This window comes from Diceros bicornis, unplaced genomic scaffold (assembly GCF_020826845.1).
Source record: "Diceros bicornis minor isolate mBicDic1 unplaced genomic scaffold, mDicBic1.mat.cur scaffold_322_ctg1, whole genome shotgun sequence".
NCBI lineage: Eukaryota > Metazoa > Chordata > Mammalia > Perissodactyla > Rhinocerotidae > Diceros > Diceros bicornis.
In genome coordinates, this window is record NW_026691193.1 from 145,424 (window position 1) to 289,602 (window position 144,179).

The following is a 144,179-nucleotide window of genomic DNA, read 5'->3' on the forward strand; positions in this document are numbered from 1 at the left end:
TAAATTTATTGAGGCTTGCTTTGTTTCCCAACATATGGTCTATCCTAGAGAATGTTCCATGCGCGCTTGAGAAGAATGTGTAGTCAGCTGTTTTTGGGTGGAGTGCTCTGTATATGTCTACTAGGTCCATCTCGTCCAGTTTTTCATTTAAGTCTAATATTTCTTTATTAACTTTTTGTCTGGATGATCTATCCATTGCTGTAAGTGGGGTGTTAAGATCCCCTACTATTATTGTGTTGTTGTTGAGGTCTCCTTTTAGGTTTGTTAATAGTTGTTTTATGTACATTGGTGCTCCTATGTTGGGTGCATATATATTTATAAGTGATATGTCTTCTTGATGGAGTGTCCCTTTTATCATTATGTATTTCCCTTCTTTGTCTTTCTTAACCTGTTTTATCTTGAAGTCTACTTTGTCTGATATGAGTATGGCAACACCTGCTTTCTTTTGTTTGCCATTAGCTTGGAGTATTGTCTTCCATCCTTTCACTCTGAGCCTGTGCTAGTCTTTAGTGCTAAGATGTGTTTCCTGAAGGCAGCATATTGTTGGGTCTTGCTTTTTAATCCATCCTGCCACTCTGTATCTTTTGATTGGAGAGTTCAATCCATTTACATTTAGGGTAATTATTGAAATATGAGGGCTGAATGTTGCTGTTTTGTCACTTATTTTCTGGTTCTTTTGCATTTCCTTTGTTTCTTGTCCCATTTGTTTTGGACTGCCAATTCAGTTTGGTTGTTCTGTCTTATGATTCTTCTAGTTTTCTCTTTGTTTATCATATGTGGTTTTGCTTTGATTATTTGTTTAGTGGTTACCTTGAGGTTTGGGCAAAAAATCTTGTGTATGAGATAGTCCATTATCTGATAGCCTCCTATTTCCTTATACTAAGTCAATTCAGTCACTTTCCTCTTCCCCTTCTAAGTTGCTCTTGTTATACCTTATTCTATCTTGTGTTGTGGCTGTGTGTTTACAGTGATGAGGTTAAATTTATTTTTGGTGAATTTCTTCCTTAGATCTTTGAGTTTAGTATTTAAGTGGTTGCTAACCTATTCCGGTAAAGATCTACTCTTTCTCTGATTTTGTCTACCTACTTTTCTCCTTCCTCCAAGCTTTGTGTTCCCTTTCTCTTCTTGTTTTCAGGCCTGAGGGCCTTCTTGAGTATTTCTTGTAGTGGGGGTCTCGTGGCCATGAACTCCCTTAGCTTTTGTTTATCTGGGAGAGTTACTATTTCTCCATCATATTTGAAGGATATTTTTGCTGGATAGAGTATTCTTGGCTGAAAGTTTTTGTCTTTTAGTATTTTGAATATATCATTCCAGTCTCTTCTAGTCTGAAAAGTTTCTGTTGAGAAATCCGCTGAGAGCCTGATGGGAGTTCCTTTGTACGTTATTTTTTGTTTTTGTCTAGCTGCCCTTAATATTGTTTCTTTGTCATTGACCCTGGCTAGCCTTACCACTAGGTGTCGTGGTGAAGGCCTTTGTCTGTTAATATATATAGGCGTCCTGTTGGCTTCGCTTACTGGCATTTCCTGCTCCTTCCCCAGATTTGGGAAATTTTCAGCTATTATTTCCTTGAATAGGCTCTCTGTTCCTCTTTCCCTCTCCTCTCCCTCAGGAATACCTATAATTCTTATGTTACATTTTCTAATAGAGTCAGATATTTCTCAGAGTCTTTCTTCATTTCTTTTTAGTCTTAGTTCTCTCTCTTCTTCCATCTGGAGTATATCTGTATTCCTATCCTCTAAAGTACTAATTCTTTCCTCCATATTGTCAGCTTTGTTCTTTAAAGATTCCAGATTCTCCTTTATCTCCTCCATTGTGTTCTTCATCTCCATCAGCACTGATTGGTTTTTCTTTATGATTTCAATCTCTTTTGTGAAGAAACTCCTAATCTCATTGAATTGTTTGTCTGTGTTGTCTCGTATTTCGTTGAGTGTTTTTATGATAGCTATTTTGAAATCTCTGTCATTTAGTTTATGGATTTCTGTGTCTTCGGGGTTGATTTCTGGGTTTTTGTCATTTTGTTTCTGGTCTGGTGATTTAATATATTTTTGCATTGTGGTTCCTGTGTTAGTTTTGATTTTCCTCATCATGGAAGTCTCTGGTTGCAATTTCCAACTGCCGCCACTGTCTATGGTAAAGGGCTGTGTAGTCTAAGCCCCCTGCGCTCTGCCCTAGTTTTTCTGCTGCTATCCGCAGTTTTTTCTTTTTTTTTTCCCGCTGCGATCCACTGGTCCAGTCCAGTTTGTTCAGGTCTGCCTCGGATCGCTAGGTCTGGTCGAGCTGCAGACTCCGCGTTGCAGGGAGGGGGGAGCGCTCTCTTTTGCCCTCTGGGTCCCTGACGCGGGAAGCTTCTCATTTGCCCCTCTTTATCTGCTCTCTGGGGTGCTCAGATGTTGATGGTAGCCCTGTGGCTCCTCTGAGTCCTCTGTGCGGGAGTTTCCCACTGGCTGAGAGAACCCGAAAAGCTACAGTTTTCCTGCCGAGGGCCGCCCCTCCCCCCTCTCTGGGAGCCGTGCGGACCAGGATCGCTGATCTGATGGGGAGGGAGCGGAGTTCTCCTTACCTCTCCCCACTTCCTCCGGGGGCCCAGCACGTTCTGCTCTCAGATGTGCGGCATTGTGGATCCCTCCATTCTAGGTTTTCACTGTCTGGGATTCCGTTGTTGGTCTGCGGCTGTTGCTTTTGTTGTATCTTGTGGGGGAAGAATTCACGGGAAAGCTCACTCCGCCATGATGCTGACGTCACTCCTAAGGAAAGAATTTTTATTAAAAGAAAGAAATGCAAAGAAGTATCCAAAAGAATGAAATACTAGGAGTATGAAGGACTAGATACCTCAAAGGGGTTTCCCTCCACATAACACTATCTTCCATAAAATATAATGTTATTGCATTCTTGAGTTCACATGATGTAAGCCAAGTCTCAAAGGACAGAAGAAGGAAATTGTAAGCACTAGACAAATTTGGATTCACCCAGTGGTCAAAGGCCAGTATGATCCTCTAATGAAAGGATTTGTCTTTGAGTCACCAGTGACTTGAGGGAATGAATCTTGGAGTCACAGATTAGTTGTGAGTCACACAAAAAAGACACTTAGCTTGGTGTCATCTCACATGACTGTGAGCTGAAACCAGTGACATTCTTCTCAGGAGGAAAGAATCTAAACTAAAGCCTTACATACTGTACACATTAAAATCAGACAAATATGAGCTCATAATCAAAGTTCTCCAAACAAATAAGGAATACATGCCATTGTCGATAAGAGTCATAAGAAAATTAAAAATTAAACAATAGATTTAAACACTAAAACCTTCACTATTAGACTTACCAACTTCAAGATATAAAATAACTGTGTATAAAAAAATGGAACAACAAAAAATGGAATAACAAAATCAAACAGGAGACTCTAGAAATGATCTGACATATTTGGCAAAGGGCCTTATAGAACTTTAAGAGATGAAAAATACATAACTCTTGAGTTTTAAAACTTCATAGATGGGTTCTACAACAGAAGAGAGAATAGAAAACCAAATTTGAATTCTGAAGGAAATAGAATGCAGCATAGAAAGACAAGGAACTAAAAAACATGAAAGATAATTTAGATATGGAGATGATGAGAGAGAGTAAAGATAAAGGAGAAATAAAGTACTGTACAACAAATACAAGTGAGTCATGAGGGTAAAACTGAAAGTTAAAGGGTCTATAAATTTCTCAGGAGATGAGAAACTATATCCACTTCAGGCAATGTGGGCTGGTGGTAAAATAGAAGTAGAGACTATAACTCTCACTCAAATAAAGGAGACACAATAGAATATGGAAAACAAGTATAAATCAATAAATTTTAAAGGGAAATAACATAATAAAACTTGTGGAAAAAATAGAAGGAAAACATATAGATAGTGGGAGCAAAAGAATTATATAAATAATCACAACAAATGTAAATGGAATAAATTCTCCAGTTAAATACAGATTGTTAAATTTGATGCGACAATGATAAATTTAGCTGTATCCTGTTTACAAGACTTGTGAAAACTAAAAAACATGAAAAACTAGAAATTCAAAACAGAATAGAAGATATAAAGATATGCTAGGAAAATGTCAATCAAAAATCAACCCAGGGTAGCTATAATAATATGAGATAAAACAGATGAGGAAAAAAGCATCATTAGGAATTCAGTGGTTAATCCCCAATGGTATATAAGTTCAACTTATCATGAAGATATAGTCGTTATACTACACATGATTTCATGTGAAGATAATATAGCCTCAACTAGGAAAGGAAGGAGGAGAAGGAAGAGAAGGAGAAGGAGAAGAAGGAGAAGACAAGAAGAAAAACTCGGAGGAGGAGGAGGAGAAAGTACAGGAGAAGGAGGCAGAGGAAGAGGAGAGGTAGACATAATATATCATCATAGTGAAGAATTTCAACTTTCCTCTGAGACAAAGAATAACATATATCTAATACTAGAGTATTTGAAAAGCAAATTAGCAAAAATTGATTTAAACAATAATTGATTTAATGGATACACATCGAACCCTATACCCAACAAGTGAAGAACACCTATTCTTCACAGGAACACGGGGAGCATTAACAAGCAGTGAGCATGAACTAGGGTACTAATCAATCCTCAAATAATAGAACACTTGAAATAAGTACAAATGACTGCTCTATTTTATTCTTGATGCTACTACAAATCCCAGGCAATAGAAATGCAGAGAATTTTCTTTGGCTTGGGTGTTATTTGTGTTTAGAAATTCTGTTGAAATGATGAAGACAATATGGGCTATCAGGAATAGGTATCGTTAAAGATGTTAATGATTAATTTTAATTTTATATTTTTAAAATAAGAAATGGATGAGAACCTTTTTAAACTTTACAATGCTCTCTCTCTTAGATTCCTAAGTGTTTCTAGTCCCTTCAGTCCCTCTTGATTCTTTCAATTGTTCATGCCTGTTGATGATACCTCCTTCATTGGAACTCTGAAGTTCACCTTAGTTTCCTGGTTTTGATGGTGGCAGATGCACATGTTTGAGGGGACAGAGGTTTAGGCAATTTGATTGACAACCTTCTGTTGCACCATTCTCAATGTGCACATGTCATGCGTCTATGCTTGTCACGTATCTTCCAGTTGCAATTATTCTTCCTCCCCAGGGCTTTCTCCAATCTCATGCTAATATTGTTGCTCTTCTAGGAAGGATTTAATGGTGTGCTCATATAAACAAGCATTTTGGCTCCTGAACCAAAGAGCCATTTACAAGTCTACTCTGAATGTGATCTGTTTTTCCATTCATTGTACTTTCTTCTGTGTATTTAACCAGTTTCTTTCATGAGTGTGGAATTCAGTAAGGACGTTCCACAGCTGGAGTCATGTTATTTTCTTTAGTTATAAATTCCAAGGCTTCAAGAGTGCCATCTGTTGCCACAGACATTCGAGTCAATAGCAAATTCATTTTAATAAAGTCATTGTATTGCATTTGAAGGAAATCATTTTGAGTATTTTCCCTAAGGATCCTTATCCCTCTATGCAGGTTTCAGTACAAGAACTACCAGTATGTTCTGTCCTTGGTTTTTGCCATTGAGGAAATCAACAGGGACCCTCATATCTTGCCCAACATGTCTCTGGGATTTGATCTATATAATGCCCTGCCCAGTGAAAGGAGGACATTGGAGAGTTCCCTGATTTGGCTCTCAGGGTTGGGCAAGGACATCCCTAATTACGACTGCAGGAGAGAGAGTAAGTCTCTAGAGGTCCTTACAGGAACCACCTGGGCAATTTCTGCCCAGATTGGAACACTGCTGGAACTGTACAAATTTCCACAAGTAAGACTGGGTGGGATGGGGAGAGATGAAACCACATCTCCTTTGGTGCCATTCTCAGGGACCTAAAAAGGAAGAGAGGAGGAGACTGGGTTTGTGCATCTCTCAAAAGATATGATCTCAAAGGGTCCGTGTACAGGACCTCGATGGAGTATGACATTTCCTTTATTTGGAGTAGAGAGAAGTTTGAGGGGGAAGGAGACAAAGCAGTTTCCTGGAACTCTGACTGATCTTATTTTCTAGAAAGCTTTCAGGGAGTGGAAAATGATTAGAAAATGAAATGAGCAATTGTCCCCTTCTACCACTCCAGGTGTTGCTGAACAGCCTTCAGGACTGAGAGTGTGATTTTTGCCAATCCCCTTCCTCATATTGCTTCCAATTGTCTTTTCGTTTTAGCTTGCCTATGGTCCTTTTGAGCTTACCCTGAATGATGATGAGCAGTTTCCATCTCTCTATTAGATGGCCCCCAGGGTCACGTCTCTGGCCATTGGCATGGACTCTTTGCTGTTTCATTTCAGTTGGAGCTAGGTGGGGCTTGTCATCTCGGAAGACAAGAAAGTTGTTGTGTTTCTCTCACACTTGAGAGGAGAGATGGACAGGAATGGAATCTGTGCAACCTTTGTGGAAAAGATTCCTGTGACTGAAAGGTCATATTACTCAAGGACATGGCCATATGATTTGCAAGTACAGGAAACAGAAGTGAATGTGGTTATCATTTATGGTGATGCCAACTCTCTCATAAGCTTGAGCTTTTCTACTTGGGAGTATTTAGTGATATGGAAAATCTGGGTCATGACATCAGAGTGGCATTTTATCCACAGTGTGAGAGATTTCATGCTTGACTCACTCCATGGGACTCTCATTTTTTCACATCACCGTAGTGAGGTCCCTGGCTTTGAAAATTTTATCCAGATAGTTAACCCTTCCAAATATCCAGAAGACATTTACCTCACTATGTTGTGGTTTCCCTTTATTCCTTGCACGATTTCTGAGTCTTACTGTAAAATACTGGAGAATTGTCCACCTAATGCCTCCTTAGGATGGCTGCCTTGGCAGATTTTTGACACAAGCATGACTGAATGGAGTTACATTATGTAAAATGCTGTGTATGCTGTGGCCTGGAACCTTCACAAGATGCTTCTTCAACATGCAGAAATGCAGCCAATGCGAAGTGGGGAAGGTCTGGTGTTTTGTCTCTGGCAGGTAAAGTCTCTTCGACTTAACAGAATGTACGCTCGCAAAAGTGACTTTCTTATGGTTCCACAGGTGCTCAAACCAAGCAGTTAGGATTCATTCTCCAAGAAAAGCACAAGAGTTTCTGTACTTGTTTCACTCTCTAGGAGGTATATCTAGTCCTGCGTAGTAAGTCATCTACAAGAAGGTTCTAGTGGCAACGAGGAAGTGAGTTATGAGTCAATATCAATGCTTTGTGTTACAAAGGATCCCAACATCCTGCCTGCCTAACGTTTCAATAGGGAATATCCTGTCTTCTCCCATGAAGCTCCTCAATGACAAGAAGAGAACTTGCCCTTTATGTGCCTATCTTGTGCTGAACATCATAGTGAATACTTTACATAAATGATCTCATTTAATTCTGCAAAAACTTTATGTATTGCTAACATCATTTTGCAGATTGATGGTCTGGGAAAATTCAGAGAGTGCATGAGCGTCGCTAGATTGGACTTTGTACTCGAGATTGGTCTGAATCCTATCACCACTGATCATCTTGATATTCTTGTCTTTAGGCATTTTGACTTGAAACTAACTGATATTTTAGAAACATTATGATATTTTAGTTCTCCATATGATATCATTTGCTTTACTTCATTGGATACTTGTAATAAAGGTACAATATGAAGCAAGGATTACAGACAATGAAAGGCTGTCCCCAATTCAGGGTTTTTCTCTTTAACACCCGGGCCCACTTCACCACAGGATGATGTGTCTCTTTTAGCTGCACCCCTTTCTGAGGAAAATAGAATTTAACAATCCTGCTGGTGACTCAGTGAATTTGGCTGATGAAGGAAAATCAGATTCAGCGTAAAACATTCTCAACTTTTGGAACTTTCCCGAAGGTCTTGGACTTAAGGTGAAAGTAGGAGAATATACCCAACATGCTCCACGTGGTCAAGAATTGTCTTTATCTGAGGAGGTGATTGAGTGGGACACGGGAATTACTGAGGTGGGTTGAACCCAATCACAATTACTTACACCACACATGAATAACAAAAATCTTGTTGGGGTTTTGTTTCCCCTCAGAGCTTCATAAAGGGCCACATATGGGAATTTAACAATTCACTTCCAACTGAAATAATTTTTTCATTTACCAGCAATCCAAGTTGGAAACAAGACCTTCATAAGCAAAAGATTGCAAGTTGCTGAAGGTTCAGAAGGTGGTTAGTAATTTTCAGGAATAATTTTTTTAATTAAGTTATGTACATGTTTTCTAGAGATAATGTTATTGCACACTTAGTACATTACAGTATAGTGTAGACATAAATTCTTTATGCACTAGGAAATCAAAAAATTAGTGTGACTCACTTTATTGCAATATTTGATTTATTGCGGTGCTCTGGAAACAAACCCACAGTATTTCTGAGGTGTACCAGTGTTTTATATCATACAATAAGCATGGCGTCCAACCAATGAATTGGATTTAGATATTTCAAGATAAAGTTTGTTAAGGCCCAATACTCTAAAACACTCTAGTTACTTGAAAATTAGGTAAAAGTCACAGCTGTTACCAAGTGTTATTTGATTTCCTCCTTACTTCACACTCTGTATGCAGTGAGAGTTGCAGTCCGGGATTCAGGTAGAGCCCTCAGGAGAGCAAGGCTGCCTGTTGTTTTGCTTGCATTCCCAGCCTAGAGAATGTGATTTCCAATGAGATGGGTAAATATATGCCTTGCAGCGACATTCTCCACTTCTATTTTTTTTTGAAGGGAAACATTTGTCCTCAGCTATCTAACATCTGTTGCCAATCTTGCTCTTTTATTATTGCCCCCAAAACTGTAGTACATAGTTTTATATCCTAGTTGTAAATCATTCCAGTTCTTCTATGTGAGCAACCACACAGCATGGCAATTCACAGAGAGATGGTGTGGTTCCATGACCAGGAAAACAACATGGGCCACTGAAGTGGTGAGCACTGAACTTTCACCACTAGGCTATCAGGGCTGGCTCTCCACCTCTCTTTTGTATGCACCGTTCTCCCAAAGAAATGGAAAAACTCTGATGAGGACTGCAGGGTCAAAATGTTGCCTTCCTCCATTTAGTAATTTAACTTTTATAGCCAATAATATTTCCTCCCAAAATGATACCCTCTCTCTCTACCTTGAACTAGCTTCCTTGTCTCATTTTAGCATCATTGGAGGCATTATGATCTCGAGGAAACCCTTTATGACCACTCCACAGTAACTAACTTAAATCTCTCTCATGGAATCTAACACATGGTGTTGTAATTCCTTACTTTTCATCCTCTTTAAAGCTACATTTAGATCACATTGAACAAATCCTTATTTTTCCAGTGTCTGGTGCTGTTCTTGGCACAGAGCAGGAGCTCAGAAAGGTTGTGTTTGATTTAATAAGTAAGTATTTCCATGGTGTACAATAAGCTTATGGTACAGCTTGGTTTCTGATCTCCTCAAGTTCACAGGTGAGTAGGGGAGACAACATGCAGTGATGCGAATTCAAGGTGGTGACATAGGGCTGCAATATAGGTACGCAGAGACCCATGGGATGAAATAAATGATAGTATATATGTTTGTGGGGAGGGAAGTGTCATGGACTTCTTCATAGAGGCAGTAGCATTAGTATTATATCAGACTAATGAAAGCGGATTAAATTCTTGGTGGAATTCTTAGAAATGACAGAAACTGGCAAATTAGCCCTGCATTTAATATTCTAGGGAGCTGAGAAAAGGTTCAACATGACTAGAACACAGACAATGTGAGTTTGGCAGCTGGGTCATGAAGTAGAAGAGGGACAGAAAACCAACACTGAAGATTTTTCATACAATAATTAATATCTTGGAATTACTCAGATTTATGATATTAAACGGTGCAATGCTGGAATCCCCTCAATTGTGGCATTATCTAATTTTATTTTTGTGATTGATATGAAGCTTAATTTCACAAGATCTTTTGTATAATTTCATTTTTTTTGAAATGTACTGAGATTGATGACATAGTCTGGTATATCGTCAATTTGGATAAAGTTTCCACGTGCACATTTGGCATGTGGTAAGTTTGGGTATATGTTCCATATGCACATCTAAAGAACACTACGTCCACTAACTTCAATTCCTACATGCTTGGAGATTAATAAATACACTTGTAAACAACTGACGATTAATGAGTAAACTATGATGGAAATTAGAATGTATTTCCAATTTAAAAATACTATTCATCAAATCTTATGGGGTGGAGTTAAATCTATCCTTAAAGAAAAATGTATAATCCCAGATTATATATATTTATATATTATTGTGTATATTTAAAGAAAGGTTGAATTTCTAAGTTCTAAGGATTCATCACAAACTATAAAAAGAGCAGAAAAGTAAACACAAGGAAAAGAGAAAACACAAAATGATAAATATTAGAGGAAATGTTAACAAAATAAAAGAGAAACATCAAAAGGATAAATAAAACTAAATTATATTCTGATAAATGACAAATATGCTCAATAAAATCCTAGTACTAGTGTTCAATAAAAGAGAAAAATTGCAACAAAATAATACCAAGGTTGAAAAGGGTATGATCTGTGCAGATCATATGGAAAATTTTTAACATGAAGAAAACATAAATAACATCATGTTGATACAATGAAAATTTAGAGGAAATTCACAAATTTCTAGACAAATAAAAGTTACCAAACTGCCTCAAGAAAAAATGAAAAATCTGAATATTGCCACACCTATTACAGAAATTGAAACCATCCTTTAAAACATTCCTACAAAATTTTATTGTAAGCTATTTATTTGGTACAAAGCTGATGAATCTGACCAAATATTCAAGAAAAAAAAAATATACATCTACTCAAACTCTTCCAAAGAATAGGAAAAACTGAAAATTTTTTGACTCACTTTGAGAGACTAGATTAACATTGGTACCAAAATCTAACAAAATCATTGCAGGAAAGCACATTACAGGCCACTCTCTTTCTTGGATTAAATTCATTTATCCTAAAAAAAGAAAATCAAATCAAATCAAGGTTCCCAATCTAGCTATATTTTATAAGAAGGACATATCATGACCAAATTAGGTTCATGCAATGTAATTCAGTACACTAATCTCTGAAAAAAGAGAAATAATAATCTCAATAACTGTAAGAAAAACTAGTAAAATTAAACACCTATTCATATTTTAAAACAAACAACAACAGAAACGACACTTACCAAATCAGGAACAGAAGGAATCTCTCTTACTCCCATACACAGTATTCACAGAATGGAACTTCATTGTGCACTGTTGAAAGCAAGGATAAGAGAAGAATGTTCAACATCACTGCCTCTATAAGCCGTTATGCTGGAGGTCTTGCCTGATACAATATTGGCAGGAAAAGAAATAAAAGGAATAATTTACTTCAAAGGAAGAAGTAAAATTGATGTTATCTTCAGATGATATTATGGTATAAGTGTAAAAACCATATAAATTAAGGTATTGACTGAGTTTATTGGTGGCTGAATACAAGGTTAATATAGAAAGTTTTGCTTCCATCTACCCGTCATAAGCATTCAAAGTTTAAATTTTAAAAAATGACATTTACAACATCTTAAAGTATGAAGTACCTAGAAATAACTTTAATGAGACTTTCAAAAGATTTCTGTCCATAAATTTATAGAACAGCATTTAGAAAAATGGAGGAAGACTGAAAGAAGTGGAGGGATAAATCAAATTCGTGACTGAACAGACTTAAAATTCTACAGATATCAAAACTGTCCAAACTAATCTACAGCTTCCACAAAATTGCAGCTAAAATGCTGACCCGTTCTGTGGAAATTACAATTGATACAATTCTTATGGAAATGATAAAGGAAAAATTTAGCTAAGAAAATCTTGAAAACAATGGATAGAGTGGGAGGACTTACTCTACCTGACATCAAGTATTATAGCATCACAATAGAGGAGGTTCATCAAGAGGATAAACAAGAAAATCAACGGAACCAAATGGTAAGTTCAGATACAAGCTGCTCATATAGGGACTCATGTATAGACGTCTGATTTACAAGGAAACACTGAGGAGGAGTGGGAAAATTAAAGCCTTTTCAATAAACCATGTTGGGTAAATTGGTTGTCTTCATGGAGAAGACAATGACTCGCCAACCCTAACTCACACCATCCACAGAAAACGTTATCAGACAGATTGTAGTTCTAAACGTGAAAAGTGAGAGAATTTAAAGGGACGTAAAGAGGAAGGAGCAATGCCCTTGTAGAAGGAAAAAGCATGTATCGATACCTGCAGGGATGGGTGGGCACGGAACAGTTTCAGAACCACATGAAGATTTGGGAATCTTAAAAATCAGAGCAGAAGTAGTAGAGGTAGGCAAGACCAAGGTTATACAGTCTTTTTGGTCTTCCTAAGAGTTTGTCGGATTTTTTAATGGATGATAAACATGATCCCACATGTAGAAGTATCACTTGTGATGCAGTACAAGAGCAGGGAACCAGAGTAAAAAGATCTTATGATAACATTGGAGAGAAGTGACTAAAATCTTAACAGAAGTGGTGGAAGTGAAATCAAGATGAAATGTTTTGGAGATCATTTTAGATGGTAGAAATGGTCTTATTTTGAAACTCCCGAGGAGTGAGGTCTATGACTTGGTCATCTCTGTTTCCCTAGAATGTAGCATATTATCTGGCTCATGGAGGTTTTCCAATAACTGCTTGCTCATTGAATGAGTAAATCTAGGCCATAGCTTACAGGGGTATAGCTCAGAGAGACAGGGAGGACACTAGGTTTTCTGCTGAGAAAAAAGTGCTTTCATGAATATGCAAGATAAATACTGAGAAGGATAATAGCTTTGTTTACTTAACCATAAATAAGATGGGCAGTATTAACTGGGAATGGTTCTCTGCAGAGCATTCTGTTATTTTGTACCTGGAGCAACAAAGGAAGACAATTGACTAAACCTACCCAATGACTTCTTTGAGGGCATGCGAATGAGAGAGATGGGCTCTCTGGGCTGAGGACACTTTGCATCTCTCCCCAGACATGGATCAGTGCGTGAAGTGTCCAGATCATCAGTATGCCAACAGAGGGTGAGATTGCTGCCTCGAAAAAACTGTGACCTTTCTGGCTTATGAGGACCCCTTGGGGATGGCCCTGGTCTGCACAGCTCTGTGCTTTACTGTCCTCACAGCTGTGGTCCTGGGGGTCTTTGTGAAGCACCAAGACACTCCCATAGTCAAGGACAATACTCGGACTCTCAGCTACATCCTGCTCATCTCCCTCACCCTCTGCTTCCTCTGCTCCTTACTCTTCATTGGTCGTCCCAAGACAGCCACCTGCATTCTTCAACAAATCACATTTGGAGTTGTATTTACTGTGGCTGTTTCCAGTGTCTTGGCCAAAACTATGACTGTGGCTGTGGCCTTCAAGGTCACTGCACAAGGGAGAAGGATGAGGCAGTGGTTGGTGTCAGAGGAACCTAACTTCATCATTCCCATCTGCTCCTTTATCCAGCTGAATCTCTGTGGAATCTGGCTGGGAACCTCTCCTCCCTTCATTGACACAGATGCACACTCTGAACACGGCCACATCCTCATCGTGTGCAACAAGGGCTCGGTCACTGCTTTCTACTGTGTCCTGGGATACCTGGGCTCCTTGGCCCTGGGCAGCTTCACTGTGGCTTTCCTGGCCCGGAACCTGCCTGACACCTTAATGAAGCCAAGTTCCTGACGTTCAGCATGCTGGTGTTCTGCAGTGTCTGGGTCACCTTCCTCCCCATCTACCACAGCACCAAGGGCAAGGTCCTGGTGGCCGTGGATGTCTGCTCCATCTTGGCCTCCAGTGTGGGGCTATTAGGCTGCATCTTTGCTCCCAAATGCTACGTTATTTCCCTAAGGCCAGAGAGAAACACATCAAATGTGTTAACGAATAAAACACATTCAGCGAGAAAATAATCAAAATGTAAGTTATTTTCATAGGTCACAAGAACTTGCCTACACTTGAAAAATAAACTACCACATTTGTGCAGACCCACTTTAAGTACCAATTACACTTACCTTACATCTCCACTTAATTTTTTGCTTTACGTTTCTTTTGGCTTTGTACAATTTTCCTCGGGCATTCAAATGAACAAATACAAAAACATTCATACTAATTCTCCTCTAAAATTATGTGTGAAAGATTGCGAAAATGGTCACACATTCGTCCTCCCCCACTGTCTCTTTGGTCGTAGCATCCCACGTTGACTCTGGGTCGACTTGGCCTAGTAACTCGCTTTGGCCAATGGGACATTAGCAAATGACATAAGCAAAGGCTTGAAAAACACTTGTTCATTGTTGGTACTTGTCCTTCTCTGGCTGCCCTTGGGAAGCCTGAGGCCATCAATATGTGAATGAGTCTAGACAGACTGCACATCTCCATTACTCCAGGTGACTTCAAGTCAACAATCAGATATGTGAGTAAGGCCGTTCTAGACCAGCCTATCCTAGCTGAGCAACCAATAGATCCAGATCAAAATAACTGCCTAGTTAACCCACAGAATCTTGAGAAAAAATAAACTATTCTTATTTGACGCCACCAAATTTTAGGATGGTTTGTTATACAGCAGAAGCTAACTGATACATTATGCTACCATTTATATATGTCATCTCAGTATTTGTGTAATTATCACAGATTTCTATTTCTTTATCCAATATCATAGACTGGAATATTCTTCTCTAGATTTAGTCTCTGAAAGAAAATCAGAGACCATATCACGTTCCATTTTACTTTTTCTCCTTCCTCTTTTCAACTAGACATCTTTAAGCATATATATTAAGAATATCTTCCCTAATTTTAAGATTATGGATATTCCTCTATATTGTCATCCACTACTGTTATAAGCGGGGGATTTTTTACTTTTAATTTTAGCCCTTACAATCCATTTGGAATGATTTACTTGTGAATAATGTTAGTTGATGGTCCAGTGTTTTATTTTGCAAATGGATATCTTTTAGTCTATAAAACAAACACTACATCATTTTAAAAGTTGATTTAAAGCCTATGGAATCTGAATAATGTTTGGAAAACTTATATTTTTGAGACACTGTTTTCAATCACAAGTATAGTATATGTCTCCATTAAATCAGAGCTTTTACACGCTTTCTATCTCTTTATAATCTTCTTCATATAAGTAATGTGTAGTTCCAATTATTTTAACTACTCATCTTAAATAATTCATTGCTCTTATGAATGGAATAATTATTTACATGTTTAAACTAATTCTTGCTCATGTAACAGTATTTTTGATGTTTCATATAGGAATCTAGCTTTCTTATACATTACTGCACTTATTTATCATTTCTAAACTTTATAAGTTATGTCCCACTAAAATAATAGATTTTCTCTTCTTCTCTAATATTATTTACCTCTTATTGTTTTGATTCTCACTTTTTCATGACTGTGCTTGCCAGCGCCACACTGAATCACAAGTGTTTGCCAGGAGCATTTTCCTCTTCTTAAGTTTAGCGTAAACATCAGATAAATTCCTTGTCAGGGCAGAGCAAGCATCTAAGGGAGAAAAAGTAAAAACGTGAAGGGGAATCATTTCTGTCTGGAAATCAACAGACTTGCTTCTCTTGGCTGTTTGGAGCTGGAGATCTTATGACAATGTGGCCAGCTGAGAATCAGAGGATCTTTCTCTAGTCCCAGGAAGTAGTCTGGGTCAAATCTCTCAAGCTCTTTAGACCTCAGTTTCTTCACGTGTAACATGAAGAGTTGGACGAGACTTTTTGAGTTCTGAAATCCAGTGACAACAAGATACCCTTCACCCAGATGCACTTGACAAAGACCAGAGAGAATTTTCACTTGTCTTCTTCTGCATCAACATTATCATCCATATCACCCCTTAAAGACATATCAAATGTCTACTTTCGCATGACACTGATAAAACAGGTTCCATACCAAATTGTTGTTCATTGGGATAACAAATCTATAGTTAATTGTTTAGAGGTAAGTATACAGATGGGCCCTGCTGCAAACAGCAATCAATGGACCAAAAAGTCTTGCTTTATTTTACAGCAAGTCTGTGGAAACACTCCCTAATATAACAGAATGCTTAAGTACTTAGAAAGTATGAACTAAATGGGAGCCTTTTATCCATGGTTACGAGCTAATAAGGATATGATTTGTAAAATTTTGTTAATGATGCCATTTGCCTGCTATGGGGTTGTTCTCTGGTGAGTAAAGAGCAGATGTATTCAAGGCCACTTTCATTCCTTTAATAAATATTTACTCAGCGCCTACCACTTGCTGCATGATAGCAGTGATCTAGCCTAAGAGCATTTATATTCTAGTAGGGTGACACAGACCATAAACAAAAAGTGAATCTTGAGGTAATAAATAAAGTTACATATAAGTCAAACTTTTTTCATTCTGGACTATTTTTCACCCTTTCCCTTCTTTGACTATTTACCAGAAGTCTAATCATGGACTTGAAAACCCAGAAAGCATTGGTCCCAAGTTTCTTCTCGCAACATCCCTGTTTCAAAGACATAGAGTTTATCATCTGAGAGTATGTCTCTTTAAGACTAAGTCCCTTGAGTCAGCATTATTTCATCACTTTCTTGAGAGGACCGATGATATTATGAAGGGGAAACAAAATATCATATGTGATTTATACTTGAAATGATGTTTCCACTCTAATTGTGTTATTTAATGTGGTGTGATTTGGGGAAAGTCTGTTACTCCTTCAGAGACAGTGGTAATAATACCCTGAAAAGCATTCTATAGAGATTAAATGAAACAAAGTATGAGAAACTGCTTTGTAAATTGCAAAGAAATCTATTTCAGCTTATTTTTTTCTAATAATATTTTCATTTATCCAATCCTTTTTGACTCTACACAACCTGCCTTCACTGAGTTTTATCATTTATTCAACAATAATAATGGGTAAAATGGTTGAATATTAGAAATTTCGTATGGTTCAACTTAATAGGCCATCACAATATTTAATTTGGTTATAATTACAGTTAAATTTTTCATGATGCCTTATCATATGCCAGGCACATTCTAGGCATCTGACATGTATTCACACATTTAATCCTCACAACAATGCCATGGAGACAATACTATTAACCTCTATTGTATGGATGAGGAATATTAGAGGTTATATAATTGACCAAGGTCACACAGTTGGTACCCAGGCAGTCCACCTCCAAAATCTCTTTTAGGGATCCATTAGAGGTCGTGGAGCTTACATTGTAAAAGGATCACCCTGGTTCCTGGTTGGCGAATGGATCAGAGGGTACTAAGGAAGAAAGCACATGGCTACTGAAAAGATCCAGGCAAGCAATTCTGAATACAGGATTTCCTTCCTTTTCAAGGCTGAATAATATTCCATTGTATAGATGCCCCAGATTTTCTTCATCCTTTCACCCACGGATGCACAATTAGGTAGTTTCCATCTCTTGGCTATTGTGAATAATATTGCAGTGCATTTTGTCAAAGATTTCCTGGCACTTAGTGAGTTTGAAAAAATTCTTCTTATACACATTAGTTACTGTAATGAACTACATTTCTAAATGTCTAAAGTTTAAATATTTGTCACTCTACAGAAATACCTTGCTTAATCATGATTTGTGTTGTTATCAGTTCATGAATTATCTAAGATTTTCGTGCAAAAATTTGTTATAATGGCTTTTTTTGCATGTATTCAGGAACCTTGTATAATATGGGTATTCTCTGATTCTTGATTTTAGTAGAGTTTTCTAGTAAGACTTTAGGATAGGAAGTATCTTCGTAGATGTGAGGCAGAGAGCAGAAAAATAATAAAGTGATTGCTATATTTAATTATATCAAAAGAAAACTGTAGTTTTGCTAAATTGTTTTTACACAGCCTTTGCTTATTTGTAAGAGTGACACATATCATTTTATTAATGAAAAGAAAATTCAATAAACAATTTTAACATAAAACAATATCTATTGAGAACTTATATGAAAATTTTAGCAATGTGTTGTCACCGGTTTCCTCATTTGCAAAATAGAGATAAATAATACTACCTTCCTTATGTGTTGCTGTGAGAAAACTCAAGAGTAATGTATGTAAAATGCTTATCACCATGTGGGTTGGAAAGTGATGTCCCTTTCATTTTTCCACCGGGATGATGACAGCTTTTTTAATGCTTGAAGTCTGTAGTTTTCAAAATACGTTTTACTGTTGTAAAGTGAATCCTTTTTACAAATTCTTTGTAGAGTTAGATGATCCCTTTGGCATACAAATTCTGGCTCCCGTGTGTGTGCGTGTGTGTGTATGTATACGCACATCTCTCAAATAATACTCCAAGCCTTATAATGAAAAGCTACCTTCCCCACTCTTGACTCTGGTTCCAAAAACAGCTTCTTTAATTTTCTGGTTGAAAATCTATATTTCTAAATTAGCTACTCATACAGCTTTTTCATTTTCAGCTTTTGACTATTTATAGTTTCTTTCTTCTATGAAAAAATCAGCATGAAGAGTTCTTACATATGTTAAAAACATAATTCCCCTTGCCCAATATAACTATTTAATGAATTAGGATAAATCAAAATTCAATGTCTACTGTTTTATGACATAAGTGTTTACCATTTTATAGCAGATGAATCTTATCCAGAGACGTGCTACGTCAGATAGTATGAATACATTTTCTTTCTCACTTTTTCCTTTGACCTTTTAAATGGTAAAATACTCTTGTTTCTTTGTTGTCTTCCTATGAATTCATCACTGGTTCATCTCCTTCCACCAGAAAATTAAATCTCTTCTCATTAACTTCTGATGCATGAGACAATTCATGGGCTTCAGGTTTTGCTTGGGGACATCCCTCTTGGGCTTGAACATATACACCGTCCCACATATACGCAGTATGTCTGGAAGGATAGAGGAGGAAAGGATGTTTATCTCTGTGCAAAAGTACCGGGAGACAGCGGTACAGTGAGAATATTTTATTGACTTTGCACCACTCTTTGAAGTTTTCGTATACGTACACCTACGACGTAGGCCTCCCTCCCCCCAGATTTTTAAAATTAAAATAGCGTTATATCCTTATCTACTGGGTTGGGACAGCAAGTTGTAGAGAAATGTGAATATATGATCCAATTTTTTAACGAAATTAAGAACAGCAAACGCACAAAATATTTAGAATTATAAATATGGGCACATCATTCTATGAGGCTGTGTAAAGGTGGGGAAAGGAGTGAAGAACAGCTGTTCAACATCCAACTACCTGTACAGTCTAGGGGTCCACGGAAAGCCTCGCCTCCAGCCCCGCCCCTGGAGCTGATTTCCTCCCCCTGTGAAGTCAGCCTGACTTATTCCAGCCACACCCCCGCCTCTTCCCGCCCCTGGAACTGTTCTCCGCCCACAACTTTCGGGCCTGGTTCCGCCCACAACCTCGTCCCCGCCCACAGCCTGGTCCGGGCTCATTGCCCCTCCGGGAGCCTTGTTCCCGCCCACAGAACCGCCTCCACGGCCTGCTGTCACTCACAGCCTTGTCCCCGCCCACAGCCCGCCCCTAGAACTGGTTCCCGCACACAGCTCCGCCCCTAGATTTTGTCCCTGTTCCTGGTGCTGACCCAACCCGCTTTCCAGCTTCTCACTCACTCTAGAAACTAGACACCTCCCCCGGGGCTGGGGTGCATGGCCTTGCCCCGCCCGCCGCCTCAATCCGCAGCCCCCAAACGTTTGTCCTCCCTGAACGCTGGCACGAGACCGGAACTGGAAGCGCAGGCAGCGCCGTGGATGGAGCGGGCGTTCTGTGCGGTCTGTTCCGTCTTCTCGGCGCCGACGGCATTCCCGTGGACGTTCGCCTGAAGGGGCGGGGCTAGGTGAGCGGCGGGCGGTCCTGGCTCCAGTCGCGGTCCAGGGAGGGGCCAAGGCCACGGGCAGCCCCGTCAGGGCCCGGCGTCCCTCCGTCCTCCCAGAGCCCCGTTTCCCCCGGGCTGTTCGCTCAGGGCGCCCTAGGCTGCTGTTCCTCCTGGCTCCGGGCGCCGCCGTCCCCTCCTCAGAGTCCCCGTCATGGTCCTCCATGTGATTTTTGTCCCCAGGGGGCCTATCCGCGTCTGCAGACGGTGTTTGTGTTGTTACAAATAGGGCGCTCCTGGCATCTAGAGGGGGAGGCAGGGATGCTGCTCAGCATCCTCCAGGGCCCAGGATGGCCCCACAGAGAATTATCCGCCCCCAAATGTCAGTGGTGTCGAGGTTGGGAAACCTGCTTCAGGGCCTGAAAATCTCCCGAGCCCTGAATGAAATGTGGAAATTGTTGACAAATCAGCGAGTCACTTACAGGGTCCCTAAATGACAAGCTTGTTTAAAGGGTCCAGAGTCACCAAAAAGTCTCTGTCCAGCCAAGTGAGTTGAGCGACTTAAGTGCACACAGCACAAAGCTGCTTTCTCCCATCTTGGGGAGCAGCAGGTGGCTGGATAGGAATCGGGAAAATCCAGTCACAGCCAACAGTTACAGTTAAATCAGTAAATACAAAAAAGAAAAGTGAATGGGGTGAACTTTCCATCCAACACCCTATAAAAGGCCTCAAAATCTTGTTTGCACTTTTTTTCCCCCCTCAGACACGAGAAACATCCGTGGAGATCAAGTTTGAGGTGAAACCAGGCTCAGGGTCCACCTGTCCTCGCTGATCCATGGATTTCTGTGTGACCAGGTGAGTACCCTGTGGATCTGGTACCAACAGGTTCCAGCAGCCTCCGCTGTGCAGAAGAACTGCCAGTGGGCTTTCCTGGGCTCAGGTTGTCACCACATGGAGTCATTGAGAGTGAGGGTATCTTGAGAAATATTATTGATGTTTGATGGATGGAAAGATGGTAAGCTGTGTGTGGTTCTGTGTGGTAAATAGTTCAGTAAGTACAGTTTTATGCAAATAAAAACACATGAAACAAATATAAATAACTGCAAATGTGTATTATAGTAGAAAATATAGATTTACTTGCATTGTATAATACTCAAAAGTCAGGATTTATATATAGTATAATAACAGAAATGTTTTGCGTGTGTATGTAGTATTAGAAGACATCCCATGAAATATTAGCAGGGATACTCAGCAACATTCCTTAGACCCATTCAATTTGATTTCTAAAGTCCTATAAATCCTCCACAAAAATTTCAAATAATGGAGCATTCAGGGAAAAAGATGATTGGAACTTCTTTGTATTAATAACAAATTTAAAATTGAATTTGCCAGTAGCCAGATTTATTTTGAGCATTTTTTTCTTTATGACATTTCAAATCATTTGGAGGAGTATTAAGCAACACTGTAGATTGAAGGGAAGGGCGCTAGTCTCCAACAAGACTGTCCTCTCCACCTTGCCTTCTAAAGGCAATTAACTTTGTTTCTGAAACTTTTCTGAAATAACGGTCTGGTGATTCACGTTGCAGAGAATCTTGTTAAGTAATTTTGTATTTAGTTGTTGGCCCCTACTAATTGTGTGTGTATGTGTGTGTGCCTTTTTCATTCTAGCTTTCCTGTGATGTACTTGAGGGGAATGTGTGCTTGTCATGCAATAGATAGTTTTTGAGTGTATAATTTATAGTGACCAACCAACCTCGTTTATTCAGGACAGAGGGGTTTTCCAGGACACAGGACGTTTAGTGTTCAAACCAGGGCAGTCCTAGACAAACCGGGATGATTCCTCATCTCATGAGTCAGGCCCTGGGACACATGCACGGGGACCTGGAGAACCAGAGAGACCTTGTCCCACCTCCATGGAATTTATATTGTATTTGGGAATTTGGATTTTGAAAAGTTAATGATGAGAGTGATGTGGGAGTTTGGCACAAGGGGAATCAACCTGAGGGGGCAGAGAAACCCTCTTGAGAAGGACTGATATTTAGCTTGAGAGCTGGAGTTGGGACTGGAATTAGGTGGTCGGAGGGTTAGACGGGAGTGAGGGTGTGGTAGTGTGTTCAAGAGAGCATTTCAGGCAGAGTGACCCGCATGAGGACACCCCTGAAGCAGAGAACCTGGTGTGTTCATGAACTGAGAACAGGGAGGGCTGAGCCGAGTCAACACAGGGGCAGGGGTGTGAGCCACACCGGCGAGGGGGGGGACAGGCAGGACCAGATCTGAGGTGAATTGGGACTCTGTTATAAGACCAGTGGGGAGACTCTGGAGAGATGCGAGCAGAAGGATGATGTGATTAGCGTTTGGTCTAAGAATGTGGGTTAAAATGGACTTCATGGTTAAGAATGAAGACTTAAGAGGCAAGATGGGAGGTGCTGGGAATAAGATTAGGAATAAGATGATTGTTCTCTAGGCCTGGGTGATGGCTGTGGAGTAGGAAAGAAGTAGAAAGAAAAGAGCTTGGAGTGTAGAACCGAGAGAACATAACGATACTTTCTTGCCTGCATGTCTCAGATGGCACAGGGCACTGACTGTTCTCGCTGCTGTCCGTGCAGACCTGCAGGCGTCCCCTCACCCAGGTCTGTGTGTTCACACCACTTTGCCACTCACAGGCCCCCCTCCACATCCTAAAAGAAGTCAGGCTTTACTTGTGCGGGGGTTGTCTGACACGGGAGACACCTAGGAGAGTCCCTGCAGGCATCAGAGCAGCCCCTTCAGCATCTCCATCAGCCTCCTCCCTTCCCCTCTCTCGCTATCCACACCCAGAACGACCCTGCTCAGTATTCCACATCCCCATGATCTTCCTCCCCCAGGCTTGAGAAGGGTGGGGCAACCACTGTGGTGGACATCATCTGCACCTTCCACTCTGACCTCCGCAGGTCTCAGGCTGGACAGAGAGTGACTCTACTGGGAGCTGAGCCATTAGACCCACCGCGTCACTCACCTGGGCTCCTTCACCCTGGACGGGGACAGCCTCTACGTCAGTGGTGAGGGGCTGTGCTACAGCCACACTCTCTCTCCCAGTCGGAGTTCTGTGTTCCCTCCGTTGCTCTAAAGTGTGCTATGATCCATCTCTCTATCTTCCTGGTCTGAGTTCAGTCTTCTCATCACTGTGTGACTGCTGGGTCCAGCCACCTTCCATCTCATTGCCTTCCCCCTGAACACCCCTCCACTCCTCCCCTCTGCTTTTCCCACAAAGGTCCCTACATCCTTCCTCTCCCTTAATTCTTTATGTTCACCCCAACTCTTGCTCAGCTCCTCTCGCCTTCTCTCCACAGGTTACACCTATGGAGCCATGGCCCCGACTACCAACAGTGAGTATTCCTGGCCCTGATCTCTTGTGTCCCGTCTGCATTTGGGGTTGGGGAGCACTTGTTCTCCTTCACCTGCTGTCCTTGGTGACGGAAGCAACTGGAAGGATCCTAACTCATCCATTATCTCCCTCCCAGGTTCTGGTGGAGAGTCCTAGCCCAGTGTGAGAAAGCCTTAGACACAGACATGTTCTCCACCACATTCTGACCCCACGTGGTTTTCACTTTAATTCTCCTAAAGCCCCGCCCTTAGTCCTCCTTTTCCAGGTATCCCATCCATCTGCCCATATTTCCGCCTGTCTATCTGTCTCTCCTCCAAGTTCAGTCTCTCTTGTTCACCTATCTCTCTCTCTTGGGCTCCTCTCATCCACAGGCTTGCTCATCCCTCTGCTCACACAGTCACCCGTCCCCTCACACTCATTTGTGCTTCACCTGTGAATGGTGGTCCTGAGACAGCCAGTGCTGGAGCCCCTGTGACCCTGGGGGCTCCTCCCACTCTGTCACTCCCTGATGACAGCCCTCTCCACAGCTTCCAAGCGGGCCACCACGTCCCTGCATACATGATGATCACCTGTGCCACCAGAAGCCACCACAGGTATCTGGGGGCCCCTTTTCTTTCCCAAGAGAAGCTCTCTGGCCCCACTTCCCCACGAGCCAGTTGTGATCCAAGAGCTGGGAAGCGAGGGTGTGAAATTCTGGTTTTAGGGCAATCATGCTGATCACAATGATTATACCAATGATTCAGTCTAAGGCCAGCCCACAGAGAGCCCCTAGTCTTGTGAAATTAACACACCATTATAATACAATGTGGGATATTTCGGGGAGAGGCACCTGTCATAATTTGGAGGGGAAGAGCTTGCTAGAGAAAGTTTCACCAGAATGAAGTCTTTAAGAATGAGTAGGAGGAACCCTGGCAAATAGAGGATGAAGGGTTTTCCTGGCAGAGAGGATTCCATGAGCAAAGGATCCAGCCAGAAACAACATGCCCTATGGGAAGAATTGAAACAAATTTGGGTTGCAAGAAGCATAATGTTTATCTCGCAGTAGACGGATAAAATGAGACTGAAAGGTCAGCAGGAGCCAGATTGAGTAGAGCCTTGAGTGCCAGGTCAAGAAGGTTGAACTAAACACTGAAGGCCATAGGGAGCCATGGGTGGTACTAGAGCAGTGGTGGCCCTAGTGAGGTATTCATTTCAGAAAGATCCTTCTAGTAGTCCATGTAGAACATCCTTTAGACAGAGCATGCAGTGAGCCTGCTGGGGTGTTGGTCCGGGTGAAGGAAATTAAGACCTGAGCTGGGACAGGGATGGAGTGTATGTGAGGACCAGTGTGAAACTGGAATTGATGTTACTGGGAGGGAGGAGGAGCTGAGCAGATATGCTGGTTCTGACTTGGGTGACCACACGGGTGGGTGGTGGTGCCACTGGGAGAGAAGACGACAGATGATAATGAGTGCAGGACTCTGGTGTGGTCTCAGGCCAGCTCTCAGTGATGGCCATCGCTCTCCCTCTCGTCTTGCAGCTTTGGGGCACAACCTGAATACCCTCACAGTCACCTTCCCCATCTCCACCCTCTGGTATTCATCAGACAGGAGCAACAGCTCAGCCACGTTCTACTCCACTGAGAGGGTCCTGCAGAGCCTGGTGAGACCCTGGTCCCAGCAGCTCCTGGTGGGTTAAATCCCACCCAGCCCCTCCCCCCAACCCCTGTCCTTCCACTCATCCTCCTCCTTCTTCCTCCCCAGCTGGATCTTTGTTCAAGAAGAGCAGCCTGGGCCTCTTCTCCTTGAGTTGTAGACTGGTCTCCCTGAGGTAAGACCCTCCCCTGAGCATTTGCCCCAAATGACCACTTTTGTGACCACCCCTCTCTCAGTCTCCCCACTGACCTCCCATTTCCTCCTTCCTGTTCTGGCCCCCACCCCAGAGGTTTCAGGACCTCTCTCTAGAGTCCCCACGTCCCTCTCTCCCCAGGCCTGAGAAGGATGAGGGAGCCACCGGTGTGGAAGCTGTCTGCACCTACCATCCTGACCCCGTGCGTTTCCATGCCTCTGTGCTGGGAGCTGAGAGTCTCCACCTCTCTGCTCTTCCTATGGGTGGCTCCAGACTCTGCACCCTGGAGTTTATGCATGCAGAGAGAGCACCAGCTGCATTTCCGCAGCATCAGCTTGAACCTCAGTAACCCGGAGCCCACATCCTCGGAGTACACCGCCCTGCAGAGAGACACCCAGGACCAGGTGGGGTCTTCCCTCCCCCGTCTCTCCTTGCCCTGAGGGCACCCTCATTCCTCCGCCTGACTTACATCTGTTACATTATTGTTTCAATCCTTCACTTTCCCTGCGTGTCTGGGTTCTCTCAGTGTCCAGAGGTGATGTCCTAGCTGCCTTCCCCATTTCTCACGTGGGTACACTGAAGCTCAGAAAGAGGAGTATTGTGCCTAAGGTCACACAATGAGTTAGTGGCAGAGCCAGGATTTGAAGTCAGATCTCCCTTGCCCCAAGGTCTGTGATCTTTCACTGGCTCCAGTGGCCCCCTACATCCCCAGGAGACCTTCATCTCACCCACTCTCCCTTGCATTTGTTCTAGGTCACCAAGCTCTACAGAGGCAGCCAGCTGTGAGACACATTCCACTCCTGCCTGGTCACCGACTTGATGTAGGTTGAGGAGATTGGAAGCATTGGCTGAGCTGGTGGCTGATGGCTTTGAGCTCCTGTGACACATCCTTGATCTGGAAGTCACTGACATGGTGCCCATTCTGCCCCACATCCCTGTCAGCTAATCCTACCATCTCCTTCCATAGGTTTTCGGGGGATGAGAAAAGCATTAACATTTGGTGCCACAAACCTCCAGCATCCTCCTCCTCCTCCTCTTCTGGAGACTTTCAACAAATATCAGCGGTCCAACTGTGTTCTCAAGTAGTGGAGCCACTAACCACATGGGGCAATTTAAATTTTTTATACACCTGTTGGGATACGATTCACATATTGTGTGTGTGGGGAGGGTGTATTTTTTAGGTTTTTCCATATACAATATCTTCTCCTCTGCAAAACAAATAGTTTTACCTCTTCCCTTCCAATCTGGGTTTCTTTTATTCCTTTTTCTTGCCTAATTGCCCTCATTAGAACCTCTAGTACCTGTGATTAACATATGAGATGAGGGAAAGACATCATTGTCTTGTCCTTGGTCTTAGGGGGAAATTTTCAGTCTTTCACCATTGAATATGGTGTTAGCGGTGGGTTTTTCATCGATGCTATTTATAGGTTGAGAAAGTTTTTTCTATTCCTAATTTGTTGAGTGTTTTTTTTTTTAGGCATGAAGGGCATTGTATTTTGTGAAATTCCTTTCTATATATATGGTCGAGATTACGTGGTATTGGCCCTTATTCTATTAATATGGTGTATTACATAATCAAGTTTTCAGATATTAAGCCAACCCTTCAACTAGAGGTGAGAGATTCAGACGTTCTAAAGTCTGTCCTGGGCATGCCACATCGCTGAGCCCTTGTGGCCTTCTAGATGCCCACAAATACACTGGAGCTTTTCAAAGCCCCCGTGGACATCTCATTCCCCTAATTTTTCTTCTAAGATTTTGGCTCACCTCTTGCCTGCCTCGGCTGGTATCACTCCCTCAGGCAACTACAATAGAAAACAATTAGCACTGATTGTTTTTAGCAAGTGCCTTGGGGACAGACTTTCCACCCTGGGCAAACTCTGAGTCAAGTAACGACAAGCCCTGAACATGGGGCTTTTTCGGGGAGCTGCCAGGCAGGTCAGCTAGTGAGAGTTCGGTGGGGATGGGTCTTTTCAGAGCTCCAAACCCGTTATGGCTGCTGGGCTGTTGGATGTCTCAGCCACCATGGTTCTGAGACTGATGGTTTTCAAAGTTGTAGAGGATATTGTGAGAGCAAGATGGGAATAGTGAAAGTTGTAGTGCCACAAAGTTGGTTCCCTTTATCAAGATTCCACCGTGTGTCTTCACTAAACCCTCCTCAGATTCTTACAAGCCTTTGATTAATTTCTAGACTTCTGAAAAGATGATTTCGACCATTTTTACCAGTGTTCTCATTGTTTTTATGCATTTGCAAAAGTCCTTACTCCAAAGTTTCAAAAATGTTCTCCCTGTAGTTATTTATTTATAAATTAATTACTTGAAATGGAATTACATGAGAAATTCAGTTCCTCACTCACACACACTAGCCACATTTTAAGTGCTTGATAACAACATGGGGCTAATAATGAGTGTATTCGCTAGTGCAGACAAATGTTTACATTATTGAAAAAGTTATCTTGGAGAGGAACCAGAAGCAGGGAATCTAGAATCAGGGTAGAATTCCAGACACCCTTGTTCATCCTTTGTGCCCTTCCAGGTCTGTCCCCCACAATAACCACACTGGAGTGGATTCCCTGTGTACCTTGCCGCCTTGGCACAGAGACTGGACAGAGTTGCCATCTATGAGGAATTCCTGCGGCTGACCCAGAATGGTACCCAGCTGCAGAACTTGACCCTGGACAGGAAGAGTGTTCTTGGGGATGGTAAGGCTGCCTGGTCATTGGGAAAGGAAGTGAGGCCTTTCTGGGGACTCTGGATGCCTGGGGCTGAGAGAGCATTGAACTTTCTCAGGCTGGCAGGAGGTGGCATAGTCCCCCAGTCTTTACCCACCATTGAGAGAGAGAAAAGGACACCAGTGTGATATAAGAGGCCGTCACCTTCTCCTAGACAGCTCTGTGACCTCAAACTAGTCACCTCCCCTCCCTGGACATTTGTTTCCTTATCTCTGCACTGAGAGCCACTGGGCCAGATGGTCAGTGAGGGCCTCCAGCTGTGTGTGAAGCAGACTTACAGGTTTGGGGGTGGATGTGGTTCCTGATCCACAGGCTATAGTTTGCCAAGTCCCACTCTAGATGAGCACCAATCTGCTAGAACTTTCTGCAGTGGTGGAATTTTCTATCTGTGCTGTCCAGTCACAGCTGCATGTGGCTGTTGAGTGCTCGAAGGATGGTATTTAGACTGGTCTTTATTGTTACTGATTTTTAATGTTACTGAGGTACTAGATTTTTTTATTTTATTTAACTAAAATTAATTTTAATTCAAAAAGAGACTTGTTGCTGCTCCATATCAGACAGCACACCTCTAAGAGTTTGTCTGGATAGAGGTACAAGTAGGGGGACCTGCACCCTTCCCCCCATGCCCACTGGGTGCTGTGTGTCCTCCCCTCCTGGAGTTTATGTTGTAGCTGGCAATAACAAGAATAGAGAATTGAAACTTATCAATTATTTGATGTGAACAAACTCATACTTGGAGGTGATAATCAGAGAAGACTTCCTACAGGATATTACATTGTAGGTTAATCCTAGAAAATGAATATTAAGCATATTGATAAAGGAGAAGGGGATGATGTGTTTCCAGGCATGGAAGAACAGATTTGAGTTGGATTTTACAAATTTAGAGAGATCCCATAGGCTTGCCAACTGTGATGACCCATTCTTCCTCTGACCGTCATAAGAAAGCCCAGCCCAAATTCAGTCCTCTGTGCCCAGAGGTATGAATTTGGTTTAATTTATTACACTTTTGTTCTGTGATAATGGTCTTGGATTTTGTAGCAAAGTGTGCTCACTTTTTAGAGATGGAAACTAAAATGGGGTGAAACATCATGATGTCTACTTGACTTTAATATTTCATTGAAAACATGGGATGAATCAAGGGTGGCAAGTGTTAATAATTTATACATTGATGAAATATTGTTTTAATTGGATGGAATATACATTGTTAAATCTAGATGATGGATGTTTATGAGACTGTTCCCTTTATTTTTCTGTGTCTAAAAAGTTTTATTAAAAAGAGTGAAACAGGGGCCGGCCGAGTGGCGCAAGCGGTTAAGTGCGCACGCTCCGCTGCGGCGGCCCGGGGTTCGCTGGTTCGGATCCCAGGCGCGCACCGACACACTGCTTGGCAAGCCATGCTGTGGCGGCGTCCCATATAAAGTGGAGGAAGATGGGCACAGATGTTAGCCCAGGACCATCTTTCTCAGCAAAAAAAGAGGAAGATTGGCGGATGTTAGCACAGGGCTGATCTCCTCACAAAAAAAAAAAAAAAAAAGAGTGAAACACACTCACATGCATTCTCCATTTCATTCACTTCCAGAATATTCTCCCAATAGAGATGACACCTTGACTGAGAAGCTTGATAAACCTGCAGGAAGCCCCAGCCCATGGTAGGGGACGAGTTTCTTGATGCTGTGTCTCATCGAAGAGACCATGCGCACAGTGACTTGGATGATGAAGAATGTTGGCCAACCCTTGTCAAGGAGGGTTGAGGCACACTGGGGTCACCAGGAGCCCTGGGGCGATGACAGGATGTGGCTTACCCCACCACATGTCTCCCCAGACCTCCCGTTCAGGGCCGTCATCCTCACCTGCTTGGCGGGACTCCTGGTGCTCATCACAGGCCTGATCTGCTGTCTCCTGGTAAGCCATGACGTGTTGCTTGTCTTCTTACTAATTGCATTGTAAGAGCTCTTTATATATTATAAATACACATCCTTTTCTAGGGATATGTTTTGCAGATGTTTTCTCCCAGTCTGTGTGTGGCTTGTCTTCTCCTTCACAACATGAGTAATTGGGGAAATGTAAGTGACAGTCATCATGAGATTCCACCACACTTGAGAATGGCTAAAATTAAAAAAACTGACTATAGCAAGTGTTGTTGAAGATGTCAAGTCACTGAAACTCTCATCAGTGCTGGTGAAAAATAGCTTGGATGAGTCTTTAATAATTACATATGCCTACCCAGCCATTCCTCTCCTAGGAATCCATCTAAGGGAAATAAACACATATGTCTATACACAGACTTGTACACACATCTTGATAACTACCTGTTTATAGTAGACAAAAACGGAAAACAACCCAAATGTCCATCTACTGGTGAACGGATACGCAAAGTTTGGTATATCCCCACAGTGGAATACTATTCAACCATAAAAAGAAATGAATTATTTTTTTTCTTTTTTAATTATTTTATTGAAATTATAAAGGGTTTTAACATTGTGTAATTTTGGGTGTTCATTATTATTTTTGAGTTTCTGTATAGACGGCGTCGTGCTTACCACCAGTAGTCTGACTTTTATCCATACCATGCACATGTGCCCCTTTAACTCTTTCACTCAACCCCCAGCCCCCTTCACCTCTGGTAAGCACTAGTCTGTTCTCTTTATCCCTGTGTATGTTTATCTTCTACATATGAATGAAATCATGCATATTTCTTTGTCTGGCTTATTTCATTTAACATCATACCCTCAAGGTCCATCCAGGTTGTTGCAAACAGGACGATCTTGTCTTTTTTTTTCTAGCTGAGTAGTATTCCATTGTATATAATACATACCACATCTTCTTTATCCATTCATCTGTAACATGGCACGTGGGGTGCTTCCATGTCTTGGCTATTGTGAATAATGTCGCAGTGAACACAGGGGTGCGTAAATCTCTTTGAATTGTTGATTTCAATTTCTTTGGATAAATACCCAGTAGCGGGATAGCTGGAAGGTATGATATTTCTATTTTTAATTTTTTGAGAAATCTCCATACTGTTTTCCCTGGTTGCTGCACCAGTTTGCATTCCCACCAGCAGTGTGTGAGGATGCTCTTTTCTCCTTATCCTCTCCAACATTTGTTATTTTTTGTCTTGGGAGTTATAGCCATTCTGACAGGTGTAAGGTGATCTCTCATTGTAGATTTGATTTGAATATCCCTAATAATTAGTGATGTTATACATCTTTTCATGTGCCTGTTGGACTTCTGTATATCTTCTTTGGAAAAATGTCTGTTCATATCCTTGCCCATTTTTAGATTGGATTAACATTTTTTGTTGTTGTTGAGTGTATGAGTTGTTTATATATTTTGGAGATTAACCCCTTGTCAAATATATGATTTGCAAATATTTTCTCCCAGTTCCTGGGTTGTCTTTTCATTTTTGTTTTTTTGAGGAAGATCAGCCGTGAGCTAACATCCGTGTTAATCCTCCTCTTTTTTTCTGAGGAAGACCGGATCTGTGCTAACATCTATTGTTAATCCTCCTCCTCCCCCCCCCAAATTCTCAGTTGATAGTTGTATGTCATAGTTGCACATCCTTCTAGTTGCTGTATGTGGGACGTGGCCTGAGCATGGCCGGACCAGCGGTGCATCTGTGTGCGTCTGGGATCCGAACCTGGGCCGCCAGTAGCGGAGCTTGCACACTTAACAACTAAGCCACGGGGCTGGCCCTGTCTTTTCATTTTGTTCATCGTTTCCTTTGCCTTGCAGAAGCCTTTTAGTCTCATGTAGTCCCATTTGTATATTTTTTCTTTTCTTTCCCTTGTCTGAGTAGACATGTTATTGGGAAGGGTGCAGCTAAGACCGATGTCAAAGACTGTACTGCGTATATATTCTTCTAGGAGTTTTATGATTTCAAGTGTTAGATTCAAGTCTTTTATCCATTGCGAGTTAATTTTTGTGTATGGTGGAAGATAATGATCTACTTTCATTCATTTGCATGTGGCTGTCCAGTTTTCCCAACAGCATTTATTTATTTATTTATTTATTTTTTAAAGAATTATTTCTTTTTTTTTTTAAATTTTATTTATTTATTTATTTTTTTCCCCCAAAGCCCCAGTAGAGAGTTGTATGTCATGGTTGCACATCCTCCTAGTTGCTGTATGTGGGACACGGCCTCAGCATGGCCGGAGAAGCGGTGCGTCAGTGCGTGCCTGGGATCCGAACCCGGGTCGCCAGCAGCAGAGTGCACGCACTTAACCGCTAAGCCACAGGGCCGGCCCCCCAACAGCATTTATTGAAGAGACTTTCCTTTCCCCATTGTATGATCTTGGCTCCTTTGTCAGAGATTAACTGACCACAGATGTGTGGTTTTTTTTCTGGGCTTTCAGTTCTGCTCCATTGATCTATGAGTCTGTTTTTGTGCCAGTACCATGCCATTTTTATTACTATAGCTATGTAATATGTTTTCAAGTTAGGATTGTGATGCCTCCAGCTTTGTTCTTTCTTCTCAGGATTTCTTTGGCTATTTGAGGTCTTTTGTTATTCCATATATATTTTAGGATTCTGTGTTCTATTTCTATGAAGAATGTCATTGGGATTCTGATTGGGATTGCTTTGAATCTGTAGATTACTTTAGGTAATATGGACATTTTAACTGTGTTTATTCTTCCAAGCCATGTGCATGGAATATCTTCCCATTACTTCAGGTCATCATTGATTTCTTTCAATAATGTCTTATACATTTCATTGTATAGGTCTTTAACCTCTTTGGTTAAATTTATCCCTAGACACTTTTGTGTTTTTGTTGCAATTGTAAATTGGATTGTAGTCTTGAGTTCTCTTTCTGTTAGTTCATTATTAGAGTATAAAAATGCAACTGCTTTTTGTAAGTTGATTTTGTATGCTGCAACTTTGTTGTAGTTGTTGATTATTTCTAATAGTTTTCTGATGGATTCTTTAGGGTTTTCTATATTTACAATCATCTCATCTGCAAACAGCAAGAGTTTCATTTCTTCCTTTCCAATTTGGATTCCTTTTATTTCTTTTTCCAGCCTAATTGCTCTGGCCCAAACCTCCAGTACTATGTTGAATGCGAGTGCCGAGAGTGGCCACGATTGTCTTCTTCCTGTTCTCAGAGGAATGGCTTTAAGTTTTTTCCCCGTAAGTATGATGTTGGCTGTGGGTTTGTGATATATGGCCTTTATTGTGTTGAGGTACGTTCCTTCTATACCCATTTTATTGAGAGTTTTTATCATAAATGGATGTTGTACCTTGTCAAATCCTTTCTCTGCATCTGTGGAGAGGATCATGTGATTTTTATTCCTCATTTTGTTAATGTGGTGTATCACATTCATTGATTTGCGGATGTTGAACCATCCCTGCATCCCTGGTATAAATTCCACTTGATCATGGTATATGATCCTTTTAATATATTGCTGTATTCGATTTGCTGATATTTAGTTGAGGATTTTTGCCGTCCCCTCTTCAGAGTCCCCGTCATCGTCCTCCGTGTGATTTTGTCCCCAGAGGGCTTATCCGCATCTGCAGACGGTGTTTGTGTTGTTACAAATGGGGCGCTCCTGGCATCTAGAGGGGGAGGCAGGGATGCTGCTCAGCGTCCTCCAGGGCCCAGGACAGCCTGACAGAGAATTATCCAGCCCCAAATGTCAGTTGTGCCGAGGTTGGGAAACCTGCTCCAGGGTCTGAAAATCTCCCGAGCCCTGAATGAAGTGTGGAAATTGTTGACAAGTCAGTGAGTCACTTACAGGGTCCCTAAATGACAAGCTTGCTTAAAGAGTCCAGAGTCACCAAAAAGTCTCTGTCCAGCCAAGTGAGTTGAGCGACTCAAGTGCACACAGCACGAAGCTGCTTTCTCCCCTCTCTGGGAGCAGCAGGTGGCTGGATAGGAATCGGGAAAATCCAGTCACAACCAACGGTTACAGTTAAATCAGTAAATATGAAAAAGAAAAGTGAATGGGGTGAACTTTCCATCCAACACCCTATAAAAGGCCTCAAAAGCTTGTTTGTGCTTTTTTTCCCCCCTCAGACACAAGAAGCATCCGTGGAGATCAAGTTTGAGGTGAAACCAGGCTCAGGGTCCACCTGTCCTCACTGATCCATGGATTTCTGTGTGACCAGGTGAGTACCCTGTGGAACTGGTACCAACAGGTTCCAGCAGCCTCTGCTGTGCAGAAGACCTGCCAGTGGGCTTTCCTGGGCTCAGGTTCTCACCACATGGAGTCATTGAGAGTGAGGGTATCTTGAGAAATATTATTGATGTTGGATGAATGGAAATATGGTAAGCTGTGTGTGGTTCTGTGTGGTAAATATTTCAGTAAGTACAGTTATATGCAAGTAAAAACACATGAAACAAACGTAAATAACTGCAAATGTGTATTATAGAAGAAAATATAGATTTACTTGCATTGCATAATACTCAAAAGTCAGGATTTATATATAATATAAATACAGAAATGTTTTGCGTGTGTATGTAGTATTAGAAGACATCCCATGAAATATTAGCAGGGATACTCAACAACATTCCTTAGACCCATTCAATTTGAGTTCTAAAGTCCTATAAATCCTCCACAAAAATTTGAAATAAAGGAGCATTCAGGGAAAAAGATGATTGGAACTTCTTTGTATTAATAACAAATTTAAAATTGAATTTGCCAGTAGCCAGATTTATTTTGAGCATTTTTTTTCTTTATGACATTTCAAATCATTTGGAGGAGTACTAAACAACACTGTAGATTGAAGGGAAGGGCGCTAGTCTCCAAAAAGACTGTCCTCACCACCTTGCCTTTTAAAGGGAATTAACTTTGTTTTTGAAACTTTTCTGAAATAACGGTCTGATGATTCACGTTGCAGAGAATCTTGTTAAGTAATTTTGTATTTAGTTGTTGGCCTCTACTAATTGTGTGTGTATGTGTGTGTGCCTTTTTCATTCTAGCTTTCCTGTGATGTTCTTGAGGGGAATGTGTGCTTGTCATGCAATAGTCTTTGAGTGTATAATTTATGGTGACCAACCATCCTCGTTTATTCAGGACAGTGGGGTTTTCCCGGACACAGGACGTTTAGTGTTCAAACCAGGGCAGTCCTAGACAAACCGGGATGGTTCCTCATCTCATGAGCCAGGCCCTGGGACACATGCATGGGGACCTGGAGAACCAGAGAGACCTTGTCCCAACTCCATGGAATTTATATTGTATTTGGGAATTTGGATTTTGAAAAGTTAATGATAAGAGTGATGTGGGAGTTTGGCACAAGGGGAATCAACCTGAGGGGGCAGAGAAGCCCTCTTGAGAAGGACTGATATTTAGCTTGAGAGCTGGAGTTGGGACTGGATTTAGCTGGTCGGAGGGTTAGACTGGAGTGAGGGTGTGGGAGTGTGTTCAAGAGAGCGTTTCAGGCAGAGGGACCCGCATGAGGACACCCCTGAAGCAGAGAGCCTGGTGTGTCCATGAACTGAGAACAGGGATGGGGGAGCAGAGTCAACTCAGGGGGAGCGGTGTGAGCCACACTTGCGAGGGGAGGGCAGGCAGGACCAGATCAGGGGTGACTTGGGACTCTGTTCTAAGACCAGTGGGAAGACTCTGGAGAGATGCGAGTAGAAGGATGATGTGATTAGCGTTTGGTCTAAGCACGTGGGTTAAAATGGACTTCATGGTTAAGAATGAAGACTTAAGAGGCAAGATGGGAGGTGCTGGGAATAAGATTAGGAATAAGATGATTGTTCCCTAGGCCTGGGTGATGGCTGTGGAGTAGGAAAGAAGTAGAAAGAAAAGACCTTGGAATGTAGAACCGAGAGAACATAACGGTACTTTCTTGCCTGCATGTGTCAGATGGCACAGGACACTGACTGTTCTCGCTGCTGTCCGTGCAGACCTGCAGGCACCCCCTCACACAGGTCTGTGTGTTCACCCCTCTTTGCCACTCACAGGCCCCCCTCCACATCCTAAAAGAAGCCAGGCTTTACTTGTGAGGGGGGTGTCTCACACGGGAGACACCTAGGAGAGACCCTGCAGGCATCAGAGCAGCCCCTTCAGCATCTCCATCAGCCTCCTCCCTTCCCCTCTCTCGCTATCCACACCCAGAACGACCCTGCTCAGTATTCCACATCCCCATGATCTTCCTCACCCAGGCTTGAGAAGGATGGGGCAGCCACTGGCGTGGACATCATCTGCACATTCCACTCTTACCTCCACAGGTCCCGGGCTGGACAGAGAGGGACTCTACTGGAAGCTGAGCCATGAGACCCAGTGTGTCACCCACCTGGGCGCCTTCACCCTGGACGGGGACAGCCTCTACGTCAGTGGTGAGGGGCTGTGCTACAGCCACACTGTCTCTCCCAGTCGGAGTTCTGTGTTCCCTCCGTTGCTCTAAAGTGAGCTATGATCCATCTCTCTATCCTCCTGGTCTGGGTTCAGTCTTCTCATCACTGTGTGACTGCTGGGTCCAGCCACCTTCCATCTCGTTGCCTTCCCCCTGAACACCCCTCCACTCGTCCCCACTGCTTTCCCCTCTGCTTTTCCCACAAAGGTCCCTACATCCTTCTTCTCCCTTAATTCTTTATGTTCACTCCAACTCTTGCTCAGCTCCTCTCGCCTTCTCTCCACAGGTTACACCTATGGAGCCGTGGCCCCAACTACCACCAATGAGTATTCCTGGCCCTGATCTCCTGTGTCCCGTCTGCATTTGGGGTTGGGGAGCACTTGTTCTCCTTCACCTGCTGTCCTTGGTGAGGGAAGCACCTGGAAGGGCCCTAAATCATCCCTTCTCTCCCGCCCAGGTTCTGGTGGAGAGTCCCAGCCCAGTGTGAGAAAGCCTTAGACACAAACATGTTCTCCACCACATTCTCACCCCACGTGGTTTTCACTTTAATTCTCCTAAAGCCCCGCCCTTGGTCCTCCTTTTCCAGGTATCCTATCCATCTGCCCGTTTTTCTGCCTGTCTATCTGTCTCTCCTCCAAGTTCAGTCTCTCTTGTTCACCTATCTCTCTCTCTTCGGCTCCTCTCATCCACAGGCTTGCTCATCCCTCTGCTCACACAGTCACCCGTCCCCTCACTCTCATTTATGCTTCACCTGTGAATGGTGGTCCTGAGAAAGCCAGTGCTGAAGCCCGTGTGAGCCTGGAGGCTCCTCCCACTCTGTCCCTCCCTGCTGACAGCCCTCTCCACAGCTCCCGAGCCGGCCACCACGTCACTGCATACTTGATCATCACCTGTGCCACCAGAAGCCACCACAGGTATCTGGGTGCCCCTTTTCCTTCCCAAGAGAAGCTCTCTGGCCCCACTCCCCCATGAGCCAGCTGTGATCCAGGAGCTGGGAAGCCAGGGTGTGAAATTCTGGTTTTAGAGCAATCATGCTGATCACAAAGATTATACCAACGATTCAGTCTGAGGCCAGCCCTCAGAGAGCCCCTAGTCTTGTGAAATTAACACACCATTATAATACAATGTGGGATATTTTGGGGAGAGGCACCTGGCATAATTTGGAGGGGAAGAGCTTGCTAGAGAAAGTTACACCGGAATGAAGTCTTTAAGAATGAGTAGGAGGGTACCTGGCAAATAGAGGATGAAGGGTTTTCCTGGCAGAGAGGATTCCATGAACAAAGGCTCCGGCCAGAAACAACATGCCGTATGGGGAGAATTGAAACGAATTTGGGTTGCAAGATGCATAATGTTTAACCTGCAGTAGATGGATAAAATGAGACTGAAAGGTCAGCAGGAGCCAGATTGAGTAGAGCCTTGAGTGCCAGGTCAAGAAGGTTGAACTAAACACTGAAGGCCATAGGGAGCCATGGGTGGTACTAGAGCAGTGGTGGCCCTAGTGAGGTATTCATTTCAGAAAGATTCTTCTAGTAGTCCACGTAGAACATCATTTAGACAGAGCATCATGTGAGTCTGCTGGGGTGTTGGTCCGGGTGAAGGAAGTTAAGACCTGAGCTAGGACAGGGATGGAGAGAGGGAGTGTATGTGAGGACCAGTGTGCAAGGTGAATGGGTGTTACTGGGAGGGAGGAGGAGCTGAGGAGATATGCTGGTTCTGACTTGGGTGACCCCACGGGTGGGTGGTGGTGCCACTGGGACAGAAGACGACATATTATAATGAGTGCAGGACTCTGGTGTGGTCTCAGGCCAGCTTTCAGAGATGGCCATCGCTCTCCCTCTCGTCTTGCAGCTTTGGGGCACAACCTGAAGACCCTCACAGTCAATGTCACCATCTCCACCCTTCGGCATTCATCACACATGAGCAACGGCTCAGCCACATTCAACTCCACTGAGAGGGTCCTGCAGATCCTGGTGAGACCCTGGTCCCAGCAGCTCCTGGTGGGTTAATTCCCACCCAGCCCCTCCCCCAACCCCTGTCCCTCCTGCTCCTCCTCCTCTTCCTTCCTCCCCAGCTGGATCCTTGTTCAAGAAGAGCAGCCTGTGTCCCTTCTTCTCGAGTTGCAGACTGGTCTCCCTCAGGTGAGACCCTCCCCTGAGCATTTGCCCCTAATGACCACTTTTGTGACCACCCCTCTCTGTCTCCCCACTGTCCTCCCATTTCTTCCTTCCTGTTCTGGCCCCCACCCCCAGAGCTTTCAGGACCTCTCTCTAGAGTCCCCACATCCCTCTCTCCCCAGGCCTGAGAAGGATGGGCCAGCCACCAGTGTGGACGCTGTCTGCACCCACCACCCTGACCCCGTGGGCCACCATGCCTCTGTGCAGGGAGCTGAGAATCTCCACCTGTCTGCTCTTCCTCTCGGTGGCTCCAGGCTCTGCAGCCTGGAGTTTATCCATCAAGAAAGAGCACCAGCTACATTTCTACATCATCAGCTGGAACCTCAACAACTCGGAGCCCACATCCTCTTAGTACACTGCCCTGCTGAGGGACACCCAGGACCAGGTGGGATCTCCCTCTCCCGTCTCTCCTTGCCCTGAGGGCACCGTCATTCCTCTGTCTGACTTACATCTATTGTGTGATTGTTTCAACCCTTCACTTTCCCTGCATTTCTGGGTTCTCTCAGTGTCCAGATGTGATGTGCTAGCTGCCTTCCCCATTTCTCGCATGGGTAAACTGAAGCTCAGAAAGGGGAGTATTGTGCCAAAGGTCACACAGTGAGTTAGGGGCAGAGCCAGGATTAGAAGTCAGGTCTCCCTTGCCCCAAGGTCTGTGATCTTTCACTGGCTCCAGTGGCCCCCTGCGTCCGCGGGAGACCTCCACCTCACCCACTCTCCCTCATGTTTGTTCTAGGTCACCAAGCTCTACAGAGGCAGCCAGCTTTGAGACATATTTCATTCCTGCCTGGTCACTGACTTGATGTAGGTTGAGGAGATTGGAAGCATTGGCTGAGCTGGTGGCTGATGACTCTGAGCTCCCGTGACACATCATTGATCTGGAAGTCACTTACATCGTGACCATTCTGCCCCACATCCCTGTCAGCTAATCCTAACATCTCCTTTCATAGGTTTTCGGGGGATGTGGAAAGCATTAACGTTTAGTGTCACCAACCTCCAGCATCCTCCTCTTCCTCCTCTTCTGGAGACTTTCAACAAATATCAGCAGTCTAACAGTGCTCTCCAATAGTGGAGCCACTAAACACATGGGGCAATTTAAATTTTTTATACACCTATTAGGATACTATTGACATATTATGTGTGGGGAGGAGTGTATTTTTTAGGTTTTTCTATATACAATATCTTCTCATCTGCAAAACAAATAGTTTTACCTCTTCCCTTCCAATCTGGGTTTCTTTATTCCTTTTTCTTGCCTAATTGCCCTCATTAGAACCTCTAGTACCTGTGATTAACATACGAGATATGGGAAGAATCATTGTCTTGTCCCTGGCCTTAGGGGGAAATTTTCAGTCTTTCACCATTGAATATGGTGTTAGCCGTGGGTTTTTCATCGATGCTGTTTATAGGTTGAGAAAGTTTTTTTCTATTCCTAATTTGTTGAGTGTTTTCTTTTTTAGACATGAAGGGCGTTGTATTTTGTGAAATTCTTTTCTGTATATGTGATGGAGATTGCGTGGTATTGGCCCGTATTCTATTAATATTGTGTAATACATAATCAAGTTTTCAGATATTAAGCTAACCCTTCAACTAGAGGTGAGAGATTAAGATGTTCTCAAGTCTTTCCTGGGCGTGCCACAGCCCTGAGCACTTGTGGCCTTCTAGATGCCCGCAAATACACTGGAGCTTTTCAAAGCCCCCTGTGGACATCTCATTCCCCCAATTTTTCTTCTAAGTTTTTGGCTCACCTCTTGCCTGTCTCAGCTGGTATCACTCCCTCAGGCAACTACAATAGAAAACAATTAGCCCTGAATATTTTTATCAAGTGTCCTGGGGACAGACTTTCCTCCCTGGGCAAGCTCTGAGTCAAGTAACGTCAAGCCCTGAACATGGGGCTTTTTCGGGAACCTGCCAGGCAGGTCAGCTAATGACAGTTCAATGGGTATGGGTCTTTTCAGAGCTCCAAACCCATTATGGCTGCGGGGCTGCTGGATGTCTCAGCTACCATGGTTCTGAGACTGATGGTTTTCAAAGTTATGGAGGATATTGTGAGAGCAGGATGGGATAGTGCAAGTTATAGTGCCACAAAGTTTGCTCCCGTTATCAAGATTCCACCATGTTTCTTCACTAAACCCTCCTCAGATTCTTACAAGCCGTTGATTAATTTCTAGACTTCTGAAAAGTTGATTTTGACCATTTTTACCAGTGTTCTCATTGTTTTTATGCATTTGCAGAAGTCCTTTCTCAAATGTTTCAAAAATGTTCTCCCTGTGGTTATTTATTTATAAATTAATTACTTAAAATTAAATTACATGAGAAATTCAGTTCCTCACTCACACACACTAGCCACATTTTAAGTGCTCGATAACAACATGGGGCTAATAATGAGTGTATTCGCTAGTGCAGACAAATGTTTACATTACTGTAGAAAGTTATCTCGGACAGGACCCAGAAGAAGGGAATCTAGAATCAGGGTAGAATTCTAGACACCCTTGTTCATCCCCTGTGGCCTTCCAGGTCTGTCCCCCACAGTAACCACACTGGAGTGGATTCCCTGTGTACCTTGCCGCCTTGGCACAGAGACTGGACAGAGTTGCCATCTATGAGGAATTCTTGCAGCTGACCAAGAATGGACCAAGCTGCAGAACTTGACTCTGGACAGGAAGAGTGTCCTTGGGGATGGTAAGGCTCCCTGGTCATTGTGAAAGGAAGTGAGGCCTTTCTGGGGACTCTGGATGCCTGGGGCTGAGAGAGCATTGACCTTTCTCAGGCTGGCAGGAGGTGGCATAGTCCCCCAGTCTTTACCCACCATTGAGAGAGAGAAAAGGACACCAGTGTGATATAAGAGGCCGTCACCTTCTCCTAGACAGCTCTGTGACCTCAAGCTAGTCACCTCCCCTCTCTGGACTTTTGTTTCCTTATCTCTGCACTGTAAGCCACTGGGCCAGATGGTCAGTGAGGGCCTCCAGCTGTGTGTGAAGCAGACTTACAGGTTTGGGGGTCATGTGGTTTCTGATCCACAGGCTATAGTTTGCCAGGTCCCGTGCTAGATGAGCACCAATGCGCTAGAACTTTCTGCAGTGGTGGAATGTTCTATATCTGTGCTCTCCAATGCATAGCCATATGTGGCTGTTGAGTACTCGAAGGATGATATTGTGACTGGTCTTTATTGTTACTGATTTTTAATGTTACTGAGGTACTAGATTTTTTTATTTTATTTAACTATAATTAATTTTAATTCAAAACGAGACTTGTTGCTTATCCATATCAGACAGCACACCTCTAAGAGTTTGTCTAGATAGAGGTACAAGTAGGGGGACCTGCACCCCTCCCCCCATGCCCACTGGGTGCTGTGTGTCCTCCCCTCCTGGAGTTTAGGTTGTATCTGGCAATAACATGAATAGAGAATTGAAACTTATCAATTATTTGATGTGAGCAAACTCATACTTGGAGGCGGTAATCAGAGAAGACTTCCTGCAGGATATTACATTGTAGGTTAGTCCTAGAAAATGAATATTAAGCAAATAGATAAAGGAGAAGGGGATGATATGTTTCTAGGCATGGAAGAACACTTTTGAGTGGGATTTTACAAATTTGGAGAGATCCCATAGGCTTGCCAACTGTGACGACCCATTCTCCCCCCGACCGTCATAAGAAAGTCCAGCCCAAATTCAGTCGTCTGTGCCCAGAGGTATGAATTTGGTTTAATTTATTACACTTTTGTTCTGTGATAATGATCTTGGATTTTGTAGCAAAGTGTGCTCACTTTTTAGAGATGGAAACTAAAATGGGGTGAAACATCATGATGTCTACTTGACTTTAATATTTCATTGAAAACATGGGATGAATCAAGGGTGGCAAGTGTTAATAGTTTATACATTGATGAAATATTGTTTTAATTGGATGGACTATACATTGTTAAATCTAGATGATGGATGTTTATGAGACTGTTGCCTTTATTTTTCTGTGTCTAAAAAGTTTTATTTAAAAGAGTGAAACACACTCACATGCATTCTCCATTTCATTCACTTCCAGAATATTCTCCCAATAGTGATGACACCTTGACTTAGAAGCCTGGTAAACCTGCAGGAAGCCCCAGCCCATGGTAGGGGACGAGTATCTTGATGCTGTGTCTCATCAAAGAGAACCATGCGCACAGTGTCTTGGATGATGAAGAATGTTGGCCAACCCTTGTCAAGGAGGGTTGAGGCACAGTGGGGTCACCAGGAGCCCTGGGGGGATGAAAAGACGTGGCTCACCCCACCACTTGTCTCCCCAGACCTCCCTTTCTGGGCCCTCATCCTCCTCTGCTTGGCAGGACTCCTGGTGCTCATCACAGGCCTGATCTGCTGTCTCCTGGTAAGCCATGACATGTTGCTTGTCTTCTTACTATTGCGTTGTAAGAGCTATTTATATATTATAAATACACATCCTTTTCTAGCGATATGTTTTGCAGATGTTTTCTCCCAGTCTGTGTGTGGCTTGCCTTCTCCTTCACAACATGAGTCATTGGGGAAATGTAAGTGACAGTCATCATGAGATTCCACCACACTTGAGAATGGCTAAAATTAAAAAAACTGACTATAGCAAATGTTGTTGAAGATGTCAAGTCACTGAAACTCTCAGTGCTGGTGAAAAATAGCTTGGATTCGTCTTTAATAATTACATACGTCTACCCAGCCATTCCTCTCCTAGGAATCCATCTAAGGGAAATAAACACATATGTCTATACACAGACTTGTACACACATGTTGATAACAACCTATTTATAGTAGACAAAAACGGAAAACAACCCAAATGTCCATCTACTAGTGAACGGATACACAAAGTGTGGTATATCCCCACAGTGGAGTACTATTCAACCATAAAAAGGAATGAAATATTTTTTTTCTTTTTTAATTATTTTATTGAAATTATAAAGGGTTTTAACATTGTGTAATTTTGGGTGTCCATTATTATTTGTGATTTTCTGTATAGACGGCATCGTGCTTACCACCAGTAGTCTGACTTTTATCCATACCATGCACATGTACCCCTTTAACTTTTTCACTCAACCCCCAGCCCCCTTCCCCTCTGGTAAGCACTAATCTGTTCTCTTTATCCCTGTGTATGTTTATCTTCTACATATGAGTGAAATTATGCATATTTCTTTGTCTGGCTTATTTCATTTAACATCACACCCTAAGGTCCATCCAGGTTTTGCAAACAGGATGATCTTGTCTTTTTTTTCTGGCTGAGTAGTATTCCATTGTATATAAGACATACCACATGTTCTTTATCCATTCATCTTTAGCAGGGCACTTGGGGTGCTTCCATGTCTTGGCTATTGTGAATAATGCCACAGTGAACACAGGGGTGCGTAAATCTCTTTGAATTGTTGATTTCAACTTCTTTGGATAAATACCCAGTAGTGGGATAGCGGGAAGGTATGGTATTTCTGTTTTTAATTTTTTGAGAAATCTCCATACTGTTTTCCCTGGTGTCTGCACCAGTTTGCATTCCCACCAGCAGTGTGTGAGGGTGCTCTTTTCTCCTTATCCTCTCCAACATTTGTTATTTTTTGTCTTGGGAGTTATAGCCATTCTGACAGGTGTAAGGTGATCTCTCATTGTAGTATTGATTTGAATATCCCTAATAATTAATGATGTTATACATCTTTTCATGTGCCTGTTGGGCTTCTGTATATATTCTTTGGAAAAATGTCTATTCATATCCTCTGCCCATTTTTAGATTGGATTATCTTTTTTGTTGTTGTTTGGTGTATGAGTTGTTTATATATTTTGGAGATTAACCCCTTCTCAGATAGATGATTTGCAAATATTTTCTCCCAGTTCGTGGGTTGTCTTTTCGTTTTTTTTTTTTTGAGGAAGATCAGCCCTGAGCTAACATCCGTGCTAATCCTCCTCTTTTTTCCTGAGGAAGACCAGCTCTGAGCTAACATCTATTGCTAATCCTCCTCCTTTATTTTTTCCCCAAAGTCCCAGTTGATAGTTGTATGTCATAGTTGCACATCCTTCTAGTTGCTGTATGTGGGATGTGGCCTCAGCATGGCCAGACAAGCGGTGTATCTGTGTGCGTCTGGGATCCGAACCTGGGCCGTCAGTAGCGGAGCTTGCACACTTAACCACTAAGCCACGGGGCTGGCCCTGTCTTTTCGTTTTGTTCATCATTTTCTTTGCCTTGCAGAAGCCTTTTAGTCTCATGTAGTCCCATTTGTATATTTTTTCTTTTCTTTCCCTTGCCTGAGTAGACATGGTATTGGGAAGGGTGCAGCTAAGACCATTGTCAAAGACTGTACTGTGTATGTTTTCTTCTAGGAGTTTTATGATATCAAGTGTTAGATTCAAGTCTTTTATCCATTTTGAGTTAATTTTTGTGTATGGTGGAAGATAATGATCTACTTTCATTCATTTGCATGTGGCTGTCCAGTTTTCCCAACAGCGTTTATTGAAGAGACTTTCCTTTCTCCATTGTATGATCTTGGCTCCTTTGTCAGAGATTAACTGACCACAGATGTGTGGTTTGTTTTCTGGGCTTTCAGTTCTGCTCCATTGATCTATGAGTCTGTTTTTGTGCCAGTACCATGCCATTCTGATTACTATAGCTATGTAATATATTTTCAAGTTAGGATTGTGATGCCTCCAGCTTTGTTCTTTCTTCTCATGATTTCTTTGGCTATTTGAGGTCTTTTGTTATTCCATATATATTTTAGGATTCTGTGTTCTGTTTCTATGAAGAATGTCATTGGGATTCTGATTGGGATTGCTTTGAATCTGTAGATTACTTTAGGTAATATGGGGCATTTTAACTGTGTTTATTCTTCCAATCCATGTGCATGGAATATCTTCCTATTACTTCAGGTCATCATTGATTTCTTTCAATAATGTCTTATAGTTTTCATTGTATAGGTCTTTAACCTCTTTGGTTAAATTTATCCCTAGACACTTTTTTCTTTTTGTTGCAATTGTAAATGGGATTGTATTCTTGAGTTCTCTTTCTGTTAGTCCATTATTATAAGAGTATAGAAATGCAACTGATTTTTGTAAGTTGATTTTGTACGCTGCAACTTTGCTGTAGTTGTTCATTATTTCTAATAGTTTTCTGATGGATTGTTTAGGGTTTTCTATATTTACAATCATCTCATCTGCAAACAGCAAGAGTTTCATTTCTTCCTTTCCAATTTGGATTCCTTTTATTTCTTTTTCCAGCCTAATTACTCTGGCCAAAACCTCCAGTACTATGTTGAATGCGAGTGGTGAGAGTGGGCACCTTTGTCTTCTTCCTGTTCTCAGAGGATTGGCTTTAAGTTTTTCACCATTAAGTATGATGTTGGCTGTGGGTTTGTGATATATGGCCTTTATTGTGTTGAGGTACTTTCCTTCTATACCCATTTTATTGAGAGTTTTTATCATAAATGGATGTTGGATCTTGTCAAATCTTTTCTCTGCATCTGTGGAGAGGATCATGTGATTTTTATTCCTCATTTTGTTAATGTGGTGTATCACATTGATTGATTTGCGGATGTTGAACCATCCCTGCATCCCTGGTATAAATTCCACTTGATTATGGTATATGATCCTTTTAATATATTGCTGTGTTCGATTTGCTGATATTTAGTTGAGGATTTTTGCATCTGTGTTCATCAGCGATATTGGCCTGTAATATTCCTTCTTTGTGCTGTCCTAGCCTGCTTCTGCTGTCAGGGTGATGTTGGCCTCATAGAATGAATTAGGAAGTGTTCCATCTTCTTCAACTCTTTGGAATAGTTTGAGAAGCATAGGTATTAAATGTTGTTTGAATATTTGGTAGAATTCTCCAGAGAAGACATCTGGTCTTGGATTTTTGTTTTTTGGGAGCTTTTTGATGACCATTTCGATCTCTTTACTTGTGATTTGTCTGTTCATTTTCTCTATTTCTTCTTGAATCAGTTTGGGAGGTTGTATGAATCTAATAATTTATCTATTTCTTTTAGGTTATCCAATTTGGTGGCATGTAAGTTGTTCAGTGTATTCTTTTATTGTCCTTTGGATTTCTGTGGTATCTGTTGTAATTTCTCCTCTTTCATTTCTAATTTTATGTCTTTGAGGCTTCTCTCTTTTTTTCTTAGTGAGTCTGGCTAAGGGTCTGTCAGTTTTGTTTCAATCTTCACAAAGAACCAGCTTTTTGTTTCATTGATCCTTTCTACTGTTTTTTTAGTCTCTATTTCATTTATTTCTGCTTTAATTTTTATTATTTCCCTCATTCTGCTGACTTTGGGCTTCATTTCTTCTTCATTTTGTGGTTCTATTAGGTGTAGTTTAAGGTTACTTATTTGGCATTTTTCTTGTTTGCTGAGGTGCGCTTGTATTGCTATGAATTTCCATCTTAGAATTGCTTTTGCTGCATCCCATAAGAATTGTTTTGTTGTCTTTTCATTTTCATTTGTCTTCAGGTATTTTTTGATTTCTCCTTTGGTTTGTTCATTGATCCAATTGTTCTTCAGTCGTGTGTTCTTTAGTCTCTACATATTTGTAATTTCCCCATCTTTGTCTTGTAGTTGATTTCTAGTGTCATAGCATTGTGCTCAGAAAAGAAGCTTGATATGATTTCAATCTTAAATTTATTCAGGCTTGCCTTGTTTCACAACAATGGTATATCTTTGAGAAGGTTCCATGTGCACTTAAGAAGAATGTGTGTTCCGCTTTTTTGGGAGGGTATGCTCTCTCTATATCGATTAAGTTCATCTGATCATATGTTTCATTTAATTCCACTATTTACGTGTTGCCTTTCTATACATGATCTATCCATGGATGTAAGTGGGGTGTTCAGGTCCCCTGCTATTATTGTGTTGCTGTTAATTTCTCCCTTTAGGTCTATTGATAGTTGCTTTATATTCTTTTGTGCTGCTGTGTTAGGTGCATATATCTTTATAAGTGTTATGTCCTCTTGGTGGAAAGTCCCCTTTATCATTATATACTGCCCCTCTTTGTCTCTCATAGTCTTTTTTATCTTGAAGTCTGCTTTGTCTGATATAAGTATGGCAACACCTACTTTCTTTTATTTGCCATTTGCTTGGAGTATTGTCTCCCATCCATTCATTCTGAGCCTGTTTGCTTTTAGTGCTGAGATGTGTTTCCTGGAGGCAGCGTATTGTTGGGTCTTGTTTTCTAATCCACCCCACCACTCTGTGTCTGTTGATTGGAGAATTCAATCGATTTACATTTAGAGTGATTATTGGTACATGAGGGCTTAATCCCACCTAATCTATATTTCCATTGTTTCTCTTCCTTTGTGTTTCTGACTACCATTTCATTTTGGGGGTTTTCTGTGGAGGTTTTCTCTTTTTTTATGATCTATGGCTCTGCTCTGATTTTTTGCTTGCTGGTTACTGTGAGGTTTGTATGAAGATCTCATAGATGACATAGTCCATCTTCTGAGAGCCTCTTATCTCCATTAGCCTAAGCAGGTTCCATCCCTTTCCTCTTCTCCTTCTGAGTTATTGTTGTCACAAGTTATTCATTTTTGTGTTGTGCATTTGTGACTAAGCTGAAGTGTTCATAGTTACATTTGATGCTTTCCTTCCCTTCTTCTTTTAAGTTATAATTAAGTATTTGCTACCCTGTTGTGAAGCAGAGCTGTAGCTTTCTGATTTTGTCTGTCTATTTATCTCTTTGCTCAAAGCTTTGTAGACATTTGCCTTCTTTTTGTTTCAGGTATGAGGACGTTCTTGATCATTGCTTGTATGGGAGATCTAGTGGCGATGAACTCCCTCAGCCTTTGTTTATCTGGGAAAACGTTTATTTCTCCATTGTATCATAAGGATCATTTCACGGTATAGAGTATCCTTGGCTGAAAGTTTTTGTCTTTCAGTATTTTTAATATATCATTCCATTCTTTCCTTGCCTGTAAAGTTTCTGCCAAGAAATATGCTGAAAGCCTGATAGGTGTTCCTTTGTAGGTTATTTTCTTCTGTCTTGCTTCCCATAATATTTTTTCTTTGTCATTGGCTTTTGCCAATTTTACTATTATATGCCTTGGAGAAGGTCTTTTAACATTGATGTAATTAGGCGTTCTGTTGGCTTCATGTATTTGTAAGTCTGGTTCTTCCCCAGGTTTAGGAAGTTCTCAGCTATTATTTCTTTGAACAAGCTCTCTGCTCCTTTCTCCCTCTTTTCTCCCTCTGGGATACGTATAATTCTTAGGTTGCTTTTATAATTGAGTCATATATTTCTCCAAGACTTCCTTCATATTTTAAAAATCTGAGTCCTCTCTCCTCATTCACTGGAAGCATTTTTATATTTCTATCCTCTAAATCACTAATTCTTTCATCCATAATATCAGCTCTGTTTTTTAAGGATTCTAGATTCTTTTTTATCTCATTAATTATGTTCTTCATATCCAGAATTTCTGCTTGTCTTTTTTTTAAATAGTTTCAGTCTCTTTGATGAAATATTCCTTTTCCTCATTAATTTTATTCCTGAGTTTATCGAACTGTCTTAACATTCTTATAACTTGGTGAGTTTCTTTAATGACAGTTATTTTGAATTCTCTGTCATTTAGATTGTAAATTTCTGTGACTTCAAGGTTCGTTTCTGGAGATTTGTCATTTCCTTCTGCTCTGAATTGTTAGTGTAGATTCTTATGGTGTTTGATGAACTAATCTTTTGCCTGTGTATTTGTGGTAGTATCAGGTCACAGATTCCACCTGCTACCGCTGTGGGGGAAGCATGAGCTGTGTCTCTGATTCCACTCCATATGCTGGAAGTTGTGTGGGTACAGTGGGTGTTCCCATCTGCTGGGAAAGCATTCACACTGGGCTCAGAGCTGCCGCCACATGGAGGCACCTACCCACTTGTGAGACCGTAACACTACTATGGGTATTTGTGCCATCTGGGAAAGCATTTGCATGTGCGCATATATCTGCTGCTGCCTTTTCTTATGCTCATGCCAGCCTCTGTGTTTGGTGGGTGGGACTTCTTCATGGGTTCTGAGCATTGGCCAATCATTGGGACTGCAGTGGCACGGTGGGCTTTCCAACCATCCAGGAAAGCATTCCTTTGCAGGTCCAGGGCTGCCGCCAACCCCTCCCAGAGTTGCACCAAGGCGTATTCCTATTTTTGGGGATGCAGCAGTACTATTGTCTCTCACTCCAACCCGGGAAGCACTCGGGTGTGTGCACAGTGTTGCCAGGGAAGGGCTGGGGATAGGAATGAATTCATAGTACATGCAATGACAAGCATAAATCTCAAAATAATTATGCTGAGTGAAAGAAGCCAGTAAAAAATGAGTACATAGTATATGATCCCATTTATAAAAAACCTTGGGAAATACAGGAAAATCTATAGGGACATATACCGGATCACTGGTTGCCTGGGAATGAGAATGTGTTTGCAAAAGGCAAGGAAGGAGGAATTAAAATGAGCATGAGGAAATTTGGGGAGGATGGGCATTCCTTTTCTTGATTGTGGTGTTGGTTGAATAAGTTATAATCAAAATGTATCAAATTGTTCACTTTAAATGTATGCAGTTTACTGTATATTGTTAATACCTCAATTAAGCTAGAACATGTAGGGGAAAGAGGGAGAGAGAGCCGAAAGAGGGAAAAGGAAAGGAAAAGAAGGACTGAGGGTGAAAATTAAGTGGACAAAAGGAAGAGGGAGACACAGGAGGCATCGGGTCTCTGTGGTTTTGGCATCTCCTTACCCTGGAGTCTCCCATACTGGGCAGCTGACTGGACCACTCTGATGCGCTCTCCTCACCTCACAAGTCACTGTCTGCCAGCAGAAGAAGGAGGGCGACTATGAGCTCCAGAGACGACGCCTGGGCTCTTACCTGCCTCATGGTGAACTACGGAAGCTGTGATGACTAGATCTGACTAGATCTGAGGTCCCCTTTTCCCAGCTGGGGTCCAGAGGAGCTTGGCTGGAACAGAACGAAACCACATTGGACGGACACAGGCTCCGAGCCTTTCTAGACTTGGCCGTTGACTGGCTCACAGGGGACTAAGCTGAAAGGTTTCACCTTCCTTAAGTCCTGAAAGTGACTGCAACTTCTGTTCTGTGTTGTCACACCAGTTCATCCCTCAGGGACACCAGAATTGGTGAAACCAGCACAGACATTGCCATCATGTAAAATCGTATCCCCACTTCAGTGCAAGGTTTCCCTTCTTAGGAAATTTTGGAACATCCCTCCCCTTGACTCTGTGCAGCCATCACACCTCTCTCAGTTCCTCCATATTCCTCCCCCACTGAAGCCCTGGCAGTCTCAGGTTCCCCTTTTCTGTTTCATTCTCTGAAGCTCAGATTCACCAGGACTTCCAGATCAATCTCTCTCAATGTCTCCTCTCCCCACTCATGGGTCCTCCATGACGGGAAACAGGCCAAGATGGGAAGAGTGGGTCAGACATGACACTGCAGTCACCTTGGGCCTTGGGAGCTGAAATGACTAGGTGTCTGGGAAGCCTGAATCCCAGAGTAACACCAAGGCTCTGAGAAGAGAGTATCTGCTCTGGATGTAAAAGTGAATAAAACTCTGGGGGAGAAATCTGAGGGAAAAGAAAGAGTCTTTTTTCATCTTTCTCTGTACAGACTCTAACTAGCCTCACAGCAGAGGCTCCCCAACAAGCAGCCCAGAGCATCCAAGGCATGAGGCAAGCTGCATTGTTCTGCAGTGTGGCTGTGGGTACAGATTATATTATCTGTACACACTGTGCAGACGACCACAGCTGAAGATACCCAAGGGCTGAGAATTAAAGTCACGGTCATGCCACTCTCTCAGACTTTTTGTGTGTGAGCTTCACATTCTCAATCTTAAGTAGTGATTTTCTGAGAATGCACACTCTGAGGATTATAATGATTAATAATATTAATATATTATTATACATTGCATATATTATACATTATACACTGAACATTATAATTATAAATTAATGTATAATTATTATACATTAATATATTATTATTATATATTACATTATTATGATATCATTATAATGGTTAATAATCGTTATCATTATTGACTATTTAATTTCTCCTAAGCAACATGACTGGCAAGCTCTGCGTGTATTATCCCAGTTACAGTCACAATATTTAGGGTTTTATTCCCATTTTAAGGTAAAGATGTGGAGGCTTAGAAATATTAAATAACTTGACAAAGAAGGAAAAAATTACTACAAAGCTAAATGAAACACCTATTCACACTATGTTTCAAAGAAAGAAAGACGTTATCTGACTTACAAACAGACTCAAAGTTGACCTCCCACAGGCCTGCAGTGAAAGAACCGGTAAAGAATGTACATCAGGAAGAAGAAATGTGAACCCAGGAAAACATAACAGGTGTCACATGGAAAGGAAAAAACCGTCTGTCTAATTTAGTATTAGTTTTAAAACAAGACATTAAAAACACATTCGAATGAAAATTCCAGATGATTACCACATGGAAGAATAGAGGAGAGAAGATTTAGCTAAAAGATAACTCATTTTTTAGGGAAGATATAAATACTAAGATACTCTATTATTATTTAACACATTGCTCTCAGAAACTGATAAATCTGTGGGACAAAAGTAAGTAATGATAAAGAGGATTTGAAGAGTGCAACATACTCGATCAGGCAAATAGACAAATCCCAACACAGTGGCTTATTGTGAGACTTGTGATGCTGAAAACAGTCGTTCTCCTGACAGCATGATACCGCAATGGCATATCAATTTTCATGAATCAAATTTCCAATGCATATAAATCTAAAAAAATGGAAAATCCAGTATTTCATTGTATGCAACTAGTGATTCAACATGCAACAAATACCAGAAAAATAGAGACCCAGAAGTAGGTGTCTTTTTTGAGAAGACAGATATAACAGCTCTTTAGTGAAATGTTATGTTGGAATCTATTGCAATATTACACAAAAAGGACAATCCATTTGGACTAGGTGTGTTTTCTCTGTGACTGTGAGGGCAAAACTCTAAATAATCCCCTGACTGTGATAACTCTCTGTTGATCTTAAAATACAAATACATAACACTCAGGAAAAGAAAGGAAGGAAAGATCTCCTTTCTCTCCTCACCTGAAACTCAATCTCCCACCTCAGAAGCATCACTGTCCGTATCTTCTCTGTCATGCAAAGGAATCAAAGAAAGGAAAGTATTGGTATATATTAAAGTATCAAGAGCTCAAAGCAAGAAAACCTAATGACCCCTGCAGGGGCATTGATGTAGTGTGAGCTCCATGTCATCTGCTCCGTCTTTTCTTTTATCACCGTGTTTGTCGGGACGTCTTTCTTGGCCCCTCACTCTCCCTGCCTCACTAGCCAGTCTGTCTGCATCAGTGCTACCGCCACTCTCTCTCTTGCCGTCTTCACTTTCTCTTCCTGTTTCCTGATATCCTCCTCAGTCACCAGAAGTTGTTTGCAAAGGAGCTGTGGGAGGTACAGACAAGCTCCTGGGATCGTCTCTGCTGAATCTGAAGACCAGGCAGGGGTGGGCGTGGTACTGGAGTTCAGACCACCTGTGAGCACACCTGACAAGGATGCACCTGTGCAACTAGGTGCAAGATTCAGCAGGGTTTTGGCAAGATCCAAAGGACTTAACGGTTCACCTGCACTCTGCATGCCTGGAGACCTTGCAGTCTCTTCTGCCAGTAGAGTTGTTGGGGTTGCTCCAACGTTTCTTCCCATTGATGGCATCTGACCTCATTGCCAAGATAGGATGTGATTCTAGTAACTGTCCTCTTGAATATGTAACTGGACATCCTCAAAGGGATGGAGATGCTCAAACCAGGCTTTGGGTTGGATTGGTTTCCACAATCATGTCGCTTCCTCTGTGATGATTTAACCATCATACTTCTTTTCCTCTTACCCTATAAAAATAAATTGTGAATGTGGATCAGAGTGATAAATGAGGCCTGCCTTCCCAGGACAATTATGCCAGATGCCTTGTACTTCTACCCTCCCTCTCTCCCTGTGGGGATTAATCTGACCTGTGTCCTGGGACATCATCAAAGAGATTTGGGTCAAGAACAGAAAGCTCGAGGTCAAAACTCAGGACTATGGCAGGTCATTTCTTCTCCCCCATGTTGTTAGACACTTATGAGTATGACTTTATTCTCTTTTTGTCCTTGTCACCCTCAACAACAAAATCCCTGGTGCTCCCTGTCAGGACGCACGTTCCCCAGTCTTTTTCTAAATCCTAAATCATAGTATTCTTCTGTACTATATGACTATTCATTTGATTAACCCATTGACCAGTTGGTGTTCATAGCTCCATTAGAGCTTAAATCAGTAGTGAAATTATCATCCACCCCACTCCTAGTGACTCTTATTTCACAACTGTGAACATTAAATCTCAGTACAGAGAATGTATGTCTGAAAAAACTCAACTTACAAATGGAGAATGTGCTGTAAATGGGAAGTACACACTGGATTTATGAAAGCCAGGAAAAAAATGTAAACTCTCTCATTATTAAGTTTTGTATAGACTGCACCCACATTGATGATATCTTGGTTATAGTGGGTTAAAATATACTATTAAAATTAGTTTCACCTGTTTGCTTTCATTTTTTAAAATGTGGCTACTAAGAAAAAAATTAAATTCTATAATATAGAGTGCTTAATGTTACTATTGGACAGTGCCGATGAAGCCATCAGTGAAAATAAATTCCAGAGAAAGTGGTTAGGGAAATTTTTTCCCTAGAAAAGGAGTCTACACTGGCCCACACTGCAAGATGCAGCAAAAACTGTCATACACACACACACACACACACACACACACACACACACACACTAACAGAATGAAACAAACCTCTTCCCAGAGTCACCACTTCTCACATGGTATGAGGTTACACTCCACTTAGTCCTAAGTGGACTAATCTCAAGAAAGAAGGCAGAAGTCAAGGTAATTTACCAGTTAGGAAGATCTAAAACCAGAGACTAAAGCTCAAGACATGCGGTGAATATCCTGTCGTGGCTTCTGTTATTAATTCAATAGATTAGGGAGACTTTTCCAAGGAGGGTTTTTTTAAAACTCACTTTTTCTTTACTATGCAAAAATAGACAGGCTATGTAAAGAATAATTACTCTAGCCAATCAATGAGAAGGAGATGATAGAACACGAATACCCTTATTATATGTCACTACTGGATTAGAGAGTCAGGGAACAGCTGACATTGGGTTAATTTGGCCTTAATTAGGCTGATTCTGATTTCCTGGCCGTCATATTGATTGTATTATGCTAGAACCTACGAAACTTCCCAGCCCCCCTACTATTTAACCACAAAGGCCCACCAACCAGACCAGTCCTTGCTGACACATCCCCTGCCTCCATCCCTTCTGACAACACCTGGAGGATTTTCCCCAAATCCCCCTCTGTCCTTGTGCTCTTCTACCTGCCCCAGGGCCAGGGAATCATTTTCTCCAAGGCTCAGGCTCTGCTTGTGCCCAGCTCTGGGGATGGCACTTCTCCCTCGAGTGAAGACAAGGATCAGAGCACAGACCCTGTGAGTTGCAGCAATTGGACAAAGACTGGGGTTTGCTGACAGAAAAGAACCTTTAGTGGGCACGGTTACCAGGGTCCAAGAAGCCCCAGTGATTCCTCCAGGGAATGTGATGCAGGACAGAGCAGGAATGTCTGCCTGTGGTTCGGCTTGGGAATGCCTGTAGGGTGACATAGGTGACATTGGTAATGCATTCGCCAAATGTTGTTCACTCATTTATTCATCGTATGTCATGGAGTGCATTCTACATACATCCAGGCAACAGTCTCACACTCTGGGGCTCACAGGCAGTGTCAGAAGAATTTCTAAATTTTATTTCTAATATATAGGTACAGCACTGGCAACACACTAGGTGTTCCAAGCATTTTTCAAACATTAACTCCTTTAATACTCTCCATAAACCTACAAAGTAGGTATGCTGATCATTATTGCCAACTGAGTGATGAAGAAACTGAGGCACCAATCAGGTAAATAACTCAGTCAATACAAATATCTAGTAAGGGATTGAGCTGGAATTTGGACATGAGGAGTTAGCTCCATACTCTGTGCTCTTAACCACGACATTTACTCTCTAAAGACTTCACATCATGAAAAAATTTGATAAGTTATTCATTTTCTTGGTACACTGAGTAGCCACACTATTTTATCTGTGTCTGAAAAATAGAATACGTGCGTAGAAACTACTGCACATACACACTCAAATTACATCTACCAATGTCCCCAGTCCCTGAAAATTAATACAGAGAACATTTCAGAATGTTTCTTGCCCAGGTTGGGAGGACTTTGAGGAAATCTCAGTGTTACTGTAAGAAGCTGAGGACAGGCTGGGACTGGATCTCAGGGGAAAGGTGTACTCAGGAGTCACCATGGAATAACAACATTGATGGGAGGATCTCAGCAGTGACTGAATTCAGGATCTGGTGGTGTTTTAACCTGGTGCTTATCTTCTGGCTGGGGGTTTATGGTGATGCAGCACAGGGAGAGGGGATGGTTCACTGTGTTCTTGGGGAAACTAGACCTGTGAAAGAGAGGGAATGACGGTTTCCTTAAACAATGGACTCGTGGTGGGAAAAATTTAGCCTGGAAGAGACAGTCGTGTTCCTGGTATAACCAGAAGCAGTTGCCTCTGCATCAGCCAAAGCAGACAGTCCTTCCCCGTGCACTCATTTTATCTCAATGGGAGGAAGGAGGAGTAAATCATGTAATGCTCTTCTGGATGTGAGATCTGCGATGGTAGCGACTGTGCTAGGAGGTTCTGAAAGGCCTCTCTGAGGCATTTCAGATCTTTGCTGTGACCAGAATGACAAGTGTAAGCACCCCTGCCTATGTCTGGGAACAGTTAGTGTGTCAAGGAGAAGGTTCCTTGGTGCAGAAACTCACATGAAGAAGCGAGTTTGACTAGGGAACGTCAGAAATGTGGCCAGTGTGTCTGGAGGGAGCATGAGAAGAGAGAGTGAGGGGAGAGAGGAGGGTGATCAGGCTGGATCCTGGGACATGGTAGACTGTTACTTTCTGTTCCTCTGTGACAACATTACTCCAAAACCTACCACCTATGCAGTACAAATATATAATATCAAATAATTTCTGTGAGCCAAGCATCTGGCATGGCTTAGCTGGGTGCCTCTGCCTCAAAGTCTCTGTGAAGAAGGGGCTGTGGTCTCAACAGGGCTCAAATGGGGGAGGATTCCCACCCAAGATCACTCACATGGGTTTTGTCAGGATCCATTTGGACTGAGAGTCTGAGCTCCTGTCTGTCTGTTGGCTGGACACTCCCTCAGTTCTCTCCTATGGAGCCTCTACATAGTGCAACTGAAAACATCAGCACTTGCTCTCCCAGTTCTGGTGATTTGATAGAGAGAGAGAGCGAGAGAGGAAGAGAGAGAGAGAGGTGGAAACACAAGGAGGGAGGTAAGTAGGGAACCCAAGTAAACCAGTAAGCAGGAAGTGACAGATGTTTTGTAATTAAAACTTGGAAGTGACATCTCATCACCTTGGCTGTGTTCTGTTGTTCAGAAGCCAGATACTGACCACTTAGTGATGACAAAAGGATGTGCAATTCAGGAGGCAGGGAGCATTGGGGCCATTGTGGAGGCTCCTACCACATAGGCCAACGTGAGGCACTTGGGACTGATTCTGAGTAAAACAGGGGACCGTGGAAGGGTTAATGCCAGTGGATCACAATGTCTGAATTTCCTCTAATTTCAACCCCTTCATGATGCAGACCCGAAAATGAGGCCCAGAGGGACAGTGACATTCCCAAGATCACATATCTGGAACCCAGAGAAGTTCTGACTGGTATTCTATGTGATGTCCTACTCCTTCTTGTACTTCCTCCATCTCTAAGTGTGTACATTAGAGACATGTGACACCAGCCCACAGGTCTTGTACGTATTATCACATGTACCCTGACAAGGTCCCTAGGAAGCTGTTTTTAGCCCAATCCCCATTGTGCAGCTTGGGAGACTGGGCAGATCTTGAGAGGCACAGCAGTTTTCCAGGACACAGAACTGGTAGGAAAAAAGAGGTCTGACTTCAGCTCTGTCTCCTCAAAGCTGGGACCCTGGATCCACTCCCAAGGAGCTGTGGGGAGGGTGGGGATGGGTATTTGTGTACAGTGATGGAGATGACAAGGGCAAGGAGGGAGAGCAGCCAACAGTCTAGGGGGGGTCTTTGAGTGGGTCTGATTGAAGGAAGGGGCCAAGTAATAGAACCTTGAAGAAGTGAACTCACTTCCTTGGTGACAGCCCCCAACAGAACTTAGAACTCTGGTTACCAGGCACCCACATTGTAATCACAGCCTCCTGTCCAGTTCATTTGAGTGGAGACACTCGACACAGCAGGATGTTCTCATGTTGTCCCGTGACTTTCCGAGGCTCTGGCACCCGGAAAGCCCAGAACGAGAGCATCTTAAGTCGCTTTAGACATTGGCTCAGCCCTCACCTCGAATGTCTGTGGCCTTTTGGCAGGAGGAACCATCAGGTTACAATGTGGGCCAGGGCAGACCACTCTAGGTCAGGCCAGAACTGTGACCCCAAAAGGACAGCCCCACACCCCTTGACACTCATTGTGTGTGTGTGTGTGGGGGGGGAGGTGGAGTTAGGGAAGCTGGGGATGAGGAGGACCCAGCCTGGGCAGGAGCAGGAAGCTAGTTGGTGGGAGTCGGGCAGTGTGTCATGTTCATACTCAGGATCTTGGCTGCAGGAGAGTCAGGTGAGTGCTGGGGACCAAGCTCCTCTATCTGCATGTGAATCCCGGGCCTTCAAGGTGTCCTCGCATTCCTTCCCTGGTGGAGTCTATGCAGATTCCCCTCTGTGCCTGATCTGTGGTGGGGTTTCCCACTGTGGCAAAGTCCAGGCAGGCCCCTGATCCCTCCTGGTCTGACTGCTGGGCACTGTCACTGCAGAGCTGCACCCAAGAGATGGTCGAGGAGCTGGTGGATGGTTTCCAGTTCACCCTCTCCCTGGAGAGAACACATTGCACCAGTCCATCAATGACCAGGGCTGCTCTGAGGTGAGTGTGGGTGCAGAGGGGTCTTCACACGCAGGACTCTGAGATGACCAAGGCAGTACTAGAATGCAGACTCAAATCTGAGAACCGCCTGGACTCCCCACCCCCAGAATTTTCTCACTAGAGTACCCCACAGTCCCACTCTCAAAGGAATCTGGACCTCCACTCCTCCCCACCAGCTACACAGGAGAGTAGAAAGTCACCTCAGTCCTCCTGGTGGTTCACTGTGATATCACTTACTGTATGTCCCTCCTCCTCTCCCCCAGTGTGAGGATGAGTTCACTGTGAATTTAAATGATGCCTGCAAGATGCGTGCCCTCCAGGCAGGCATGATGGAGAAGCTGACATGGTCCATGGCACCAGCTTTCCTGAGTTGGAACATGTCCAGCTTCACCACCTTCATGGTCAACTACTCGGCCTTAGACACATCCCACCGGGTCCTGGACCAGCTGTTTACTAGGTGAGTAGCCACTCCCTCCTCAGAACAGTGGTGACTCTGCCCACTGCCAGCTGTGTACCTTGGGCAAATCCCCACATCTCTCTGAGCCTCAGTTTGCTCTTCTGAAAAGTGGGGAGGGGGATAAATTTCATGGTGATCTTGTAGGGACTAATGGGATCAGCAATGGCAGGTGCTTACCTGGTGCTTGGATCTGCAGAGAGGGCTGTGGACATGCTGTGGTTGTCCATGGTGTTTATTTTTCTCTTCACCGTGAAAAGTAGTCTGCCTCACTAATCTCTAGGATGTGGCTTTTCTGAGTGTGGAAAAGCACATGGAAAGCACCCTGTCAAGGAGTTGAGATTCCATCCAGCTAGTCCTGATGCTTTTCCTTGGGGTAGCCAATTAAGGATCTCTGGGGCAGCAGAGAGGCCCTAGGCCCACTCAAGTGTCTGGGATGGTCTGGCTGGACTTCATTCATTCAAGTGTGTAGATTAAGCACCTACTACATGCAGGACATTTGGAGACACTTAGTAAAGTCAGTGAATGAAGGAGACACAATCGCTGTGCCTCAATTGTCATCTGAGAGTCAGACAGTGACATTAGACATCTTTCGCAGGTCCTGTCTTCCATGGTACATCCCAAGTGATGCCCTGATAGCCTCCTTTATAGCTGGAGACATCTTCCCTTATTCCAGCCAGGAAGGCAGAGCACAGGACCATCTAAAAAATGAGTGGTCTTTGGGTCCAGAAGAAGAGCTTCCTGTCTCTACAGAACAAGGTGTGGAGGGAGAGATGGGGGCTGTGGCTGGGGCGGGCCTGTCAGAACCTTGCATCTCACACATCTTTTGATTCCCAAGGGAAGGCTGAGGTCTGGTGGCTTCCACTCCAGGAGGACAGGAGTGAAAGAGCTATGGATGGGTGCCAGGACCCCTGGGAAGCAGAGGGGTGGCTAGGCTGAGTTGTCTCCAAGAGACCCATTCCCATCACAGACCCATCTTATTCTGTCTCTTCTTCTCCATATCCACCTCTTCTGACCACCACCTCGAGGCCCAGGACAGGAGGTCTGTGAGCAACTCACTCAAAAACCGGCCTCTGCTCAATCCTGTTACAGAAGTACATAGAGGGCTGGGCTGGGCTGTGTCCCGGCCCTTCAGGAGAAGAGTGTCAGCAGGAAGAGAGTCACGACAGGCTCTGTGTTCAACGTGCTGGATGAGCAGGGTCTCATCCCCAGGATGGGAAGGGGCCGGCATCGGTGCTTTGCATGAGAAGTGTCGAGGGAAAGGCCAGGCCTCTGACTCTGTTGCCAAATTGCCTCCCCCAGTGCCATCTCTTCTCTGGTGGGAACCTATCTGGACCCAGGGCAGGATTTCTGGGAACCCCTGTACTTTCCCTGCTTCAGGATGAAGCTGACCTCTCTGCATCTCAGCTTGCCTGGCTCGGAGCTGGAGGGCCATGCCTACTTTCTCCAGGTCCAGCTGGAGCATCCAAGGCCCGTTGAGGCAGATCTGGAAGGTGAGGAGACTGCAGTCTGGGAAGATGATTTGTAGGGTCTTCAAAGGCTAGGTTCCCTTAAAGGCAATGGGGTCTTTCCTGGCTTTGACAGGGACCAGGGAAGTCAGCTACTTGAGTGAAACTCTTTCTTTCTCCTGCTGCAGTACCATCTCCAGAGCTCCCTCCAGCTCCAGAGCCAGAGCAAGGGCCAGCTTCACGGCTAGATCCAGCTCCAGCTTTAGTTCCACCACCTGTGCTAGAGCTGGAGCCAGTGTCACCTCCATCGGTCCCTCCAGGGCCAGATCCACCACCAACATCAGCTCCAGCCCCAGTGCCAGCTCCTGAGCTGGAGCCAGCTGGACCATTGGCTCCAGGGAGAATCCTCCCTCCACCTGGAGAGATAACAGCAGAGCCAGATCCAGCCCCAGAGCCCGCCTGCCGCTGGGATGTGACCAGCAAGAACCTGTTGAGGGAGGAGAAGCCTGACTTCTTGGAGTTCCCTCCCCGGCTGGTGGCAGAGCAGTTGACACTGATGGATGTGGTGAGCAGCGGGGCTCTCAGGGCAGGTGGGGTCGGCCTTCCCTGTGCCATGAGCTGCCCCACACCTGACATTTCCTGATCCGGAATCCCATCATCTTGGTCCAGCTTCCCTGCTTACCCTCATGTGACCTGAGCAGACTTCTTAATTCCCAAGCCTTTGCTGTCCTCATGTGGACAGTAGAGCTGGACACTGAGAGCAGCTGCCATGCAGAGTGGCTGTGCAGATGGACGAGGTGGAGCAGAAAGGAAGTTGGGCAGAGTCTGCGCTTTGGTGGGGGAGGGGAGCACACTGAAGTGCTGTTTCGTCCTTGGGTAGTTCACTCATTTGCCTAGGAGGTCTCAACAGCCTCAGCACTAATTAGGCACCTCATGTGTACATGACTACAAGGCAGACAAACAAAGCCTGTGGTTGTTGCTGCCTTGGGGGAATGTGCATCTGAAAGAGGAGTCAGACCCCAGGATGGTCAGAATGGGTGGGAGATACCCCTAGAGACTGTCAGGCAGGAGCCGATTTCTGGTGCTTGGAGGAAGTGAGACTGGGCGGCGAGCGAATGCCACTTCCCTGCGCCACAGTATCGGGTCCTGGGTCATCCTGTGCTGGGTACCCTCAGGGGACACAGGCAACACCCAGGAACTCCCACAAGCCTCAGGCCGCATTCTCAGCTTCCTTAGCTCCAGCTCTCACCACTGACCTGGCCTGGGACTGTGGGGTGCGGACGCTGAGCTGGGTTGTGGCAGGGCTAGTTGACACTCCCTGTCCTCCCCAGGAGCTCTTCAAGAAAGTGATGCCCTATGACTTCCTGGACTCCATCTGGTCCCAGTGTGACAACAGGGGCAATGAGCACCTGGCACCCACCATCCATGCCACCACGACCGACTTTAACAGAGTGGTCGAATGTGTCGTCACCACCTGCATTGGGGATTCGAGCATGACGGCCCAGGACAGGGCCAGGGTGGTGGAGCTCTGGATCCAGGTGGCCAAGGTAAGATGTGGGAGGCCCTGAGAGCCCCTCTCTGGAGTCGGGGGACTGCCTCTTCTCCTTTCTCAGTTCTCATGTTTGAAGTCTGTGGTCTGAGCCTTTGCACAACTCTTAGGCCCCTCCTCCCAGTGCCTCGATGACCTGACTCCTGGTCCCAGTGGTGGGAAGCTCACCCCTTCCTGGGCTCCTTCCTTGGCTTGAGCTAAAATCCTCCTCCTGGAAGTATTCCTCATCAGGTTCCAGCTGTGCCTTTCCCAGGTTCCCTGAGCCGCTGTCTCATCCAGGACAGGAGACATCAATGAGGCGACAGAAGCCAGAGGAAGCAGTGCTCCAGCTCCCCCTCACAGCTCATTCTCTTCCCTTCCCCAGGAATGCCAAGGTCTGAGGAACCTTTCCTCACTCCATGCGATCCTCTGGGCTCTGCAGGGCCCCTCCATTCAGCGTTTAAAAGAGACATGGAGATGGGTGTCCAGGTGGGTAGGCCTCTCTCCATGCGAGCACCACCTGGGTGGACCAGACACCCCCCACAGGGCTGGCATTGCCCTTCAGTCAGTTGGGACCTCCTGGGAGACAGCAAACCCTGGTGATAGGGTCTGACCTGGTTGGCAGGCTTGGAATCTTTCTGAAAACTTAGGCCACTGGTTCTGCTTCAGGAATCAGTTTTCCTAAGTGACAGATCCTGGCTTGAGCCAAATTGAAGATTTTCAAGTGTTTTCAGCAACAGAACTCTCTGTCCACATGAAATTAAGACTGTTTAAAACACATCTGCTGAGAAGATAAGAGAATGGAGGCCCCAGGTGACAATAGGCGAGCCCCCTCCCCAGTCCCAGACACCTCAGGGCTCAGAGGACACAGTGAAAACGCTCATCCAGTCTGTCTGGATCTTCTGGGATTTCAAACAAAAGGGTTTTACCCTCAAACCACTCCACAGTGTTTCTTTCCTTTTTTCTCTCCTCAGGAAGAACTGTACAAAACTTAAAAAGTTGATGAAAACAAACCAGCGGGAGAGCAGGAAGCTGCTCAAGGAGGTGAGTGGAGGCTGGAGATCTGGAAGGAGGGGAGGTGAGGTGGGGAGGGACCAGGCAGGATGTGCTTTAGGAAGTTTTTCACTTAAAGTTCCCTGAGAAATAACGGTCTGCCTTGTCCAGCTTGACGGGAAGCGGGGGGTGTGAGCTGCAGGGGCTGGTGGGGGCTGTTTGGGGCAGGAGGCCTTGGTCACAGGGTACAGTGGTGTCGCCTGGACTGTTCCAGGAGGTGAGGAGCTGGCAGAATGAGCAGGTCTCTGGATTCCATGCGGACCCATCAGCTGGCCCTCTTCCTCCAGGCTGGCGGGTGGATGGAGTGGGTGGGGGTTCCTTTCTTCCTAAAGCAGCCCAGTCTGTCCTCAGGAAGCCAGGCCCCTGCTGCTCCTTCTGTCTTCACTGCACCTCGCAGGGGAGGGCACTCTGCCTGCGCCAGCAATGGGCTCTGTGAGGTCACACAGGCCATGTGGACACAGGGGCTGCCCAGCCTTGGGCCAAATGGTGGATCTGGGACACAACCGTGTGCTCTCTGGGACTGTGCCATCTAGCCAGATAATGGTCACTGCTGACAAACCAGTGAGTCTCGCCCGGTGCCTTGTTGACAAAGATACGCCCCAGATGGCAATAAGAATTATCGGGGAACCTACAGATTCTTAGTGGACCTTCCTGACAGGACATTAGAAGTTTCCAAGTAAAAAATGATGCAAATGTCACCATTACACAGCGCCGTGGTCACCCCCTACACTGTCACTCAGATATGGCACAAGGGGGGTCCCCTTCCTGAGTGAATAAAGGAGGAGTTCTGTGCAGGGTTCATCCTGAGGGGATGCTAGGAAGCTGAGGCCTTTGGCATTGCCTCGGGTCCAGCCTGGTGTCAGAGAATCCCAGGGGGCTGGAAAACACAGAATCCACTTGGATGTGACCCCGAGACACCTTGTGCCTCCCGATCCATGGCTCAGGCTGACTGAGGGCCTCAATACACCCCGAGATTCCAGAGGACAGGACCTTGGTCAGAGGTGTGTCTGGAGCAGGAGTGAAGGCCGGGGGCCAGACCCTTTGGCTGGGAGGGGGGGCAGTCTCCTCTGTGGGCCCCTGAGCAAGTCACTGCCCCTCTGTGGGCCTCGATCTCCTCATCTGGGAAATGGAGGGAGATGATCTGTGGTGCAGGCCTCACAGGGGTGATGAGGTACAAGGGGGAGAGGAATGTGCAGGAGCTTTGTCCTCCTCCTCCTCGACGGGGGAGGGGAGAGTACTGGTGACAGTCAGATGACACTGAGTCCTCAGGGTACCCTGGGAGGCATGGGAGTCCTCCTCACACTTTCCTGATGAGGAGAGAGGCTTAGGGGCCTGGGCAGGCCTGAGGGCACAGAGGAGGGAGTGTTGGAGCTGGGAGTGATCTAGAATCAGAGCACTCTGGAATGGGAGCAGCCATAGACACCAGAAGTCCAGGGTCCAGGATCAGGGGCCTGGGAGACACGGGGAAGGGAGCATGGCCTCCCTGAGCCTGTCCTTGAGCCTGCAGGAGGTGACCTCTGTGTGGGCCACCCTAGAGATTGGTCCCCAGGGAGCCCAGGAGAGGCAGCAGCAGCAGGTGAGGGGGCCTGAGGGGGAGGGTCCAGGTGTCAGAGGAGGGGGTGTCTCTCCTCACGGCTGGAGACCTCCCCAAGAGAGGGGTCCCTCCTCTTCCAGCCCAGCTCCTGGAGACCCAGAGCCTGCTATACCTGTCCTGGAAGTGACCAGGAGGAGGCCTGGAAGGGCTGGGCCCAGGATGGATTAGGGAGGGGAGGGCAGGGAGCACATACACTGGGATTTGCCAAAAGCTGCCCCTGGGAGGTGACTGGGGAAGTTGGGTGGTCCTGGAGGGGGCAACTGGGGGGAGGCCGCTGAGGGTCCTAGGCTGCTCTCTGTGGGAGTCTGTGGTGGGCAGGAGGCTGGGGTGAAGGGATTTGGGGGAGGGTCCATGGGGGCACCTGAGAGGTGGGACTCATCTCACCACTCTCACCCTGATTTCACAGGGTGTCGTCCCCTTCCTGGGCACGTTCCTCTATCACCTGAAGCTGCTGGACATTGGGATGGAGGATGATCTGGAAGTGAGTGAGCCTTGAGGTGGGGCCAGGAAGCAGGATCTTGAGGTTTGGGAGGCGAGAGCCCTGCACTGGGCCCTGAGCTCTCAATTCCTGGCAAACCTCCTCTCATGAGAGTCCCATGGCCACGCCTGGGAGCTGGGGAGTCAGGCCCATCTTAGCAATGCATGAATAGACGCTCCGCATAAGCCCCCCACCAGGCTCCCTGGGCTGGTGAAGCTCAGAGCTGCCTGCCTGCAGAGCTGCAGGAGGCTGTGTCTGAGCTGCACTCAGCCTCCCCCTCAGGCCTTGCCCCTGGGGGAGTGCCATCAGCCCCTGCAAGTGAGGAAGCACTTCTGTGGTCCAGCTGTCCCTTCCTCCCTGAGGCCTCAGTCTCCCCGTCTGTCATCAGAGAGGGTGTGCTACATAAGGTCTCTGGCCTCAGCTCCCCTGTCCCTCCTGCTCTGGAGCCCAGAGCCTGGCCCAGTGTCAAGTTCTCTTTGTGGAAGGTCTGCCCTCTGCTGGGCCCTGACGTTCCTGCAGCCTGAGAAGGGGTGGGATGGGGGTTGGTTATGGGCTTAGGGGACTGTTCCTGATGGACATTGGCTGTCTCCCTTCCAGGGAAATCGGGTCAACTTCCAGAAATGGTATGAGATGAGCAGCTGTGGGGATGGTGGGGAAGTGGAAATCACAGACCTCCCCTGGCAAGACTTTCTCTGGCCTCATCCCTTGGGTCAGATCCACAAAGCTGGGTATCACATCACGTTGGTGGGTGCGGGGGGGGGCTGGCATCAAGGACACCTTCCTGGATGAAGAACTAATTCCAGCCAACTGTGAGGACAGGCAAGTCCTGAATGGAGTGGGAAGGAAGGAGGCTTCCTGAGTGAGCACAGACCCCAGACCAGATCCTCAATCCACACAAATCCCTGGCAGGTTTCCCCACCCAAGCCCTGTCTGCATCCTGTCCTTCCTCCCAGAAATTCAAAGTCATCAGGAGGATCCAGCTGCTCCAGCAGGCTGCAAATGCGTATGACCTGGAGCCCGACGAGCGATTTGGTGCCTGGTTCCAGGCCATGGAGCCCATCAGTGTCCATGAGAGGTGAGGGGGACAGGAGTTGGGTGAGGGCAGGGCAGGCTCTCTCTGATGGCCATCTCCAGAGCCTGTGGCCTGGCTCACTAATCAGCCTCAGAACTCATAGCGTGGTGACCCATGGGGCACTGGGACTCAGCTGCTGGCAGGCTCTGGGAGGGGCACCTGAGGTGTGGCTCCTGGAAGCTCACAGGTCCACTCTGTTCTGTAGCTACTGGGTCTCCTGCCAGCTGGAGCCCGCACACCAGAAGGCGAGCAAAATGCGGCTCTTCAAGAGAAAGAGGAACCGGACATCCTCCAGTTTAGGGCCGAGTGAGTATTGGGACCAGCAGCGACTGAATCCAGGGGCTCAGTACAGCTTCGGGCTAAGCATGGGCCTGGATCCCAGCTCCACTTCTGGCCAGGCCTGGGGCGGGCCGCTCCCCTCTCCTCTCTGGGATTCAGTTGCCTCCTCTGAAATGGGTGATGCTATATGATGTCTCCTGCATCAGGGACAAACGGGGTGCTGTTGATGGACTGAGAACTCAGCACAGGGTTTGGATCAGAGTGCAGGGGGGCAGGGAGGTGTGCCATGAATCTCAGGGAGGGACCCCAAAATAGTCTGTTTCTTCTCTTCAGCCACCACGCCCTTGGCGATGAGCCCTCACACTCTGGAGACCACAAGTGCAGCTCCTCCTGACCAGCAGGGACACTGGCGCCCTCGGGGTGTACCGGGCCAGCTCTTCCCACCCTGAGTGAACAAGAACATCCTAAGACTTTCTCTGGTTTCCCCTAAAGCCCCAGAGGGAGGGCACCACCCCCTCCAACTCCCTGACATCTGCACCCCAGCGACTGTTAACCCATTGTGGAGGAGTGATATTATTTCTTTACTACAAAATGGTAGATTTGACTCTTACGTTATATCCTGTTTCTGTCACAGCCTGGGTGTTGTGGTGTGGTTCTTTCACTTCTTATGCTCATGTAAATGAGACACAGAATCTCACTTTCCTCCTTGAATTAAGAACTTGTGTATGGTCACAGCTTATTGTATGTGGGAGAAGGGAGGAGGGCCAGCCTCCTCCCTGGCTACTGAATGATACCCTCAAGTCCCCCTTCTCAGAGGACAGGTGCATTTCTGTGTGGCTCAACTGGGCCAGGAGCAGAGACAGCCCCTCAGATCTCCCTGAATGTAGAGGTTGGAGGGACTTTCCCAGGCAGAGCAATAACCACTGAAATGTGGGTGTCTTTCAAATAGCACCTACCAGGACCATGTCCTTCCCCAGGACAGTGGCTGTCTTTCTACAGCTTTCCAGAAAGAAAGAATGATTTTTGCTTCTCTTGTTGAGGTTTCTTTGATCAGATATTGGAACTTGCCATTTTCTAACCAGTCTCTGGATTTGCATCAACACTAAATGAGAAAAAAATGTAAAAAGATAAAAGTTTGCATGTGTAAAGGACAAGGACAGGGGAAGACCATGTGCAGATGGACTAAGGGCCCACAGGACAGCCCCATCAGGCCGCCTATAGGGCTCCCTATTCACCCTTCGCCTAGATTGGAATCCTCCTGGGATCCTGGCCCATGCCCTTGGAAGTCCTTTTCCCACTTGTTTCATATCCAGAGGGAAAGATTCATGATGCACCTTTTAAACCTACAACAGGACTTTGTTCCATAAACCTCACTGCTCCCAGTGAACTAGGATTTCCAACATCCCTGCACATCCTTGTATGATTCTTTATGGGCAGAAATTCCCTAGATGGCCCCTAGCCTCTCTGTAAGCTACGTCATGGCCATTCCTCCCTGGCTGGGCCTGATGGATCAGGGGTAAGCTCTGGTTTGCCAGGACAATAGACCTTAATCCTGTCCACTGAATGACCCACACCATCCCTTGCTGCCCTGGGTGACATCTGGGCACATGTGGTTCTGAGGTCCCTGGTCTCAGACAATCACTAGTTTACACACTCACTCGTGTTGTTACTGACTTGTCCCAAAGGGGCAGCTGGGCCTGAGGGCATAGAGCACTTAGCCCCTGGGACGGCTGTGTTCTTTTCCCCAGTCTGTGCTGTGATTATATGGATTTGTGTTACAGGGATGTGAAACTTTCCTGTTGGGAGTTTTGAAAGATGAGGTAGGAGAGGGGCAGGTATAGAAGTTGGTCCAGCAGGGGAATGCCACCAATCTTAGACACAACAGACACAACCTTACCAATTAAAATGCTGAAATGCTCCCCAGGTGGGTGGTTAACAGACATTGCTCAGAGCTCATGCCGAGAACCCACCCGACGACCTGGAGCTAAAGGGTTAGCACCTGGCACTTTGAACATCAGGCCCTGGAAACACCCTTTAAGACAAGGGCCATTGTCTTGAATTCCTTGGTACTTCTTCCCCCTCCTTTCTGAAGGCTGCAAGTGTCACCCAGGGAGGCCTTTTCAGTTCAGCCGGAAGCAAAGTAGAAATCCTGGTTCCCACAGCCCATGTCCTTCCTTTCAGGGCACTGCCATCCAGGAAAGAAGGAATTCACACATCGGTGTAGACAACACAAACACACACACTCATATCCCACCCAAATCCCAAGATGCATGAACTACTAAGAGATTAAAAGTGACTTCAGAAACAGATCAACCAATTGCAAAAGAAGGGTTTCATTAAGATCCTGACTCAAATAAAATGTAAAACCAGGAAATAACCTTGACAAAACTGGGAGACTTTGGATACTGACTAGATAGTTGATTATCTGAATGACATTTTTATTTTTGTGTGTGATAACGTTATTGTGTTTGTGTTCCAAAAATCCCTCATCTGTAAGAGAAACTGAAATATTTACAGCTGAAATGATGTGCTCTCAACCATCGCCTCTGGTTAATTCTTGGGGTCTTGGTGTGAGGATAATCAAAGCCAGATGGTATAGGAGTTGACAATCTTTGAAGCAAGTAACAGGTTCACAGAGATTGATTTTTCTGTACTCTGAGTTTTAGAGATTTTTGAAAACCTTCAGAACACAATTTTGATAAAAACAGTATATTTGGTGTTCACATTATAATGTTACAAATTAAAACATCACAAATATAAAGGAATGCTTCTCCTTCCTGACCTCAGGAAGCTTTCTCTCAGTCTGGCTTCTGTGAATGACCTGATGATGTCACCAATTATTCACTTATCACGTTTGTTGAGTAATTCCTATGTGCTCTGTGCTGTGTGCAAGGCGAACACATTTCCACGACTCTAGATCTAGTGTGGGAAGGAAGACAATGAGCCTGCTGCCAAGGTTCTGTAAGTGGAAAATAATGCCCCCAGGGGGTATGCTCATCCTGGAGATTCCAAAATCAAAGCTACACAAGTTTGCCAGGTAACAGATAAGAGATACTTAATTCATGCTATAGAAATCACATATGTCTGAATTACCATGTAACAATGAAGAGAAAGACTGATGGATTTTATGTTATAATTAATTAGATGCAAGATCATCGTGCTGGCCCCTGGCTGAGTGGTTAAGCTTGGCATGTTCTGCTTTGGTGGCCCAGGTTCAGTTACTAAGCATGGACCTACAATACTCATTAGCAGCCATGCCGTGATGGTGACCCACACAAAAAGTAGAGGCAGATTGGCAACAAATGTTAGCTCAGTGTGAATCTTTCTCAGCAAAAAAAAAAAAAAAAAAAAATTAGATGCAAAATCATAATAAAAATTTATGGAATCGGATTTAATATACATTCAAAGACAAATCTCATTCTAGTAGGTATCATCACTTCATTGAGTGTAAGTTCTAGAAAAAACAAATGTAAGTTCAAAACACTAACTCTTCAGCTTCAATTATCCTATCAATTTTAATATAAAAAGTAGAAAACTCATGGTAAATAAAAATTGAGGTTTACCATGAAAGGTAAAGAACATGATGGACGTTTCAAAGAGATTCTGTGAGAGTCAAGCCTGTCTCATGGGGAATTTCTCAATGGCACCACTCTCCTTTTCTTCAGCACTGCTGTTGCTTTCCTCACTGTGTTTTCAGGATGCCTTTCTTGGCTCCTTGCTCTCTCTGCCTCCCCGGCAATCTCGTCTGTCCTCAAGACCACAGTCAGTCTCTCCCATGCTTTTCTTCACTTTCTGTGTCTGTCTCCTGATATCTCTAGAAGATGCCCGTTGCCTGCAGAGGGGTTGTGAGCGACCCAGACCCATTCCTGGACTCATCTCTGCCCAATATTGACAGTGGCCTGGGTGGGCTCAGGGCTGGTGTGCAGATGCCTCAGCCCAGGCATGGTCCAGGGATTCACATGGACCAGCCTGTGTGACTGTTTCGAAGGTGTTTGTGACTCCAAAGAACTTAAGAGTTCTCCTTCACTGCTGCAGGCCTGGAGTCCCTGCAGTCTACTGTATCCACAGACTTGCTGCGGCTTCTCGAAGGTCTCCTCCCACTGACTGCACCTGACCTCATCGCCAGGATGGGAAGTTACTCCAGCAACTGGCCTCTGGAATATGCAGCTGCTTAGGCTTCAGGGTGCATAGATCTTCAGTTTTCTGAGTGGGTTTAGTTTCATGGTCTTACTGTTTCCACTATGAAGTCGGGGAATATTTTTGGAGCTTTCTCTTTCAAAACAAAATAAAATGTGAAATTTCAACAAAATAGAGGATGAAGACTACCATCCATGGAGAATCTTCTCAACTCACGTGGATATTCCACCCTCCTTCTCTCCCTGGAGACATGTGTCTCAAATCACACTGTGCATCACAATCATTAGAGAGTTTTTAAATCTCAGATTGCTGGATCTCAACCCAAGTAGGTCTGGGGAAGGAATGGAGAATTTTCATTTCTAAGAGGTGATGTTGAGCTGCAGGTACAGGGACCACATGTGGAGAACAGGATTCAGTGACATCATCAAGCTGATGTGAGACAAGGACAGAAAGCTCAAGGTCATTATCCAGAGTCATATGCAAACCAACTTCCCTCCGCCATCTTGCTTCAGGACGTTCCTCTCTTCCTCTCTCTGTCATGGTCAAATACACACATGCTGGTGCCCCACAGCCCACTGCTATTGGGACACAGAGTTCCAAAGACTCCAGAGCTCCTTTCAGGGCCTCACCTCTAATGAAATTATTTACTACTCCATCCTTAGTCATTCACTTCCACACCCCGATCCTATCTTCACCCAAAATTCTCCTGCTCACAAATCAGTAATTCACAAACACCATATTCCCAACACAAATTTCCACATTTCCAGTTTTTACACAAAGAAATCCACTCTAAATAACCATTCTTCAATAAACTAGATTACTCCAGTAGGAATATCTTCACAAGCCTCTCTTTCTTTTCTTCTCATAATCCTTTCTAGTAATCTCAGATTCACAGTCCATCATTTCAATCATCCACTGACTATACTCCCAGATTCTTTATTGCCATCATATCCACCCTGCACATTTCAGATGATTTCAAATACCTGCCATGCCATGTTGACACTTGCACTGAAGAGAGAATGCGCCAGGAGCCTGTGGATCCCAACAGAGAATCAACAGCAACCAATGGACCTATATGCATTCCTCTAATGCTTCCTGAATGCTCTGTTCATTTCTTTCCATTTCTTGAGTTCCATAACTCTCTATATTCCGACCTCCTCCATATTTCACAGATAAATTGTTAACCACCGGACAAGAACTATTTCACTCTCTAGTCATCAGATCTACAAATATTCCTCATAAGGAATTAATTTATCACACCTTTTCTGTTGTTATATCTAAAGAAATTGATTTTTTGGCTGAAACCACTATGATTTTTATCTTATCCTTCCATTTCAATGACATTATGCCCTCAATATTCGTTGTGCTTTCCATAACTTCCCTACTGGAATCATCCCTCAAGTTTCAAATATGCGCAAATCTCTACCATCTACAGAACAATCTCTCGGCCAGCATTCCTAATAGTCTTCAGCCTCCACGCCCCTCCTCTCCTCCTTCTGTCAGGGAACTATTTTGAAAAGGTCACATATATCCCAATGCCTCTGTTTCCACAGTGCCTACCCAATCCCATCCCCATTCTGTGGATGCTTCTCCTGCTAACCTCACAAGCCATGTCTCTTACTAATCCACTGGGGACTTTTCATGATTTTTCTGACATGCTCTGCAGTAGCACGTGACATTGCGGACTCCAATGTCCTTTTAAAAGCCGCTTTGTCCTTGGGATCCACCACCCTACACTGTCCTGCTCTTGCCTGTCTAAACTTCCCGAGCAACTTCCAGGCTTCTCTTTATGACCACTCCACAATGACTGATGCTTCAGAAGTCAGCCCTGCTCTGACACCTGTTCCCCATCTGCACCCTCCTTCTGGGGCAACCCCATACATTTCTCTGGCTTCAAATACCACTAATGAGCCAAACATGTCCAAAGAATCAGCAGAAACCAAACTCTGAACCCCAGACCCATTTATCTACCTGCCCATTCACCACATCAGTGATGACTCAACTCACAATGACCAGGTCCCAAGTTGAACAAGTCACTTACCCAAATAATTGGCTTCTCTCTCAGTGTCCCCAAACTCACTTATTTTTGGTAATAACCTGTCTACCCCTGGGTGTCACTCTGGACACCCTGCCACCCCACACTCACATATCAATGAACCATCCATCCACCCTTCTGAATCTACCTACAGGTTATCCACTTCTGATTTATTTCTACTCACCTTTCAGACCTCATACAAAATATCACTTCCAGACAGTGAACACTCCTGCTCCAGTAACCTAAATTACAAAACTCCATTTTTCCTCTTTGTTGATTTTTTTTCTATTTTAGTTATATGTGCATTATTATTTATTTATTTCAAGATTTAGTTCTTTCTCACTAAATTAGTTATTTCATGAAGACAAGACTAATGTGGATTTTCCAAATCTTCCCACAATATTGTTCACATATGGCTTTGCACACAAAAAAGGTTCACATATATTATGTGTACAATATATAAATTATATTCATATACATATAAAATTCAAACACTAAAACATTGCTTCATGAAATATTTTAAATCCATCCACTTAACTACTCTTTTTTTTTTCCCCGAGAAAGATCAGCCCTGAGCAAACATCCATGCTAATCCTCCTCTTTTTGCTGAGGAAGACCAGCTCTGAGCTAACATCTATACCCAGACCTCCTCCTTTTTTTCTCCAAAGCCCCAGCAGATAGTTGTATGTCATAGTTGCACATCCTTCTAGTTGCTGTATGTGGGACTCGGCCTCAGCATGGCTGGAGGAGCACACCTGGGGTTCTGAACCACAGTCGCCAGCAGCAGAGCACACACACTTAACCACTAAGCCACGGGACCGGCCACTCCACTTAACTACTCTTGTGCAAACATACCACCTTTAGGTGGTACACTGCAATAAATTAGCAGGAGTAGCTTAAGATTCCAAATCCTTTCTCCTCGTAATCCAATCATGAGATACTAGTCACAATGATCTGTTTAAAATGCGAAAGTGATCAATTCATCTTAACTTTTAAATCCTCCATTTCTGTCTTCAGCACATATTTCTCCTGTTGTCTTATCATAATTATTAATATTACCCTTTTCATTCCCTGATATGTTCCAGTTTGGAGGGAAAACTATTTGGTCATTCTATTTTTAGAGCACTTACTACATGCAAAGCTCTGGTGTAAAACTGTAAAACCTGTGATCTACAAAATAACTAAACAGACTCACTGCCCCTGTTTGATTTAGTCTTAGTGGGAGGAAAGAGATAATAAATGGCAAAGGACATATAACATGCCATGTAGAAATCACTGCTGTGATGAACAATAAGGCAGAGAGTGAGAGTTTGAGCTTGAGCACATTTTCAAATTTCTTGTGTGTGTGTGTGTGTGTGTGTGCACGTGCTCATGCCTGCTGCCTGGATGTGATGAGTTGCTTCCTCCTGGGGATTGGGGGAGCCTCCTATGACTTGGGAAATTTCCTCCATGTGCACTTAATATGCACTTTGTTATCCATGTGTATTAGTCAGGATTCTCTAGAGAAATAGAACCATAGAATATATATAAACATATAAAAGTGGATATTTATTGTAAGAATTGGCTCACAAGGTTATGGAGGTTGCTAAGTCCCACAATATGCCATCTGCAAGCTGTAGAACCAGAAAAACCAGTGATATAATTCAGTCAAATTCTGAAGGCCTGAGAACCAGGACCTCTGATGTCCAAGTCCAGGAAAAGATGGACATCCCAAGTCACGAAGAGACAATGGATTCAGCCATTCTTTGCTTTTTGTTCTGTTGAGCCCTCAACAGATTAGATGATGCCCACCGACAATAGTGAGGATGAGTTTGTTTATGTAGACCATGGAATCAAATGATAATGTCTTCCAGAAACATTCTCACAGACACACCCAGCAATAATGCTTCACAGTCTATCTGGGAACCCCTGAGTCTAGTCAAGTTGACAGCTAAAATTAACCATCACATCATAGCTCTATCCAAACAAGACCAACAGAGATATCACAACGTGACCTATGTTATTTAAATTTTCCAAAACACATGTTAAAGTAAGTAAATACAAACAGATGAAATCGGATTTTATAACATTTTTCTTTAACCCAAGAAATCTAAATATTATAATTTCAAAATGTAGTCCACATCAGTACAAAGAACAAGATACTCAGGTTTTCTGCCCCCTCTGTCTTGCTGGTCAATTTTAATGAATACTGGCTACTCATATATCTTAATATGATCCAATATATAATTTTCTCCCATCTATTTGAGCTTTATTGCATCAAAAGGAAATCATTTTCTCATTGTCAAACTGCTCTGCTATCTCTTTTTTTATAAAATAAAGCGATATATTGTGTTTATGTTAGAACTGAAATTAAGAATTTAAGTAATTAAGAAGGAATTGATTCCAGCAAAAGGCTGGTTTACTAAAATGGAAGACAGTTCAAGAGCAAATCTCCCAAGAAAACCATAGGGTAAATGACATTGGAAAATTCAGGGTAGAATTAGAAGACACATGGGGTGTGATTAAAATGAGAGTGGAGAGAATGTGGGGAGGAATTGATATCAGAAGTGAAAATACACAAGCATCTTCCAAGTTGATGAAAGACATTAATCCACAGATTCAATTAATTCAACATTCCCTAAACAGAGTGACTACACAGGAAATATTAATGAGCTAAACTATGGTCTAAAAACCAAAGTTAATGTAAAGTATTTTAGGGACGAGAGAGGCCAAATAAGCAAGAAAAAGGCCAATTGGTGATTCTAACTATGAAGAAAATAAGATAGACATCAACAGAGCAGCATTTTTAAAATGTTAAAAGATATCTCATGTCAAACCAGAATTCTACACCCAGCAGCAATAGTGCCCCAAATAAAGATGTCCTAGAAAAACTTAAAGTGAAACTTTTCACTGTTAGCAGCCTTGAACTAGACAAAATACTGCAGTGAGTTATCACATCCAAAGGAAAATTAACCCAGCTTGAAAACCAGGAATGCAGGAAGGACTGAAGAGGAAAGGAAAGGATAATATATAAATAAATATAAATGAATTTTATTTTGTGAAGTAATTCTAGAAATCTCTCATGGAGATTAAAATATACGTAGAATAAAATGTATGGAAACAGTAATACAAATGTCAGGAAAGTTAAAAATAGAATTGAAAGTGTTGAAGGTATTAGCATTTGGGGGAGATGGTAAAAGTAATTATTCATATTAGACTGTATTAAGGATTCAGGATTTAACCATTAGTGCAATTAAAGATTTCTATATGATTCCAAGTAATAAGTTTATAGAGGAAATAATGGAATAATAAGAGTTAAATCAACATCAGTGAAGTAAAGAGAGTAAAGGAACATTAATTATTCAGGTCAAAGGGAAGGGAAAGTGTAAGACGGTTGAAATAATTACAAGTTTGCTGGTACTTACACGAGATGTAAATGCACTAAATACTAATTTCTTGTTAATGGCTGTGTGATGTATTCTAGAGAATTGTTAATAAATATTTTGGACATTCTTTTATTGATAAACGTTTACACAGTCTCTCTTTTTTCATATTAAAACATAAGTGGTATGGACATTTTTGTACATATGAACTTCCATTCCCATTTTTACAAAGGTATCATTAGTGGAAGAAAAAGGAAACATTAAAATGTGGATAGAAACTGCAAATACCACCTCCCCACACAATTGTATTAAATGTTTTCATACCAACAGTAGCTGACAGTGTCAATAACCCAACATTTTTTTTTAGGTATAAAGCTTTAGGAATCTCTCAAATCCCATTGATAAGAGACAGGATGTCTCCCCTGGATTATCCACTGATTGGATTATCCACTCCCTTCCTCAATAAAAGGGGAATCAGAGGCAGAAGTCCTTGCAGTTTCCAGCATTCCACAGGCGTCTGCACATCAGGAGTGGTGTGAACAGGACAACTCTGAAGCCATGGAGGAACCTGCATCGGCCTATTTTCCAAGCCAGCCTATTCTGGTGAGTGTGGAATCCATATGGATGGCAAGAGTGTCCGTTTGTACACTTTGTCCTTCTGTGATACCTCTATAAGTGAGCAGGCAGTAGCTCTTAAAACAAGAAGATACCTTATTGAAAGTTGTTTCCTAGGTGTTAATGTTTGTTAAGTGATGTTCACGGTATTGTACTCTTCTGTATAGGGAGCTTTCTTGGGATAACAGGCAAAACATTTGTTTTGTGTTGTTTTTAACCAACAGCATCACTGGGAAGTGGACGTAGTATTCAGCCCTGCACTGTTTACGCTGTTCCCATCTCTGGAAAACATTTTACCCACAATGTGATTGGTCTTTTTAAAAAAATATTCAGTTCTGTGCTCAAATATCACCTCATCAGTTAGTCCTTCCCTAATCTCTGCATCATCTAATTGTAGGTGGGCCGGCCCCTGTGACGTAGCAGTAAAGTGCTCACGCTCTGCTCCTGGCGGCCGGGGTTCGGATCCCGGGCGTGCACCAAGGCACCACTTGTCAGGCCATGCTGGGACAGCGTCCCATATAAGGTTGAGGAAGATGGGCACAGATGATAGTACAGGGCCAGCCTTTCTCAGCAAAAAAAAAAAAGAGGAGGACTGGCATGGATATTAGCTCAGGGCTAATCTTCCTCACAAGGAAAATAAATAAATGAAATAATTGTAGGTAATTTCTTTCCCCTTTATCCCTCCTTACTCTTCTTCCTCCATCCCTCCCTCTGTCTCTCTATATCTGTGTAGCCCTTACTGTTTATTACAGGATCTAATTATACCTAACACTATATTAGACATTCATCCGTCTCTTTAACTCATTCCTCTCACCAAGATTAAAATAAACAGGGGAAGTGATTTTTTAAGTTAAATTCTGGATCATGGGTTTTAGTACATAACTTGGCATATAATGGGTGTTCTATAAATGGGACGCACAAATAGTTTTCCCTCCAAACTGGGACATGTTGGAGAACAAAAGGGATGGTACTTTTTTGTGTGTGTGTGTGTGAGGAGATAAGCCCTGGGCTAACATCTGCCAAGCCTCCTCTATTTTTTTTTTTTTTTGCTGAGGAAGACTGGCCCTGGGCTAACATCCGTGCCCATCTTCCTCCACTTTATACGGGACGCTGCCACAGCATGGCTTGCCAAGCAGTGCGTCAGTGCGTCCCTGGGATCCAGACCGGCAAACCCAGAGCAACTGCAGCAGAGCAAGTGCACGTAACCACTTGGGCCACTGGGCTGGCCCCAGAGATGGTATTAATAATTATGGCAGGACAACAGAGATGAAGTGAGATTTATGACTTCACTTTCAAAAACTATCTGAAGACAGAAATGAGAGATTGTAAAGGAAAGGTGCACTGATTAGGTTTACATTTTAAATAGATTATTGTGCCTAGAGTCTTATAATGGATTACAGACAGAAAGGATTTGCAATCTTAGTGATAATTTATTGCAGTATACCACAAAACAGATTATATCCTTGTATAACTGTAGTTGAGTGAACTTGTTTGAAAATTTTAGAAAGTGTTTTTGGAGTTTGAATAATTTCTTTCCATAAATATATTGAGTACCTTGTAAGGGTAAAGCAATGAGTGAATACGGCAGTGTAAAACATTACAGTCCACATTAGTCTTCACTTCATAGAGTATCCAATTTAGTGAGAAAAACACTATGAGAGAAGTAGATGATAATACACATACAATTAAAATTTTAAAAATTAACAGAGAAAATGTGATATTAATTTTGGTGGCTGGATCAGGAAAGGTCACTCTGTTGAAATGGTATTTTGTAGGAAATCTGAAAGGTGCTCAAGAATTATTCAAAAGTGGAGAATCTTTAGGTGGATTCAGGAGGGTGGATGAATGGTTCATTGATATATGAGTGTGGGGTGGCAGGGTGTCCATAATGACACTCAGGTGTAGACAGAATATCAGTACAAACAAGCGAGATTAGGGGACACTGAGATGTGGGTGATTATTTGCAGAACTGGTTGGTTCAACTTGGGACCAGCTCACTGCGAGCTGGTCATCGAGTTATCACTGATGTTGTGAGTGGGCAGATGGGTATTTGGGTCTCAGGGTTGAAGCCAGATCTGTGCTGATTCTATGGGCATTTCTAGTTCATTAATGGTATGTGAAGCCAGGGAAATGGATGGGCTGGCCTAGAAGAGGGTGTGGATGTGGAACAAATGTGCGAGCAGGATTGACTTCTAAGAAGCGTCAATTGTGTTAAGTCAGATGGTGGAGCCCAGATTAACAGGGAGGAGTAGGAGGAGAAAGGAAGAGTCAGGGGACGAAAAATGTTTTTTTACAGTGGATAGAACTATGTGATGGGAATATGGCGTGTGTGAGTTATTTACTTATGAACAGGAGGATATTTGAGTGAAGGTGGGACTTGGGTGTGCAAATGAAGTGAGCATCAAATTGCTGAGAGGAACGTGATTTCATTAGAGATGAGGCACTAAATTCCTATGCTCTGGGCACAGAATCATCCAGTTTTCATAGTCCTTTCTGTCCTTGACTCATATCAATTTGATGTCCCAGGATCTCGTTCTCAGTGTGTGGTGCCTGTGCCAGTAGCATCAGCAGCATCCGGGAACACTTAGAAATCCAAATTCTTAGCCCTTCCCAGGCCTACTTGGGTTGAGGTCCAGCAATCTGTGTTTTAACAACCCTTCAGATGATTGTGATGCACAGGGCAGTTTGAGAGATATTTCTCCAAGATACAGGAGGGTGGAAGATCCAAATGAAGTGAGAACATTCTCCATGGCTGGCAGTCTGCATCCCCCATTTTATTCAAATTTAACATTTCATTTTGTTTTCAAAGGGGAAAGCTCAAAAGAAATATGATGCCCCAGACTTCAGAGAAGAAAAAACAGGTCCATTTAGCCAAGACCAAGCGGAGACATCGTGAAAGGTCTGCACTTCCTAGAAGACTCACCAGCTGCATTTTCAAGAGGCCAGTTACAAGGATGAGTTCCCACCCTGGCAATGAGGTCAGTTACAGTCAACGAGAGGAGACCTTGCAGGAGCCCCAGTAAGTCTCTGCATACAGGCGACTTCAGGGTCTCCAGGCCTGCAGCAGTGAACGAGAACTTTTAAGCACTTTTGACATCACAAATACCTTAAGTATAATTGCACCAGGTGGTCCAGGTGAATGCCTGGGCTGTGGTGGTGCTGGGTCTGTAGACCCCAGCCTCAAGCCCACTGCCACACAGTCTTCAGACTGGGCAGAGATGATTCCAGGAGTGGGTCTTGGTCTCCCACAGCCACTCTAAACACAACTTGTAACTTATGGAGACATTCACAGACAGAGTCACAGAGTGAAATAAGCAAGGGAGAGACTGGCTGAGGCCCTGAGGGCAGACAGGTTTGCCAGGGAGGCCCAGAGAGCAAGAAGCCAAGACGGATGTTCTGAGACCTGATGGAAAATAGGAGAAGGTCATGCTTAAGAAGCCAAGAAGTGTTCCCCATGAACAGCCCCCAGTTTCATTTGCCTCATTTAATGTCAACACCGCTTCTTGCTCTGGACTGTGATGCTTTGTCATTTTATAATTGTACTTTATTAAACTCTTTTGAGAGACATAAATGTGAAGAGTAGACAGTTGTGTGGGTGAGAGATCGGGTTTCATGTGACAGGAAAGAAGATCTTTACTTGTTCTGGTATACTGCAATTTCTGCTTACCATGATTCTTATTCACTTTTATATTAAAGGTAATTTGGCCTAAGGGATCATTTAGTATTTTTAGTTATATTTTTTTAGAATACTTGCAATCAGGAAAAGATGATACCTATTGTAAAGAGCTTTAATGTTGTTTAACATTAAATTAATTTGATTCCATAAATGTCTTACTTTACTAAGCTTGCTTTTATATCTCAATCTAACATAAATTGTATCCTTTTTTTGCCAAATGTTAACTCAAATACAAGACATCTTCATATAATTTAATTAGCCCTTAGACTACCTGTTACAGCCTTATCTGTTACCTAAAATCACCTCGGTGATTTTTAAAAATAGAGTTCACCTTAGATTCTTAACAAGGAAAATGTTGTTTGGGAGCATTTAGCACTGAGAGAATCTTGGCAGCAGGCTTGCTGCCTTCACCTTGACACTAGGTCCTCAGTCAAGGAAACTTGTCCACCTGCTCACAGAATAGGGCGCACCATAATTATTCAATAAACATGTCATGAGCAATATTTGGTGGAAAAAAGGGTCAAGTTACAGAAGTGAGATGGTAGGACTCTTTTACTGGGTCAGGAGGGAAAAGGACTGATGTGATTTTCGAAGGATCTGGAATTTTCTGGACTTTCTTGAAGACCTTTGATAGAGTAGTCTTAGCAGCCATGAGGAAGGAAGCCTATTTCAGAGGGTAAATGAGTGATTGAAAATAGAAGGGCAGAGAGTGAGTGGAGGTGGACAGCTGTGCCTTGTGCCTCCTGACAATGGCCTCTGGATTTAACACAGCGATGGCTCCCTGCCAGAGCTCACAGCTGTGGTGTGGGGTTGACTCCTCTCTAGGACTAAGGTGTTCTGATTCCTCAGTGTGAGCTAATCTGCATATTCCAAACCCCCAAATGTCATGGGATTGGGATGTCAAAAGGCCCTCTCTGGTCCAACAGGATCCAGGCACAAGACCCTTTATGGAACAGGAGGTGGAGCTGGGTTACACAGGGTTCTTACCTGGCAGACCTGGAGTTCTGGGCTCAGTGAGGCCACAGTGTAGGAGCCACTGACAGGGTCTGAGGCCACTTGGGAGGAGAGCACAATAGGTGTTGGCACAGGGGCAGTCAGGACAAGACCTGCTGCCTCATTTGTATGCTGCCTCTCTGCACTTGGTCACAATCTACTCCTCAATTCTCGTTACCATGAGCTGATTTCTTCCCTCATTGGATCTTTTCTTCCCTCATATATTCTGTTAAATTATTTCAAGTTAACTTTGGTTGGTTTTCTCTCCCATACCTTTAAATTATTCTTGACGAATTCTTATATGTATACCATGATTTCAATGAGTTACATTGAAAAATGAAGATGTTCACATGTGATAATTACAGAACTGAGAAATTTAAATGATGGCATCCGGCGTGGTCCATGATCTTCAGGATATCCATATGATAAGCCACATGATAATCAGAATTTTTAAGACAAGGCACTATTAGGTTTTGAGGGTTTGAGTGAGAACAAAAGGGATCCCTATAATTGAATCACAGTTTATCAACAGCAGAGAATCCTCCCTCACCTCTTCCAGGTCCTGGTGGTTCCTGCTTCCCTGTCTTGTGGCAGCAGATCTCCAATCTCTGCCTACGTCTTTCACGTGATCTTCTTCCCTCCACGTCTCTGTGTCCTCTCCTCTTCTTATAAGGACACTAGTCATTGAATTGAGGGCCCACCCTAAATCCAGGATGAGTTCATCTGTGGATCTTTAATCACATCTGCAAAGACCCTGTTTCCAAATAAGGTCACATTCTGAGGTTCTGGGTGAGCTTGAATCTTTGGGAGACATTATTCAACCAACTACATCCTCTACCCTCAAGTTGAGGTTGGGAGCTGGCTCAGGCAGATATGAATGGTAACAATATCAGAGGAGTTGTTTTCACCAACAATATTGGAGGAGTTGTTTCCCTCAAAAATACTTGATTCAATGTAATAAACTTAAAAATCATATTTTTTTTGAAATCGTGATGGTGATCCTTAAATTCATATGAAAGAGAAATTTTACAAAATAAAAGAATTTTTGAGAACCAACCACCAAACAAAATAAACATGAAGGAGAAAAAGGACAAAGGTGACATCAAAACATTTCCCTAGTTCTGTTAACAAAAACGGCAAATTAATGTAATCACAGAACCAGTCTCTCCACTGAAGCAACCGTTCAGTTGGACAAAACTGACAGAATCGAGTGTTTCAGAACTCTGAAATATAATAAAAACCTTACAGCATCCAGAGGAGTGATTAATGAAGGAAAATGTGGCTGAATTTGAGTAAGAAAGCATTGTGGTGTTTTTGGTTAATGCCTACCCGCTGCCATTCTCTGGTACAACAGAGGATGTGAAGATGGGAGCCAAGATTCCTTGTATGGCTTCCTCATGCCAGGAGACAAACACTAACTTGCTTCTTAAAATGGGGTGATTCTGTGACCGGGTGGTAGTGATCTGTCTTTTGGGTCCCTGAGGGAACAGTGCAGAAGTTGACAGGTATTTATACCCCTCAGGCTAGATGGACTCCAAGTGGTGTCACTGTCTGATGAAAGATTTAAAGGTCTATGCTACTGGTAGATGCCCGTGCAAGGGATGATGGCCGGGACAGGAGAGAGACATAAAAATCTGGCAAGGAAGGATCTGAGGAGGAAGGTTTTTGGGGATGAAAGCTGAGAAGGTCCACTGCTTATACCAGGGAAGAGGGAGTGCAATGTGCATGCCTAGGACTGGACATGTGCTCAGAAAAGACCTGAGAGGACCTGGGCCTGCACCTCTGGCAGATCTGTGGGCTCCATGCAGGTAGGGGGTGAAGTCTAAGGAACAGCTGCAGGGGCCCCAGCTGCAAAGGCTGGAGAGATTTTAACTTTTTCTTTTTTTAAAATGTGTTCTTTTGGATCATTGCATTTAAAGAAATCTCTGTCAGACCACTTGCTGATTGTTAAGATAACTGAAAAGAGATTTCAGTGACCACACACATCAAAGAACATAGTCTTTGCAAAAATACTTTGAAAAGTCACTAAACAAAAGGATGATTGCAGCTCATACAAAGCCACAACAGCAAAACCTGGAGAGGGAGGAGACTCTGATTGTCACAACGACCACATTGTAATACGCAAAATGTCCAGTTACCACTACAAAATTACAAATGATATGAAGCTACAGGAAAGTATAGCTGGTTCATATGAGATAAAATGGAAATTGAAAGAGATTTTTCCTGAGGAAGCCCAAGCATTGGACTTATGAGACAAGGACTTTAAAACAACTCTCTCATATATGCTCAAAGGGCTAATGGAAAGTAGGGACAAAGAACCAAGGAAAATAAAGAGAATGGTGTCTCAATTCACAGAGAATATCAATAAAGAGATAGAAATTGTAAAAAGAACCAAGTAGAAATCATTGAGTATTATCCCTGCACTTCCTGATCCCACCTCTAATCTTAAACAACCACAAATTTAATTCCTGTCTGTACAGATTTGCCCATATTTGACATTTCATGTAAATGGAATCATATAATATGTGGTCTTCTTTGGCTAGATGCTTTCACTTAGCAGAAGTTCCTCAAGGTGCATCCATGGTGTAGCAAGTGTCCTTCATATCTTTATGGCTGAAGAACATACAATGTACAGAAACATGGATCACATTGTGTTTAAACATTCATCAGATGATGAATATTTGGGTTGCTCTGGTCCATCTTTTGCCGGTCCCACTTTCACCTTCAGTGGCCCAACATCAATGTCTCCCGTCACCCTTCTTATTCACTGCCATCCAGTCAGCTCAGCTCTGCTTAGGCACCAGGTCTTCTCAATGTAAACACTGGTGGAGCCCTTACCAAGGACCCTAAAAGGCAGAGGTTGGGACGGGTAATGGGCACCTCGCTGAAGACTACCAAGCACAACACATGTTTTCCAGCTGCAGCAACTTGAACATAAACAATTAGAGCAGAAATTTCCAAGGCTGCTGACACATGTGGTCTCCGGTGGTTCCTCTCAAAAAACTTAAAGCACAGGGCCTCCTAGTAGACATCTGTTATCCTTCTTGGTTTCTCAGCCATTGAACCCCTATCCTATGTTTGAGGGCTTCTCTCGCTTTATGATCCTGGGGGGAGATAACACTAGCTTCCTGATTTAAAAGCATAAAATGCCAGATACGTCCATTTGCAGCCTCCCCACTGCAGCCAGGGCAACTGTTCTGTGCAGCTGACGCACGCACACAGACTCTGACCCAGGAGGTTGGACCTACGCTCTGATGATGTTGGATTTGGACAACAGCTAATAGAAGCAGCCTCAGTGGGGCTCCAGCCCGTCCTTGTCCTCCCAGAGGCTCCATGAGTGATCACTCTAACACTCCTGTTTCACACAATCAAGAGCCCTGAATGAGAGCCTGGCATTGGTGTTGGAAGTGGGGAGACGGTCAGCAAGGGCCCACAGGTCGCATTGCAGCCTTGGTCTCGGATGGGGGCCTCTTCCCAGACCCCAGGTCAGCCAGAGTGGTCACTGCCCCCAGCGGCCTTCCCCACTGGCTGAGTCCGTGGGCTTAGCAGGGGTCAGAGGCTGCACCCCAAGGGGTCAGTCCCCACAGCGGACATCGGCGCCAAATTCCATGCAGCCATCACTTCCGGAGGATGCAGCCGTGGGGACACACGCGTCCTTGTCGTGGGCGGAGGACACACCGCTGTCCGGCCAGAGCGCCCCGCGCTGTGGGCAGCGGCGGGGCCGGAGGAGCGGGGAGGAGGGCAGTGGAGACCGGGTCCACGACCCTCCGGGGGGACGATTGGGGCAGCTGGGGTGCGTGGAAGGTTCCGGGCTCCACGCTCCACGTCCATGGCCCCATCCAGCGCGGTAGCCTTCATTCTCCGCAGTCCTCGCCTCTGCTTCCTTCCGCGGCGCCGCCAGCCTGTCCTTTCTCCACCGCCCACGACTTCTCAGCTCTTCCCAGCAGCCCTTGGGTTCAGCTCTCTCCGCCGCCTCTCACCGCTTTTCGGCTGGGCTCGGCTCCTCCAACCAGGCTTCGGGCCCTTCCGCCTGGCCTCCGCCTTGTCTTCACATCTTCGGCTCTTTCCATTTCTCTTAGGCTCTTCCCGCCCGCCTCGGCTCCCTCCGCCTCTCCCCACCTCTCCTCGGCTTAGCGGTTGGGGTTCGTCTCTCTCTGTCTGGTTTCGGCTTTCTCGGATTTCACTGCCACAGTTCGGCTCTTTCCCGCCAAGTCCTGGGCTCCGCTGGAGTCTCTCTGTCTGCCAAGGTCCTTGTGTGTGGAGGCAGAGGTTGTTCAAATTCACCCCGTCTTCACTGTGGTATGGGAGTGCCACTTTCTCTACATCCTAATACATCAACATATTAAACAAACAGTAAGTGTTCCTAATCTGATAAGTAAATCAAGAATCTTGGTGTTTTACTTCGTATTTTTCTTTTGGTGGGGGAAGTTGAGAATCGTCTCTTGTACTGAGAGCATTCTGTATTTTCTGTGAACTGTTCTTCGCCATTTGTCCATTTCTCCAATGGATTCTTAGTCTTTTTTGGTTGGTAAGAGTTCCTTCATATTAATAAATTAGCTTTTTGTGATGAGTTGCCAACATTCTCCTCTTTTCCTTGTTTTGTCTTTGTATCTAGTCGTTGCTGCCATGCAGATTTTTTGAAAGGAAATCAAAAGTGTTAGTTTCGTCTCTTGTTTTATGTTATACTTTTAAAAGACCATCTGTTCTCTGAGATTATATATAAAATACTTATCCCTTGGTTTTTTCTAGGACTTTCACAGCTTTAATATTTACATTTAAATCTATGATAATCTCTACTCCACAGAACAACTAGGGTTTCCAACATGATTTTTTTGTTAACAATTCGTTTTTTCTTTCCTGCCTTAGCACACCACCCGCACCCACTTTATTAGGAAAAATGTTCAGGCATGGAGATAATTTGAAAGAGTTGTACAGTGAACACTCATGTTATGGACAGAATTCTGTCCCCTCAACAGTCATGTGTTGAAGCCCAAATCGCTAGTACCTCTTATTGTAACTTTATTTGGAGGTTGTGACTTAAAAGAAAGTAACTGAGATAGAATAGGCCCATTAGGGTGGACCCAAATCCAATTTGATCAGTGTCCTTATAAGATGAGATTAGGACACACAGACCAGGAGACGCCAGGGGCACGAATGCACAGAGGGATGACCATGTGAGGAGGAAACAAGAAGATGGTCATCTGGAAGCCAAGGAGAGAGGACTCAGGAGAATCCAATCCTTCTGGCACCTTGATCTTGGACTTCCAGCCTCCAGAATTACTAGAAAGTAAATTTCTGCTGTTTAAGCCACCCCGTCTGTGGTGGGGCACATTAGGCACATTAGGCATGGCAGCCCTAATGAAGACAACTCACCACCTAGATTCCCTCAGTTACATTTTACTATATTTACTTTGCCACCTCCATCCATTTATCACCCAAGAACCCATCTCTGCTTAATGCATTTTCAAGTAGGTTGCAGACAGCAGCAGACTTCACTCCTAAACATGTTAGCATACATAGTCATTAAAGTTCAAAATTTGACTGAGGCTGGAATATCTTCCCAGGTGGCTCACTGAATGGTGAGCACTTGGTACTGACAAGTTGATTCCTCTCCACGTGGAACTCCCCACAGGGCTACTTGAGCATCCTCATGATGTGGTGGATGGCTTCCCCTAGAGAGGGAGCAATCTAAGAGACCAAGGAGGAAGCTTCAGTGTGGTTTATGATGTAGCCTCAGACGTGAGACCCTGTCATTTCTGCAGCACTGTATTGATCACTTGGGTTCATGACAATTCACGGCTAATCAAATGTGGGAGGAGACTGTACAGGGCATAAACACAGGTGGAAAGTACCATTGGTGGCTATCTTGGCTGCTAACCCACACACCCGCCTTTCCTCCAGGCTACCTCTCCTCAGGAGCCCAGAATTCCTTTTCTTCTGCTCCAGCTCACCCCTGAGAACCTGGTTTGATTGGAGCTGTTTGGGGCCTCTGGGATCCATGTCTGTGTTTGGGACAACATGGAAGGTCGCATCTTTCCCTTTATGCTTGCTCCTCTCCCCACTCTATATTTCTCAGCCTCTCCCCCAGCTCCAACCTTCCTTGACCCCTAGTAAGTTTTTTAGCGGTAGAGGATATTCTGAAGGTCAGCAGGATGTGCAACAGATAAGAGGGGTTTGCTGGAGCAGGAAATGTTGGGGGAAAGTTTGCTTCCTGGGCTCCTGTCACCTTCTGTAGAAGGGGAGCTTGGAGGTTTTTAGTGGCTTGTCAGGACAACTGCTGTGTCCCTTATTCTGAGACTGGGTCCTCCACATTCCCCAGAGCAGGGGATATTAGGTTGAGTGGGGCTCTATCTATCCACTACAGTTGGGGACAGAGACATCTACACAGCAAGAGGAAGCTGAAGAGCTGCCAGCTGGGGCTCAGAATGTTCCTTGTGTTTGGGATTAGGGAGGAGTCACCACAGGGGCCGGCGTCTCCTGTTGGGAGAGACTTGCACTGTGGGCTCCTCTCATTTGTGTTGAGTGCTGCTTGCTGATGCTTCTATAGATATTATTTTGTGATAATGGGAAGACAGGGAGTTTTCTGAGTACCTGTTTGACACTTACATTGGAGAGTCTGGTGTGTTGCCTAGTGAGACTCTGGTCATTTCTTTTCTGGAGGGGGAGACTGGGGTTACTCTTTGCTGGGGATATTCGTATCTAGTCTGAGGAGTCAAGAGGCAAGCTGGGGTTTGTGTTGGTGAAAATGGTGTGGCGTTTGTTGGGGCTCCTTCTTCTTGGTGTGTAGGGGGATGTAAGTTGCTTTTTGGGGTTTCCAACATCTCTAATCTTGCAGGAATATGGGGGATCACTTGCTGAAGATTCTATCATTTGATAGAGCCCTCATGATGTTGGGGATAACTGGGAGGTAGGAGGCTGAGGTTCCTGTTGTCTCTGGTGCTTGGAGACTGGAGGACTGCTGCTTGTACAGGGCCCCCACTTTTCAAATGTTGGGGTGACAGGGACGGGTCACTGGATGGAGGGCCATTGTGTCTAATTCAGGGAGAGGATTGGGATAATTGCATGAGATTCCACTTATCTTTAGGCAGGGGGCTCTCGAGGGGTCTTTATATACCTCCTTTTGTCTAGTGCTGGGGGAGATCAGAAGTCACACTTTCTGGGTCTGCCCTTGTCTGTATTGTTGGCATAGACTGGGTGGGTCACTGGGCTGGGCCTTCCCATTCTCTAGTGTTGAGGAGCAGCTAAGGGTGTGACTTATGGGGCTGCTGTAATTTCTAGAATTGGAAGTGACTAGGGGGTGCTTGCTGGAGTCCCATAATTTCTAGTTTTGGGGGGTTGTAGGACTTGCTTGCTCAGACCCCAGCATTTGTGTTTGTGAATGACAGTTGTTATCTGAGGTCCAGTTGCCTCTAGTTTTGGAAGGAACTGGTGGTGTCTTGCTAGGGCTTCTGTCACATCTGCTGTTCGATGCAGATTGTGAGCACCATTTGCTGGGACTCCATAATCTCTAGTCTTGGGGGGTGGAGTGGGAATTCCCTTGGAGAGGCATCCATCATCTCTAGTTTTCGGGTATCAGTTTCATGTTTTTTTAAAAGCATTTTATTTTGAAAACGTTTAGACTTACATAAAAGTTGTAAAAGTATACAGGATTGTTTTATTCAGTCAATATTCATTATATTTACTTACATTTTGTCTCCTGCTGATGATCATGCTTAACATTATGTCTTTGGGTGTAATTCTTTTCCTTCAGCCTGAAAAATCTTTCGCGTTCCTTGAAGTTCAGTTCTGCTGTTGTTTAATTGTTTTAGCTTGGTTTTTTTAATCCCCCTTTGGAAAATATCTTTAATTTGTCAGCATTTTTGAAAAATATTTTTCTTAAGTCAAAGAATTTTAAATTGGCAGGTTTTTTTTTCCCCTCCCATTCAACCCTTTAGCTGTTAGATGTCATTCATATCTTCTTGCTTCCAAAGATTCTTTTGAAAAGTTTCCAGACTTCTTATTGCTCTTATGACAGAAATATGTCCTTTTTCTTTGGTTGTTTTAAAGATTTCTAGTTTGTTTTTCATTTTCTACAATTGTCCATGTTTCTTTCCTTTTGTTCATAGTTATTTTGAAGTTCTTGTCTGCTAACTCCGGTATCTGGATTGTCTCTGGGTATGCATCTACTCATTTATATGTTCATAATTAAGAGCATTTTCCTGCTGCTCTGCATGTCTAGTAATGTTTTATTGTGTGCTGGATCTTGTGAACAATACCTCGTAGAAGCTCTTAATCATGTTACCTTCCTCTAAAGGTTAGGTTTCTAGTACGAATGGATCACCGTGAGCCTCTGAAGGGTAGGTTTTAGACCCTAAAAGGAGATATTTATTTCAGTTTTGCACTGACTCCTAAAATGTAGTCCTTACTCTTTGTGTGTGGCACTGACTGTCAGGCTGTGACATTTCTAGGGTCATAATTGAAAGCCAGAGCTTTTTTTTTAAGTCAAGGTCATTCCACTCCAGATAAGTTCAAAATCCAACCTCCAACTCCTGGCATGTGTGATCTCTGAAATTTCTGCACCATATTGAGTTTTCAGTGGCTTTTCTCTTCTAAGTCTCCTAGATTCGTCCCCTCCACATGCACAAGTGAGGTGTTATTCAAGTTCCTGAGGGGGGATGTTTAGGCAGTTTTTGGGGGCTTCTTTTTGTGAATCTTTATTTTCCACTAGAATATCCCTCAGAGATATTTCAGGATCAGTTTGTATTTCCTCTAGTGTAGCCCTGGAATCCTCTATTCCTCCAGAGAGCCCTGGTTCCCTCCTTTTTCTTTAGAATAGTATCTTAGAAACCAATTTCTGAGTGGTTGATAGGTATTCTCATTATTACTGGAGTGTCGTTCTTCTAGGCCTTCTGAGCTAACATCTTTCTTTGACTGTGATACACTAGCTCTCATCATCAACAATATATTTACTTAGTTGTTCAGATCCAATATATGCATAAACTAGTTTCAGAATTGCTAACCCATGCCCTTCTGAGAAACATCTTTTATGAACTAGAGTACAGGATTTCTGGTCACTTCTTTTGATCCATTCTTACAGAATCTGGTAAAACATAGTTTTCCAAAGTAAATTTAGTTTCCTTTTCATAGCCTTCATTGTGGCTATATTATTCATTTGTAAAACATTTAGATTCATTTGTTATAGATTGTTTTCCATTTTGTGTTCCTTTCACTACCTGGTGGATTAATGTTTTTAACCTACAGTAATATCCATTCTGAGTTGTACAGTTCTATGGGTCTTGGCAAATGCATAGAGTTGTGTATCCATCAACATAGTCGTGATCGAACATGATACACACACGAACAATCTTGATAGGACAATTCCATCACTCCAAAATTCCTTTGTGCTGCCTCTTTGTAGTCATCCCCTCTCTTACTCTTTGCTCCTGGAAACCAGTGATTTGTTGTCCTTCCCTACAGTTTTGCCTTTCCCCAAATGGCATACAATGGAATCTATAATAAATGGCTTTTTGTCTCTGGCTTCTTTCACTTAGGAAAATGAATCTGATTTAAATTGAGGCATATATTACACATAGCACAACGCATAGATCTTAGGTGTAGAACTCAATGCATCTTGACAATTGCATACACCTATGTAACCTATGTAACGCCTTTCAAGATATAGAACGTTCTCTTCACCCCATAAAGTTCCTCCATGTGCCTTCTTGGTCAATCCTTGCTCCTTCCTCACCCCTTCTCCACAATCTGAGCTTAGATGCAACCACTGTTCTGATTATTTTTCCTATCACAGGTTATTTTTTGACTGTTCTCGGAATTCGTACAAATAGAATCAGACAATATTTACTTTTTTGTGTGTGCGGCTTATTTTGCTCAGTATACGCCTACAATGGATTTTAATTAATTCACAATAAAAGATGAAACATATAATGTTTCCTATATACTGGGAGACTCATAAATGCTTTACATATATTAGCTGATTGATCCTTAATACAAGTCTGTGAAGTAGTCAATCTCATTGTTCTCATTATACAGATGAAGAAACTTTGGCATAAAATGTTTGTTACTTGCTTGAGGTAAACATCTCTAAAGGAGAGAACTGAGATTGGATATAAGAAGAGATTGAACTGTGATAAGTTATAAACGGAGAAAACAGTTGATCCCAAGGGGAGCTCTGGAACAGTGGTGGGCCTGCAGTGGTGTCTCAAATTGAGGCAAAGGAATTGGGTCTTTGTACTTCCCCCCCACGCCATGAACCAGTCATTAGAAGTGGGCTGCCATTGGGATTGGTCATAAACTTAGGTGTGGTACTTTCCTTTGGCCCATGGAAATTCCCAGATAGGTTGGCAGGATGAGCCCTTAGAAGACTTTCTGCAGCTACAAGAGGAAGTGACTTAGTCATGAAAGAAGAATCTAGAAAATATACCACTGTCTCCGTTATGGTCCACCACTTATGCCACTCAGACACACTTGCTTCTTAAAGTCAGTGCATTAGGATTCTGGTTGGTCATGTTAACTGGGGAAACTTACAAGAGGAAGATCAGTGGGACAAATTACAGACAGTGCTTGACTGCACCTTTTCTTGGTGCTGCAATTGATACTTACCATCCCACATCTCCTAATGTCCCATTTAGATTCCCCTCACCCTTGAAATCACCTCTGGTGGTCTGGGTGGCTTACCGGGAGGAAGATCCAGTTCCTAATCCCTGACTCATCTGAACACCTGGTCACCACGCCCTTCACAGGATACAGCTGTTACATTTAATTATCAAAATAATTGGGGAAATAATATCAAAAGGCATCCCACCGGACTACCTGAATGCCAAATGTCTTCTTTGCCCTCACTGTATAACAGAAGCCCCATATCCTCTGGATGAATTACTTGCGCCAGAGACCATAGTGACTTCTTTCATTCTGTTGGCCTCATAAGCAGTAGTAAAGTTCAATGGGACTCTGACTTTGTCTCCTGGTAGAAGTGTCCACCTCTGGGAACCAGGACCTGTTGGTTAATTATTGTTTGCAATTCTTCCCAAGAACCCCATAACCCATCTTACATGAAAAACACTTGCAATGGCAACTATTTTAGACTACACATGGGAGTATCAATGCTTGGATTGCACCTAGGACAGTACAGTAGATGTTGGGAGTCCTGGGCAGAGGTATGAACTTTCCACACAGGTGATTGACAAGAGTAGATTCTCAGGCAAAAAAGGGCTGCACAGTTCAGAATATCTTCCATTTGCCCCAATAGATCCACTTCTCTATCTTGCTGCACCCAGGAAAGTTAGTGAAGATGAACTACGTCAGCTGGCTTTCTTACCTTATGGCTTTTGGCTGAGTTTGGTCAATGGGGAGCCTAGACATGAAATCAGAAGGATGAAAGAGAGTGACATCTGGTCCTGGCTATTTCTTGCAGGAGAACCTGGGGCTGGATGTTACCCCTGACCTCCTCTCAGCTCCTGGAATGCAATTTCCTCCTCTCTTGTTTCTAGAATTCGATAATTTTTCATTGTCCTTACCCCTTCAGGCTTAGGGGTGTTAATAGAGCCTTGCACTTACCATCTTACTGGGTACCAACGACCTTTTCTGGTTTTCTTACATCCTGTCCACAACTCCGAGAAGCCCCTTTATGAAAACTCTACTTGAATCTTCCTAGTCTCAGTGTGTCCTCTGTTTCCTGCTGAGATTCCGACTGATATGCCAACTCATTGATAGCAGAAGGAAAAGACCTAATAGTGAACCATAAAACCCAACAAGATCAGGACTCACGAAGTCTCTGACTATATCATCTTCTACCACTCCCTCACTGTCCCCAACATGATCTACTCCAATCACATTGGCCTCCGTGTTGTGGAGCTTTGCATGACAAGACTGCTTTAGCCACACAAATTCCTATGACTCACAGTCCCAGCTCATTAAGGTCTCTGTTCAAGTGCCCCTTAACTAAGACTTTTTCCCATCCTAGTCTATGTAAAATAGCAAGAACCCATTCCCTCTTAACTGTCTTAAAATGTTTTCATTTTCTGCATAACATTTATAGTAACATGTTTTCTTGAGTTTTCTATAGTCTCTCTTTCCCCTATTAGAACTTAAGTGCTCCAATAGCAAAAGTGGAGTTTCATTCATTGCTACAGACACCAGTGTCTCCAACAGTGCTTGGCATATAGAATGTGCTCAACAAATAGGCTGGTGGTTAAGGGTGTCACCTGTCTGGGCTCAAATCTGAGCTCTACCATTTTCTAGCCAGAGAGCTCAGGCAAGTGACATGCCAGTTTTCTCATATCTAAAGTGGGTATGAAACTAGTACACACTTGTTAAGTTTATATTTAGTACTCCGTAAGTTTATATTCATAAGGCATTTAGAAGAGTGCCTGGTCTATCAGAAGAAATGTTTGATCATTTATTAGTGTATTGGAATACTTTGCTATGAAAAAATAAGGCCCCTTCATAAAAAGGAACAATTCACAGGAAAAGACCTAATCCTGTATCTACTTATTTACCTTACACCCAAATATATAAAGAAAAAATGACAGAATACCAAAAAAGAATTTGTTGATCTATAACCGTAGTATAAGTCTTCAATACACCTCTATCACTAAATAAGTTTCAGAAAATAAATCTGAATGTGATACTATATCCCGAAACAAAATGAGCTTGAGTTACTGGGAGTGTACTCTATAACCAACCGTAAGAGAATACACATTGCTTTCGAAGAAACGTGGGGCATTTATAAAATGCTACTCTGATTCCTAGCGCCTTGGAGGGGAACGCTGAGCCAATATATATTGCAAATAGAAATTACAGAATAAAGATCATTAGAGACATGTGTCATACAATGACAAGGGCTGGATCAACAACGTTTACTACTGTGCAATAGAATTAAATCTAATGAGAGATGTGCAAGGCCTGTCCAAATCAAAGTACAAATTACTACTGATAAATTAAAGAAAATATAAATAAATGTAGAGAAATACCAACTTCATGCATCGGTAGGATCACTTATTTAACATCAATTCTCTCCCATTGATCTATAGATTCCAAATAGTCTCAATCAAAATCTTGGCAGGATGATGGGTAGAAATTGATAATCTGATGATAAAATTTATAAAGAAATGAAGAGGATCAAGAATTTCCAAGGTGTTCTTAAGGAAGAAGTAATCTGGAGGGTATACACTGCCACGTATCAAGACTTACCAAAGCTACAGTAATTAACACTGCATGGCATTGTGATACAAAAGATGGAACTGAACATAGAGTCTATATATAGGCATGCTGACATATGGAACTCTGATTTATGTCAAAGACAGCACTGCAGAGAAGTAGACAGAGGACAGTCCTTTTATCAGTAGTGCTCAGCTAATTGGATGTTTGTAACAAAAAATGAAGCAAACCATCAGAAACTAAGAAAGATGGATAAGGCAGAGTCACTCCCTCTCATGGCCCTCAAAAGGAGCAAACATTGTCAAAACCTTGATCTTGGACTTCTAGCCTCCATAACTGTGAGAAGATAAATTTCTGTTGTTTAAGCCAAAAAAAAAAAAAAAATGAAGCTGAACTCCTACTTCACAATGTACATAAAAGTCAATTCACAGTGGATTTTAGATCTAAAAGTAGAAGATAAAACAACAAAACTTTAGAATATAGCAAATATATTCATTGTTTGAGGCAGAATTAAAAAACTCTTAAATGGAGTAAACACAAGATCCATGAAGAAAAGTATCAAGCATTTAAAGGTGAATAAAACAAAGAGGCTACAGTACAGGAGATCAGGAGAGAGATACACATGAAGTAGGAAGAATATGGAGAACTTAGAAAAAAGAAAACACTTAGAAAGTAGTGTCCTAAAGATAGAGCAGTCAGACGGGTCAAATGACGCTGTGCGGGGAAGTAAAATAAGGGTAAAAAATCACCACTGAATTGGGCCTCATAGAAGCTGCTGATGTCCTTGACAAGGGCAGATTGAGTGACATACTTGGACAGACCTGAATGAAGTGATTAGAAAAGAATGGGAATTGAGGAAGAGGAATATTTGAATACTAACAACACTTGCAAATGTTTGACTTGAAGATTAGCAGAGAAACGGCAAAAGAGCTATTGAGAGAGACTTTCTGTTTAGGAGAGACAGACTTTAAATGGAAGATACTGGAACATGTAGTAATTAAGTGCTGGAGTCCTGGCACAGGACATAGGTCTAAGGAATAGGTTAAGTGTAAATATATGTGAATTTAGACTTTATCCCCTGCCAAACTGATATGAACTGGATAATGGATATCTATTTCCTGAACTGTGCATGAGACCAGTTCTTCAGACAACGGTCAAATAGACCTAAGGGTGAGGTTGGCGTTATAGGCTGTAAAGTACCCTTGAGAGTAACCCAAGGCATGGTCAATGACCTCTTCCTTGGGTATCACAGGAATGATGCTGGGCTGTTTTTGCTGATTGCAATACCAGCTCTGTCTGATGATGTGTTTTGATGGATGCAACACCTCTCAGTCAATTGCAAGAAACAGAATGTTTGCCTGGGAAAGAAAAAATCCAATCTCAAGATGGGGTAGTTCCCAGAGCCCTGCTGACCCCCAGCCCTGATGAAATCTCTGGCACCTGCAGTGGAAGATGTTGCCCAAACAGATTTTTCACCTTTGTCTTTAGCAGGGCACAGTGTGTCAGGTGCAGACCCCAGGGCAGGGAGGACCCCAGGGCTCCTTATTGAGAGCAGTGACCAGTTAGGCCTGGACTGGGGGAGTGACAGCAAGAGGAGAACAGAAGCAACTCTGATCCACAGTCACATTGGGGGAAGATCTGAGCCAATATATATTGCTTCTGAAAATGCCTTAGTTCTGATCAATAACAATTCTTTCCATGGTCTTGAATGGCAGAGCACTTTTAGACACGTGTACCCTGCACAGGAATAAAATTTCCCTGCAGAAGGCTACACTGCAGGTCTCCTTCCTGCTCTGCTCCCCCAGTAACCACTGACCTGAGGACTTGCCTCAAACTGGTGAGTCAGCTGGGATGTTCTTTCTGCTTCTTCTGCCCCTCCTTGGGAAATTTCCACATTCCATGTGTATGATGAGTTATTCTGACGGCTTTGATTACATAAGGCCCAGTGTCTGCAAGGAAGGGGACTTGGTGGTCAGTGGATTTTCTCCCTTCTATACATTGACCCAGGATTCAGAAATGCAACAGAAATTTCTTTGTGATTCGTCCAAGCAAAGATAAGTTCGTGTGTGTGTGTAAATCCATCTGACAGTTATGAAAGTTGAATATAAAAGCTGTGTTGAGATTCTCCAGTAAACAATGAATCATCAGCTCCTTTCTTTTCCTTTAATAATTATTTGTGGTTTCCTTTCTTTTTCCCTTCTGGAATATTTTCCCCCCAAACAGAAGACAGAAATAAGCATCTTTTATTGTCTCCTGCCTTGGAATAATCTCCATTAGTGATTATTTTCTGAAAACCTAAAGGATGCAAGTTGCAGGCAAAAAACACCAAGATCCCACTACGGTGATCCACATGCCATCCTGCTCCTGACCCACGATGTGGGAGGGGAAAGAATCCTTGGGCACACCATATCTTGACTAGAAGTTAGTGCTAAGAGCAAATCTCATCAAAGTATATAGCTTATTCAAAAAACGAACTTTTTATTGAGATGACATTTATTTTTCTTCAAAATGCATTTACTAAGTATCCTTTATGGTCTAAAATAATTTGGAGTATTCTCTGAAAAAGATGTGTTTTTTTCAAGTTTTATACAGATGTAATTGACATTCATCACTGTATAAATTTAAGGTGTACAGCATGGTGGTTTGACATATATTTGGTAAAATGATTACCACAATAAGTTTAGTTAGCATCTATCATCTCATATAAATATAATAAAGAGAAAAAGCAAAAAAAAAAAAGAAAGGAATATGTTTTTCCTTGTGATCAGAACTCAGGATTTACTTTGTTAACAACTTTCATATGTATCATACAGCAGTGTTAACTATAGTCATGTTGTACATTAGATCCCTAGTACTTATCAAAGATCAAGTGTTTAAAAAAAATATATATATACACACACACATATATATATAATGAAATTTTCTAGATGTCTTTTTATTAATTGCTAGCCTAATGATACTGTGCTCAGAGAATGCACTGTGTATAATTTCAATGTTCAAAGGCTTACTTGATGGCCCATTATATTGTCAAATGTATGTATATTCTTTGGTGTTCAAAATAGACCAGCATTATTTACTGTTTTATGTAACTATCTGTTAAGCTTGTTTTCCATAACTTTGCATAATTTTTTGTCTCTAATTTGACCATTTCTAAGAGGTTGTGCTAAACCTCCAAATCTGGTTGTTCATGTATGTACTTATGCACATGGGTCTAAAAATAGTAGCTTTTTTTCAGTTTGGGGGGATACATATATTCACTGTAAGTACTTGATCTTCTCTTCCTTTCACCACATATGGTCACCACCTTTGATATTTTACATTCTTTTTGATATGAAGTCTGATTTTATCAGATATTAACAAGGATACCCATGCTTTCTTTTGGTTCATATTTAAATGGAATAACATTTCTATCTACTTTAGTCTTTTCTGTGTTTTGCTTCAAGTATTGGAAAGAATGTAGTTATGTCCTGTGGTAGGTGGAACGTGCCCTCAAAGGTGACAAAGTCCTAATCCTTCGAATCTGTGAATATGTTACCTCACATAGAAAGGAGACTTGGTAAATGTGAAGAATCAAGGATTTTGAGAAGAGGAGATAATCCTGAATTATCTGGATGTGTGTAAAATAATCACAAGCATCCTTACAAGTGAAAAGATAAGTCAAGAATGTCAGAGTCAGAGAAGGAGTTATGACAACAAAAACAGGGATTGAAGTGATACGAGGCTATTACCTAGGAAAGTGGGAAGCCTCTAGAAGCTAGAATGTGCAAGGAAATGGACTCTTCCCTAGAGCCTCCAGAAGCAATGCAGTTCTGCTGACACCTTGATTTTAGCCAGTGAGACTCATTTTATATTTCTGACCTCCCAGAGTACAAGATAATAGATTTGTGTTGTTTTAAGCCTCTAAATCTGTGGTAGATTCTCAGAGTAGCAATAGAAAATGAATACAAGTCCTCTTTTAATCCAATCAGAGTGTCTCTGGGTGACTCAGAATTACAGTATCCCAACATTTTGGTTTTTAAAGCTGTATTCACCAATGAAAATAATATTTTAATAGTAGAGCGACAAAAGCCTATGCTCTACTCTGCAATCTTCTGGAATTGCGTGTTGTACCTTATCAATTAAATTGTTTGAAAATTAAAGTTGGATTGAACTTAGATGTGTAAGAGAGGAATCAAACCAAAGGTAATCTGTAAAACTCACTGCCTATGATGGTTTTATAATCTGTAAATAAACACATGAAAAGCTGCAAGTTTACATTGCTCCTTGGACTCTGAATTGTTTTTACTCTTTTAGAAAACCATAGAGTCATAAATTGCCTTTCTCTTTATTTTCTCCCTAAGACTATCTCCTTATTTATTATGGTGCAATTTCCCTGCTTCTGGTGATATGTGTTTCCTAGCTCTGCGAGGCAGGCAGATTTATAAAGGTATATTGCAAAAGTTTTGATGACACCATTCTATATTCGACTTGCCCTTCCTCCAAGCTTTTCTTATGCACTTCCCTGTCTTACCTAGTTTCTTTGTATGGAACATGATCTTTTGCTTCATCTCATTATACCGGCACTTGGTCATGACCAACCTCATGTTGCTGTCACTGCATGAAGTAGTGCTTGACTTGTAAACAAATATGTAAATTTGTCCTTTCCCCTTAAGCACCCTTCCAACTAACTCATTTTAGGACATTGGTCTATCTCTTTTGAGTGCAGAGCGGTAGTGCGGGATCTTCCAAGGCTTTGGGAACACCATGTGCATGTGCTTTGGATTCCAAAGTCATGAAGAGACAGTAATTGCTCTGGAATGAACAAGTTGCTTGAGTCAAAATGCCATGCTTTTCCTCCTTTTTTTCCCACGGGAGTTACTCCTGAAGTGCATGACTTTATCTTATTTCTAATACTATGGCTTTGGTACAGGTTGAACTACAAAAACTATCGTTATGTCCTGGTCTTTGTTTTTGCCTTCAAGGAGATCAACAGGAGCCCCCAGCTGCTCCCCAACGTGTCTCTGGGTTTCCATGTCTACAATTCCTTCCACAGTGATGTCAGCACCTTGGAGAGCACCATGAGTTGGTCATTGGGTGGGGGCCAGAAGATCCCTAATGACACCTGCCAGGCACAAATCAAGGTTGTGGTTGTCACTGCAGGAACCACACCAGCATTCTCTGCCCGGATTGGGACACTGCTGGAGCTCTACAAATACCACAGGTATGAGCATGGTGGGGGGATGGATCTGGAGAGACTGAAGATTTCCTCCTTGGTGAAATTCTGTGGCCACTCAAGTGGAAAAGAAGAAAGTGGGTTTGCATATCTCCCTAATAGGAAAATACCTACCACAGATAGTTCTTGATACGGTGGATTCCTTATTTTGGTGTATGAAGCTGAGAAGAGATGAAGTAACCAGAGGCTAGCATCATTGGCTAAAGCAGACCACCGTAGCTTCTGGAAATGTGGTTGCCCAAATTCTCTGACAGGAGTGGAAGCTGGATATTCTGAAATAACCACACCTTAGTTATTTATCTTCTAGTTAGTAAAATTTTATATGTAAACATGTACTTAAAACTATTTTACTTGGTCAAAAGACCTGAACAGACATTTCTCCAAAGATGATATACAGATGGCCAACAGACACATGAAAAGATGTTCAAAATCATTAACTATCAGGGAAATGCAAATCAAAACTACAATGAGATATCACCTCACGCCTGTCAGAATGGCTATAATTAACAAGAAAGGAAACAACATGTGTTGGAGAGGATATGGAGAGAAGGGAACTCTCATACATTGCTGGTGGGAGTGCAAACTGGTGTAGCCACTATGGAAAACAGTATGGAGATTCCTCAAAAATTTAAGGATAGAACTACCATATGATCCAGCTATTCCATTGTTGGGTATTTATCCAAAGAACTTGAAAACACCAATACGTAAAGATACATGCACCCCTGTGTTCATTGCAGCTTTATTCACAATAGCTAAGACTTGGAAGCAACCTAAGGGCCCAACAAGGAATGAATGGATAAAGACGATATGGTATATATGCACAATGGAATACTACTCAACCATAAGAAACAATGAAATCCAGGCATTTGTGACAACATGGATGGACATTGAGGGTAGTATGCAAAGTGAAATAAGACAGAGGGAGAAGGTCAAATATCGTATGATCTCACTCATTAAGTAGTAGATAATAACAACAACAAACAAATACATAGAGACAGAGATTGGATTGGTGGTTACCAGAGGGGAAGGGGGAAGGGAGAACGGCGAAAGGGATAATTCGGCACAAGTGTGTGGTGAAGGGTTGTAATTAGTATTTGGGTGGCGAACATGATGTAATCTATGCAGAAATAAAACTATAATGATGTACACCTAAAATTTATGCCATGTTATAAACCAATGTTACTGCAATAAACAAAAAAATTTAAAAAATGAAAAAAATTAAAAAAAAATTTAAACTCTTCAAATACTTTGCAAATAGTCACAAATTTAATCCTAATAAAAGGCAATGAAAAGGTACCATTATTATGGGAATATTTAGAGATATAGAAACTAAGATGGATAGAGGTTATGTAACCTTCTCAAGATCGTTAAGTTAGTCATATTAGAGTCAGCATTTGAACCCAGGCAGTCTGGCTTCAAAGCCAAGCTTCCCCTCAATCACTTCTACCATCAGATAATATTGCTTCATATTCAGAGTTATTGCCAAGAATATAAGTTTAGCTACCTGATCATATGAATTTTGCTGAAATTCTGTTTATTTTGCTTCCAGAGAACTCAATACAGAACCTTTTTTCTCTTTTGATTCAGATAACCTGTGGAGATATTGATCCTGTACTGAAAGGTAAGGACTACTTTTCCTCTCTATCAGATGACTTCCAAGGACATATATTTAGTCTTCAGAAGGGTCTCGCTGTTGATACATTTTGGCTGGACCTGGGTGGGAAATTTAGTGTCAGTTGATATAAAACGTGAGCAGTTCCTCTGGGAACTTAGAAGAGAGGTGACTATGAACGGTGCCTGCCTGTGACTAAGATACCTGTGACCAAGAGGACGTACACTTCAAAAGATTGGACCTTCATGGCCAGAATCATAGGCTCACCAACCAATATGTTAACCGTGTATGGTGACACAAGTATATTAATAAGTGTGAGCATTGCAGGAAAGTATTGTTTAACCACTCAGAAAGTGTGGATCACTACACCACAGTGGGATGCTTCTTTTTTTCCACTTCACCCCTTTTTCATTCTTACCATGGGAGTCTTTCCTTTGCACACCAGAACTTTGAGATATCTGCATTTAAACACTCTCTATGGACAGTTAGCCCCTCTAAATACCCAGAAGACTTTCTCTTTACCAAATTATGGCTTGAAATTTTTAACTGCTCATTTTCAGGAACTAAATGTGGAAAATTTTGGAGTGTCCGCTCAATGCCTCCCTGGATTCTCTGCCAAAGGACAAATTAGACACGACCATGTCTGGATCCAACTACTACATATATCATGCTGTGGATGTGGTGGCCTGAGCCCTTCATGAAATGCTTTTGATAAAAGCAGCTCATGTTTCTCACTTAGCAGGTAAAATTTCTCCCTTAAATGTGATCCCATTATTGTATTTTAGGATACCAGAGTTATTTCATTTGGGTATAGAATTGTAATTGTGACATTGCGACAGATCAGCAGTGACTTTAGCATAATAAATTGATGTTGTTTCGTACAGGTTGCAAGTAAATCCCTAATGATTATAGGGGCTATTTAGCAACAGTGTCAACTCTTTTAACTAGAAATAATCAATTAAAAACTTTCACTGTGAGAGGTAAGTTTTTAAGATAAGACTTAATGACAATTCATCGAAGGGAATTTAAAAATTCAGGGATTTTCAAAATCTAGTTCTGGCCCTATCCCGTGATATCTTAAATGCCACTGGGGGAAGGACAATTTATTTGAACATTCCTGCATTTTTCTAGAAAGGCTAATGATAGTTAAATAAATATTTCTTCATTGAAATTTAAAATAACTTTTGGAAGCAAGGAGATTGATCCCCTTTTTACAGATGAGAACCCCAATACTTTGAAATATATTTTAATTTCCCCAAGACCTTTTCAATTCTACTTAGATGAACCTAGACTTTTATAAATCCAAAACCTATGAATAATGTGTCTTGAAACTCTTGCTCTCAGGTACAAGGAAGTTAATGTGATATCAAATCTAAATACACACATTTATTGTGAATATATATTTATTTATGTATATATATATAACCTTATATATGCTTATGTATTATATAAATATTAGTTATACATTTATAGATAAATTATATCAATTATTGTATGAATATTGTTTACTAGGAGCTTTCATCTTTTCTCTCTCATTTAATAAAATATTTTGTTCAAAGTTAGTAAGAAGCAAGCTGTCTTTCTTTGTCTCTTCTTGAGTTCAAGGAAACTCCCTAGCACCCCTAAAGCAAACCTCATTGCTCAAGGTGCAGCTCAGGTTTAGCCCTACAGCACTCCCTGGACATGGAATCTTCAGGAATGGTTTAAACAAATCACCATGTGCTCTCTAAGGGCAGACAGGAATGCCTTCCTACTTAAGTATGCAAAATAGTAAACACTCCCCAAATTGAACTTATTCAGAGGATTACTGATATACAGGGGAAAAAATCTAATTGCTGGGCAACTCAGGAACCCCACCCATTCGTATATGAGTTTTCTGTCCTCAATTTCCATCCTCATTTCATTTCCCAATTATGTCTCCCTTTCAGCTCCACCCATTCCTAAAAAACACCCAATTTAAAAACAGCACTAGAGCTCAAGTGTCACTGGCTGAGCAAAGAAACTCTGTGTCACAGCATGAAATTCTGAACCATATCATTTCCCAAAGGTCTTGGACTTCAGGTGAAAGTAAGAGAGTTTGTTCCCCAGGATCCACGTGGTCAAGGATTCATCATACATGAGGAGCTGATAGACTGGGCCGTGGGATTCAAAAAGACTGCAGAAAATTCAATCTTTGATTAATTCTTCATCTACATCAGAAGATAGAGACCGTATATGAAAATAATGGTGAAATTATTTAACTCATAACAAAATTCTCATTTATTGATATAATTTTTCTTACTGTCCAAGAGATATTGAAGGTACACTTTTTTAAAAAATAATTTTATTTATTTATTTATTTCCCCCCCAAAGCCCCAGTAGATCGTTGTATGTCATAGCTGCACGTCCTTCTAGTTGCTGTACGTGGGACACAGCCTCAATATGGGCGGAGAAGCGGTGCGTCGGTGTTCGCCAGGGATCCAAACCCGGGCCGCCAGCAGCGGAGCGTGCGCACTTAACCACTAAGCCACGGGGCCAGCCTGAAAGGACATGTTTAATTAAGGAGATATTCCCGAATTTTGAAATGCTTTATATGCTACAGCAGGACAGCGAGGCTACCAATTTAGTATGATGAACTGATAAAAAATTGATGATTTAAATTCCCATTTAAACTGAAAAAGTGTCAATCTCATTTCTTGCAAATTTATTGCTCTGCATGCATTGTGCCTCGAAGACATAACAGGTGCTGACGACCAAGCCTTTTGATGACTTGTTGATACAATTAAAATTGTCTTTGGCCATTTGCTTTTCTTCCAGAAAACAAATTTTATTCTCTTTAACTAGAATCAAAAGAATTGACATTGAGTGTTTTTTTTTAATATTTCAATATTTTATTAATATGCCTTATATTTCCATCTCTTCATCCCACCTTTATACATTCTTGTAGAAAAATTCACCATCAGAAAAAAAGATTCTTTTTGCTCTTCCAGGAACTACATTCTTCCTCACATCAGATTTCCCTTTAAAACTCAGTCTTGTAAGCCATCCCTCAAGATGCTATATTATATCATTCAAGCCTGTCCCTGTTTCCTTGGTGTATAATTTACCTGACATTAAATATATTACTAAATAAATTCAATAATTGCATATTGTACTAATCAAACAATTCTCATGTAAATGTATTGTATGAATTAAAATATTATTTATTATTAAGGTAAAATCTGCTTATAGTTCAAAAAAGTGATCCAGGAATACCATATTCTGAATCATATTTGGCAATAACAAATATGATTCATGATCAGATGCCCCATTTTCCTTAAAACAAACAAGTGTCCTAGTCACCGAGATGGAAAATCTTTTAAATCAGTATGTATCTTCATGTTGGGAACTCTTTTCTGCAGATTGACCTTGATTTTATTTTGCTTTCCCTGGGTGCATCAATCATGTCAAATCTTAGAGGTGATCTTTAAGACAATTTTTGAGATAATTTAACCAATATTATCAATTATTCAATATTATTAAATAATAAAATATTATCCAATTATATAGTATTGTTCAGTATTATCAATAATTCTCTTCTTTCAAACTCCCCCCTATGGGTGTAGGATGTTCTGTCAGCCAGGATTCAGGAAAATCCCTCAGGAAGAGAGCTACCTGCTGCTTTGACTGTGTATTGTGCCCAGAGAGAGAAATATGTAATCAGACAGGTATGAACTGACAAAATTACATAATTACAATCAATTTCTTTCAGCTCTTCTTTGTCTCCAAATAAAGTGTAAAGGGTCTGGGATTAACCAATAGCATCTCATTTCTTCTTTATTTTCTATTATTTCATTCACTCATTCAATGCATTCATTTAGGTAATCAATACATCATTTCCATTTTGGGAGTTACCTTGATCTGGCTTCTTTATACTCACATTGTTAGGTTCTGCTGAAGCAGCTCTTCTCAAGGGAATACAGCTCTTAAACTACATGTTTTGTTAGGCAAACAATTAGAGATTCCGTAGCACCATATACTCATCTTGATCACAGAATAACACACATGGAATTATGATGGAAGTAAGTGTGGGTGTCTTTACGACATGCCTCCTATTCATATCTTTACACCCAAGGTGACGAGCACTATGTCTTAAACATAGTAGGTGTGCAAAAACCGGAACTAAAGATTCAATAAATGAATGGATATATTATAAGATTATTACTCTAGTAGAAGATATAAACCATGAAGTGAGCATGCAAACTTGATGAGATAGAGGCCCTTCTTTCCAAGAAATCATAGTGAGGTACGTGTGAAAAAAGAATAACAGGGCAATTTGAAAAGTGCCATAATAAAGGTAGTTAGAAGTTAGCAGAGTCAACAAGAGTAGATAGTCTTACTTGGATGAATCTGATAATTCTTCATGGAAAGCTGATGTTTGAGTTGAGTTTTTAAAAACATGTGGGGATTTGTCAGTTCAAGATGAAGAGGGATTCTTGGCAATAGAAGTTTGGACATCAAGAGTTATGCAAGATGAATAAGTTCTGGCGACCTACTGTCCAACATGGGCCTATATTTAACAATATTGTATTGTAGACTTGAAAATTTACTAGGAGGGTAGATTTATGTTGTGTTCCTACCTCAAAAGAAAAAAAGTATTTTAAAAAAGGTAGTTAAATTAAAAAAATAAAGAGGACAGGAGGAAGCATTTGGAGGTGATGAATAGGTTTAAGGACTTGATTGTAGTGATGGTTCCACGGGTGTATATTATCTCCAAACACATTAAGTTGTATACATTAAATATGTACAGCTTTTTGTATGTCAGTCATACCTCAATAAAGTGTTTTTATAATGTTTTTATGTGGTATATTCAGACATATGGAATAAGACCAGTATGGCTGGAATGAGATGATAAAAGACTGATCATGGATGATGATGGAATAGGTAAATAATGAAAACAAAAAAGCCCATCATATTTAAAGTACAATATTCCAGTCTTACCAAACAAAACAGCAAACAATTCATATGTATTAATTATCAACGTTATCTCTTTACATTGCTAAATGTTCTGTCCAGTAAAATAATGCATGAAATAACATATTACAGAAATAAATAATGGTCTGGTAGAGAGAGCATGTTTACAAATTATGTTTGTTGTTAGAATGCATCTGGCTATAAATTAAAAAGAAAACAAACTAAATGTGTCTTTTAAAAAATATTTATTATATCCCATAAAAAAGACCAGAGTAATTTACGATTCTTTGTGCCAGAAAAAATAAAAGCACAGTGTTGCATTATAAAGACGGAGATGGAAATATGTTTCATTCTATTTGTTATTTACTTGATGAATGTAGTCATAAATATCACTGTTCAAAAAAAAAAGTGAAACAAAAAAAAAAAGGCCAGAAATAGAATGACTCGAGGATTAGAGAATTCAGCAGCTCAAAACTATAATCAAGCGCAGATGATACTCTCATATTTTTTTCTATCATCTTTGGTTCTCAGCTTTGTCTACAGGCTGGGCTCCTTATGGTCTCAGAGGCTGAGCTGTATAAAGTATTATATCATAGCAAGCGAACAGAAAGATGAAAAAGAGTGGGCATCTAGTCTGCCTGAATTTGTAAGAGTCACTCAAAAACACATCCTCCCAGTAGGGCCAACTATAATTGATTTAGACTTCTCAACCTCCCCTCAATCACACGGCCTCATGGAAGAAGTTGAATGTCAAAGCACAACTGAGCTGCTGGTAGGAAGGGGACAGATGGGTCATGAATAGGCAACCAGTGGAATCTGCTTCCATGTTTACTTACATAATGCAAAAAATATTTTAAATTAGAATGCAAAAACATCTAATCAATTAGTGGGATCTAAAATAATGTAACAGGCTGGCCCTGTGGTGTAGTGGTTAAAATTCAGCATGCTCCACTCTGGTGGCCCGGGTTCATGGGTTCAAATCCCAGGCATAGACCTACACCACATATCAGCCACGCTGTGGTGGCCACTTGCATACAAAATGGGGAAGACTGGCACAGATGTTAGCTCAAGACTAATCCTCCTCAATCAAAAGATAAAGAAATAAATGAATAAATAATTAACTAAATAAATAAAAGATGAAAATAATGTATCAATAATAAGGATTTTCCTACATATCAATAGTAAAGTGTTTGATAATGCAGTATGAAAGTCTTATTTCTCACTCTCAAAAACACAAAAATGTAATGCACAAAGCACATTAGTTAGAATGTGTTCAGCTGAAAGTGATAGAGAAACTCATAGTGGCCTTAAATCATGACATTTGTTATTTATGTTACAAGAATTTCAGAAATAGACAAATGCAAAGGGTTTTTTTTTTCTATCAACCTTTTGATAATAAAGACTCAGGCTCTATATAACTTTTGCTTCAATATGCTTAGTGTGTGGGATTTTATTTTTACAAGTGTCTGCCACTGCACAACATCCACATGGGAAAGAACGAGGAGGAATCAGCTATAGCATCCTATTTGATGCACGTTTTATTTATTGCAAGAAAGAGACTATACAATCAGATTGTCATTGATTTATGTCCATGGCTCATAACCCACAAGTGAGGTGGAGCACACTCTGACAAAAATTAGCTTAGATCTGTCACAATTGGCTTAGGTCACTCAAAATTGGGGTTCTAATAGCTAGGTATAATGGAGGAAGTGTACTGAGTAAGTAGTTACTGTATGTTATGCGAAGTATAGTTTTAATTTTGGCTAAAAATGTGTTTGAGAAATGCAAAAGAAAATGAATAAATTTAGTGCCATTAAATTTCCCAAATGGAATGTCTGAATATTACAAAAGTCTGTATCCTTTTCTAAATAATTTTTAGCTTTAACGCAATTCAAACCACTTTACCAAAGGAATTTACTTTGAAGGTTAAGAATTTTACTACATTTTTTATGAAACAAAAACCGAATTAGAAAAATCGAGAAACGAGATTTATATAGAAAAGTGATTCAAAAAGAAAAGCTGTAATTACTGTAATTGCATTGTTCTAATATTATTTGTAGAAATAGGAACGAGAAAAGAATGCCCACTTTCAACAATAAGAATGGCTACTTCATGCTCCGAGGTCAGAGTTGAGTAGTTGTGGAAGAGTCCCTATGGCCCACAAAGCCTAAAATATTTGTTCTCTGTCACTTTACAGGAAAAGTTTGCGAAATACAAATTCATAGCCCTGGGAGCAGCCCTTGAATGATGGCTGATGGGCATGCCTGCATATGTGTTGCAGCTGCCTCATCCTCAGCTGAGATGACTTGTTTCCATGTGTTCTTCTTGCCTCACAGTGCTCCCCAGAGCGATTGAGATCTAGGTGAGCACAGTGGTAAAGCACTTGATGTCCCTGATGCCCTGCCTTCCTTTCCCTGCCTCACTTTCCCAGTACCTCACTGATGTGTTGCAAAATCCCCACCACCTAAAATATTCGCCCCTAAACCTGCAAGTTTATGGACACATCCAACTAACACAGGACCCAAACTTGGAACTTTTGGAGGTGGATTATCACTTACTTGAAGCTAAAAGCACTCTGACATATGACGGGACTGTTTAATGTGAATATTATTAACGTAAGTGTCTGCAACATTGTGTCTCACAACCAAATAAGGTGTGGGCTGTGGACCCTATAATGCCAATGAGACTTTTGTTTTTTGTCTTCGGAATATGGAAGAGTGGCTGACTGAAACACCAAGACTTTCCTTTCCTTTTCAAATAGAGATCAATGTATAGGGCGTCCAGGAAGCCAGTATGCAAACAATGAGAGAAATCGCAGCCTGCTGAAACTTGTGACACTTCTGGCATTTGAAGATTCTTTAGGGAAGACTCTGGCTTGCACAGCTCCTTGCTTCTCTGTTGTCATAACAGTGGTCCCTGGGGTCTTTGTGAAGCACCGAGACACTCCTGTAAGCAAGAATTGGACTCTCAGCTACATCCTGCTCTTCTCCCTCACACTCTGCTTCCTCTGCTCCTTACACTTCATTGGCTGACCCAACACAGCCACCTACATTATTCAACAAATCACATTTACAGTAGTTTTTACTGTGGCTGTTTCCACTGTCTTGGCCAAAACTATTACTGTGGTTGTGGCCTTCAAGGTCACTGCACCAGGGAGAAGGATGTGGCAGTGGTTGGTGTCAGGGGCACCTAACTTCATCATTCCCGTCTGTTCCTTTATCCAGCTGAGTCTCTGTGGAATCTGACTGGGAACCTCTCCTCCCTTCATTGACACAGATGCACACTCTGAACACGGCCACATCATCATCATGTGCAACAAGGGCTCAGTCACTGCCTTCTACTGTGTCCTGGGATACCTGGGTTCCTTGGCCCTGGGCAGCTTCACTGTGGCTTTCCTGGCCCGGAACCTGCCTGACACCTTTAATGAAGCCAAGTTCCTGACGTTCAGCATGCTGGTGTTCTGCAGTGTCTGGGTCACCTTCCTGCCCATCTAACACAGCACCAAGGGCAAGGTCATGGTGGCCGTGGAGGTGTTTTCCATCTTGACCCCCAGTGTGGGGCTATTAGGCTGCATCTTTGCTCCCAAGTGCTACGTTATTTTCCTAAGGCCAGAGAGAAACACATCAAAAGTGTTAAGGAATAAAACACATTCAGGGAGAAAATAATCAAAATGTAAGTTATTTTCATAGGTCACAAGAACTTGCATACACTTGAAAAATAAACTACTATATTTTTCCAGACCCAATTTCAGTACCAACTAAACTTACCTTACATCTCCACTTAATTTTTTGCTTTATGTTTCTTTTGGCTTTGTACAATTTTCCTCGGGCATTCAAATGAACAAATACACAAACATTTATACTAATTTTCCTCTAAAATTATGTGTGAGAGATTGCAAAAATGGCCACACATCAGTCCTTACCCTCTGTCTGTTTGGTTATTGCATCCCACGTTGACTCTGGGTAGACTTGGCCTTGTAACTTGCTTTGGCCAATGAGATATTACCAAATGACATGAGCAAAGGCTTGAAAAACACTTGTTCATTGTTGCTACTTGTCCTTCTCTGGCTGCCCTTGGGAATCCTGAGGCCATCAATATGTGAATGAGTCTAGACAGACTCCACATCTCCATCAATCTAGGTGGCTTCATATCAACAATCAGATGTGTGAGTAAAACTGTCCTAGACCATCCAATCCCAGCTGAGCCACCAATGGGTCAAGATCAAAACAACTGCCCAGTTAACCCACAGAATCTTGAGAAAAAATAAACTATTCTTATTTGAAGTCATCAAATTTTAGGGTGGTTTGTTACACAGCAGAAGCTAACTGATACATTATGCTACCATTTAAATATGTCCTCTCATTATTTGTGTAATTATCACAGATTTCTATTTCTTTATCCAATATCATAGACTGGAATATTCTTCTCTAGATTAAGTCTCTGAAAGAAAATCAGAGACGATATCACGTTCCATTTTACTTTTTCTCCTTCCTCTTTTCAACCAGACATCTTTAAGCATATATATTAAGAGTATCTTCACTAATTTTAAGATTATGGACATTCTTCTATATTCTCATCCACCACTGTTATACGTGGGGATTTTACTTTTAATTTTAGCCCTATAATCCATTTGGAATGATTTACTTGTGAATAATGTTAGTTTATGGTCCAGTGTTTTATTTTACAAATGGCTATCTTTTAGTCTATAAAACAAACACTGCATCATTTTAAAGGTTGATTTGAAGTATATGGAATCTGAATAATGTTTGGAAAACTGATATCTTTGAAACACTGTTTTCAGTCACAAGTATAGTATATCTCTCCATTTAATCTGAGCTTTTACATGCTTTGTATCTCTTTATAATCTTCTTCATATAACTAATGTGTAGTTCCAATTATTTTAACTACTCATCTTAAATAATTCATTGCTCTTAGGAATGGAATAATTACTTACATGTTTAAACTAATTCTTGCTCATATAACAGTATTTTTGATGTTTCATATAGGAATCTAGCTTCCTTTCACATTCCTCCACTTATTTACCAGTTCTAAACTTTATAAGTTATGTCCCACTAAAATAATAGATTTTCTCTTCTTCTCTAATATTATTTACCTCTTATTCTGTTGATTCTCATTTTTTCATGACTGGGCTCTCCAATGCCACACTGAATCACAGTAGTGTTTGCCAGGAGCATTTTCCTCTTCTTAAGTGTAGCGTAAACATCAGATAAATTCCTTGTCAGGGCAGAGCAGGCATCTAAGAGAGAGAAAGTAAAAACGTGAAGGGGAATCATTTCTAGCTGGAAATCAACAGACTTTCTTCTCTTGGCTGTTTGGAGCTGGAGATGTTATGCAATATGGCCAGCTGAGAATCAGAGGATCTCTCTCTAGTCCCAGGAATTAGTCTTGGTCAAATCTCTCAACCCCTTTAGACCTCATTTTCTTCACCTGTAACATGAAGAGTTGGATGAGTCTTTTTGACTTCTGAAATCCAGTGACTCCAAGATACCCTTCACCCAGATGCACTTGACAAAGCCCAGAGAGAATTTTTAGTTGTCTTCTTCTGCATCAACATTATTATCCATATCACCACTTAAAGACATATCAAATGTCTACTTTTGCATGACACTGATAAAATAGGTTCCATACCAAATCGCTGTTTGTTGGGATAACAAATCTATAGTTAATTGTTTAGAGGTAAGCATAGAGATGGGCCCTGCTGGAACCAGCAATCAATGGCCCAAAATGTCTTGCTTTATTTTACAGCGAGGTTGTGGAAACATCCCCTAATACACCAGAATTCTTCTGTACTTAGAAAGTATGAAATAAATGGGAGCCTTGAATCCATGGTTACGAGCTAATAAGGATATGATTCTTAAAATTTTGCTAATGATGCCATTTGACTGCTATGAGGCTGTTCTCTGGTGAGCAAAGAGCAGATGTATTCAAGGCCACTTTCATTTCTTTAATAAATATTTACTCAGCGCCTACCACTTGCTGCAAGATAGCAGTGATCTACCCTAAGAGCATTTATATTCTAGTAGGGTGTCACAGACCATAAACAAAAAGAGAATTTTGAGGTGATCAATAAAGTTACATATACGTCTGACTTTTTTCATTCTGGACTAGCATTCCCCCTTTCCCTTCTTTTACTGTTTCCCAGAACTCTAAGCATGGACTTGAACACCCAGAAATCATGGGTCTCAAGTTTCTTCTCGCAACACCCCTGTTTCAAAGACATAGTGTTGATCATCTGAGAGTATGTCTCTTTAAGACTAAGTTCCTAGGAATCAGCATTATTTCATCACTTTCTTGAGATGACGAATGATATTATGAAGGGAAAACAAAATATCATATGGGATTTATACCGGAAATGATGTTTCCACTCTAATTGCTTTATATAATGTGGTGTGATTTGGGGCAAGTCAGTTACTCCTTCCGAGACTGTGGTAATAATACCCTGAAAAGCATTCTATAGAGATTAAATGAAACAAAGTATGAGAAACTGCTTTGTAAATTGCAAAGCAATCTATTTCATCTTATTTATTGTAATAACATTTTCATTTATCCAATCCTTTTTGACTCTACACAACCTGCCTAGACTGAGTTTTATCATTTATTCAACAATAATAATGGGTCAAATAGGTTGAGTATTAGAAATTTCATATGGTTCAACTTAATTAATAGGCCATCACAATATTTAATTTAGTTATAATTAGAGTTAAATTTTTCATGTTGCCTTACCATGTGCCAGACACATTCTAGGCATCTGACATATATTCACTCATTTAATCCTCACAACAATGCTATGGAGACAATACTATTAACCCCTATTGTATGGATGAGGAACATTAGAGGTTATATAATTGTCCAAGTTCGCACAGCTGGTACCCACACAGTCTACCTCCAAAATCTCTTTTAGGGATCCACTAGCGGTCGTGGAGCTTACATTGTAAAAGGATCACCCTGGTTTCTGGTTGGCGAATGGACCAGAGGGGACTAAGCAAGAAAGCACATGGCTACTGAAATGATCCAGGCAAGCAATTCTGAATACAGGATTTCCTTCCTTTTTAAGGCTGAATAATATTCCATTGTATAGATGCCCCAGATTTTCTTCATCTTTTCACCCATGGATGCACAATTAGGTAGTTTCCATCTCTTGGCTATTGTGAATAATATTGCAGTGCATTTTGTCAAACGTTTTCCTGGCACTTAGTGAGTTTGAAAAAATTCTTCTTATACACATTAGTTACTGTAATGAACTACCTTTCTAAATGTCTAAAGTTTAAATATTTGTCATTCTACAGAAATACCTTGCCTAATCATGATTTGTGTTGTTATCAGTTCATGAATGATCTAAGATTTTTGTACAAAAATTTGTTATAATGGTTTTTTTTTCATGTATTCAGGAACCTGGCATAATATGGGTATTCCCTGATACTTGATTTTTAATAGAGTTTTCTAGTAAGCCTTTAGGATAGGAAGTATCTTCCTAGATGTGAAGCAGAGAGCAGAAAAATAATAAAGTGATTGTTATATTTAATTATATCAAAAGAATATAAAACTGTCGCTTTGCTAAATTGTTTTTACACACCCTTTGCTTATTTGTAAGAATGGCACATATCGTTTTATTAATGAAAAGAGATTTCAATAAACAATTTTAACATAAAACAATATCTATTGAGAACTTATATGAAAATTTTAGCAATATGCTGTCACCAATTTCCTCATCTGCAAAATGGAGATAAATAATACCATCTTCCTTATGGGTTGCTGTGAAAATACTCAAGAGTAATGTACGTAAAATGCTTATCACCATGTCAGTGGGAAAGTGATGCCCCATTCATTTTTGCACCGGGATGATGACAGCTTTTTTTACACTTGAAGTCTGTAGTTTTCAAAATATGTTCTACTGATGTAGAGTGAATCCTTTTTACAAATTCTTTGTAGAGTTAGATGATCCCTTTGGAATACAAATTCAGACTCCTGTGTGTGTGTCTATACGCACATCTCTCCAATAATACTTCAAGCCTTATAATGAAAAGCTACCTTCCCCACTCTTGACTCTGGTTCCAAAAACAACTTCTTTAATTTTCTGGTTGAAAATCTATATTTCTAAATTAGCTACTCATACAGCTTTTTCATTTTTCAGCTTTTGACTATTTATACTTTCTTTCTTCTCTGAAACAATCAGCATGAAGCGTTCTTACATATGTTAAAAACATAATTCCCCTTGCCCAATATAACTATTTAATGAATTAGGATAAATCAAAATTCAATGTCTACTGTTTTATGACATAAGTGTTTACCATTTTATAGCATAGGAATCTTATCCAGAGATGTGCTACGTCAGATATTATGAATACATTTTCTGTCTCTCTTTTTCCTTTGACCTTTTATATGGGAAAAATCTCTTGTTTCTTTGTTGTCTTCCTCTGGATTCATCACTGGTCCATCTCCTTCAACCGGAAATTTAAATCTCTTCTCATTAACTTCTGACACATGAGACAATTCATGGGTTTCAGGTTTTGCTTGGGGACATCCCTCTTGGGCTTGAACATATACACCGTCCCACATATACACAGTATGTCTGGAAGGATAGAGGAGAAAAGGACTTTTATCTCTGTGCAAAAGGACTGGGAGACAGTGGTAGAGTGAGAATATTTTACTGACTTTGCACCACTCTTTGAAGTTTTCCTATACGTGTATCTATGACATAGTGGCCTCCCTGTCCCCTTTTTTAAAATTAAAATAGCGTTATATCCTGATCTCCTGGCTTGGGACAGCAAGGTGTAGAGAAATGTGAATATATGATCCAATTTTTTAATGAAATTAAGTAAAACAAACCCGCACAAAAAATTTATAATTTTAAATATGGGCACATCATTCTATGAGTCTGTGTAAAGGTGGGGAAAGGAATGAAGAAAAGCTGTTCAACATCCAGCTACCTGTACAGTCTAGGGGTCCACGGAAAGACCCGCCTCCAGCCCTGCCCCTGGAGCTCATTTCATCCCCCTGTGAAGTCCGCCTGACTTATTCCAGCCCCACCCCCGCCTCTTCCCGCCCCTGGAACTGGTCTCCACCCAAAACCTTCGGACTGGCTCCGCCCACAGCCTGGTCCCCGCCCACACCCTTGTCCCCACCCACAGCCCCGCCCCTAGACCTGGTCCTGTCCCTGTTGCTAACCCAGCCCGCTGCCCACCCTAGCACTCACTCTAGAAACTAGACACCTCCCCCAAGGCTGGGGTGCGCGGCCCTGTCCCACCCCGCACGCCGCCTCGACCCGGAGCCCCCAAATGTCCGTCTTCCCCGATCTTCCATCCTCCCCGAACGCCCGTCCGAGACCGGAAGCGGAAGCGCGGGTGGCATCGCGGAAGGAGCCGGGGGCTTCGCTGTGTATCCCGTCTTCTAGGCGTGGGTGGGATTCTCGTGGACGTTTGCCCTCAGGGGCGAGGCGCGGTGAGCGGCGGGCGGTCCTGGCTCGGTTAGGGGTCCAGGGAGGCTCCTGGGCCGCGGGAAGCCCCGTCAGGGCCCGGCATCTCTCCGTCCCCCCGCAGCCCCGTTTCCCCCGGGCTGTTCGCTCAGGACCCCCGAGGCTGCTGTTCCTCCTGGCTCCCGGCGCCGCTGTCCCCTCCTCAGAGTCCCCGTCATAGTCCTCCGTGTGATTTTGTCCCCAGGGGGCTTATCCGCGTCTGCAGGCGGTGTTTGGGTTGTTACAAATGGGGGCGCTCCTGGCGTCTAGAGGGGGAGGCAGGGATGCTGCTCAGCGTCCTCCAGGGCCCAGGATGGCCCGACACAGAATTGCCTGGCCCCAGATGTCAGTGGTACGGAGGTTGGGAAACCTGCTCCAGGGCCTGAAAATCTCCTGAGCCCTGAATGAAGTGTGGAAATTGTTGACAAGTCAGCGAGTCACTTACAGGGTCCTTAAATCACAAGCTTGTTTAAAGGGTCCAGAGTCACCAAAACATCTCTGTCCAGCCAAGTGAGTTGAGCGACTCAAGTGCATACAGCACGAAGCTACTTTCTCCCATCTCGGGGAGCAGGTGGCTGGATAGGAATCGGGAAAATCCAGTCACAGCCAACAGTTACAGTTAAATCAGTAAATACAAAAAAAAAAGATTGAATGGGGTGGCCTTTCCATCCAACACCCTATAAAAGGCCTCAAAAGCTTGTTTGAGCTTTTTTTCCCCCTCAGACACGAAAAGCATCCGTGGAGCTCAAGTTTGAGGTGAAACCAGGCTCAGGGTCCACCTGTCCTCTCTGATCCATGGATTTCTGTGTGACCAGGTGAGTACCCTGTTGACCCGGTACCAAGAGATTCCGGCAGCCTCCACTGTGCAGAAGACCTGCCAGTGGGGTTTCCTGGGCTCGGGTTGTCACCGCATGGACTCACTGAGAGTGAGGGTATCTTGAGAAAAATTATTGATGTTTGATGGATTATATTCAAGGGAAAGATGGTAAACTTTGTGTGGTTCTGTGTGGTAAATATTTCAATAAGTACAGTTATATGCAAATAAGAACATATGAAACACACGTAAATAACTGCAAATGTGTATTATAGTAGAAAATATAGATTTACTTGCATTGCATAATACTCAAAAGTCAGGATTTATATATATTATAAATACAAAAATGTTTTGCGTGTGTATTTGGTATTAGAAAACATCCCATTAAATATTAACAGGGATACTCAGCAACATTCCTTGGACCCATTCAATTTGAGTTCTAAAGTCCTATAAATCTTCCACAAAAATTTGAAATAGAGGAGCATTCAGGGAAAAAGTTGACTTGAACTTCTTTGTATTAATAACAATTTTAAAATTGAATTTGCCAGTAGCCAGATTCATTTTGAGAATTTTTTTCTTTATGACATTTCAAATCATTTGGAGGAGTACTAAGCAACACTGTAGATTGAAGGGAAGGGCGCTAGTCTCCAAAAAGACTGTCCTCTCCACCTTGCCTTCTAAAGGGAATTAACTTTGTTTCTTGAAACTTTTCTAAAATAACGGTCTGGTGATTCACGTTGCAGAGAATCTTGTTAAGTAATTTTGTATTTAGTTGTTGGCCTCTACTAATTGTGTGTGTATGTGTGTGTGCCTTTTTCATTCTAGCTTTCCTGTGATGTTCTCGAGGGGAATGTGTGCTTGTCATGCAATAGATAGTCTCTGAGTGTATAATTTATGGTGACCAACCATCCTCGCTTATTCAGAAAAGAGGGGATTTCCAGGACACAGCATATTTAGTGTTCAAACCAGGGCAGTCCTAGACAAACCGGGATGGTTCCTCATCTCATGAGCCAGGCCCTGGGCCACATGCATGGGGACCTGGAGAACCAGAGAGACCTTGTCCCACCTCCATGGAATTTATATTGTATTTGGATTTTAGACAGTTAATGATGAGAGTGATGTGGGAGTTTGGCACAAGGGGACTCAACCTGAGGGGGCAGGGAAGCCCTCTTGAGAAGGACTGATATTTAGATGGAGAGCAGGAGTTGGGACTGGATTTAGCTAGTTGGAGGGTTAGACTGGAGTGAGGGTGTGGGAGTGTGTTCAAGAAAGTGTTTCAGGCAGAGGGACCCGCTTGAGGACACCCTTAAAGCAGAGAGCCTGGTGTGTCCATGAACTGAGAAGAGGGATGGCTGAGCCGAGTCAACACAGGAGGAGAGGTGTGAGCCAGACCAGCGAGGGGGACAGGCTGGACCAGGTCAGGCGTGACTTGGGACTCTGTTCCAAGACCAGTGGGAAGACTCTAGAGAGATGCGAGTAGAAGGATGATGTAATTAGTGTTTGGTCTAAGCAGGGGGGTTAAAATGGACTTCATGGTTAAGAATTAAGACATAAGAGGCAAGATGGGAGGTGCTGGGAATAAGATTAGGAATAAGATGATTGTTCCCTATGCCTGGGTGATGGCTGTGGAGCAAGAAATAAGTAGAAAGAAAAGACCTTGGAGTGTAGAACCGAGAGAACATAACGGTACTTTCTTGCCTGCATGTGTCAGATGGCACAGGGCACTGACTGTGCTCCTCGCTGCTGTCCGTGCAGACCTGCAGGTGCCCCCTTGCACAGGTCTGTGTGTTCACCCCTCTTTGCCACTCACATGCCCCCTCCAAATTCTAAAGGAAGTCAGGCTTTACTTGTGAAGGGGTTGTCTCACACAGGAGACACCTAGGAGAGCCCCTCCAGGCATCAGAGCAGCCCCTTCAGCATCTCCCTCAGCCTCCTCCCTTCCCCTCTCTCGCCTTCCACACTCAGAATGACCCCTGCTCAGTATTCCACATCCCCATGTTCTTACTCCCCCAGGCTTGAGAAGGGTGGGGCAGCCACTGGGGTGGACATCATCTCCACCTTCCACTCTGACCCGTGCAGATCCCGGGCTGGACAGAGAGTGACTCTACTGGGAGTTGAGCCATGAGACCCAGGGCGTCTCCCACCTGGACTCCTTCACCCTGGACGGGGACAGCCTCTATGTCTGTGGTGAGGGGCTGTGCTACAGCCACGCTGTCTCTCCCAGTCAGAGTTCTGTGTTGCCTCCTTTGCTCTAAAGTGAGCTATGATCCATCTCTCTATCCACCCGGTCTGGGTTCAGACCTCTCATCACTGTGTGATCACTGGGTCCAGCCACCTTCCATCTCGTTGCCTACCCCCTGAACAACCCTCCCCTCTTCCCCTCTGCTTTCCCCTCTGTTTTTCCCACAAAGGTCCCTACATCCTCCCTCTCCTTAATCCTTTATGTTCACCCCAACTCTTGCTCAGCTCCTCTCGCCTTCTCTCCACAGGTTACACCTATGGAGTCGTGGCCCCGACTACCACCAGTGAGTATTCCTGGCCCTGATCTCCTGGGTCCCGTCTGCATTTGGGGTTGGGGAGCACATGTTCTCCTACACCTGCTGTCCTTGGTGAGGGAAGGACCTGGAAGGGCCCTAATTCATCCCTTCTCTCCCTCCAGGGTTCTGGTGGAGAGTCCCAGCCCAGGGTGAGAAAGCCTTAGACAGAGACATGTTCTCCACCGCATTCTGACCCTATGTGGTTTTCACTTTAATTCTGCTAAAGCGCCGCCCTTGGTCCTCCTTTTCCAGGTATCCCATCTGTCTGTCCAGTTTTCTGCCTATCCATCTGTCTCTCCTCCGAGTTCAGTCTCTCTTGTTCACCTATCTCTCTCTCTTGGGCTCCTCTCATCCACAGGCTTGCTCATCCCTCTACTCACACAGTCACCCGTCCCCTCACTCTGATTTATGCTTCATCTGTGAATGGTGGTCTTGGGACAGCCACTGCTGGAGCCCGGGTGAGCCTGGGAGCTCCTCCCACTCTATCCCTCCCTGAAGACAGCCCTCGCCACAGCTCCCCGAGCCAGCCACCACGTCCCTGCATACTTGATCATCACCTGTGCCGCCAGAAGCCACCACAGGTATCGGGGCCCCTTTTCCTTCCCAAGAGAAGTTCTCCGGCCCCACTCCTCCACCAGCCAGTTGTGATCCAGGAGCTGGGAAGCCAGGGTGTGAAATTCTGGTTTTAGAGCAATCATGCTGATCACAAAGATTATACCAACGATTCAGTCTAAGGCCAGCCCACAGAGAGCCCCTAGTCTTGTGAAATTAACACATCAATATAATACAATGTGGGATGTTTCGGGGAGAGGCACCTGGCATAATTTGCAGAGGAAGAGCTTGCTAGAGAAAGTTTCACCAGAATGGAGTCTTTAAGAATGAATAGGAGGGACCCTGGCAAATAGAGGATGAAGGGTTTTTCTGGCAGAGAGGATTCCATGAGCAAATGCTCCGACCAGAAACAACATGCCCTATGGGGAGAAATGAAACAAATTTGGGTTGCGTGAAGCTTAATGTTTAACCCGCAGTAGATGGATAAAATGAGACTGAAAGGTCAGCAGGAGCCAGATTGAGTAGAGCCTTGAGTGCCAGGTCAAGAAGGTTGAACTAAACACTGAAGGCCATAGAAAGCCATGGGTGGTACTAGAGCAGTGGTCCTCCATGTAGAACATCCTTTAGACAGAGCATACAGTGAGCCTGCTGGGGTGTTGGTCCGGGTGAAGGAAGTTAAGATCTGAGCTAGGACAGGGATGGAGTGTATGTGAGGACCAATGTGCAAGGTGAATGGGTGTTACTGGGAGGGAGGAGGAGCTGAGCAGATATGCTGGTTCTGACTTGCGTGACCACACGGGTGGGTGGTGGTGCCACTGGGACAGAAGACGACAGATTATAATGAGTGCAGGACTCTGGTCTGGTCTCAGGCCAGCTCTCAGTGATGGCCATCGCTCTCCCTCTCGTCTTGCAGCTTTTGGGCACAACCTGAAGACCCTCACAGTCACCTTCCCCATCTCCACCCTCTGGTATTCATCAGACAGGAGCAATGGCTCAGCCACGTTCAACTCCATTGAGATGGTCCTGCAGAGCCTGGTGAGACCCTGGTCCCAGCAGCTCCTGGTGGGTTAAATCCCACCGAGCCCCTCCCCTAACCCCTGTCCCTCCTGCTCATCCTCCTCCTCCTTCATCCCCAGCTGGATCTTTGTTCAAGAGGAGCAGCCTGGGTCCCTTCTACTCGAGTTGCAGACTGGTCTCCCTCAGGTGAGACCCTCCCCTGAGCATTTGCCCCTAATGACCACTTTTGTGACCACCCCTCTTTGTCTTCCCACTTTCCTCCCATTTCCTCCTTCCAGTTATGGCCCCCACCCCCAGAGCTTTCAGGACCTCTCTCTAGAGTCCTCACATCCCTCTCTCCCCAGGCCTGAGAAGGATGGGGCAGCCACCAGTGTGACGCCGTCTGCACCCACCACCCTGATCCCGTGGGCCACCATGCCTCTGTGCTGGGAGCTGAGAGTCTCCACCTGTCTGCTCTTCCTCTCGGTGGCTCCAGGCTCTGCATCCCAGAGTTTATCCATCCAGAGAGAGCACCAGCTACATTTCCGCATCATCGTCGGGAACCTCAGCAACCTGGAGCCCACATCCTCGGAGTACACCGCCCTGCCAAGAGACACCCAGGACCATGTGGGGTCTCCCCTCTCCCGTCTCTCCTTGCCCTGAGGGCAGCGTCATTCCTCTGCCTGACTTACATCTGTTACGTGATTGTTTCAACTCTTCGCTTTCCCTGCGTGTCTGGGTTCTCTCAGTGTCCAGATGTGATGTCCTAGCTGCCATCCCCATTTCTCACATGGGTAAACTGAAGCTCAGAAAGGGGAGTATTGTGCCTAGGGTCACACAGTGAGTTAGGGGCAGAGCCAGGATTTGAAGTCAGGTCTCCCCTACCCAAAGTCTGTGATCTTTCACTGGCTCCAGTGGCGCCCTGCATCTCCAGGAGACCTCAATCTCACCCACTCTCCCTCGTGTTTGTTCTAGGTCACCAAGCTCTACAGAGGCAGCCAGCTGTGAGATATATTCCACTCCTGCCTGGTCACCGACTTGATGTAGGTTGAGGAGATTGGAAGCATTGGCTGAGCTAGTGGCTGATGACTCTGAGCTCAAGTGACACATCCTTGATCTGGAAGTCACTGACATGGTGCCCATTCTGCCCCACATCCCTGTCAGCTAATCCTACCATCTGTTCCATAAGTTTTTGGGGAATGAGAAAAGCATTAACATTTGGGGCCACCAATCTCCAGCATCCTCCTCCTCCTCCTCTTCTGGAGACTTTCAACAAATATCAGCAGTCTAACTGTGTTCTCCAGTAGTGGAGCCACTAAGCACATGGGGCAATTTAAATTTTTTATACACCTATTGCGATACGGTTCACATATTGTGTTTGGGGAGGAGTGTATTTTTTAGGTTTTTCCATATACAATATCTTCTCATCTGCAAAACAAATAGTTTTACCTCTTCCCTTCCAATCTGCGTTTCTTTTATTCCTTTTTCTTGCCTAATTGCCCTCATTAAAACCACTAGTACCTGTGATTAACATATGAGATAAGGGAAGACATCGTTGTCTTGTCCCTGGTCTTAGGGGGAAATTTTCAGACTTTCACCATCGAATATGGTGTTAGCCGTGGCTTTTTCATCGAAGCTGTTTATAGGTTGAGAAAGTTTTCTTCTATTCCTAATTTGTTGAGTGTTTCCTTTTTTTGACATGAAGGGCGTTGTATTTTGTCAAATTCTTTTCTGTATATGTGGTTGAGATTGTGTGGTATTGGCCCTTATTCTATTAATATTGTGTAATACATAATCAAGTTTTCAGATATTAAGCCAACCCTTCAACTAGAGGTGAGAGATTAAGATGTTCTCAAGTCTTTCCTGGGCGTGCCACAGCCCTGAGCCCTTGTGGTTTTCTAGATGCCCACAAATACACCGGAGCATTTCAAAAGCCCCTGTGGACATCTCATTCTTCCAATTGTTCCTCTAAGTTTTTGGCTCACATCTTGCCTGCCTCAGCTGGTATCACTCCCTCAGGCAACTACAATAGAAAACAATTAGCCCTGATTGTTTTTAGCAAGTGCCCTGGGGACGGACTTTCCTCCCTGGGCAAGCTCTGAGTCAAGTAACTACAAGCCCTGAACATGGAGCTTTTTCAGGGAGCTGCCAAGCAGGTCAGCTAGTGACAGTTCGGTGGGGACGGGTCTTTTGAGAACTCCAAACCCATTATGGATTATGGATGCTGGGCTGCTGGTTGTCTCAGCTACCATGGTTCTGAGAATGACAGTTTTCAAAGTTATGGAAGATATTGTGAGAGCAGGATGGGATAGTGCAAGTTATAGTGCCACAAAGTTGGCTCCCTTTATCAAGATTTCACCATGTTTCTTCACTAAACCCTCCTCAGATTCTTAGAAGCCGTTGATTAATTTCTAGACTTCTGAAAAGTTGATTTTGACCATTTTTACCAGTGTTCTCATTCTTTTTATGCATTTGCAGAAGTCCTTACTCCAAAGTTTCAAAAATCTTCTCCCTGTGGTTAGTTATTTATAAATTAATTACTTAAAATTAAATTACATGAGAAATTCAGTTCCTCACTCACACACACTAGCCACATTTTAAGTGCTTGACAACAACATGGGGCTAATAATGAGTGTATATGGTAGTGCAGACAAATGTTTACATTATTGCAGAAAGTTCTCTTGCACAGGACCCTGAAGCTGGGAATCTAGAATCAGGGTAGAATTCCAGACACCCTTGTTCATTCCTTGTGCCCTTCCAGGTCTGTCACCCACAGTAACCACACTGGAGCAGACTCCCTGTGTACCTTGCCTCCTTGGCACAGAGACTGGACAGAGTTGCCATCTATGAGGAATTCCTGCGGCTGACCCAGAATGGACCCAACTGCAGAACTTGACCCTGGACAGGAAGAGTATCCTTGGGGATGATAAGGGTCCCTGGTCATTGAGAAAGAAAGTGAGGCCTTTCTGGGGACTCAGGATGCCTGGGGCTTATAGAGCATTGAACTTTCTCAGGCTGGCAGGAGGTGGCATAGTCCCCTAGTCTTTGCTCACCATTGAGATAGAGAAAAGGAAACCAGTGTAATATAGGAGGCCCTCACCTTCTCCTAGACAGCTCTGTGACCTCAAGCTAGTCACCTCCCCTCTCTGGACTTTTGTTTCCTTATCTCTGCACTGACAGCAACTGGGCCAGATGGTCAGTGAGGGCCTCCAGCTGTGTGTGAAGCAGACTTACAGGTTTGGGGGTGGATGTAGTTTCTGATCTACAGGCTATAGTTTGCCAAGTTCCACTCTAGATGATCACCAATGCGCTAGAACTTTCTGCAGTGGTGGAATGTTCTATATCTGTGCTCTCCAGTGCACAGCCGCATGTGGCTATTGAGTACTCGAAGGATGGTATTGTGACTGGTCTTTATTGTTACTGATTTTTAATGTTACTGAGGTACTAGAATTTTAATTTTATTTAACTAAAATTAATTTTAATTCAAAAAGAGACTTGTTGGTGCTCCATATCAGACAGCACACTTCTAAGAGGTTGTCTGTGTAGAGGTACAAGTAGGGGGACCTGCACCCCTCCCCCCATGCCCACTGGGTGCTGTGTGTCCTACCCTCCTGGAGTTTATGTTGTAGTTGGGAATAACAAGAATAGAGAATTGAAACTTATCAATTATTTGATGTGAACAAACTCATACTTGCAGGTGGAAATCAGAGAAGACTTCCTGCAGGAAATTACATTCTACGTTAATCCTAGAAAATGAATATTAAGCAAGTAGATAAAGGAGAAGGGGATGATATGTTTCTAGGCATGGAAGAACACTTTTGAGTGGGATTTTACCAATTTGGAGAGATCCCATAGGCTTGCCAACTGTGATGACCCATTCTGCCTCCGGCTGTCATAAGAAAGTCCAGCCCAAATTCAGTCCTCTGTGCCCAGAGGTATGAATTTGGTTTAATTTATTACACTTTTGTTCTGTGATAATGGTCTTGTATTTTGTAGCAAAGTATGCTCACTTTTTAGAGATGGAAACTAAAATGGGGTGAAACATCATGACGTCTACTTGACTTTAATATTTCATTGCAAACATGGGATGAATCAAGGGTGGCAAGTGTTAATAATTTAATTGCAACATTGATGCAATATTGTTTTAATTAGATAGAATATACATTGTTAAATCTAGATGATGGATGTTTATGAGACTGTTCTCTTTATTTTTCTGTGTCTAAAAAGTTTTATTAAAAAGAGTGAAACACACTCACATGCAATCTCCATTTCATTCACTTCCAGAATATTCTCCCAACAGAGATGACACCTTGACTGAGAAGCCTGGTAAACCTGCAGGAAGCCCCAGCCCATGGTAGGGGGCGAGTATCTTGATGCTGTGTCTCATCGAAGAGAACCATGCGCACAGGGTCTTGGATGATGTGGAAAGTTGGCCAACCCTTGTCAAGGAGGGTTGAGGCACAGTGGGGTCACCAGAAGCCCTGGGGCGATGACAGGACATGGCTCACCCCACCACATGTCTCCCCAGACCTCCCCTTCTGGGCCGTCATCCTCATCTGCTTGGTGGGACTCCTGGTGCTCATCACAGGCCTGATCTGCTGTGTCTTGGTAAGACATGACGTGTTGCTTCTCTTCTTACTATTGGGTTATAAGAGCTCTTTATATATTATAAATATACGTCCTTTTCTAGGGATATGTTTTGCAGATGTTATCTCCCAGCCTGTGCATGGCTTGCCTTCTCCTTCACCACATGAGTCATTGGGGAAATGTAAGTGACAGTCATCATGAGATTCCATCACACTTAACAGTGGCTAAAATTAAAAATACTGACTATAGCAAGTGTTGTTGAAGATGTCAAGTCACTGAAACTCTCATCGAGTGCTGGTGAAAAATAGCTTGGATGCGTCTTTAAAAATTACATAAGTCTACCCAGCCATTCCTCTCCTAGGAATCCATCCAAGGGAAATAAACACATATGTCTATACACAGACATGTACACACATGTCGATAACAACCTATTTATAGTAGATAAAAATGGAAAACAACCCAAATGTCCATCTACTGGTGAACGGATACACAAAGTGTGGTATATCCCCACAGTGGGATACTATTCAACCATAAAGAGGAATGAATTATTTTTTTTCTTTTTTAATTATTCTATTGAAATTATGAAGCGTTTTAACATTGTGTAATTTCGGGTGTTCATTATTATTTGTGAATTTCTGTATAGACTGCATCGTGCTTACCAGTGGTAGTCTAACTTTTATCCATCACCATGCATATGTACCCCTTTAACTCCTTCACTCAACCTCCAGCCCCCTTCACCTCTGGTAAGCACTAATCTGTTCTCTTTATCCCTGTGTATGTTTATCTTCTGCATACGAGTGAAATAATGCTATTTGTCTTTGTCTGGCTTATTTCGTTTATCATCACACCCTCATGGTCCATCCAAGTTGTTGCAAATAGGACGATCTTGTCTTTTTTTTCTGGCTGAGTAGTATTCCATTGTATATAATACATACCACATCTTCTTTATCTGTTCGTCTGTAGCAGGGCACTTGGATTGCTTCCATGTCTTGGCTATTGTGAATAATGCCGCAGTGAACACAGGGGTGCATAAATCTCTTTGAATTGTTGATTTCAATTTCTTTGGATAAATACCCAGTAGTGGGATAGCTGGAAGGTATGATATTTCTATTTTTAATTTTTTGAGAAACCTCCATACTGTTTTCCCTGGTGACTGCACCAGTTTGCATTCCCACCAGCAGTGTGTGAGGGTGACCTTTTCTCCTTATCCTTTCCAACATTTGTTATTTTTTGTCTTGGGAGTTATAGCCATTCTGACAGGTGTAAGGTGATCTCTCATTGTAGTTTTGATTTGAATATCCCTAATAGTTAATGATGTTATACATCTTTTCATGTGTCTGTTAGGCTTCTGTATATCTTCTTTGGAAAAATGTCTCTTCATATCCTCTGCCCATTTTTAGATTGGATTATCTGTTTTTTTGTTATTGGGTTGTATGAGTTGTTTATATATTTTGGAGATTAACCCCTTGTCAGATATATGATTTGCAAATATTTTCTCCCAGTTGGTGGGTTGTCTTTTCGTTATTTATTTATTTTTTTTTTATGAGGAAGATCAGCCCTGAGCTAACATCTGTGTTAATCCTTCTCTTTTTTTCTGAGGAAGACCAGCTCTGAGCTAACATCTATTGCCAATCCTCCTCCTCTTTTTTTTTTCCCCCAAAGTCCCAGTTGATAGTTGTATGTCATAGTTGTACATCCTTCTCATTGCTGTATGTGGGACACGGCCTCAGCATGGCCGGACAAGCAGTGCGTCTGTGCGCATCCGGGATCCGAACCTGGGCTGCCAGTAGAGGTTCACGTGCACTTAACCACTAAGCCACGGGGCTGGCCCTGTCTTTTCGTTTTGTTCATCGTTTCCTTTGCCTTGCAGAAGCCTTTTAGTCTCATGTAGTCCCATTTGTATATTTTTTCTTTTCTTTCCCTTGCCTGAGTAGACATCGTATTGGAAAAGATGCTGCTAAGACCGATGTCAAAGACTGTACTGCGTATATTTTCTTCTAGGAGTTTTATGGTTTAAAGTGTTAGAGTCAAATGTTTTATCCATTTCGAGTTAATTTTTGTGTATGGTGGAAGATAATGATCTACTTTCATTCTTTTGCATGTGGCTGTCCAGTTTTCCCGACAGCATTTATTGAAGAGACATTCCTTTCTCCATTGTATGATCTTGGCTCCTTTGTCAGAGATTAACTGACCAGAGATGTGTGGTTTTCTTTCTGGGCTTTCAGTTCTGTTCCATTGATCTATGAGCCTGCTTTTGTGCCAGCACCTTGCCATTTTGATTAGTATAGCTGTGTAATATATTTTCAAGTTAAGATTGTGATGCCTCCTGCTTTGTTCTTTCTTCTCAGGATTGCTTTGCCTGTTCAAGGTCTTTTGTTATTCCATATACATTTTAAGATTCTGTGTTCTATTTCTATGAAGAATGTCATTGGGATTCTGATTGGGATTGCGTTGAATCTGTAGATTACTTTAGGCAATATGGACATTTTAACTGTGTTTATTCTTCCAATCCATGTGCATGGAATATCTTCCCATTACTTCAGGTCATCACTGATTTCTTTCAATAATGTCTTATAGTTTTCATTGTATAGGTCTTTAACCTCTTTGGTTAAATTTATCCCTAGACACTTTTTTCTTTTTGTTGCAATTGTAAATGGGATTGTAGTCTTGAGTTCTCTTTCTGTTAGTTCATTATTAGAGTATAGAAATGCAACTGATTTTTGTAAGTTGATTTTGTACGCTGCAACTTTGCTGTAGTTGTTCATTATTTCTAATAGTTTTCTGATAGATTCTTTAGGGTTTTCTATATTTACAATCATGTCATCTGCAAACAGCAAGAGTTTCATTTCTTCCTTTCCAATTTGGATTCCTTTTATTTCTTTTTCCTGCCTAATTGCTCTGGCCAAAACCTCCAGTACTATGTTGAATGGGAGTGGCAAGAGTGGGCACCTTTGTCTTCTTCCTGTTCTCAGAGGAATAGCTTTAAGTTTTTCACCATCAAGTATGATGTTGGCTGTGGGTTTGTGATATATGGCCTTTATTGTGTTGAGGTACGTTCCTTCTATACCCATTTTATTGAGAGTTTTTATCATAAATGGATGTTGGATCTTGTCAAATCCTTTCTCTGCATCTGTGGAGAGGATCATGTGATTTTTATTCCTCATTTTGTTAATGTGGTGTATCACAGTAATTCATTTGCGGATGTTGAAACATCCTTGCATCCCTGGTATAAATTCCACTTGATCATGGTATATGATCCTTTTAATATATTGCTGTATTCGATTTGCTGATATTTAGTTCAGGATTTTTGCATCTGTGTTAATCAGCGATATTGGCCTGTAATATTACTTCTTTGTGCTATCCTTGCCTGCTTTTGCTGTCATGGTGATGTTGGCCTCATAGAATGAATTAGGAAGTGTTCCATCTTCTTCAACTGTTTGGAATAGTTTGAGAAGCATAGGTATTAAATCTTGTTTGAATATTTGGTAGAATTCTCCAGAGAAGACATCTGGTCCTGAACTTTTGTTATTTGGGAGGTTTTTGATAACCATTTCATTCTCTTTACATGTGATTGGTCTGTTCATTTTCTCTACTTCTTCTTGATTCAGTTTTGGGAGGTTGTGTGAATCTAAGAATTTATCTATTTCTTTTAGGTTATCCAATTTGGTGGCATGTAAGTTGTTCAGTGTATTCTTTTATTGTCCTTTGGATTTCTGTGGTATCTGTTGTAATTTCTCCTCTTTCATTTCTAATTTTATGTCTTTGAGTCTTCTCTCTTTTTTTCTCAGTGAGTCTGGCTAAGGGTGTGTCAATTTTGTTTCAGTCTTCTCAAACAACCAGCTCTTTGTTTCATTGGTCCTTTCTACTCTTTTTTAAGTCTCTATTTCATTTATTTCTGCTCTAATTTTTATTATTTCCCTCATTCTGCTGACTTTGGGCTTCATTTGTTCTTCATTTTCTGGTTCTATTAGGTGTAGTTTAAGGTTACTTATTTGGTATTTTTCTTGTTTGTTGAGGTGTGCTTGTATTGCTATGAATTTCCTTCTTAGAACTGCTTTTGCTGCATCCCATAAGAGTTGTTTTGTTGTCTTTTCATTTTCGTTTGTCTTCAGGTATTTTTTTATTTCTCCTTTGATTTGTTTATTGATCCAATGGTTCTTCAGTCGTGTGTTCTTTAGTCTCCACATATTTGTGACTCCCTATCTTTTTTCTTGTAGTTGATTTCAAGTGTCATAACATTGTGGTCAGAAAAGAAGCTTGATATGATTTCAATCTTAAATTTATTCAGGCTTGCCTTGTTTCACAACATATGGTCTATCTTTGAGAATGTTCCATGTGCACTTAAGAAGAATGTGTATTCTGCTGTTTTGGGAGGGTATGCTCTATGTATATCGATTAAATTCATCTTATCATATGTTTCATTTAATTCCACTATTGACTTGTTGACTTTCTCTGCATGATCTATCCTTGGATGTAAGTGGGGTGTTCAGGTCCCCTGCTACTATTGTGTTGCTGTTAATTTCTCCCTTTGGGTCTATTAAGGGTTGCTTTATATTCTTTTGTGCTGCTGTGTTAGGTGCATGTATTTTTATAAGTGTTATGTCCTCTTGGTGGTAAGTCTCCTTTGTCATTATATACTGCCCCTCTTTGTCTCTCATAGTCTTTTTTATCTAGAAGTCTGCTTTGTCTGATATAAGTAAGGCAACATCTACTTTCTTTTATTTGCCATTTGATTGGAATATTTTCTCCCATCTCTTCATTCTGAGCCTGTTTGTTTTTAGAGCTGAGATATGTTTCCTGGAGGCAGCATATTGTTGGGTCTTGTTTTCTAATCCACCCCACCACTCTGTGTCTGTTGATTGGAGAATTCAATCGATTTACATTTAGAGTGATTATTGATACTTGAGGGCTTAATCCTACCTAATCTATATTTTCATTGTTTCTCTTCCTTTGTGTTTCTGACTACCATTTCACTTTGGGGGTTTTCCTGGAGGTTTTCTCTTTTTTTATAATCTATGGCTCTGCTCTGATTTTTTGCTTGCTGGTTACTGTGAGGTTTGTATGAAGATCTCATAGATGACATAGTCCATCTTCTGATAGCCTCGTATCTCCATTAGGCTAAGCAGGTTCCATCCCTTTCCTCTTCTCCTTCTGAGTTATTGTTGTCACAAGTTATTTATTTTTGTGTTGTGCATTTGTGACTAAGCTGATGTGTTTATCGTTACTTTTGATGCTTTCCTTCCCTTCTTCTTTTAAGTTATAATTAAGTATTTGCTACCCTGTTGTGAAGCAGAGCTGTAGCTTTCTGATTTTGTCTGTCTATTTATCTCTTTGCTCAAAGCTTTGTAGACGTTTGCCTTCTTTTTATTTCGGGTATGAGGACGTTCTTGATCATTGCTTGTATGGGAGATCTAGTGGCATTGAACTCCCTCAGCCTTTGTTTATCTGGGAAAACGTTTATTTCTCCATTGTATCATAAGGATCATTTCATGGTATAGAGTATCCTTGGCTGAAAGTTTTTGTCTTTCAGTATTTTTAATATATCATTCCATTCTTTCCTTGCCTGTAAAGTTTCTGCCAAGAAATATGCTGAAAGCCTGATAGGTGTTCCTTTGTAGGTTATTTTCTTCTGTCTTGCTTCCCTTAATATTTTTTCTTTGTCATTGGCTTTTGCCAATTTTACTATTATATGCCTTGGAGAAGGTCTTTTAGCATTGATGTAATTAGGCGTTCTGTTGGCTTCTTGTATTTTTAAGTCCGGTTCTTCCTCAGGTTTGGGAAGTTCTCAGCTATTATTTCCTTGAACAAGCTCTCTGCTCCTTTCTGCCTCTCTTCTCCCTCTGGGATACGTATAATTCTTATGTTGCTTTTATAATTGAGTCGTATATTTCTACAAAAAGTCCTTCCTTTTTTAAAAATAAGAGTTCTCTCTCCTCGTCCACTGGAAGAATTTCTATATTTCTATCCTCTAAATCACTAATACTTTCATCCATAATATCAGCTCTATTTTTTAAGGATTCTAGATTTTTTTTTATCCTTTTAATTATGTTCTTCATATCCAGATTTTCTGCTTGTTTTTTTTTAATAGCTTCAGTCTCTTTGATGAAGTATTCCTTTTCCTCATTAATTTTATTCCTGAGTTCATCGAACTGTCTGAACATTCTTGTAACTTGGTGAGTTTCTCTATGACAGTTATTTTGAACTCTGTCATTTAGATTGTAAATTTCTGTGACTTCAAGTTTCGTTTCTGGAGATTTGTCATTTCCTTCTGCCCTGAATTGTTACTGTAGTTTCTTATGGTGTTTGATGAACTAATCTTTTGCCTGTGTATTTGTAGTACTATCAGGTCGCAGATTTCACCTGCTACCGCTGTGGGGGAAGCATGAGCTGTGTTTCTGATCCCACCCCATATGCTGGAAGTTGTGTGGGTACAGTGGGTGATTCCACTCGCTGGGAAAGCATTCCCACTGGGCTCAGAGCTGCCGCCACATGGAGGCACGTACACAGTTGTGAGACCGCAGCACTACTATGGGTATTTGTGCCACCTGGGAAAGCCTTTGCATGTGCGTGTATATCTGCTGCTGCCTTTCCTTATGCTCATGCCAGCCTCTGTGCTTGGTGGGTGGGGCTTCTTCATGGGTTCTGAGCATTGGCCAATCATTGGGACTGCAGTGGCATAGTGTGCTTTCCAACCATCCAGGAAAGCATTCATGTGCGGGTCCAGGGCTCCCGCCAACCCCTCCCAGAGTTGCACCAAGGCACATTCCTACTTTTGGGGATGCAGCATTACTATTGGCTCTCACACCAACATGCGAAGTGCTCGGGTGTGTGCACAGTGCTGCCAGGGAAGGGTTGGGGATAGGAATGAATTCATAGTACATCCAATGACAAGCATAAATGTCAAAATAATTATGCTGAGTGAAAGAAGCCAGTAAAAAATGAGTACATAGTATATGATCCCATTTATAAACATTTTAGGAAAATCTATAAGGATATATACCAGATCACTCGTTGCTTGGGAATGAGAATGTGTTTGCAAATGGCAGGGAAGGAGGAATTAAAATGAGCATGAGGAAATTTGGGGAAGATAGTGTTCCTTTTCTTGATTGTGGTGATGGTTCAACAAGTTATAATCAAAATGTATCAAATTGTTCACTTTGAATGTATGCAGTTTTCTGTATGTCATTAATACCTCAATTAAGCTAGAACATGTATGGGAAAGAGAGGGAGAGAGAGGTGAACGAGGGAAAAGGGAAGGAATGGAAGGACTGAGGGTGAAAATTAAGTGGAAAAAAGGAAGAGGGAGACACAGGAGGCATTGGGTCTCTGTGGCTTTGGCATCTCCTTCCCCTGGAGTCTCCCATGCTGGGCAGCTGACTGGACCATTCTGATGTGCTCTCCTCACCTCACAAGTCACTGTCTGCCAGCGGAAGAAGGAGGGCGACTATGAGGTCCAGTGACGACTCCTGGGCTATTACCTGCCTCATGGCGACCTACAGAAGCTGTGATGACTAGATATGACTAGATCTGAGGTCCCTTTTTTCCAGCTGGGGTCCAGAGGAGCTTGACTGGAACAGAACGAAACCACATTGGACTGACACAGGCTCCGAGCCTTTCTAGACTTGGCCCCTGACTGGCTCACAGGGGACTAAGCTGAAATGTTTAACCTTCCTTAAGTCCTGAAAGTGACTGCAAATTCTGTCCTGTGGTGTCACACCAGTTCATCCCTCAGGGACACCAGAATTGGTGAAACCAGCACAGACGTTGCCATCATGTAAAATCGAATCCCCACTTCAGTGCAAGGTTTCCCTTCTTAGGAAAATTTGGAACATCCCTCCCCTTCACTCTGTGCAGCCATCACACCCCTCTCGGTTCCTCCATATTCCTCACCCACTGAAGGCCTGGCAGTCTCAGGTTCCCCTTTTCTGCTTCATTCTCTGAAGCTCAGATTCACCAGGACTTCCAGATCAATCTCCCTCAATGGCTCCTCTCCCCACTCATGGGTCCTCCATGACGGGAAACAGACCAAGATGGGAGGAGTGGGTGAGACATGACTCTGCAGTCACCTTGGGCCTTGGGAGCTGAATGACTAGGTGTCTGGGAAGTCTGAATCCCAGAGAAACACCAAGGTTCTGGGAAGAGAGTATCGGCTCTGGATGTAAAAGTGAATAATACTCGGGGGGAGAAATCTGATGGAAAAGAAAGAATCTCTTTTCATCTTTCTCTGTACAGAGTCCAACTAGCCTCACAGCAGAGGCTCCCCAACAAGAAGCCCAGAGCATTCCAGGCATGAGGCAGGCTGCACTTTTCTGCAGTGGGTCTGTGGGAACAGATTACATTATCTGTACACACTGTGCAGATGACCACAGCTGAAGATACCCAAGGGCTGAGAATTAAAGTCACAGTCATGGCACTCTCTCAGACTTTTTGTGTGTGAGCTTCACATTCTCAATCTGAAGCAGTGATTCTCCGAGAATGCACACTATGAAGATTCTAATGATTAATAATATTAATATATTATTATTATACATCGCATACATTATACACTGTACATTATAATTATAAATTAATGTATAATTATTATTATACATTAATATATTATTATATATTAATTATTATAATATCATTATAATGATTGATAATAGTTATCGTTATTGACCAATTTCTTCTAAGCAACATGACTGGAAAGCTTTGCATGTATTATCTCAGTTACAGTCACAATTTTAGAGATTTATTCCCATTTTAAGCTAAAGATGTGGAGGCTCAGAAATATTAAATAACTTGACAAAGAAGAAAAAAAATTACTACAAAGCTAAATTAAACACCTATTCAAACTATGTGTCAAAGAAAGAAAGACGTTTTCTGACTTACAAACAGACTCAAAGTTGACCTCTCACAGGCCTGCAGTGAAAGAACCGGTAAAGAATGTACATCAGGAAGAAGAAATGTGAACCCAGGAAAACATAACAGGAGTCATGAGGAAAGGAAAAAACCGTCTGTCTAATTTAGTATTAGTTTTAAAACAAGTCATTAAAAACACATTCGAATGAAAATTCCAGATGATTACCACATGGAAGAATAGAGGAGAGAAGATTTAGCTAAAAGATAACTCATTTTTTAGGGAAGATATAAATACTAAGATACTCTATTATTATTTAACACATTGCTCTCAGAAACTGATAAATCTGTGGGACAAAGTAAGTAACGATAAAGAGGATTTGAAGAGTGCAACATACTCGATCAGGCAAATAGACAAATCCCAACACACTGGCTTATTGTGAGACTTGTGATGCTGAAAACAGTCATTCTCCTGACAGCATCATACCACAATGGCATATCAAATTTCATGAATCAAATTTCCAACACATATAAATCTAAAAAAAGGGACAATCCAGTATTTCATTATATGCAACTGTGATTCAACATGCAACAAATACCAGAAAAATAGAGACCCAGAAGTAGGTGTCTTTTTTGAGAAGACAGATATAACAGCTCTTCAGTGAAATATTATGTTGGAATCTATTGCAATATTACACAAAAAGGACAATCCATTTGGACTAGGTATGTTTTCTCTGTGACTGTGAGGGCAAAACTCTAAGGAATCCCCTGATTGTGATAACTCTTGGTCTTAAAATACAAATAGATAACACTCAGTAAAGGAAAATGAGAGAACAAAATGAGAAGGAAAGATCTCCTTTCTCTCCTCACCTGAAACCCAATCTCTCACCTCCGAAGGATCACTGTCTGTATCTTCTCTGTCATGCAAAGGAATCAAAGAAAAGAAAATTATTGGTATATATTAAAGTTTCAAGAGCTCAAAGCAAGAAGACATCAGGACCCTTGCAGAGGCATTAAAGTAGTGTGAGCTCCATGTCATCTGCTCCGTCTTCTGTTTTCTTCATCGTGTTTGTCGGGATGTCCTTCTTGGCCCCTCACTCTCCCTGCCTGGCTAGCGAGTCTGTCTGCATCAGTGTTACCGTGAGTCTGTCTCTTGCCGTCTTCACTTTCCTTTCTTGTTTCCTGATATCTTCCTCAGTCACCAGAAGACGTTTGCAAAGGAGCTGTGAGATGTACAGACCAGCTCCTGAGATCATCTCTGCCGAATCTGAAGACCAGGCAGGGGTGGGCATGGGACTGGAGTTCAGAACACCTGCGAGCTCACCTGACAGGGATACACCTGTGCTACTAGGTGCAAGGTTGGGCAGGGCTTTGGCAAGGTCCAAAGCACTTAACAGTTCTCCTGTACTCTGCAGGCCTGGAGACCTTGCAGTCTCTTCTGCCAGCAGAGTTGCTGGGGCTGCTCCAAGGTTTCCTCCCTTTGCTGGCATCTGACCTCATTGCCAGGATAGAATGTGATTCTAGTAACTGGCCTCTTGACTATGTAACTGGACATCCTCAAAGGGATGGAGATGCTCAAACCAGGCTTTGGTTTAGATTGCTTTCCACAATCATTTCACTTCCTCTGTGATGATTGGACCATCATACTTCTTTTCCTCTTACCCTATAAAAATAAATTGTGAAAGTGGATCAGAGTTGTAGATGAAGCCTGCCTTCCCAGGACAATTATGTCAGATGCCTTGTACTTCTACTCTCCCTCTCTCCCTGTGGGGATTAATCTGACCTGTGTCCTGGGACACCATCAAAGAGATTTGGGTCAAGAAAAGAAACCACGAGGTCAAAACTCAGGACTACGGCAGGTCATTTCTTCCCCCCCATGTTGTTAGACACTTATGTGTATGACTTTATTCTCTTTTTGTCCTTGTCACTCTCAACAACAAAATCCTTGGACTTCCCTGTCAGGACACACGGTCCCCAGTCTTTTTCTAAATCCCAAATCATAGTATTCTTCTGTACTATATGACTATTCATTTGATTAACCCATTGACCAGTTGGTGTTCATAGCTCCATTAGAGCTTAAATCAGTAGTGAAATTATCATCCACCCCACTCCTAGTGACTCTTATTAGACAACTGTGAACATTAAATCTCAGTGCAGAGAATGTATGTCTGAAAAAACTCAACTTACAAATGGAGATTGTACTGTAAGTGGGAAGTACACACTAGATTTATGAAACTCAGGAAAAAAATGTAAACTCTCTCATTATTAAGTTTTGTATAGACTGCACCCACATTGATAATATCTTGGTTATAGTGGGTTAAAATATACTATTAAAATTAGTTTCACCTGTTTGTTTTCATTTTTTAAAATGTGGCTACTAAAAAATATTTAAATTCCATAATATAGAGTGTTTAATGTTACTATTGGACAGTGCTGGTGAAGCCATCAGTGAAAAGAAAGTCCAGAGAAAGTGATTAGGGAAATTTTTTCCCTAGAAATGGAGTCTACACTGGCCCACACTGCCAGATGCAGCAAAAAGTCTCATACACACACACACACACACACACACACACACTGATAGAATGAAACAAACCTCTTCCTAGAGTCCCACCACTTCTCACATGGTATGAGGTTGCACTCTTACTTAGTCCTAAGTGGACTAATCTCAAGAAAGAAGACAGAAGTCAAGGTAAATTACCAGTTAGGAAGATCTAAAACCAGAGACTAAAGCTCAAAATAAGTGGTGAATTTCCTGTCGTGGCTTCTGTTATTAATTCAATATGTTAGGGAGACTTTTCCAAGGAGGGTTGTTTTAAAACTCACTTTTTCTTTACTATGTAAAAATAGACAGGCTATGTAAAGAATAATTACTCTAGCCAATCAATGAAAAGGAGATGATAGAACACGAATACCATTATTATGTCACTACTGGATTAGAGAGTCAGGGAACAGCTGACATTGGGTTAATTTGGCCTTAATTAGGCTGATTCTGATTTCATGACTGTCATATTGATTGTATTATGCTAGAAGCTATAAAACTTCCCAGCCTCCCTACTATTTAACCACCAAGGCCCACCAACCAGACCAGTCCTTGCTGACACATCCCCTGCCTCCATCCCTTCTGACAACACCTGGAGGATTTTCCCCAAGTCCCACTTTGTCCCTGCGCTCTTCTACCTGCCCCAGGGCCAGGGAATCATTTTCTCTAAGGCTCAGGCTCTGCGTGTGCCCAGCTCTAGGGATGGCACTTCTCCCTCGAATGAAGACAAGGATCAGAGCACAGACCCTGTGAGCTGCAGCAATTGGACAAAGACTGGTGCTTGCTGACAGAAAAGAACCTTTAGTGGGCACGGTTCCCAGGGTCCCAGAAACCGCAGTCATTCCTCCAGGAACTGTGATGCAGGACAGAGCAGGAATGTCTGCATGTGTTTCGGCTTGGGAATGCCTGTAGGGTGACATAGGTGACATTGGTAATGCATTCGCCAATGTTGTTCACTCATTTATTCATCGTATGTCATGGAGTGCATTCTACATACATCCAGGCAACAGTGTCACTCTCTGGGGCTCACAGGCAGTGTCAGAAGAATTTCTAAATTTTATTTCTAATATATAGGTACAGCACTGGCAATACACTAGGTGTTCCAAGCATTTTTCAAACATTAACTCCTTTAATACTCTCCATAAACCTACAAAATAGGTATGCTGATCATTATTGCCAACTGAGAGATGAAGAAACTGAGGCACCAATCAGGTAAATAACTCAGTCAATACAAATATCTAATAAGAGATTGAGATGGAATTTGGACGTGAGATGTTAGCTCCATAGTCTGTGCTCTTAACCCTGACATTTACTCTCTAAAGACTTCACATCATGAAAAAATTTGATCAGTTATCCATTTTCTTTGTGCATTGAGTAGCCACACTATTTTATCTGTCTGAAAAACAGAATACGTGCGTAGAAACTACTGCACATACACACTCAAATTACATCTACCTATGTCCCCAGTCCCTGAAAATTAATAAAGAGAACATTTCAGAATGTTTCTTGCCCAGGTTGGGAGGACTCTGAGGAAATCTCAGTGTTGCTATAAGAAGCTGAGGACAGGCTGGGAGTGGGTCTCAGGGGAAAGGTGTCCTCAGGAGTCACGATTGAATGACAACATTGATGGGAGGGTCTCAGCAGTGACTGAATTCAGGATCTGGTGGTGTTTTAACCTGGTGCTTATCTTCTGGCTGTGGGTTTATGGTGATGCAGCACAGGGAGAGAGGATGGTTCACTGTGTTTTTGGGGAAACCAGACCCATGAAAGAGAGGGAATGATGATTTCCTTAAACAATGGACTCGTGGTGGGAAAAAATTTGGCCTGGAAGAGACAGTCGTGTGCCTGCTATAACCAGAAGGAGTTGCCTCTGCTTCAGCCAAAGCAGACAGCCCTTCCTCGTGCACTCATTTTATCTCAATGGGAGGAAGGAGGAGGAAATCATGTAATGCTCTTCTGGATGTGAGATCTGCGATGGTAGAGACTGTGCTAGGAGCTTCTGAAAGACTGCCTTGAGGCATTTCAGACCTTTGCTGTGACCAGAATGACAAGTGTAAGCACCCCTGCTTATGTCTGGGAACATTTAGTGTGTCAAGGAGAATGCTCCCTGGTGCAGAGACTCACAGGAAGAAGCGAATTTGATCAGGGAAGGTCAGAAAAGTGGCCAGTGTGGCTGGGGGTAGCCTGAGAAGAGAGAGGAGTGGAGAGAGGAGGGTGATCAGGCTGGATCCTGGGACATGGTAGACTGTTACTTTCTGTTCCTCTGTGACAACATTACTCCAAATCCTGCCACCTATAAAGTACAAATATTTAACATCTCACAATTTCTGTTAGCCAAGCATCAGGCATGGCTTAGCTGGGTGCCTCTGTCTCAAAGTCTCTGTGAAGAAGGGGCTGTGGTCTCAACAAGGCTCAAATGGGGGAGGATTCCCACCCAAGATGACTCACATAGGTTTTGTCAGGATCCATTTGGACTGAGAGTCTGAGCTCCTGTCTGTCTTTTGGCTGGACACTCCCTCAGTTCTCTCCTATGGAGCCTCTACATAGTGCAACTGAAAACATCAGCACTTGCTCTCCCAGTTCTGGTCATTTGATAGAGAGTGAGAGCGAGAGTAAGAGCGAGCAAGAGAGAGAGAGAGAGAGAGATGGAAACATAAGGAGGGAGGTAAGTAGGGAACCTAAGTAAGCCAGTAACCGGGAAGTGACAGACGTTTTGTAATTAAAACTTGGAAGTGACATCCCATCACCTTGGCTGTGTTCTGTTGTTCAGAAGCCAGATACTGACCACTTAGTGGTGACACAAGGATGTGCACTCCAGGAGGCAGGGAGCATTGGGAACATTGTGGAGGCTCCCACCACATAGGCCAACATGAGCCTCTTGGGACTGATTCTGAGTAAAACAAGGGACCGTGGAAGGGTTAATGCCAGTGGATCACAATGTCTGAATTTCCTCTAATTTCAACCCCTTCAGGATGCAGACCTGAAAATGAGGCTCAGAGCGACAATGACTTACCAAAGATCACACATCTGGGACTTAGAGAAGTTCTGACTGGTATTCTATGTGATGTCCTACTCCTTGTACTTCCTCCATCTCTAAGTGTGTGCATTAGACACATGTGACACCAGCCCACAGGTGTTGTACGTATTATTACATATACACCTGATGAGGTCCCTAGGAAGCTGTTTTTAGCCCAATCCTCATTGTGCAGCTTGGGAGACTGGGGAGATCTTGAGAGGCACAGCAGCTTTTCCAGGACACAGAACTGGTAGGAAAAAAGAGGTCTGACCTCAGTTCTGTCTCCTGAAAGCTGGGGCCTGGATCCACTCCCAAGGAGCTGTGGGGAGGGTGGTGATGGGTATATGTGTACAGTGATAGAGATGACATGGGTAAGGAGGGAGAGCAGCCAACAGCCTAGCGGGACTTTGGGTGGGTCTCATTGAAGGAAGGGGCTAAGTAATAGAACATTGAAGAAGTGACCCCACTTCCTTGGTGACAGCACCCAACAGAACTTAGAACTCTGGTTACCAGGCACCCACACTGTAATCACAGCCTCCTGTCCAGTTCATTTGAGTGGAGACACTCGACACAGCAGGATGTTCTCGTGTTGTCCCGTGAATTTCCAAGGCTCTGGCCCCCAGAAAGCCAAGGAAGAGAGCGTGTTAAGTCACTTTAGACATTGGCTCAGGCCTCACCGCGAATGTATGTGGCCTCTTGGCAGGAGGAACCATGAGGTAACTGTGTAGCCCAGGGCAGGCCACTCTAGGTCAGGCCAGAACCGTGATCCCAAAAGGACAGCCCCACACCCCTTGACCCTCATTGTGTGTATGTGTGTGGGAAGTGGAGTTAGGGAAGCTGGGGATGAGGAGGACCCAGCCTGGGCAGGAGCAGGAAGCTAGATGGTGGGAGTCGGGCAGTGTGTCATGTTCCTTCTCAAGATCTTGGCTGAAGGAGAGGAAGGTGAGTGCTGGGGACCAATCTCCTCTATCTGCATGTGAATGCTGGGCCCTCAAGTTGTCCTCACATTCCTTCCCTGGTGGAGTCTATGCAGATTCCCCTCTGTGCCTGATCTGTGGTGGGGTTTCCCACTGTGGCAAAGTCCAGGCAGGCCCCTGATCCCTCCTGGCCTGACTGCTGGGCACTGTCACTGCAGAGCTGCACCCAGGAGATGGTCGAGGAGCTGGTGTATGGTTTCCAGTTTGCCATCTCCCTGGAGTGGACACAGGTGCACCAGTCCATCAATGACCAGGGCTGCTCTGAGGTGAGTGTGGGTGCAGAGGGGTCTTCACACCCAGGAGCCTGAGATGATCAAGGCAGTAGTAGAATCCAGACTCAAATATGAGATTCCCCTGGGACCCGCTGCCCCAGAATTTTCTCGCTACTGTGCCCCACAGTCCCACTCCCAAAGGAATCTGGACCTCCACTCCTCCCTAGAAGCTACACAGGAGGATAGAGAGACACGTCATTCCTCCTGGTGGTTCACCATGATGTCACTGACTGTATATACCTCCTCCTCTCCCCCAGTGTGAGGATGAGTCCACTGTGAATTTAAATGAGACCTGCCGGATGCGTGGCCTCCAGGCAGGCATGATGGAGAAGCTGACAGAGTCCATTGCACCAGCTTTCCTGAGTAGGAACATCTCCAGCTTCACCACATTCATGGTCAACTACTCGGCATTAGACACATCCTACCGGGTCCAGGACCAGTTGTTTACTAGGTGAGTAGCCACTCAACCCTCAGCACAGTGGTGACTCTGCCCACTGCCAGCTGTGTACCTTGGGCAAATCCCCACATCTCTCTGAGACTCAGTTGGCTTCTCTGAAAAGTTGGTGGGGGGAGGATAAATTTCATGGTGATCTTGTAGGGACTAATGGGATCAGCCATGGCAGGTGCTTGCTTGGTGCTTGGATCTGCAGAGAGGGCTGTGGACATGCTGTGGTTGGCCCCTGGCAGCCCCGAGCTGGGTCGGTCTCTCAGACATGGCCAGGGGCAGTCCATCCCCCGGTGCCTCTCCCGGAGCATCCAAGGGCAGGCTTGGTGCCAGCCCCACCCCACTCGCCACTGCCACGACCATTGTCCTCCCTCGGGAGGCCTGGGCAGGACAGGGACCCGGGTGTGGGAGGCCGCCAGATCTCAGGTCTGGCACACCACTTGCCAGGCTGATTCTCCTCTGACGGGGGCCCAGCACACGCCCCAGGAGGCTTGGCAGCCGTCCCCACTGCTATGTCCTCCGGAACTCGTCCCCTTGGAAGGGGCCTGGCCCAGGTGCCAGGTTCGGCTGGTTGGCCAGCCTCCTTTGGAGAAAGCAGGCAAGTCAAGCCAGGCTTGCAGTGCCCTGGGCGTGACACCTGCGAACTTAGGCAGAGGGCTTCACGCATGCCCTCCATGGCAGATTTCTTCCCAGAGCCGTGGCCTGGGCACTAGGAAGGCCAGGCCTTCCCAACTCCAGGGAGGAGGCTGGGACCTGCCGCCGGAAGGGCTTGCCCAGTTTGGCCCTGGATCCTTAGCCCTGTGGTGCCATCTGCCTGTCTCAGCCCTTCTGACTCCACAGAGCCTTTCCTACACCTGGCCTGGCTGCAGTCGCAAAGTGCAGGCGCGGCGTGAGGCCATGGCTTTGTCTTTCCAGGAAGAAATGAGCCCCTGGAGGAAGCAGCTGGCCCAGGCAGAGCCTTGAGCTTGAAGCCCAGTACGCCTGTGGCCATCAGGGCCAGAGCAATGCTTACAAGGAAGGGAAGTGGCCTTCAAGCTGAGTGGGAGTGGGGGAGGGGAGGGAGACAACAGCTGAAGCCAAGTCCAGAAGGGCGGCGATGGAACAGCTGCAGCAGGGTGGCACCAGAGGTCTGCCCCTGCTGGTCCGAGCCTGGAGGGAGGGCGGGGCCTTCATTGAGGACCCCCGTGGCCAGCCTTAGGCCCTGGCGGTCGTGCATGCACCCTTGACCTGTGCGGGAGTGTGAGGGGTTGAACCCAAGCCCGCAGGGCTCCCGGAGTGGCCAGAGAAAGAAGGGCCCATGGGGGAGGTAGGCGAGGTGGGCAGGGCGTGCCACCTTCCTCTCCTCAGGTCCCCGAGGCGGAGAGAGAGTGAGAGAGAGAGAGAGGGAGAGAGAGAGAGATCCATGACCTCTGAGTCGCTGCCTCCACCGCTGGCTGGTGCCAACTCACACGCTATCCCACTTCCACCCACCACCCCCACGCCTGCCCTGGGGCCAGGCCCACCACAGAGAGGCCGGTTCCTGGTCACCTCCAGGCCTTCCCTTCCAGACCTGACCCCATTGCAGGGGAAACTGTTCAGTCAAGCCTTTACATGTCCCTCTGCATGACAATCATCTCCCTCCCTTCTCCCATCCCACAGGCCCACCCACGACATCCACCTTTGTCATTATCTCAGGAGAGGATGCAAGATGAGAGTCTCTGCCATTGTGTGGAGAGACTCAGTTTCCCGGGTTTCTCCCATAGACACGTGTTCTTCAGCTGGGTCTGATTTGCACCATTGAACCTGTCTTGTAAATGATTTGGCCAGCCATGAGAACCTGAAGGGAAATGGCGGAGGGGGATTCTCTCTCTGTCCCCAACAACCCCTATCTGGGTTGGTCCCTCAGACCTGGCCAGGGGCAGCCCATCCCCCGACGTCTTCCCCTGGGGCATCCAAGTGCAGGCTCAGCGCCCGCCCCACCCATCTCGCCACTGCCAAGACCATCGTCCTCCCTTGGGATTCCTGGGGAGGACAGGGACCTGGGTGTGGGAGGCCGCCTAATCTCTGGTCTGACACACCGCTTGCCGGGCTGCTTCCTCCTCTGACAGGGCCCAGCACACACCCCAGGAGACTTGGCAGACGTCCCCAGTGTTATGTCCTCCGTAACTTGTCCCCTCGGAAGGGGCCTGGCCCAGGTGTCAGGTTCGGCTTTTTGGCCAGACTCCTTTTGATAAAGCTCGCAAGCAGAGCCAGGCTTGCAGTTGCCCTGGGCGTGACACCTGCGACCTCAGGTAGAGGGCCTCACGGGTGCCCTCCATCGTGGATTTCTCCCCAGAACCATGGCCTGGGCCCTAGGAAGGCCAGGCTTTCCCGACGCCAGAGAGGAGGCTGAGAATTGACCCCGGAAGGGCTTGCCCAGTGTGGCATAGGCTCCCAAATGCCTATGGGCTGCTGGTGCCACACTTCCTGCTTTGCCATATGCCTGTCTCTGCCCTTTTGTCTCCACAGAACCTTTCCTCCACCTGGCTTCAGTCGCCAAGTCTAGGCGTGGGGTGAGGCCATGGCTTTGTCTTTCCAGAAAGAAATGAGCCCCAGGACAAAGCAACTGGCCTAGGAAGAACCTTGAGCTCGAACCCCAGTCTGACTGTGGCCACCCTGGGCAGACCCACCCTTCCAAGGAAGTGATGCGGCCTGCAGTCTGTGAGGAATTGTGGGAGGTGAGGGAGACAGCAGCTGAAGCCAAGTCAGAAGGGTGGGGTTCCTTCAGCTGCAGCTAGTAGTCGCCGAGGGATGCCCCAGCCGGTCAGATCCTGGCGGGATGATGGGGCCTTCACTGAGGACCCCCGAGGCCAGCCCTAGTCCCTAGTGGCCGAGCATGCACCCTTGGCCTGAGGGGGTTGAACCCAAGCCCACATGGTTCCGAGAGCTGCCAGAGAAAGAAGGGACCATGGGATAGGTAGGCGAGGTGGGTAGGGCGCCCCACCTTTCTCTCCTCAGGTCTCCGAGGGACAGAAGAGAGAGAGAGACACAGAGAGAGTGAGAGAGAGAGAAAGAGAGATCCCTGACCTCTGAATCACTGCCTCCACCGCTGGTACCAACTCACACGCCATCCCACTTCCACCTACCACCCCCACGCCTGCCCCGGGGCCAGCCCCACCACAGAGAGGCAGGTTGCTGGTCATCTCCGTGCTGTCCCTTCTGGACCTGACCCCGGTGCAGGGGAAATGGTTCCGACAAGACATTACATGTCCCTCTGCATGACAATTGTCTTCTTCCAGTCTTGACTTCCACATGCCAACCCCCAACATCCTCCTTTCTCATAAGCTCAGGAGATGATGCAAGATGAGAATCTCTGCCTTTGCGTGGAGAGA

General features: G+C 43.3%; 1 long non-coding RNA gene across 1 annotated transcript; it reads left to right on the forward strand.

Annotated features, from left to right (window-relative positions):
• The first annotated feature begins 115,212 nt into the window (after nucleotides 1-115,212).
• LOC131402882 (uncharacterized) lies at nucleotides 115,213-118,109 on the forward strand. The gene is made up of 3 exons (XR_009219041.1): nucleotides 115,213-115,243; nucleotides 115,980-116,071; nucleotides 118,036-118,109. It is a non-coding gene; the product is annotated as an uncharacterized LOC131402882 (long non-coding RNA).
• The last annotated feature ends 26,070 nt before the right edge of the window (nucleotides 118,110-144,179 follow it).